At 49.3% G+C, this 141857-nt stretch overlaps 2 protein-coding genes and 1 non-coding gene across 3 annotated transcripts; 2 read left to right on the forward strand and 1 right to left on the reverse strand.

Annotated features, from left to right (window-relative positions):
• The first annotated feature begins 21302 nt into the window (after nt 1-21302).
• Il6r (interleukin 6 receptor) lies at nt 21303-72281 on the forward strand. The gene is made up of 10 exons (XM_075978405.1): nt 21303-21767; nt 47766-48002; nt 51310-51433; nt 56027-56211; nt 56534-56700; nt 57209-57344; nt 66354-66397; nt 67329-67398; nt 68365-68464; nt 70682-72281. Exons 1-10 carry the CDS (start codon nt 21683-21685, stop codon nt 70866-70868), a joined length of 1335 nt encoding a protein of 444 aa, XP_075834520.1. The 5' UTR covers nt 21303-21682; the 3' UTR covers nt 70869-72281.
• Nucleotides 72282-78839: 6558 nt separating this feature from the next.
• LOC142855164 (U6 spliceosomal RNA) lies at nt 78840-78943 on the forward strand. Its single transcript, XR_012911430.1, has one exon. It is a non-coding gene; the product is annotated as a U6 spliceosomal RNA (small nuclear RNA).
• Nucleotides 78944-84614: 5671 nt separating this feature from the next.
• Nucleotides 84615-108846, reverse strand: She (Src homology 2 domain containing E). Its single transcript, XM_075978406.1, has 6 exons — nt 108137-108846; nt 106144-106270; nt 94339-94644; nt 89452-89593; nt 88981-89100; nt 84615-86550 (listed from the first exon to the last, which is right to left on the reverse strand). The coding sequence occupies exons 1-6, from the start codon at nt 108746-108748 to the stop codon at nt 86367-86369; spliced, it is 1491 nt and encodes a 496-aa protein (XP_075834521.1). The 5' UTR covers nt 108749-108846; the 3' UTR covers nt 84615-86366.
• Between the last annotated feature and the right edge of the window lie 33011 nt (nt 108847-141857).

A 141857-nucleotide genomic window follows, 5' to 3' on the forward strand; every position in this document is an offset into this window, starting at 1 on the left:
AGTATAAGTATAGGCAGGACAACCAGGCAGGAAGTAGAGGCTGGGTGATGAGAACAGGAGAATTCTGGGAGAGGAAAGCTCAGTCTGCAGTCGTGACCCAGCTGTAGAGCAAGCAAGATGTGACTGCCTTGCCAAAAAAGGTACCAAGCCACGTGGCTAACATAGACAAGAATAATGGGCTAATATAAGTTGTAAGTGTTAATAAGGAGCCTGAGCTAATGGGCCAATCAGTTTATATTTAAAAAAAATAGCAACAAAGAAATGAGCCTAAGCTAAGGCCGAGCATTCATAACTAATAACAAGTCTCTGTGTCATGATTTGGGAGACGTTGGTGGCCCCAGATGAAAGCCTATGTCCTACTTTCTCAACTGTGAGTCTGCAGTCTTTGATGCTACTGTAAAAGTAGCAACCCTTCCAGGCAGTGGTGGCACACACTTTTAATCCCAGCACTAGGGAGGCAAAGGTAGGTGGATCTCTGAGTTTGATGCCAGCCTGGTCAGTTCCAGGGCAGCCAAGACTGCATAGAAAAATCCCGTCTTGAAAAACAAAAGTCAGAAGAGAGAAACAGGCAGGTTCTTTTATCCTTCCAGCCTGCACTAGGCCAACATCCCATTAGCACCTGGAGACCAGAGATGGAGAGAGGAGGCCCAGAAAACAGCTCCCAACTGTGTAGGCCCTTGATCCTACATTTGCTGTGGCTGTCCGGGGATTGCAGCACTGAGAGCCGAGGTAGAGGTGGAGAGGTAGCAGATGAGTGGAGCCTGTGGACAGGGTAAGTAGAGGCAACAATAAGCCAGGCATGAAACGCTAAGCCACAAGGCCTAGGCTTTGACTGTTGGGAACAGATACTTTGAGCACTGCCCACTGGGACAGAGAAGGTAGAGATGTGAGGACATGCACCTCCTAGAGTGGACGCTTTGAGTTTTGACACCAGAGAGTCCTTACCAGACCCTGGCCGTGGCCAGAGGGAGGGGGCAGGGCTTGCTAGGCTGCAAGGAGTAATAAAGTCTATCCTGGTTCCTGGAATCAGGGGTGTGGACATGGCAAGGGAAGGGAGACACGGGATGATTCCTAGTGCATGTTTCACGGGTTAAAGCCGCAGTTAGGTGACAGATGACCATGGCTGATGAACGCTGATCCTAGGCCTCTGCCTCTGAGTGCCAGGGATTGTGGGCAAGCATGTCTGGTTTCTGTTCTGAACTTCCATAGTAATGGACTCAGGATATGTGGACAAAGCCAACAGTCAAAGCTGGCACGTTCGTCTGCTTACATAATCCTCTGTAACTCCTTACAGACTGGCGATCTGATGGTCTCTACAGGTACTAGGAACATATGTGGTGTACAGATAAACACGCAGACAAAACACATACACATAAATAAATGAAATGAAAAAAAAACCCAATCATGTTATGGCCCAGTATTTTTCTATTGTTAACATAGACTACGTGTTTCCATGTTCGTGGACATCATGGGTTTCTGTTCTGACCGTTGAGCAGCACTGCTTTAGGCAATCTTGTGCAAGTTAGTGTGTCTAGGTTTTCAGTCCTCTCAGGCATATACCTGGAGCTGTTGTTTGGTCATATGGCAACTGACTCCACGTTTAGTCATGAGAGGAACTTCCACTGTTTGGGGCCATTTTGTATTCCCACCAGCAGTGGCTTAGTGTTCCCCCTTTTCACTTTTATTGGGTTGTTTTTGTTTGTTGGTTGGTGCTACAGAACCAGGGCCTTGAGCCAGCAAAGCACACCCTCTCCTGCTGAGTGTCCCCAGCTCGTATCAGACTGAGCTTGGCTTCCCACCCGACTTTTAGAGTCTAGCTGTCTGAAAGCCTCTAATTACTACTGCACATTACTTCAAAGTTAATGAAGTTCTGTTCGGTATGACCATTTTATAAGTCAGGAAACTATATAGCACATTTAAGAAAGGCACTTCTGATATTGGGTAATTAAATTAATTTTTAAATAATGGTTAATGTAAATCACAAAATTTAGTCTATTTTTTTTCTTTTGGTCTGGTGGGTGTTCTTGTTTTTGAAGCTGGGTCCTGGCAGTCTGGAATGGCTGTGGCCTCGAGCTCTGGCATTAGAGGCTCGTGTCCTCACACCCCTCTCCTTTGTTCATCTTGTTGGTATGGCAGGAACTGGTAAAAAAAAAAAAAAACAAAACCACTGTTTGGAAAGTGGAAACTGGGAGATGAGGAGTTTGAAGTCATCCTCAGCCACACTGTGAATTCAAGGCCAGTCTGGTTTATATAATACCTCATCTCAAAAATTCATAAATAAATATTAGAAAATAAAGGGTTTTTTTCCTACAAGGGGGATTTCAGCTGATAAGGAAAAACTAGAGAGTAAATGTCACCCAACTGCTGCTGTTTGCTGGGATGGTTTTTTTAATTACCTTATTTATTCTGTATTTATTCCGGCTGGCATTATTGAACGTTTATTGAACGATGCCAGGACTGAGCTGGCCATGTTTCCAGTCATTTTCTAGAGACTCCTTACAGCACGTCCATGAAGGGAAGAGCCCTTACGATTTCCACTTTGCAGACAGGAAAGTAAGGCTTACTAAGGTTATGAGGTGTGTGACGTCCCTAGTGTTATGGTAAACATAAAATGGTGCTGCAGTTCCCCGAGTGGAGGCAGTGGCCATGAGGAGCAGTGAGTCCCAGGCAGGAAGCTGCATGGTGGGTGAGAGTCAGAGACAGATAGGCATGCCATGCAGAGTGAGGTTGGATATTTATTTAGAGGGCTATGGAAGGGAAAGGGGAAAGGAAGGAAGGAAGAAGGGTGATGAGGAGAAAGAGGCAGAGAGAGAGAAAGAGAGGAGGGAGGGAGAGGAGAGGAGCCACGGCAGCAGCTACCTCTTTGGGAGAGAGACAGAAAGGAAAGAACTCAGGCTGGAAGCAGAAGGAAGGTCTGTTTGCCTCAGTGACCTCTTGTTTCTTACTCTCAAGGGCTAGGGTTACAGGTGTGAGGACCGTGTCTGGCCTTCCTTTGTTGTTGTTGGTTTGTTTGTTTTTCAAAACAGGGTTTCTCTGTAGCCTTGGCTGTCCTGAAACTCACTCTGTAAACTATGCTGGCCTCCAACTCACAGAGATCTGCCTGCCTCTGCTTCCTGAATACTGGGATTAAAGTTGTGAGACCCCACCGCCCGGCTTGTTGTTGTTTTCTAAGATAGGGTCTCACTGTGTAGCCAGAATATTTGGCCCTTTATGAGGTCGGGGAAATCTACAAGCAAGTTCTGCTTGAGCAGTAAGTCCATCTATGTTTAAGTTTAAGTGCAATGCTTCGCTGCAGATAAAACCTTAACAGTCCTGGTCATCCTGTTACATAGTGAGACCTTGTTTCAAACAAAACAAAATGGTAACAACATAACATTCCGTAATTATTATGAGAGGATCTTTATAGCAACATAACATTCTATAATTATTATGGGAGGATCTTTATAACAACATAACATTCTATGTTATGTGGGCGATGCTTATAACTTCTTTTTGAGAAAGGTCTTAGCAGCCCCGTCTCTGGCGTGGCCTCGACTGGCGACGGTAGAATGTGGGTCAAGATTGCTGAGAAGTCCGCAGCCTCCATTGCAAGCTTGAGTCTCCTCGGCAGACACTTGGAGCTCCTCTGCTTATGGGGTATTGCCCCCATGTTTGTCTACACACTCCCCTCCCGGGGAGAAACCCCAGAGAAGCTGTACCTCCTGTGCAGGGGCCGACTGCAGCATCAGATACCAGGGGGACAGTTCCTCGGTACCATCTGGTCCCTGTGACAGAGAAAACACTGTCCCTAGCCGAGAATGGGCCCGGACTGGAGGTCAGTGTGTGCTCTGATCAGATCTGGAGGAGGGCGTGGGGAAGAGATTTATTTATTTATTTATTTATTTATTTTTGGTTTTTCGAGACAGGGTTTCTCTGTGGTTTTGGAGCCTGTCCTGGAACTAGCTCTTGTAGACCAGGCTGGTCTCGAACTCACAGAGATCTGCCTGTCTCTGCCTCCCAAGTGCTGGGATTAAAGGCATGCAGCACCACCGCCTGGCTAAGAGATTTATTTAAAAAACAAAAAACTGCTCTTAGTTCGAGACCATCCTGGTCTACAGAGCTAGTTCCAGGACAGGCTCCAAAGCCACAAAGAAACCCTGTCTCAAAAAAAAAACAACAACAACAAAAAAAAAAAACTGGTGGAGTAGGTTGTGGTAATGCATGCTTCTAACCCCAGCTGGGCCAAGTGGAGGCAGGATCTTGAATCATAAAGAGTTGAAGGGCTGGACAGTGGTGGACACAGGCCTTCAATCCCAGCACTTGGGAGGCAGATCTCTGTTAGTTCAAGACTAGCCTGGTCTACAAGAGCTAGTTTCTTGGTAAAACAAAAGCAGCAACAACAAAGAGCCCAAAGCCAGCCTCAGCTACAGGAGAACCTGTTGCCAAAATAAACAAATAACAACAAAACTAAAAAACAACAACAACAAACAAAACGCTGAAGACAGCACAGCCACCTCCAGCCGGGACAGCTGGGATCTTCCATCTGTTGTCCACACTGTCCCCTTTGCCATCTTTAATTCACCTCTGGGGTCTCGGTTTTCTTGTCTAGAAAGCAAGAGAAGTGGAGCCCATGACTACAAAGGAGCTTAGTTAGCCAGACCTGGGGTGAGCAACCTGAAGTCCCACCCCTGGGAAGGGGGCGGTGGTAGGGCTGCAAGTTTGAGCCTGCCTGGGCTATGTGGTCCTGTTCTGTCCCTAAAAAGCAGGTTAATCTATTCAGGTCAAAGGTAAGAGAGGGCTTGCTTGCTGGTTGTCCTCCACGGCCTTTCCCTCTAGGGGACAAGGAGGGCAACTGCAGCGACAGTGATACTGGGGACCTGAAGAGGCAAGTGTTCCTAACTCAAGTCTGCCACTGCACAATCCCTTCCAGCCTGTGCAGCCCGTTAGTGTCTACTGTGATGGGGTAGACAAAGCTGGTCCTGGGTCTGCTGTGACCTCGCTCAGTGAGAGTCCTGGGCCAGACCTCAGCCCACAGTTGACAGAGGTGAAATAACTCTTTGAGCCTATTTGGCATGCAACAATGCTTCCTAGCTCTTAGGGCTGAGAATTTCCAATTAGCAGGAAGTAGTCTAAAAAGCTATGCCCACTTTCCCAAAAACTGGATTATGGATATTTGCCTTTGTTTAGAATGTTGATTACAAGTTGTTATGGATAATGATCAGGAGTAAAGCTAAACAAAGGAAATTCGATCAGAGTTCTTGTTTTAAAAAAGGTGGAAGGAGTGCTGTGGTACAATGGTTTGTACCCTGTGAATTGTATTTTAATAAAACGCTGACTGGCCACTAGCCAGGCAGGAAGTATAAGTATAGGCAGGACAACCAGGCAGGAAGTAGAGGCTGGGTGATGAGAACAGGAGAATTCTGGGAGAGGAAAGCTCAGTCTGCAGTCGTGACCCAGCTGTAGAGCAAGCAAGATGTGACTGCCTTGCCAAAAAAGGTACCAAGCCACGTGGCTAACATAGACAAGAATAATGGGCTAATATAAGTTGTAAGTGTTAATAAGGAGCCTGAGCTAATGGGCCAATCAGTTTATATTAAAAAAACAACAACAAACAAATGAGCCTAAGCTAAGGCCGAGCATTCATAACTAATAACAAGTCTCTGTGTCATGATCTGGGAGACGTTGGTGGCCCCAGATGAAAGCCTATGTCCTACTTTCTCAACTGTGAGTCTGCAGTCTTTGATGCAACTGTATAAGCAGCATCCCTTCCAGGCAGTGGTGGCACACACTTTTAATCCCAGCACTAGGGAGGCAAAGGTAGGTGGATCTCTGAGTTTGATGCCAGCCTGGTCAGTTCCAGGGCAGCCAAGACTGCATAGAAAAATCCTGTCTTGAAAAACAAAAGTCAGAAGAGAGAAACAGGCAGGTTCTTTTATCCTTCCAGCCTGCACTAGGCCAACATCCCATTAGCACCTGGAGACCAGAGATGGAGAGAGGAGGCCCAGAAAACAGCTCCCAACTGTGTAGGCACTTGATCCTACATTTGCTGTGGCTGTCCGGGGATTGCAGCATTGAGAGCCGAGGTAGAGGTAGAGAGGTAGCAGATGAGTGGAGCCTGTGGACAGGGTAAGTAGAGGCAACAATAAGCCAGGCATGAAGCGCTAAGCCACAAGGCCTAGGCTTTGACTGTTGGGAACAGATACTTTGAGCACTGCCCACTGGGACAGAGAAGGTAGAGATGTGAGGACATGCACCCCCTAGAGTGGACGCTTTGAGTTTTGACACCAGAGAGTCCTTACCAGACCCTGGCCGTGGCCAGAGGGAGGGGGCAGGACTTGCTAGGCTGCAAGGAGTAATAAAGTCTATCCTGGTTCCTGGAATCAGGGGTGTGGACATGGCAAGGTTAGGGAGACACGGGATGACTCCTAGTGCATGTTTCACGGGTTAAAGCCGCAGTTAGGTGACAGATGACCGTGGCTGATGAACGCTGATCCTAGGCCTCTGCCTCTGAGTGCCAGGGATTGTGGGCAAGCATGTCTGGTTTCCGTTCTGAACTTCCATAGCAATGGACTCAGTATGTGGACAAAGCCAACAGTCAAAGCTGGCACGTTCGTCTGCTTACATAATCCTCTGTAACTCCTTACAGACTGGGGATCTGATGGTCTCTACAGGTACTAGGAACATATGTGGTGTACAGATAAACATGCAGACAAAACACATACACATAAATAAATGAAATGAAAAAAAAACCCAATCATGTTATGGCCCAGTATTTTTCTATTGTTAACATAGACTACGTGTTTCCATGTTCGTGGACATCATGGGTTTCTGTTCTGACCGTTGAGCAGCACTGCTTTAGGCAATCTTGTGCAAGTTAGTGTGTCTAGGTTTTCAGTCCTCTCAGGCATATACCTGGAGCTGTTGTTTGGTCATATGGCAACTGACTCCACGTTTAGTCATGAGAGGAACTTCCACTGTTTGGGGCCATTTTGTATTCCCACCAGCAGTGGCTTAGTGTTCCCCCTTTTCACTTTTATTGGGTTGTTTTTGTTTGTTGGTTGGTGCTACAGAACCAGGGCCTTGAGCCAGCAAAGCACACCCTCTCCTGCTGAGTGTCCCCAGCTCGTATCAGACTGAGCTTGGCTTCCCACCCGACTTTTAGAGTCTAGCTGTCTGAAAGCCTCTAATTACTACTGCACATTACTTCAAAGTTAATGAAGTTCTGTTCGGTATGACCATTTTATAAGTCAGAAAACTATATAGCACACTTAAGAAAGGCACTTCTGATATTGGGTAATTAAATTAATTTTTAAATAATGGTTAATGTAAATCACAAAATTTAGTCAATTTTTTTTCTTTTGGTCTGGTGGGTGTTCTTGTTTTTGAAGCTGGGTCCTGGCAGTCTGGAATGGCTGTGGCCTCGAGCTCTGGCATTAGAGGCTCGTGTCCTCACACCCCTCTCCTTTGTTCATCTTGTTGGTATGGCAGGAACTGGTAAAAAAAAAAAAAAAACCAAAACCACTGTTTGGAAAGTGGAAACTGGGAGATGAGGAGTTTGAAGTCATCCTCAGCCACACTGTGAATTCAAGGCCAGTCTGGTTTATATAATACCTCATCTCAAAAATTCATAAATAAATATTAGAAAATAAAGGGTTTTTTTCCTACAAGGGGGATTTCAGCTGATAAGGAAAAACTAGAGAGTAAATGTCACCCAACTGCTGCTGTTTGCTGGGATGGTTTTTTTAATTACTTTATTTATTCTGTATTTATTCCGGCTGGCATTATTGAACGTTTATTGAGTGATGCCAGGACTGAGCTGGCCATGTTTCCAGGCATTTTCTAGAGACTCCTTACAGCACGTCCATGAAGGGAAGAGCCCTTACAATTTCCACTTTGCAGACAGGAAAGTAAAGCTTACTAAGTTTATGAGGTGTGTGACGTCCCTAGCGTTATGGTAAAAATAAAATGGTGTTGCAGTTCCCCGAGTGAAGGCAGTGGCCATGAGGAGCAGCGAGTCCCAGGCAGGAAGCTGCATGGTGGGTGAGAGTCAGAGACAGATAGGCATGCAATGCAGAGTGAGGTTGGATATTTATTTAGAGGGCTATGGAAGGGAAAGGGGAAAGGAAGGAAGGAAGAAGGGTGATGAGGAGAAAGAGGCAGAGAGAGAGAAAGAGAGGAAGGAGGGAGAGGAGAGGAGCCACGGCAGCAGCTACCTCTTTGGGAGAGAGACAGAAAGGAAAGAACTCAGGCTGGAAGCAGAAGGAAGATCTGTTTGCCTCAGTGACCTCTTGTTTCTTACTCTCAAGGGCTAGGGTTACAGGTGTGAGGAAGGTGTCTGGCCTTCCTTTGTTGTTGTTGGTTTGTTTGTTTTTCAAAACAGGGTTTCTCTGTAGCCTTGGCTGTCCTGAAACTCACTCTGTAAACTATGCTGGCCTCCAACTCACAGAGATCTGCCTGCCTCTGCTTCCTGAATACTGGGATTAAAGTTGTGAGACCCCACCGCCCGGCTTGTTGTTGTTTTCTAAGATAGGGTCTCACTGTGTAGCCAGAATATTTGGCCCTTTATGAGGTCGGGGAAATCTACAAGCAAGTTCTGCTTGAGCAGTAAGTCCATCTATGTTTAAGTTTAAGTGCAATGCTTCGCTGCAGATAAAACCTTAACAGTCCTGGTCATCCAGCTACATAGTGAGACCCTGTTTCAAACAAAACAAAATGGTAACAACATAACATTCCGTAATTATTATGGGAGGATCTTTATAACAACATAACATTCTATAATTATTATGGGAGGATCTTTATAACAACATAACATTCTATGTTATGTGGGCGATGCTTATAACTTCTTTTTGAGAAAGGTCTTAGCAGCCCCGTCTCTGGCGTGGCCTCGACTGGCGACGGTAGAATGTGGGTCAAGATTGCTGAGAAGTCCGCAGCCTCCATTGCAAGCTTGAGTCTCCTCGGCAGACACTTGGAGCTCCTCTGCTTATGGGGTATTGCCCCCATGTTTGTCTACACACTCCCTTCCCGGGGAGAAACCCCAGAGAAGCTGTACCTCCTGTGCAGGGGCCGACTGCAGCATCAGATACCAGGGGGACAGTTCCTCGGTACCATCTGGTCCCTGTGACAGAGAAAACACTGTCCCTAGCCGAGAATGGGCCCGGACTGGAGGTCAGTGTGTGCTCTGATCAGATCTGGAGGAGGGCGTGGGGAAGAGATTTATTTATTTATTTATTTATTTATTTATTTTTGGTTTTTCGAGACAGGGTTTCTCTGTGGTTTTGGAGCCTGTCCTGGAACTAGCTCTTGTAGACCAGGCTGGTCTCGAACTCACAGAGATCTGCCTGTCTCTGCCCCCCAAGTGCTGGGATTAAAGGCATGCAGCACCACCGCCTGGCTAAGAGATTTATTTAAAAAACAAAAAACTGGCCGGGCGGTGGTGGCGCACGCCTTTAATCCCAGCACTCGGGAGGCAGAGGCAGGTGGATCTCTGTGAGTTCGAGACCAGCCTGGTCTACAAGAGCTAGTTCCAGGACAGGCTCCAAAGCCACAGAGAAACCCTGTCTCGAAAAACAAAAAAAAAAAAAAAAAAAAAAAACAAAAAACAAAAAACTGCTCTTAGTTCGAGACCATCCTGGTCTACAGGGCTAGTTCCAGGACAGGCTCCAAAGCCACAAAGAAACCCTGTCTCAAAAAAAAAAAAAACAACAACAACAACAACAACAACAAAAAAACTGGTGGAGTAGGTTGTGGTAATGCATGCTTCTAACCCCAGCTGGGCCAAGTGGAGGCAGGATCTTGAATCATAAAGAGTTGAAGGGCTGGACAGTGGTGGACACAGGCCTTCAATCCCAGCACTTGGGAGGCAGATCTCTGTTAGTTCAAGACTAGCGTGGTCTACAAGAGCTAGTTTCTTGAAAAAACAAAAGCAGCAACAACAAAGAGCCCAAAGCCAGCCTCAGCTACAGGAGAACCTGTTGCCAAAATAAACAAATAACAACAAAACTAAAAAACAACAACAACAAACAAAACGCTGAAGACAGCACAGCCACCTCCAGCCGGGACAGCTGGGATCTTCCATCTGTTGTCCACACTGTCCCCTTTGCCATCTTTAATTCACCTCTGGGGTCTCGGTTTTCTTGTCTAGAAAGCAAGAGAAGTGGAGCCCATGACTACAAAGGAGCTTAGTTAGCCAGACCTGGGGTGAGCAACCTGAAGTCCCACCCCTGGGAAGGGGGCGGTGGTAGGGCTGCAAGTTTGAGCCTGCCTGGGCTATGTGGTCCTGTTCTGTCCCTAAAAAGCAGGTTAATCTATTCAGGTCAAAGGTAAGAGAGGGCTTGCTTGCTGGTTGTCCTCCACGGCCTTTCCCTCTAGAGGACAAGGAGGGCAACTGCAGCGACAGTGATACTGGGGACCTGAAGAGGCAAGTGTTCCTAACTCAAGTCTGCCACTGCACAATCCCTTCCAGCCTGTGCAGCCCGTTAGTGTCTACTGTGATGGGGTAGACAAAGCTGGTCCTGGGTCTGCTGTGACCTCGCTCAGTGAGAGTCCTGGGCCAGACCTCAGCCCACAGTTGACAGAGGTGAAATAACTCTTTGAGCCTATTTGGCATGCAACAATGCTTCCTAGCTCTTAGGGCTGAGAATTTCCAATTAGCAGGAAGTAGTCTAAAAAGCTATGCCCACTTTCCCAAAAACTGGATTATGGATATTTGCCTTTGTTTAGAATGTTGATTACAAGTTGTTATGGATAATGATTAGGAGTAAAGCTAAACAAAGGAAATTCGATCAGAGTTCTTGTTTTAAAAAAGGTGGAAGGAGTGCTGTGGTACAATGGTTTGTACCCTGTGAATTGTATTTTAATAAAACGCTGACTGGCCACTAGCCAGGCAGGAAGTATAAGTATAGGCAGGACAACCAGGCAGGAAGTAGAGGCTGGGTGATGAGAACAGGAGAATTCTGGGAGAGGAAAGCTCAGTCTGCAGTCGTGACCCAGCTGTAGAGCAAGCAAGATGTGACTGCCTTGCCAAAAAAGGTACCAAGCCACGTGGCTAACATAGACAAGAATAATGGGCTAATATAAGTTGTAAGTGTTAATAAGGAGCCTGAGCTAATGGGCCAATCAGTTTATATTAAAAAAAAACAACAAAGAAATGAGCCTAAGCTAAGGCCGAGCATTCATAACTAATAACAAGTCTCTGTGTCATGATCTGGGAGACGTTGGTGGCCCCAGATGAAAGCCTATGTCCTACTTTCTCAACTGTGAGTCTGCAGTCTTTGATGCTACTGTAAAAGTAGCAACCCTTCCAGGCAGTGGTGGCACATACTTTTAATCCCAGCACTAGGGAGGCAAAGGTAGGTGGATCTCTGAGTTTGATGCCAGCCTGGTCAGTTCCAGGGCAGCCAAGACTGCATAGAAAAATCCTGTCTTGAAAAACAAAAGTCAGATGAGAGAAACAGGCAGGTTCTTTTATCCTTCCAGCCTGCACTAGGCCAACATCCCATTAGCACCTGGAGACCAGAGATGGAGAGAGGAGGCCCAGAAAACAGCTCCCAACTGTGTGGGCACTTGATCCTACATTTGCTGTGGCTGTCCGGGGATCGCAGCACCGAGAGCCGAGGTAGAGGTAGAGAGGTAGCAGATGAGTGGAGCCTGTGGACAGGGTAAGTAGAGGCAACAATAAGCCAGGCATGAAGCGCTAAGCCACAAGGCCTAGGCTTTGACTGTTGGGAACAGATACTTTGAGCACTGCCCACTGGGACAGAGAAGGTAGAGATGTGAGGACATGCACCTCCTAGAGTGGACGCTTTGAGTTTTGACACCAGAGAGTCCTTACCAGACCCTGGCCGTGGCCAGAGGGAGGGGGCAGGGCTTGCTAGGCTGCAAGGAGTAATAAAGTCTATCCTGGTTCCTGGAATCAGGGGTGTGGACATGGCAAGGTTAGGGAGACACGGGATGACTCCTAGTGCATGTTTCACGGGTTAAAGCCGCAGTTAGGTGACAGATGACCATGGCTGATGAACGCTGATCCTAGGCCTCTGCCTCTGAGTGCCAGGGATTGTGGGCAAGCATGTCTGGTTTCTGTTCTGAACTTCCATAGCAATGGACTCAGGATATGTGGACAAAGCCAACAGTCAAAGCTGGCACGTTCGTCTGCTTACATAATCCTCTGTAACTCCTTACAGACTGGGGATCTGATGGTCTCTACAGGTACTAGGAACATATGTGGTGTACAGATAAACATGCAGACAAAACACATACACATAAATAAATGAAATGAAAAAAAAACCCAATCATGTTATGGCCCAGTATTTTTCTATTGTTAACATAGACTACGTGTTTCCATGTTCGTGGACATCATGGGTTTCTGTTCTGACCGTTGAGCAGCACTGCTTTGGGCAATCTTGTGCAAGTTAGTGTGTCTAGGTTTTCAGTCCTCTCAGGCATATACCTGGAGCTGTTGTTTGGTCATATGACAACTGACTCCACGTTTAGTCATGAGAGGAACTTCCACTGTTTGGGGCCATTTTGTATTCCCACCAGCAGTGGCTTAGTGTTCCCCTTTTTCACTTTTATTGGGTTGTTTTTGTTTGTTGGTTGGTGCTACAGAACCAGGGCCTTGAGCCAGCAAAGCACACCCTCTCCTGCTGAGTGTCCCCAGCTCGTATCAGACTGAGCTTGGCTTCCCACCCGACTTCTAGAGTCTAGCTGTCTGAAAGCCTCTAATTACTACTGCACATTACTTCAAAGTTAATGAAGTTCTGTTCGGTATGACCATTTTATAAGTCAGGAAACTATATAGCACATTTAAGAAAGGCACTTCTGATATTGGGTAATTAAATTAATTTTTAAATAATGGTTAATGTAAATCACAAAATTTAGTCAATTTTTTTTCTTTTGGTCTGGTGGGTGTTCTTGTTTTTGAAGCTGGTTCCTGGCAGTCTGGAATGGCTGTGGCCTCGAGCGCTGGCATTAGAGGCTCGTGTGCTCACACTGCTCTCCTTTGTTCATCTTGTTGGTATGGCAGGAACTGGTAAAAAAAAAAAAAACAAAGCCGGCGGTGGTGGCGCACGCCTTTAATCCCAGCACTCGGGAGGCAGAGGCAGGCGGATCTCTGTGAGTTCGAGACCAGCCTGGTCTACAAGAGCTAGTTCCAGGACAGGCTCCAAAACCACAGAGAAACCCTGTCTCGAAAAACCAAAACAAAAAAAAACCAAAAAAAAAAAACCAAAAAAAAACCAAAACACTGTTGGGAAAGTGGAAACTGGGAGATGAGGAGTTTGAAGTCATCCTCAGCCACACTGTGAATTCAAGGCCAGTCTGGTTTATATAATACCTCATCTCAAAAATTCATAAATAAATATTAGAAAATAAATGTTTTTTTTCCTACAAGGTTGATTTCAGCTGATAAGGAAAAACTAGAGAGTAAATGTCACCCAACTGCTGCTGTTTGCTGGGATGGTTTTTTTAATTACTTTATTTATTCTGTATTTATTCCGGCTGGCATTATTGAACGTTTATTGAATGATGCCAGGACTGAGCTGGCCATGTTTCCAGTCATTTTCTAGAGACTCCTTACAGCACGTCCATGAAGGGAAGAGCCCTTACGATTTCCACTTTGCAGACAGGAAAGTAAGGCTTACTAAGGTTATGAGGTGTGTGACGTCCCTAGTGTTATGGTAAACATAAAATGGTGCTGCAGTTCCCCGAGTGGAGGCAGTGGCCATGAGGAGCAGCGAGTCCCAGGCAGGAAGCTGCATGGTGGGTGAGAGTCAGAGACAGATAGGCATGCCATGCAGAGTGAGGTTGGATATTTATTTAGAGGGCTATGGAAGGGAAAGGGGAAAGGAAGGAAGGAAGGAAGGAAGGAAGGAAGGAAGGAAGAAGGGTGATGAGGAGAAAGAGGCAGAGAGAGAGAAAGAGAGGAGGGGGGGAGAGGAGAGGAGCCACGGCAGCAGCTACCTCTTTGGGAGAGAGACAGAAAGGAAAGAACTCAGGCTGGAAGCAGAAGGAAGATCTGTTTGCCTCAGTGACCTCTTGTTTCTTACTCTCAAGGGCTAGGGTTACAGGTGTGAGGACCGTGTCTGGCCTTTTTTTGTTGTTGTTGGTTTGTTTGTTTTTCAAAACAGGGTTTCTCTGTAGCCTTGGCTGTCCTGAAACTCACTCTGTAAACTATGCTGGCCTCCAACTCACAGAGATCTGCCTGCCTCTGCTTCCTGAATACTGGGATTAAAGGTGTGAGACCCCACTGCCCGGCTTGTTGTTGTTTTCTAAGATAGGGTCTCACTGTGTAGCCAGAATATTTGGCCCTTTATGAGGTCGGGGAAATCTACAAGCAAGTTCTGCTTGAGCAGTAAGTCCATCTATGTTTAAGTTTAAGTGCAATGCTTCGCTGCAGATAAAACCTTAACAGTCCTGGTCATCCTGTTACATAGTGAGACCCTGTTTCAACCAAACAAAATGGTAACAACATAACATTCCGTAATTATTATGGGAGGATCTTTATAACAACATAACATTCTATAATTATTATGGGAGGATCTTTATAACAGCATAACATTCTATGTTATGTGGGGGATGCTTATAACTTCATTTTGAGAAAGGTCTTAGCAGCCCCGTCTCTGGCGTGGCCTCAACTGGCGACGGTAGAATGTGGGTCAAGATTGTTGAGAAGTCCGCAACCTCCATTGCAAGCTTGAGTCTCCTCGGCAGGCACTTGGAGCTCCTCTGCTTATGGGGTATTGCCCCCATGTTTGTCTACACACTGCCCTCCCGGGGAGAAACCCCAGAGAAGCTGTACCTCCTGTGCAGGGGCCGACTGCAGCATCAGATACCAGGGGGACAGTTCCTCGGTACCATCTGGTCCCTGTGACAGAGAAAACACTGTCCCTAGCTGAGAATGGACCCGGACTGGAGGTCAGTGTGTGCTCTGATCAGATCTGGAGGAGGGCGTGGGGAAGAGATTTATTTATTTATTTATTTTTGGTTTTTCGAGACAGGGTTTCTCTGTGGTTTTGGAGCCTGTCCTGGAACTAGCTCTTGTAGACCAGGCTGGTCTCGAACTCACAGAGATCTGCCTGCCTCTGCCTCCCGAGTGCTGGGATTAAAGGCATGCACCACCACCGCCTGGCTAAGAGATTTATTTAAAAAACAAAAAACTGCTCTGAGTTCGAGACCATCCTGGTCTACAGAGCTAGTTCCAGGACAGGCTCCAAAGCCACAAAGAAACCCTGTCTCAAAAAAAAAAACAAAACAACAACAACAAAAAAAACTGGTGGAGTAGGTTGTGGTAATGCATGCTTCTAACCCCAGCTGGGCCAAGTGGAGGCAGGATCTTGAATCATAAAGAGTTGAAGGGCTGGACAGTGGTGGATGCAGGCCTTCAATCCCAGCACTTGGGAGGCAGATCTCTGTTAGTTCAAGACTAGCATGGTCTACAAGAGCTAGTTTCTTGAAAAAACAAAAGCAGCAACAACAAAGAGCCCAAAGCCAGCCTCAGCTACAGGAGAACCTGTTGCCAAAATAAACAAATAACAACAAAACTAAAAAACAACAACAACAAACAAAACGCTGAAGACAGCACAGCCACCTCCAGCCAGGACTGCTGGGATCTTCCATCTGTTGTCCACACTGTCCCCTTTGCCATCTTTAGTTCACCTCTGGGGTCTCGGTTTTCTTGTCTAGAAAGCAAGAGAAGTGGAGCCCATGACTACAAAGGAGCTTAGTTAGCCAGACCTGGGGTGAGCAACCTGAAGTCCCACCCCTGGGGAGGGGGCGGCGGTAGGGCTGCAAGTTTGAGCCTGCCTGGGCTATGTGGTCCTGTTCTGTCCCTAAAAAGGAGGTTAATCAATGTTGCCCTTAATGTCTGTGCCGCTGTGTTTATACCTAGGAAGCGATCGCCTGTGCCCATCTGTTGTAGGGTACCTCCCAATTTCTCTTCTATCAGGTTCAGTGTGCTTGGACTGATATTGAGGTCTTTGATCCATTTGGACTTGAGTTTTGTGCATGGAAATAGATATGGGTCAATTTTCATTCTTCTACAGGTTGACATCCAATTGTGCCAGCACCATTTGTTGAAGATGCTTTCTTTCTTCCATTGTATACTTTTAGCTCCTTTATCGAAAATGAGGTGTTCATAGGTTTGTGGGTTAAAATCTGGGTCTTCTATACGATTCCATTGGTCGACTTCTCTGTTTTTATACCAATACCAAGCTGTTTTCAATACTGTAGCTCTGTAGTAAAGTTTGAAGTCAGGGATGGTAATGCCTCCAGAAGTTCCTTTATTATATAAGACTGTTTTGGCTATCCTGGGTTTTTTGTTTTTCCATATAAAGTTGATTATTGTCCTCTCAGGATCTGAGAAGAATTTTGATGGGACCTTGACCTAGATGTCCTTCAATGGAAGAATGGATGAAGAAAGTGTGGAATATATACACATTAGAGTACTACTCAGCGGTAAAAAACAGTGACTTCTCAAATTTTGCATGCAAATGGATGGAAATAGAAAATACTATCCTGAGTGAGGTAACCCAGACCCACAAAGATGAACATGGGATGTACTCACTCATAATTGGTTTCTAGCCTTAAATAAAGGTCAGTGAGTCTATAATTGGATATCCTAAAGAAGCTAAATAAGAAGGTGAACCCAAAGAAAAACATATAGCTATCCTTCTGGGTAGGGGAAGTAGACAAGATTGCCAGGCAAAAAATCGGGATCTTAAGGTTGGGTGGGAGGGGGGTAAGGGGAGATGGGGAGAGAAAAGTGAGAAGGGTAGGATGGGGAGAACTTGGGGCAACGGGATGATTGGGATAAAGGAAGGTTGGATAGGGGAGCAGGGAAGCACATATCTTAATTAAGGGAGCCATCTTAGGGTTGGGAAGAGACTTGGACCTAGAGGGGCTTCCAGGTGCCCAAGGCGAGGTCCCCAGTTAGTTCCTGGGGCAGCGGAAGATAGGGAACCTGAAATGATCCTATCCTTTAGCCATACTGATCAATATTTGGCATATCACCATATAACCTTCATCTGGCGATGGATGGAGATAGAGACAGAGACCCACACTGGAGCACTGGACTGAGCTCCCAAAGTCCCAATGAGGAACAGAAGGAGGGAGAAGATGAGCAAGGAAGTCAGGACCAAGAGGGGTGCACCCACCCACTGAGACAGTGGGGCTGATCTATTGGGAGCTCACCAAGGCCAGCTGGATTGTGACTGAAAAAGCAGGGGATAAAACCGGACTCTCTGAACATGGCGAACAATGAGGGCTGCTGAGAAGCCAAGGACAATGGCACTGGGTTTTGATCCTACTTCATGTTCTGGCTTCGTGGGAGCCTAGCCAGTTCGGATGTTCACCCTCCTAGACCAGGATGGAGGGGGGAGGACTTTGGTCTTTCCACAGGGCAGGGAACCCTGACTGCTCTTCAGACTTGAGAGGGAGGGGGAGAGGAGTGGGGGAAAGGGAGAAGAGTGGGGAGACGGGGAGAGGATGGGGGGGAGGAGCGGGAGGCTGGGAGGAGGCAGAAATTTTTTTTTCTCAATTAAAAAAAATTTAAAAAATAAAAAAAAAACCCAAATGATTTGTAGGTACCCATAAAAAAAAAAGCAGGTTAATCTATTCAGGTCAAAGGTAAGAGAGGGCTTGCTTGCTGGTTGTCCGCCACGGCCTTTCCCTCTAGGGGACAAGGAGGGTAACTGCAGCGACCGTGATACTGGGGACCTGAAGAGGCAAGTGTTCCTAACTCAAGTCTGCCACTGCACGATCCCTTCCAGCCTGTGCAGCCCGTTAGTGTCTACTGTGATGGGGGAGACAAAGCTGGTCCTGGGTCTGTTGAGACCTCGCTCAGTGAGAGTCCTGGGCCAGACCTCAGCCCACAGTTGACAGAGGTGAAACAACTCTTTGAGCCTATTTGGCATGCAACAATGCTTCCTAGCTCTTAGGGCTGAGAATTTCCAAGGTGTTTGGTTGTGTTCTTGAGAGAGCCAAGAGAGGCGCCTGTTTCAGATGCAAAGTCTTCCATTGCTTTGCTGCAGCCGTAGTGGCTTGTCTGAATGCCCTGTACTTCAGCCTCGGCTGCCACTCAGCTGCTTCCTGGAAGCCAGATGCCTCCATTCCCAAGTTGAGATTTGCCTGCTGTTTCTGCCACGACTCCAACAGGGGCTCTTCCTGGGGTTGGCAGTCACACAAGAGGAGCTGGTAACTCAGTCTGATCTGGTGTGGGAGGTTGGGAGATTGTGGGAGTTGTCAGCAAGGCTAACATCCACAGATATGTTTTCTTCCCTGCTTATCAGTGTTTGTCCTATCAACCCGGAATGTTGGCTCACAAACTGAACCTCCACTAACTGTGGAGTTCAGGCAGGCCTACAGGAGATCTGCTCAGAGTCCTGAGGAATCTCTTTCCTCACCTAGGACAAAGTGTGTTTGGCCCTGGTCAGCGAAAGGATGCAGGGTGGTAAACAAAGTCACATGGGGCTTGGGAGGAGCACAGGGACCTGGGACCTAGTTTACCCTGCAGATGGCAGGCGTTTTCTGGAGAAGACAGCCAAAACCAGGCTTGAGGTGCCTGCACCACCTGGAACCATGGTTGGGCAAGGGTCTGGACATTAAAGAGCACACAGGACATGGGTCATTATTGAAACAAGAATGCCAATTTTATTGTGTTCCAGGCAGCTTATATGGGGCTCTCCTTGAGTAATGGCCACGTCAGGATTTTTCAGATGCAAGCCCACCAGAAACCACTCCCTGCCATCAGGAACTCATGAGGGTCATGTGCTCAGAGCAGCTGCAAGCCTGCAAGCACAGGTAAACAAAACATTCACTCCAGCAGGCAAGGGGTCGTAGAAAATTCAGGGTCTGAGGGTCCACAGTCCCCAACACATGCTTGTCTCTCTCTCTCTCTCTTTCTTTCTTTCTTTCTTTTGTTCATTCTTTCTTTCTTTCCTTCCTTCCTTCTTTCTTTCTTTCTCTTTCCTTCCTTTTTTACTGGCTATGTAGATCAGGTTGGCCTCAAACTTGAGGAAATCCTTGCCCTCCCTCCTGAATATTGGAAATACATGTGCTCACAGCCATGTTTGGCTTTTTTTTTTCTAAATAGGGTCTTTTCTTTAAAAAAAAAATTATTTATTTATTTATTATGTATACAGTATTCTGTTGTGTGTATGCCTACAGGCCAGAAGAGGGCACCAGACCCCATTACAGATGGTTGTGAGCCACCATGTGATTGCTGGGAATTGAACTCAGGACCTTTGGAAGAGCAGGCAGTGCTCTTAACCACTGAGCCATCTCTCCAGCCTTAAATAGGGTCTTGTTCAGCTTGGCCTTGGCCTTGCCATGTTTCCCCCTCAGCCTCTTAAGCGCTTGGATTACAAGCATCCACCAGCCCGTCTGTCGGAGGTGAGTGTTAAGGCTGAGTAAGGTGTAAGGCAAAGGGAGGGAGGGCCTGGCCAAAGGAAAAGCTTGAACAGATGTGCAGATGAGAAGCCATGAACAACACTGTAGTAACTTAAGTACATGCATGGCTTTGGTGCAGGAAAGAATGGGAAAGTGACGGTGGTCTCACCTGGATGACCTCCACCTCACTATGTAGACCATGTTGTCCTTGAACTCGCAGAGATCTGCTTGCCTCTGCCTCCCAAGTGCTGAGATTAAAGGCAGGAGCTATCCTACCTGGCTTTGAAACATATTGCAAGATCTTCCTGTAGAAGTCAGTAAGGCTCAAGGAGATTAATGATAATTTGCTCAGATCCTACACCCAGCAAGCAGCGGACTACTAGACCTGCTTGACCGTAGAACACAGTGCCCCCCCCCACTCCCTACCCCTTCCTAGGATCAAGACAGGGGGAAGCCACTTGGGCACAGATGCCAGGGCATTCCTGAGATGCTTCTTCTTGCCTTCAACATTCCTTTGTTATACTTTCCTATCTGGGCTGGCAGAGTCTGCAGCCTTCCTGCCTCAGATCAGCAACTTGTCTCTCCGCAATTATTTTCAGGTCTCCATGTCCCACAAAAAGGAAGGGGCCACCACAAGAGAGCCTGCTGGAAATTAATTTTATTTTTGAGATAGGGAGCGTGTCAACTACGCTTGCCTCGAACTCTGGATCTTCCTGCTTCAGCCTCCAGAGTGCTGGGACTACAGGGCAGTATGCCACCATGGCAGGCATACCACCACACCCACCTGCAACCCGTATCTACCGGTGGGGAGAGAAGGATTGCTTGGGTTTTGTTTGTTTGTTTTTCGTTGTTTTTAAGACAGGGTCTTCATGTGTAGACCGGACTGGCCTCGGACTCACAGATATCCACCTGCCTCTGCTTCCCAAGTACTTGCACCACCACAGGGAGAGGGGGACATGACTGAAACAAGGGCCATCCAATCCAGTCCCATTGTCCTGGGCATGGATTTGGTTCTGCTATTGCTTAAGTGTGGTTCACACCGACAGTGTGTATACATAGGTCTGTGGCCTACATATTGGATGTTGTCCTGCCTTATGTCTTATTTAGGGGTTCAGTCAGGACACACCCGTTCCGATTGCCCCATGGACTCTAGTCAGTCTGAAACCCAGAGTGGAAGAGCACATGCTAACACACAGGTGCAAGTCCAGGGACCTCTTGTCTAAATTTTATTTTCACTGTTTTTTCTTCCCTCCGCATTTGCATGTGAAGCTGTCCCCGTGGCTTCAAGCTCTGTGAGGAACCTGGCCGGTCCTGGTAAATACAACGCGCCAGTTCCCTTCTGTCCAGTCAAGTCAAGAGGGAAGCCAAGGCCTGACTCATTGAGTACTTGGGGTTCAGGTACTTAGAGATGGTGTCTCCAGGAATCTTCATCATGGGCTTTTAAAAAAATCTCTATCTTCATGGGCCTAAGTAAAACAAAACAAAGCAAAAACAACACACACAACAACAACAACAATTCTATCTAACAGGTGAGAAAACTGAGACGCCCGGATTCAGAATTGTAATCTTGAGGATGGTGGTCCAGGTCTCTGTTTCGGACTCCAAAGCTCACACTGCTAGGTTGCTTCTGCAGCAGCCTTCAAAGGGCGGCTGGAAGGCGAGAGGAAACCTTTTCCTCAGGTAGGTCTCGGATGCCTAAATCTTCCATCAGACCAATTAAATCACAGCCTCTGGGGTCGACGCAAACAGCGGTGTCTTTCCGGACTCCCCATAGAGATTGTGAAAGCACGGGGAGGTGGGTGCTGCCCTGCGCTCTACTTTAACCGCCAGAGGCACTTAACCTCCAGAGTTCTGTTAAGGAAAGCAAAACCTAAACCCCAAGAGCTATTTCCCCTGCGCGCTCAGCGTCACGAGCTGGGGAGGGGCCCTGGTGGGGGTCCCTCGCCCGCTCGGCTCAGGTGTGGCGTGGCTGCAGGAAGTTACCCCCTTTGCTAGCCCGGAGCGCTGGGCGGTTGCGCCATCCAGCCCGGCTTTCGTAACAGCGAGACGGGGCTGTCAAAAGGAGCTTCTGCACCGGTTCCTCAAATGTTTCGCCGTTGCCAGGACGGCCCGCTGCTCCGCGTCACGTGCGAGTGGGAAGTCGCGGCCACACAGAGCTGAGCCGTGCCGGGCAGAGCGCTCGCTCGCAGTCGGAGTTGAGTGCGGAGCCCAAGGCGGACGGCTACAGCTCTCGGTGCCCCAGCCGTCCCCTCCCCCGGTCCCCCTCCCTCGGCCTCCTCCTCCAGTCCGGGCTGCCGAGCCGCCCGGCGCAGAAGGAAGCATGCTGGCCGTCGGCTGCGCGCTGCTGGCCGCCCTGCTGGCCGCGCCCGCGGTCGCGCTGGTCCTCGGGAGCTGCCGCCCGCTGGGTAAGACAATCTGGATCGGGCAGAGGGGGTGTGACATGGGCTCGTTCCGTGGGCAGCGAGAGCCCACGCGGACACAGGGTGCCCGCCCGGGGCTGGCCCACCTGTGCGGACGCGGTGGTGGTTCGCGCGCCCCCTGCTGCGTCTAGCGCCTTTGGCTGCCCGCTCCTGTCTGGGCAGTTGCCTAAAGTCTGTGTACAGTACTGTGTTTTCCCGAAACCTGACTCTGGTGTCTGGTTCCCAGTGTCCCCATGTGTCTTACTCAGTTGCATCCCGGGTCACTCCGAAGGGAGATACCCAAAGGGCGCGCCCTAGCGGAGTAGAGTTCTTTGTGCCACTAGCTCCGTCCTCTTTAGCTGTGGCACCTCGCTTGACTCTCAGTGCCACCGCTTGTCGTGTCGTGTGTATTGACAGTGACCTGATTGTGAAGGGTCTGACATCATGGGTCTGAGTCACGGGTGCTCCCGCCTCACTCCTTAGCCAGTACTAGCCCTGGCACGCAGAATGCCAACACCCACCCCCACCCCAATCCTGTGATTGGGACCTTTTGGAGCTGAGCACCCGCCCCCGCCCCATCCCTTCCGGATAAGCGGGTAGACCAGGCACAGGGTAGGGCTCCGCTTCGTGGTACTCTGGTCTAGGCCTTTCTGTGGGCTCTGGCTTCAGGCCTAGTGGCCTGCCTGGTGTCTTCTGGAGGAACTGGTCGACTGTCTCTCTACTCGTTATTTTAGGGGCTGAGGACTTCTGCGAGGTGAGGACGTGGAGTCAAGGGTCACTGGGGCGATTTCCACTGTGCTGTTTGTGGAGGACATACTGTTAGTTGGTTCTCTCTCTCCCTCTCTCTGGCTTTCTCTCTCTGGCTCTCTCTGAAAGGCAGAACTTCACACATGCTCGGCTTGGCACCACTGCCTATGTTTTTTTTTCTTTCTTTTTAGGCCAGACTGGCCTCAAACTTGTGTCTCTCCTGTCTTCATCTCTTGAGTGCTGGGATTTAAAGGCATGTTACACCCCCACGCGGCTCTACACATATTTTTAATCCTCTACTGGATTGACATAAAGCTTTGAGAGGAGCCTGAGGTGCAGAAGGTGCGTCGGGAAGCTGTCAGGCCAGTTGTTGGATCCCCAGCCCTTCACGATTCAGCATTCCCTAGGTCCCTAATACTTCTCACTGTTGAGCTAGACCAGCAGACAGAGCTGAGGGCATTTGGGGAAAGCCCAGCAGCACTCTCATCTGGCGGGATTCTGGGGCAGAAGGCACAGATGGAAGACAAGGTCCCCCACTTGGCTTCTTGTCGTGCCAGGCAGGACTGAGGCCTTCTCTTGTGTCCTGGTCTTGGGAGAGCAGGATTGGGCCCCTCTACCTGCCTCAGTTTCTATTTCCCCGCCCACCCCAGCACCATACCATTTCCCTTTGTTCCTGAGGAGTCACAAGGCACTTGGGGGCCCAAGTTGTTTTCCTGTGGTTTGGAAAGGACCCCCAAGGGTGGGGTATCTTCTGACCTGAACAGCCTTTAGGAGGCAGAACTGGGAGTCTGTGGAGGAAGTGAAAGCTCCCATCTCAGAAGGAAAACGCAGAGAAGTACCAGCCCGTCTCCCACACCCACACTTGCTCAGTACAGACCAGAGTGACAATCAAGAAACAAGCATCAAACAGGAAGTGTGGAGCAGATGACTGAGATGTTTGGCTTGGGAGAAGTGAGGCCAGCTGGGGCTGGCTCACAGGGGAAACCCATCGGTGGGATTCAGTCTCCCTGCTAGGGCCTGCCAGAATGCCTCAAGTGTCCTGCTACCTAGGTAAGGTCCTGGAGCACCTGGGATTGAGACTTCCGCTAGGTCAACATTTTAGGGGCTGCTGGCTAAGGACAGTCTGGGTATGGGTGGCTTCAGTTCCCTTTCCTTCTGCAGGGCAGGAAAACACACAGCCGCATAGAGGCCTAAGTATCTAAGCCACCTCTCGACTTCTGAATTCCCTTTGGAATTCCTCTTTCTGTCCATAAAACCCACCTGCACTCCTATCAATGTTTTTTTTCTGAAGAATACTATTTTGTCTAGCCTTGGATTTTGACTAGGAAGGATGAACTTTTGTAAAAATGACAATTAAAACTTTGTTGTTGTTATTGTTGTTGTTTTGGTGTTGTGAGGTAAGGTTTCTCTGTATAACCCTGGCTGTCCTGGAACTCACTGCATAGACCAGGCTAGCCCTGAATTCAGATATCCACCTGCATCTGCCTCTGCTTCCTGAGTGCTGGGATCAAAGTTATGCACCACTATACGCAACCCAAAATGACGATTCTTGATCCTTGACCATTCATTGAGCTTGTATCAGAGTATCAGAGAGTAAGCTCTAGATTTTTAAAAATCAAACTGTTGCTCGTGATTCACTGCCAGTGTTGAGAACATTTGCCTACATGGTTGAAGAGCCTCCCTCAGAAGCCTCTCCCCACTTTGGCTCTCCCTCCCTCAGAAGCCTCTCCCCACTTTGGCTCTCCCCCCTGTTTATTCACTGATGCACACACTTTGGATTCCCTTTAAAGCCCTTGGGGACTGTATGAGATCCGTCATTCAGACTCCACCCTAAAAGGATGCTGAACATGGCCAAGAGCAAATCCTGGAGAGAGATGGTTCAGTCTCTGACTTGAGCACTGGATACCAACTCTCCCGGGACACTGTCTCAGGAGGCAGCTAGACAGAGGGACCATCTCTGACTGGGACCCGAGGGCAACAAGAGCCTGCCTGTTCTCTGCCTCATCTGACCCCCATCAGACTGTAAACAAGTGTGGCCCTTGCTATGTTACATAAGCAAAGTAACCCCAGAGTTCTGGCTGCAAACGCATGTTCCCTCCCTCTGTAGGCCTTTCATCTGTCCCTGCAGGCCTGAGCGCCACAAACCCAGTCACCAGATTGAATCAAGGGCTAAAACTGTCTCAGATGGGCCAGTGGCCATTGGTAGCTATTACAGTCTAAGTTGATAGAAAAGTCAAATGGGCAGGTGGAATGGCTCAGTAGGAGAGAAAAGCACTTGCTAGCAAACCTGATGATCCAGGGACCCAGAAGGTAGCATTAGTTGCAAGGGCTGTTTCGCTGGCTTCCACATGGGTACTGTGGCTTGCTAATGCACATAAACAAACAAACAAATGTAATTTTTTAAAAAGCTAATGTATAGTGGCATATTCCCCTAGGCCCGGTACTCAGGAGCCAGAGGCACGTGAATCTCTGTGAGTTTGAGGTCAGCCTGATCTACAAAAATTCAAGAAAGAGAAAAAGTGATCTCTAGATGTGCTTGATGGCACAATTCTAGCATATAGGAAGTTGATGCAAGAGGATTGCAGGTTCTAGTCCAGCCTAAGCTACAGAGACAGAAACGGGGGTGGGGTAGGGGGAGGATCCTTAAAATAAAAAACAAAACAGAACAAGCCTGGACTTCTTCACCACCACTCATTTTCAGTGCTGTGGTCAGTGGTGGCCAGCATGGCTTTGGGGGGCTAGCGGTGGCCAGCATGGCTTTGCGGGGCTAGCAGAGGCTAGCGGTGGCCAGCATGGCTTTGCGGGGCTAGCGGTGGCTAGCGGTGGCCAGCATGGCTTTGCGGGGCTAGCGGTGGCTAGCGGTGGCCAGCATGGCTTTGCGGGGCTAGCAGAGGCTAGCGGTGGCCAGCATGGCTTTGGGGGACTAGCGGTGGCCAGCATGGCTTTGGGGGACTGCTCATGAGCATACCCATAATCAAGGAAAGTGGACAGAACAGTGCGGGCTAGAGAGCTGTGCAGGGTCTTCCACAGCTCTCTGCTACTCTTGTCCTTCGGCCTTGACCCTGTCGCTCCTCCACTTGAGCTCTCTGTTTTTGTGATGGCCGAGGCTTTGGAGCCAGGCAGATGTCACCCCGCGATAACTATATGTGGCTGTAAGGTTTGTTTATTTTTATTTTGTGTGTATGAGTGTCTTGACTGCGTGTATATCTGTGTATACACGAGTGCCCTGATAGGCCAGAAGCGGGTGCTGGATCCCCTGTAGCTAGACTGACAGACCGTTGTAGGCCCTCTGGAAAGGTATCTAGTACTCTAAGCCACTGGACCGCCTCTTCGGCCTGAGACTTTGTGTTTTCATCTAGGAAAAATAAAGATATGGAGATAGATAAAATTGGACTTGGAGAGGTCTGGAGGGATGCTCAACACTTAAGATCACTTGTTACTCTTGCAGAGGATCAGGGTTTGGTTCCCACCACCCACATGGTGGTTCATATTTATCTATAACTCCAGAATCCAGGGGATCCAGTGCCCTCTTCTGATCTTCTCAGGCACCAGGCATGTATACGGTGTGAATACATACACACAGGCAAAGCATTCATACATGTAAAATAAAATAAATCTTAAAAACAGTGAAAAATGGGCTGTAAACCTGGGTGTGTTGTGAATGCTTTCAACCCTAGCATGTAGGAGGCAGAGGCAAGGCCAGCTTGGTCTACACAGTGAAATCCTGTCTCAAAATGGCTTACAGACTTGGCCTGCAGGTTCTGCATCCTGACAACCCATGTTGAAGGTACCAGAGAGAGAAAAAAAACTGTACGTTCAGGATGTACACAGACTTTTTCTCTCATTATTCTTTAAAGAACACACGATGCCCACTGTTGCCCTGGCATTTACACTGTATTAGGCAGTGTAAGCACTCGAGAAATGATGAGAAAATAAGAGTATGTGCCGGGCTACCCATAGTGACTGCGTCATTTTGTAGGTGGTCAAGAGCATCCTTGTGTTTGGGTATCTGGGAGGATGATGCTAAAACCAGTGGCAGTCCTGAGGACCACTGCTGCCTCGCAGGTGGCTATGAGGATTAAATGGGCTAAGTCAGGTGCTACACAGTGTCCAGAACAGTCTCTGGTACAGAGTGAGTGCCCAAATGTGTGTGACTAAGGATCCATTTATTCTTGAATGTAGTTTGAATTCCTACTGAGTTGCAGTAGCTATTATAAGAAGTAAGATAGAGAAGTGAACAAGACAGACAGACACTCCTCCTGGCAGAGTGACACGGGGTAAAAGTGGCAGTGACTAATGTGGAGGGCAGAGGTGCAGGGGAGCTGTGGGGCTGTGCATGGCAGGTAGGTATAGGATGGATGCAGAACTGGTACCTTAACGGGAGTCCCCTGGCAACATATCTCAGTGGATGCCAGAAGCAAGTAGGGAGATATTTAGAGACTGTGTGCACCCCCCAGACACCAAATCCAGAATCTGGAGTCAAGTCTTGATTTCTATTTTATTCATTTATATGCTTTGCCTGCATGCATGTCTGTGCTACACTGGCACACATGGTGCTCAAAGAGGCCAGAGGGGCCATCGGAGCCTGAGAGGCCAGAAGGGGCCATCGGAGCCTGAGAGGCCAGAAGGGGCCATCGGAGCCTGAGAGGCCAGAAGGGGCCATTGGAGCCTGTCGAGGACCGGCCTCGACAAAAATACTTCTTACTAGGGTCAGGGCGTGGGAATTGAAGAAATATAAGTAAAGAATATAAAGAGGTATAAAAATTAACAGGACAGAAACCAGAGAAAGTATCGGGAGGGCATTCCAGTGACTGAAATCCTGAAATTCACTCCCATTTATTTTTGTTACCTTTATTAACATACTACAAAGGAAAACTCAGGCAGTCAATGGCTCTATCACTCTGAGACATCAAGTCATTAGCATTCTATTGTCCAGGTAACAAAGCTGTTCTAGGTCACAGATTCTGAAGACCGGCCTTCCCTAGGTGACCTCATAGCAAAGAAGGAGGAGAAGTGTGTTTGCACAACCCTGACCTCCCATCAGGAGGGCATGGACTTGCTAGAATGAGCTATCTTAATTTCAAAAGAACAGAGCAATCCCCTCCTGAGTCGGGATCTGCAACTGTGCTTGTCAATCACCAGACCAGCAGACAAGGTGGAAATGGGCCTGCATTTTTTCGGCCTCCACAGGAGCCTCTGGAACTGCAGTTACAGATGACTATGAGCCATGGGTGCTAGGAATCAAATCCTGCTCTTCTGAAAAAAACTACCTCTTTTTAGAGACAAGGTCTCACGATGCAACCCTGGCTGTCCTGGAACTCTCTGTGTAGACCAGGCTGACCTCAAACTCACAGAGATCCTCCTGCCTCTGCCTCCTGAGTGCTAGGACTAAGTGGGAGGAACTCTGATCAAGGAGCTATCTCTCTAGTTCCGGCTTAGATGCTTTAGCTGAATTCTCTCCACTCGGTCTGTCCCTTGTCAGCTCTGCCTGGCAGCTTCTAGCCAGTGTGCTCCAGAGGCCCTGAATGCAAGCTGTCTCCCCAGTGCCTGTTCCTTCCCTACCTCCTTCCAGAGAACCATTATTTGGTCTTCCGATAGTGGCTACAGTAACTCTGGCACGGAGTGGCGATTTCATTCAAGAAACTGTCGGACCCTTGCACACAGTGGGACTTTATGGGAGTGGAGCAGCAGCCAGCTCTTGCCTGGGCAGGGTAGCTACAGCAGCAGGCGCTGTAGGATGAGTGGATCGGAGGCACTGAGACGCCCATAGCAAGCCAGGAAAGGATGCGGAACCAGGGCTGATGCTGTACCTTTGCGATCTCAGTACTTGGGAGGTAGAGGCAGAAGTGCAAGGCCTGCGGAGGCCACATGAGACCCCCGTGGTGAGGTGGGGGAGGGATTGGGAGTGAGAGAACGACTGTGGACGCTGAGGAGTCAAACCTGAACTCCAGAGCCGGCTACAGGCAGGTTCCTCCTCCCCCCACCTCCTTTTTCTTCATGAAACAGGGTCTCTCTGTGTATCCCCCTCCCCACCCACAGGCTGGTCCCGAACTCACACAGATCTGCCTCTGCCTCCTGAGTGTTGAGATCACATGTGGGCAGACTCTAAACTTTTAGACTTGCCCAGCTCCACCTGGATGACAGTGGAGAGAAGCTGGTCCAGGGGCCTGAGCTGGGAGGCACTGGGGTTTCCTGTTTAGAGGAGACAAAATCAGGGAAGACCGAGAGCAGGACAGTGTGCCCAGGAGTGGAGTGCTTCTCATTCAACATGCCTGGAAAACCAGGCAGGATGGCTGGGCTTGACCAGTGGATTTAAGAGCAGGTAGGACATCCGTGGTGACTTCAGCCTGTAGGGCTTTGGAGGCATGGTGGGAACCAAAGACAGGCAAAGAGACAACAGCTGGTCTGGCCAGCTCTTTTGAGATCTCAGAGAGTACTTGTTGGCTAATCTAGACAGAGGAGTTTTAAACAGACTGTTGAAATGTGTGTGCTTGTACAAGTTGATGGGAAAGATCTAGAGACCACGTAGTCGAAAGTAGTAAAGACAGGTGGACAGTGTCCTTCAGTAGACAGGAAGGAGAGAGCCACCCAGAGAGACTAAGAAACTGACCCACAGTTATACAGCAAGGATGTGACAGACCAAGGTATTTGTGCTGCAGGCAGGTTCACAAGCACATATGTGCGCATGCGCGTGAGAGCATACACAACACACATGTGGAAGAAGTCGCAGACATTAGATGTCTTCCTCTAATGTTCTCCAACTTAGTTCTTTTGAGACAGGGTCTCTCAGAACTTAGCGCTTCCCAGCTGAGTAGACTGGCTGGCAGCAAGCATAGGGAGTCTGCTTGCCTTTGCCCTAGCCCCTGTACCTTCTCTTGGATTACAGATGCGTACCCTGTGCCCAGCTTTTTACGTGAGTGCTGGGGACCTGAAGTCCCGCTTGTGAACCAGCTTTACTGACTAAGCCATTCCCCAGTGCCCCTTTTATTGTATGTATTTGTCAACAATCTCTGGACACAGGGACAAGGTCACCTCTCTTCCCAGTGTCCTCATTCTATACTGACTAGTGTGACCAATGTCCCCTTCCTGCCCCTAGAAGTTTCCACTGCCTTCTCCTAAGAGCTGAAGAATACTCCAGGCCATGATGCAGTATTAGCCAACCCAGTGTAGTCTCTCTCTCTCTCTCTCTCTCTCTCTCTCTCTCTCTCTCTCTCTCTCTCTCTCTCCTCCCCCCCCCCTCTCCCTGCCACCACCCCCTCAGTATCCGGTCACACCACTTTATCTCTCTCTTCCATCTCCTGAGTTTTAGGCTCGGCCATCCAGGAGCCTCTGGGGATATCACTTCATACCTTCCAAGACACAACAGTACTTTCTGATACAGACAAGACTGCGGGCTCAGCGGCTGCTGATCTTAGATCCTGTTCTGGTAGGAGGAGGAAGGCCATGGTGTGAAGGCTTTGTCACACAGTGGGAAAGAGGCAGAAGTGCAGGAGATGGTCATCGCAGCTCACAGCAGCTCACGTTGGTGGGATTAGGTGTGTTGTGAAGGCAGAGGGCTTCACCTCAGACATCGGCTGCTATCCCCACAGCAGCCATTCAAAGTGACAGCAGTCGAGGTTTCCACTCTGAGCGGGAAGAGCCGCGTGTCCTTGCTGTGGAAACCAGGACAGCCTTGAACTTGCGATGATCCTCCTGTGCTTCCTAAATCTGGGGTTACAGATGTGCACCACCTAAACAGCCCGTCCCCTCGGCAGATGGAAGCTGGGGCCTTGCTCACTTAGGGCAAACACTCTGCCAACTGAGCTATGTCCCCACACTCATTTCCTTTGGTGGACACCATACCACACCCCACCTCGCTGCTGCAGACAGTGTTGTGGGGAATAACTTTGGCATCCTTCATTCTTCAGAAGCACATCCACAGGATAAAGTCCTCCAGGGTCAAATGCCATGAGTTTTGTAATTTGAGGGAGGGGAAGTTGTGCCAATTTATATTCCAGCAAAACACTTGCCAGAATGCCATTAAAGTGACCCCAGCCAGGTGTGGTGGCGCACGCCTTTAATCCCAGCACTCAGGAGGCAGAGGCAGGCGGATCTCTGTGATTTTGAGACCAGCCTGGTCTACAGAGTGAGTTCCAAGCCAGCAGGCTATATGGAGACCCTGTCTCAACAAAACAAAACAACAAAATCAAATAAACAAATTAAAAATGACCTCTGCAAAGAACAGTGTGTCTGTGTAGGGTTAATTTGCACACAGCTTCTCCGAGTGAGGCTGGATGGGTATTTCTCTCTGAAACAGGCATTTAATAATTTGCATAATCTGCCTATTTATACTGTTCAGTTTTTACTGAGCTGTTGATCTTTCTCGTATTGTTTACTGACGCTCTTACTATAAAAAAGAAATTAGTCTCATACTATTGGTAAATAGTCTTTTAGTTTGTCTTCTATTGTTTTGATAGCGAAATTGGTTTTCATACATGTTTGTTTTGCTTTGTTTTATTTTGTTTTTGAGATAAGGTCTTCCTGTGTAGCCCAGGCTGGCTTCAAATTCCCAAGCCTCCTATCTCAACCTCCTGAGTACTGAGATTACAGGAATAATTTCAGCAAGAGATTTTTTTTTTAAAGCTGCAGCTGAATTTATATGGTCTCTGAGTTTTGTATCGTATTTAGTGAGGTCTTTGTGTCAATATCATCTTGAAAGGTCATTCTTTTTCTTTTATGAGTTTAAAAATTAAAAAAGTTGAGCTGGGAGGTAGTGGCACACGCCTTTAATCCCAGCACACGGGAGGCAGAGGCAGGCAGATCTCTGCAGATCTCTGTGAGTTCGAGCCCAGCCTGGTCTACAAGAGCTAGTTCCAGGACAGGCTCCAAAGCTACAGAGAAACCCTGTCTAAAAAAAAAAAAAAGAGAGAGAAAGAAAGAAAGAAAATGCATTGAAAATAATAATGTTTGATTAATTTTGAATTAATCAAAGAATGATGTGTGAGGTTTGCCGTTTTTCCAGTTGTCACTGATCAGCCTTTATTGTTTATTGACTATGCTGCTTTTCCTCCACTGGTTTGAGTTAGTTAATTGCCGTACTGGGGATTAAGCTTTAGAAACACTAGGCAAGTGCTCTCTCTAAGAAGAGATACAGTTCTTCTCTTTTGATCCCTCCCTCCCTGCCTCCTTCTCTTCCTTTTTTCTCCTTTAAGACAAGCTGTCGTGGGCTGGAGAGATGGCTCAGTGGTTAAGAGCATTGCCTGCTCTTCCAAAGGTCCTGAGTTCAATTTCCAGCAACCACATGGTGGCTCACAACCATCTGTAATGATGTCTGGTGCCCTCTTCTAGCCTGCAGACATACAGACAGAATATTGTATACATAGTAAATAAATAAATAAATAAAACAGAAAGTCTTTAAAAAAAAAAAGACAAGCTGTCGTGAAGCATGGACTGGCCTGGAACTTGAGGTATCCCCTTAACCACTTACACAGTAACACCTCACCCAGTGCTGGCATTGAACCCGGAGATTTGGGCATTTTGAGCATGCTGGACAAGTGATCTGCTGTTGAGCTACAGCCTCAGCATTGAGTTCTGTGTTTATAGTTTAGGCCTCCAGTCACGTGACACTATTTTAATTGTTATGGCGCTATAGATTAGGCAGGACTACTCTCAATCTCACTTTTTTTCTTTTTCAAATTTCCTGGCCATCTGAACTTGTTTACTTTTCCATGTGAACTTTGTAATCAACTTGCCCACTTAACAACCTTTTAGAAAAGTCCTGTGTGTCCTCTCCACCCCCACAGGGTTTCATTCTGTAGCCCTAGCTGGTCACACACCGTAGAGCCAAGTGCAGGAGCACGTGATTATAATCTCAGCACTCAGGAGATGGGGACAGAGAATCAGGAGTTTAAAGTCATCTTTAGCTGCATAGCAAGGCCAACCATGAAATCCACGATGTCTAAACAGACAAAGAACTTACTTTGTAGACAGATCAGGTTATCCTTGTACCTTTGCTGGCTTTAGGGAAAGAGTGCCACCACAGTCCGCCTTTTTATTAGTATAAACCTTGGAGCTCAAGGAGCATTACTGTTCTGTAACGCTATGTTCTTGCTTTCAGAGCCCCACTGGGACTTATAAAGAGGCTGAGTTGGGGCCGCAGAGCCGGACACCTCGATTCCACCAACAGCAGGTGTCCCACTGTCCTGAAGGCTTCCTTTCTGGTGACGGGGAGTGGGTGTGTGCACATAAACAAACTCACGCTTAGGGTGAGGGACATAGGGTGTGGTGGGGACTTGGGAACCTGTATGCAGCTGTGTGGTGGCGGTGAGTTAGGTTTCTGGAAGAGCAGAAATCCAGCTGTTCTTGGATCCTCACAGATGTACTCACAGAACCACGTGGAACCAAAGGCAGCTGCAAAGCACCTGAGGGTCGGGGGAGGAGCCCTTTTGTGCCTTTTTTTAAGGACAGGATCTCACACTGTAATCCATGCTGCTTTGGCCTCCTAAGTGCTGCTGTTATAAATGCGATCCTTTGTTGTTGTTTAAGTGTGTGTGTTGTGTGGTATATGTTACTGTAGGCATGTGCACATATGTATGCAGAAATGTGTACAGTTGTGCATGTAAAAGATGGACTGGTATGTGTCTTTCCTCAATGATTTTACGCATTTAATATTATTATTATTATTTCAGTTTTTTGAGATAGGATTTCTCTGTATAGCCCTGGCTGTCCTGGAAACAGCTTTGTAGACCAGGCTAACCTGGAACTCAGAGATCTGCCTGCCTCTGCCTCCGGAGTGCTACACTACCACGCCTGGCTGATTTTGCACCTTTTTTGAGGTGGTGGCTCGCTGAACCAAAACTCAGTTCTGCTGGGCTGAACTGGGCCCATGAGCTTCAGGTATCCCCCACCCAGTGCTGGGGTTGCAGGCACATGTCACATTGCTGGCTTTTTTTATGTTGCTTCTGGGGATCCAAACTCATGTCCGTATGCAGACACTTTACTGATTGAGCCATCTTCCTGACCCCAAGGCTTTTTCTTGTGCCCCCCAATATTGTTCTTTATTGAAGACCTACAACCTGGTGACCTTTTGTTTCCTTCTTTTCTTTTTATGAAATGACAGCAAGAAAGGGAAATGCCCTGTGTATATCCATCTTGCAATGGGGTCGGATCGGAGGGGACTCTGGAGATAGACACTGAGCTGTGGCTCCCTCTGTCCTTGTAGCATCTCGGGGAAACAGCAGACCAAGGGAGCTGGGCAGGAGGCTCCACCTTCAGATCAGTGGAACCACCGTGCTCGGAACCACTGCTGACTCCCGTGTTTGGAGGCTGTGGATGGAGAACAGCTGGGCCTGCAGAGGCTCCGTAGAAGGGAGGGCCACTGAGGGAAGGGGCTGTTGTTGGGCTTTCTCGTGGGACCTCCAACTCTCAAATAATGACACGGAAACTTCTTATAAATTGTAAAAGCTCAGCCTTAGCTTAGGCTCATCCCCAACCAAGTTAATGTATAACTTAAATTAACCTGTCTCTCTTAATTTACGTTCTGCCACGTGGCTCATTACCTCTTTGCCATCATGTGCTTCTGACTTTCCATGTGTCTCACTGGTGAATCCACCTCTTTTCATCCCCGAGTTCCTGTCTCTGACCAGATGTCCTGCCTATTATCTACTGCCTAGCTATTGGCTGCTCAGCACTTTATTAAACCAAGTGCCTTAGGCAGGCAAGGTAAAAGAGTAACACATCTTCACACAGTATGGTAAAATATCCCACAACATGAGGTGGTCAGTGTCTACCTTAGCCACCACCACCTTCTTTTTTAAAAGTTTTATTTTTAGTTTATGTATATGAGTGCTTTGCCTGCAGGCCAGAAGAGGGCATCAAGTCCTATTAAGGATGGTTGTGAGCCACCATGTGGTTACTGGGAATTGAACTCAGGACCTCTGGAAGGGCAGCCAGTGCTCTTAACCTCTGAACCATCTCTCCAGCCCCCCATCACCACTTTCTAAGGCTGCTTGACTATCATCCTTCCTAACCTTGGGCCCAGGGTTTTTCAGGGCCACTCACTGGACAGAAATCCACAGCCACTGTGTAGCTCCATCCTGGATGTCACAAGGGTTTTGTTTTTTGACAGTCCCGTACTATGTATTTTCTGAGCTGGACTGAGTGTTATTGTCAGCTTACAGGACTGCTCTGTGGGGTCTGAGGGGCCCTGGAGGTGAGGGGAGCCTGCGGTCCTGAGGGAGCTTTCTGGAGCTGATGGGAGACGAAGCCCTTCAGTAGAAACTGCAGCCTGAGCCTAGACTTCCCCTTTAAGGGCACTCCTATCTCTAGAGCTGGCTTCCTCTTTCCAAAAGGGGTGGGTGTGGGGGCTGGGGAGGGTGGGGTTGGTGGATTTACCTTGGGATGGCCTTAGGGAGGTACATAAGGTTCCTTCTTACCACTTTCTTCCCACCCTCCAGAAATCTGAAATCCTGACTACGGGCCAGGGTCCTGGTCAGGCCCTAAGACCAGACTGTCAGAATGGGAAGAGCCCTTTAATGTTGTACTGCTGGGAAGGCTGACAGCTGTGTGGCTGACAGGGATTGAGGCCCGGGAACCTGTGAAAGCCGAGAGCTATGGGTTGGACGTGGACCGAGAGCTGCGAGCCCAGGACTTAGACTTCTGGGTCTGACTCTCTGTGGAGCGAGCAGCAGGCCTCCTTAGGCTCTTAGCGGTGCCTGTCCCCGCATCTGCTTCCTGATGCAGCTCCTCCCCACAGCGGCTCTCTAGACAAAGTCCCCAGAGGCCCTGTGAGGGGGAAGTAGTGCCAGGGCCTCCTCTGGCCTCTGAGCTCTGCATCCCTTAATACGCCTCAGGTGGGGATGTGGTGGCGACCGCTCTCCTCAGACATCTTTCCTCTGATTAGTTGATAGTCTTGGAGAGATAGCCTGCCCAGACCTCCCTGGCCTGGGGCCTTGTGATTTTCTCTGATGAAGCCTGGGAGGACCCAGTGTTTTTCTGTTTTGGAGCTGGTCACACCATGGGTCTCTTGAGTCAGAACCCACCCAGAGTTACTTTTCGGTGGGACCAGAGGAGTTTCTCTCACAGGCCTCCCTCCCATGGGGGTATGGTCCACTGGGTAGATGGGAGGAAGGCCTAGCCAGCCAAGGTAAATACTGACTCTGCCAAATACAAGGCAAATACAAGCAGGTACAAGGAGTACAGCCCATTAGTGGGCAGCAGGGCTGGTGTCCTGCCAGGAGCCATTCATTTGAGAAGCATCTGGGAGCTGACTCAGATCAGGGGTATGAACTATGACACAGAGCCTGGAAGTATTGCCTGGCTGTGATCCGTGGGCCATAAAAGCCTCTCTTGGCATGTGTGTCTTGGCATGTGTGTCTTGGAGAAATCAGGAGACACAGGTGTGGGGCAACTAGGTCGAGCAGAAGATCCAGAGGTAGAAGGGGGGGGGGCATCGTACAGTCGCTGTTAGTGCAGGGCAGGGAGAAAGAGCCTGAGCCCCACTCCCGGGGTCTGCTTTGTGTGGTTCACAAAAGCCCCCCTCCCCCATTAGAACTCAGGCCTGCACAGATGCTGAAGCTGGGAAGGTGTGAGAAGAGCTGACAGGAGAGGGGAGATTGTGTGTGTGTGTGTGTGCGCGCGCGCGCGCATGTGTGTGTCGGGGTCAGAGAGAAACCCCTGGGGTATGGTGGGAGGATGGCTGTCCCCCCCATGCCTAGTGTGCATGCCCCACTCACTAGCTGTGGGATGATTTGGGGCCAATTCCTTAACAATCCTATTTCATTTTTTGAGACAGGTCCTCACTATGTCTCCCAGGCTGGGCCTCCTGAGTGTTGGGTTTGTACGCTGTACTATTCCTTGCTTGGTTCCTTACCTTCTCTGATCCTCGCTGCCTAACAGTGTGACCAGGGATGGGGATGGTATGGATGACGCCTGCTTGCCCTACAGGCCTTCTGAGAGCTCGGAGAAACACCCAGCATGCAGCGAACATTCCATAAAGATGGCTTAAACGTCATCATGCCGGAAGATGGGTGATGGGTTCTAGCCCTAGTGTGGAAAATGCAAGGACAGATGGGAACACTGCTGGGGGGGGGTGCCTAACCCCTTGAGACCTAAGTTTGCATTTGCTTCTGCTTGAACGTGAGTGGCCATGGCCTGCTGGCACCCCGTCACCTACCAACTCCTCCACACCTACCTCCCTTTTACTTTTTTTTCTGTTGCTCTAATCCTTTTCCTTTTTTTGTTTTGATTTGAAAAAAAAAATGTTTTCTTTTTTTTTTTTTTTCCGAGACAGGGTTTATCTGTGGCTTTGGAGCCTGTCCTGGAACTAGCTCTGTAGACCAGGCTGGCCTTGAACTCACAGAGATCTGCCTGCCTCTGCCTCCCGAGTGCTGGGATTAAAGGCCTCCGCCACCATCGCCCAGCAAAAAAAAATGTTTTCATACAATATATCTGATCATGCTTTTCCTCTTTCCCGGCTACTTTCAGATCCTCCTACCCACCTACTCCCTTTTTTCTCCTCCCTCCTTAAAAAGCAAATCACCTGCCAGGTGGTGGTGGCCTTTAATCCCAGCACTGGGGAGGAAGAGGCAGAAGGATCTCTCCGAGTTCTAGGCCAGCCTGGTCTACGGAGTGAGTTCCAGGACAGCCAGGACTACACAGAGAGTGTGGTTAATATCCCAACGAGACTCCACTGGAGAAGACTAGTTTTTCCTTTGCAAGAGGGTACCGATTGCAGCTAGCTGTTGGTTAGAGGAGGAGCCCGGTCCACTTTCTCCTCCCAGCACTGGGACCTATCAGGCTTGGCCCTATGCTGGCCCTGTGCCTGCTGCCACAGTCTCTGTGAGTTCAGCAGTGCCTCAGTCCGCTGTGTCCAGACTGCTCAGTTTCCTTGGAGTTATCTGTCCCCTCCGGCTCTTCCCCTTTCTTCACTTCCTTTCTGCACGGCTGGCTCCCTGAGCCCTGAGGGGAGGGCTTTCATGAAGGTGTCCCATTTACGACCGAGGGCTCCAAAGTCTCCCACTCTCAAACTGTCCAGTGTGCGCCCACGCCCTGCAGATCAAATGCTTTAGTGCCTCAAGAGGACTTTCAGTGTTGGGCCCTACACCCAAGAGGCTGGAGGCCACCCTGGGCTGAGGTGGGACAGTGGGATGGGATTAGCAGGCACATGGTAAGCCCTTGTCCTCCGTGACAGGCCAGCAGTCGGTTTACTGCTTACATAAACAGGGTCAGGAAGCTGAACTTGTTTTTACTGGCAAGAGCAGCTGTAGCTTCGGGAGAAATTGAGAAATATGTCATCGTGTGCATACTTCTCTCTGGCTATTGACATTTGCAAGTTTACATGAGCGAGGAGCGGGGCAAGAGCACCAGCAGAGCTCGGCTTTCTGGAACCACTTTCCAGAGCTGGGGGGTGTGGGTGGTGGTGGGGCTAGTGCCCCAGAGGGTAGGCTGATGGAGGCCACACAGGTCTGGTTCCAGAGGAAATTTCCCTGCTCTAGGGCTGTCCAGGGAGGGAAAAGTATCATTCTGAGGCCCCTGGTGTGATGACCTGACCATCAACTGTCCCCCGACCCAGTGGTCACCTGATAACCATCCACAGATGAAGCGTATGTTTCAAGTTGGGCATTGCCCATGGGAAACAGAGCTGCTTCCTGCCCTCTGGGAAGGAATGGGGTACCAGACTTCAGGAGAAGAACTCTCAGAGGCCTCCTGACCACAGTCTGAACTCATTTTGCTCAAAGAAGGCAAGTGGGTCCTGCTAGGAGTACCCACACTCCACACTCCCTGTAACTCATGAGTACTACATGCTTATAACTTCAACCCCTTGAAGTCTGAGGCAGGAGGATGACTATCACTTTGGGGACAGCAGCTTAGTCTTTATGAGTTCAATCAGAGACACATAACAAGAACCCGTTTCAAAAATGGACAAGGCCAGGCAAGGCACTATGGAAGCCTAACCCCAACCAGCCAGCCAGCAGCTAAGCTTATGGCTAGGTCAGACACCAAGTGCCCCTGATGGGCAAGGCCACACTCTGGGAGATTGGCAGGGACATTCTGCCTTCTTTCCTGATTTTACTCCCAACTTCTGTCTTTCTGTCCTCCCTGCAATGTCTTGTCAAGTGTCAAGAGCCTGGGATGAAGGGTCCCTTTGTGCGTGTGACACACCTTGGCAAGACCAGGACGACCACTCCTCGGCTGCTCCTCCTTCCTCCTGCCTGTGGTGCTCCTGGTGCTCTAGGAGTTGGGTGTGAGGAGCTGGTTCCTTCTCAAGGTTATTGAAGAAACAGGAAAAGAAAAATGTGGCGGCTGGCCTGCGAGGCAGGATGGCACCGAGCTCGAACGTTTTGTATCTTAGCCGGGGCGTCCTTGTCAGCAGGGCCAGCGCTGAGCCTCTTGGAGGCTACTCACGCACCCCCACGCCCCGTTCCCTGTGGGGCTCCCTTGCTTCCTTGCTGTGTAAGGAAGTTTCAGACCCCAGCCGCTCCCAGGACTCACACTGCTTAGATGTACTGTCCCTTTCTGTGGGCTGATTCTCTGGCGTCTGCTTATCAAACTCTCGGCGATTTCTCAAGTTTCTCTTTGCCCCTTAGAACAAACGGTCTCAGCATCAGGAATGCTTTATTTCAGGGTAGCCGGATTATAGGTCGTTTTAAGGAAACTGGAGGTTAAACAAGACAGTGTATGGAAGAGGTGGGGATGGCGCGACTCAGAGCAGGTGTTCGGTAGCTGCCGGTTCTCTCTCCTCAGGGAACCTGTGGCCTTACGTGTTGTGCTGCACAGAAGTTTTGAATTCTTCAGGAGGAGACAGGCACAAGCTTGCTGCATGACTCTCCCAGGCTGAGCAATTGCTTAAGGGCAGATGTTGTGTGCTCTTTGCAGAATTTCAGTCTGTGTAGCAGCAACCACACCCTGCACTGCCTTCTGGGTTTGGGAGGGAGCCTATGGTCGCTGGGGCAATCTCACAGGAAGGGTGTTCCCCGGGTACCTACTCACCTGATTGCCTGCTGTGCCTCCTCCAGTGAGGCCTACTCAGGCAGAGGCCTGGTCACCTTCCTAGGATGAGATGCTCAAATAGGGAAAATGGGGACTTTTTCCCCTGGGGAGTCAAACTTGCTAGGAAGGGTGGGCTTGGGGTGCAGTCTGAAAAGAGCTACTACATACAAAGGTGGGGTGGACACTCCAGTCTGAAAGTGTTTGAGTCCACTCTGTCACCGGCGCTCCACACATGCCGCACCCCTCTAGACCTAATAACCCAGATTAGTTTAATGTTCCTTTGGTTCTTTTCTTTCCTTTTTTCCTTTCTTTTCTTTCTTTTTTTTCTCTTTCTTTCTTTTCTTTTCTTTTCTTCTTCTTCTTTTTATTTTATTATTTTTATTTATTTATTTATTTTGGTCTTTCAAGACAGGGTTTCTCTGTAGCTTTGGAGCCTGTCTAATTCTAGCTCTTGTAGACCAGGCTGACCACGAACTCACAGAGATCCGCCAGCCTCTGCTTCTTGAGTGCTGGGATTAAAGGTGTGCACCAACACCACCCAGTGATGTGTCTTTGTTTAAAGAAAAAAAATATAAAAGGGTAAGACAAGACACTGGTAGAACTTTAAAACCTGGAAAAGTCAGGTTATGCCTATTGTCCCAGCTCCTGCTGAAGCAGATGGATCTCTTTAGCCAGGGATTCAAGGCCAGTTTTGGAGGTTTAGTGATGAGCGTAAGCAACGCTGACTGGAAGATAAAGGGAAGGGGGAGACCTCACTGGTAGTCCATCCTCTGGCTGGGCAGACAGAGGTCCAGGGAGGATGCTTCCAAGACCATCACTTCCTCCCCTTCAAAAAGCCACCACCGAGGATGCTGCAACACTGGCCATGACCTGGGCTCTGGCTGGGTCAGGAGGCAGGGCAATGGTGGCGTGGGGAGGTCAGGCCACCCCTTAGACTGGCACTAGGCTCTTTTGTCCCGGCCTCCTCAGTAAGAGCGTCTTTTGATCGTCAGGTATGACACGCTTCTGAGATCACAGTTCACACAGCCTTTTTCATCGTCCCAGAAGAAATATGTTTTGAAGCAGGGTTGGCTGGCACCACTTACAGATGGGTGTTTTTATAATGAAGACGCGGGAGACCATTAGTCAGGTTTCTTGGCAGAGGAAGTGGCCATTATGTTGCCCCTTACATCTGCCCTGCTTTTCTGGAGGAGAAAATAAAGGTTCTGGGGAAGGGGTTGGTGTTTCTCCAAGTTGCCTAAATATATTAGCCATTGTCTGCAAGTGCGGTAAGCGAGCTGCTCACCCAGCAGGCAAAGGTTTCTGTTGGAAGGAAAAGGGATAGGGAAGAGGCCAGAGCAAGGTTTTTCCTGGAACTGACAAGGACAGAAACAGGAGAGCTCCCTTCCCCCACACCCATTCTGCTGCTGCTGCTCCTGACTGGTCCCCAGGATCTGCCTGCTGCACCTCAAGAAGGTGGGCCACTTTGTCGTCCACCGCTGGTCCTCCTAGGAGTGCGGTGGGGAGACCCTGCCTGTGAGAGTCCTATCACAGACAGGCATCTAACAGGCACCCATTGTGTTCGCTGGAGCTTACAGTCTTGTAGCCATGGCCTACATGTGCCATGTATATGTAGTTATGAACCTGTGTATGCGGTTATGAGCACTTGACAATGGGGACATGTCCTGAAATGTCTGACAGTTTTGTTGATGAGCAGATAGAGTTGCACAATCCTAGAAATTATGTGCCGATCTCTTGATGTAGTCTCTTGATAGTATCAAGAGATGCGGTAAGCAGATGTGTCTCCTGCAAGCATAACATGACATTGTTTTATAGTAGAATTTTATCTTATTTAAAATAGTATGTGCGCACACGCATGTGGAGGCCAGAGGGTAGCAAAGGATGTTTTCTTTAGTTACTTTTCACCTTCTTAATTTATTTTTCATTAAAAAAACTACATCTAATGCTGGGCAGTGATGGTGCACACCTTTAATCCCAGAGCTTGGGAGGCAGAGGCTGGCAGATCTCTGAGTTCAAGGCCAACCTCATCTACAGACTAAGTTCCAGGACAGCCAAGGCTACACAGAGAAACCGCGTCTCGGAATATAAAAAAACAACAAAATCACGTCTGTTTTTATTTAGTGTGGGGTGCACATATCCCGTGGCATGAACATGGAGGCGAGAGAACAACCTTCAGGAGTTGGCTCTCCTTCCACCACATGGATTCCAGGGGTCAAACCAGGCTCTCAGGCTTGTCAGTGAGGGCCTTCTCCAGCTGAGGCTGGTCGTTGGCTCTCGCCGCCTTGTTTTTTGAGACAGCTTGTCTCACTGAATCTGGAGCTTGCCAATTCAGCAAGGTTGACTAACTAGGGGTTCTCATACTTCTGCCTTCTTAGCCCTGGGATACAGACTCTTGCTGCCATGCCCAGCTGTCACATGGGTGCTGGGTATCAAACTCAAGGCCTCCTGCTTGTTGGTAAGCATACAGATGGAGCCATTTCCCCAGCTCTATTTCTTTTTAATTGTGTGTTTTATGTACACAGATACATACACATGTAGACACTAGAGGACAAATCTTGAGAAGTCAGTCCCGTCCTCCCAACTTGGATCCAGGGATGAAGCTCAGGTTGTCAGGACTTTGTGCAAGCGTTTCTACCCACTGAGCCCTTTGCTGGCCTGCAGTTTCTGTCTTACAGAGTTAGTCTCTGATAACCCAGGATGGCTTTTGGCTGAATCCATAGGTGAGCAGGGTCTAGAACTCCTGGTCCCCCTGCCTCCACCTCAGAAGTGCTTGGATTACAGATGCATGGGGCTTGAATGAGAATGACCCCATCGGCTGGTGTGTTTGCACACTCCGTCTTCAGGAATGGCACTGCTGGGGAAGGGTTAGGTCACACACATATTCCTAAGGTGTGGCCTTGGAGGAGGTGTTGCTTTGTTGGAGAAGTTGTGTCAGCAGGGGTAGGTTTTGAGGTTTCAAAAGTCCACACCAGGTGCGGCCCCCCCGCCTCCCCTCCAGGTCAGTATAGGAAGCTCTCAGCTGCTGCTGCAGGACCTGCTGGTATGATGGTAATGGATTAACTCTGAAACTGTAAGCAAGCCCCCAGTTAGATATTCTCTCTCTCTCTCTCTCTCTCTCTCTCTCTCTCTCTCTCTCTCTCTCTCTTTTTATTTTTATTTTTTTTTTTTTTTGGTTTTTCGAGACAGGGTTTCTCTGTGGCTTTGGAGCCTGTCCTGGAACTAGCTCTGTAGACCAGGCTGGCCTCGAACTCACAGAGATCCGCCTGCCTCTGCCTCCCGAGTGCTGGGATTAAAGGCGTGCGCCACCACCGCCCGGCCAGATGCTCTCTTTTATAAGAGTCTCTATAGCAACAGAGCACTGTGCCTGGCTAAAACTTGGAAAGGAGATGGGGGTAAACACACCATAGCCTTCACTCAGCCAGACCCGATCCCCAGCCACCTTTATCTGACTCAGCAGCTGGGGCACACCAACAGCGCTGCAAACATGTACGTATCATGTGTAGTGTGACCTCATGATGGCTACATCCCTGGCCATGAAACACTCTAATTATCTTACAGAGTCTTACTCTGTGTGGCCTGTGGTTGACCAAGACATCTTGTGACTAGTTCGGGACAGTGGCTTGTGCAAATGCCAAAGAAAGCATGAGCTGGCCATGGCTGTCCATGGCTGTTGGACTTTCGTGAACCTGACTTTGCGTCTGTTCTGCCCCGGCACTGCCAGGCTGCCCTGTGAATTCTATTTTCTCTTCTGCTAGCAGAGGGCTGTTGCCGGCTCTGCAGCGGAGCCCTCGGCCAGCAGGGAGCTCTCTCTTGTCGGCATTTCTATCTGAGCTCCTGCATGTGGAAAATAAATGCATGAACTTGATGCCTGTGCTAAGTTTTATTCTTATAGTTGATTTATCCAATGGAAAATGGAACGCTGAGAATATTGATATGGTAATTTGGTGGGTCATTGGGCCAGCTAAAGTCACCTCGTTCAGGCCAGGCGTGGAAATACTTACCTATAATCCTAGCCCTCAGAAGATGGAGCTGTGTATCAAGGTCATCCCCAGTTGCTTGAGGCCAGCCTGGGCTGCAGGAGACCCTGTCTCAAACCCAAGACAAAACAAAGCCCAGCGATTTTGTTTGGGAAGCTCAGAGGGTTACTTGTAAGAGCGGTAACAGCCATACTCTGTCTATGACAAATTGCTTGTGTAGTCACTGTTCTATTGCTGCGAGAAGACTCTGTGACTAAGGTGACTTAGAAGAGGAAAACATTTAATTGGGGCTTGCTTACAGTTTCAGAGGGTGAGCCCATGACCATCCTCGTGAGAAGCGCGGTTACAGACCAGCGTGGTGCTGGAGCAGTAGCTGAGAGCTAACAGCCTGATTGGCAGGCGGCAGGGAGGAGCCTGGCCGGTATTGGCTTTTGAAACCTCACAGTCCACCCTCAGTAACACAACTCCTCCAACAAGGCCACACCTTCTGATCCTTTCCAAGGAGCCTTTGGGGCCATTCTCATTCAAATGCCACAGCTTGCCGGGGCGGTGGTGTGGTGGCACAGGCCTTTAATCCTAGAAGTCGGGAGGCAGAGACAGGTCTCTGTGGGTTCGAGGCCAGCCTGGTCTACAGAACGAGCTCCAGGACAAGCGTGGACTTCCACGCTGAGATGAGAGCAGGTAAACTACACCTACATGCCATGGAAACGGGACTGAAAAAAGCACAGCATAGAACACATAGAAACCATTTAGGAAGCTCAGAGACCAAGTCAGGTCACAAAAGAAGAGGCCTGTGGGGAGGGGGTGGGGGCTTGTCTCTTAAAGGGGCAGGACAGACCATCACACTAGCTTCGAGGGACGTTCTGGGTGTTTTATGCTTTATAACTCTCATGAATACTGCTCATATTAATTTGCATGTGTACTCTGTGTAAATATGAAATGCTAAGGGTATGTCATTGAAGAGTACGCATGAATGTTTGCTAGAACCAAGGCCCTTGGAGACTCTGGGAAGTTTTCCCTCACACTGTCAGAGGGCTTGGGCTCCTGCGGCTCTGGGTGTCACCACTCAGGTAACGCTGTGGGCACTGTGTGAACCCTGCCGCAGAAGCTGCATTTCCCACAGGTGGAGGCCCTCTGGTGCCCAGGCATGCCCGCCTCCCAACCTGGTGTTGGAACCTTGAATGCTGGTTGGCACAGGGAAGGCTTCCTTACTCACTGTGGGCCAGAGAGGTCTAGGGAACCTCCTCAAACTCACCTGGCTCCAAGATGACAAGCTGCTATTTTTAAAAATTTAATTTAATTTTATCTTAGTGAGACAAGGTCCGAGACTTTGAAACCCTGGCGGTTCTAGAGCTCACAGAGACCCACTTTGCCTCTATTAAAGGTTAACCTGCGTGGTGTGGGCCATGCCTTTGATTCCAGCACTCTGAAGGGAGAAGGCAGGCGGATCTCTGAGTTCCAGGACAGCAGGGACACAAAGAGAAACACTGTCTTAAAAAAAATTGAAGAAGAAGGTAGAGGAATAGGAGAAAGAGAAGGAGGAAGGAGGAGTAAGGAAGAGAAAGGAGGAGGATGGAGGTGGATGGAGGAGGAAGAAGATTAACGGTGTCCTCCTATTTCTTTAAAATAATTTATTTTTCTTCATGCATACATGTCTATAAGTATGCCGTGTTGGGGGGGGGTTCATTTGAAACCGGCTCAAGCTATAAGCAGTTGTGAGCTGCCCTATGTGGGTGCTAGGAGAACTTGGGGCCTCAGAAGAGCAGCCAGTACTCTTAACCGCTGAGTCGTCTCTCCAGCCAAAGTCTAAGACTCAAGAGGTAAAGAGAGAAAAGCAAAGTGACCACCAACCAACTTCCAGGTGGTAAAGTTGGAAGGAGGCATGAACGACATCCGTGTAGCCAGGCAGAAACCCGGATTCTCTGATGCATGGTACTTGAACATGGCCACTGGCTGCTGGGGACAGTCAGGTGGCCCTGGCTTGACAATTGTAGTCTTCTTGTGTGAAAAAGAACAGGCCAAGCACCAGAGAAAACCTCTTTCCAAGGAAGAAATCTTTGGAGGTCAAAGAGAGACTCTTGTGTTTATCCTCAGTGTCTGGAATACACAGAGGGACATGAGGTCAGGCACTCTGGCAGTGGGTGGCTTTTTTGAATCCTCGGCTGTTGGGAGCTGTAGATCCCTGGCCCCTTGACTTTCTCTCAGCAGGAAACCCTTATGGCAGGCTGGTGGGCCTGCAGCTGAAAGATCCCTGTATCTGCTGCCCCTGAGCGTTCTTGTGTCAAGGATGACCTGTGTCCCTGTCTGTGTGTGTCTGTGTGCGTGCGTGTGTGTGTGTGTGTGTGGGTGTGTGTGTGTGGTTTTAAGTCTCCAGCTTACTTCCTGGCAGTCCTGTAGTGGCGCGGGAGCTACAGGACCGTCTTTGTTTGGCGTTTTACACTTGGCCAGATGTGTTGCTGCTGCTTGGTGACATTACGTTAGACATTTGGTTTGAAGAGTCACACATGCCTGACCTGAAAAGGCCACGTTTCCTAGACTCCGTCTCCCCAGCCAGTGCGGATAATTTAACCAGGCACTTGGTCTCATTTTTATGTTAGATTCTCTGAGTTCTTAATCTGAACTAAGGACTAAGTGGGCTGAGACTCCCTGGGCTAGCCTTTGGTGCTCTCCCTGCCTCAGGCTCCTAACTGTGGGGTTACAGACATGAGTCACGGTGCCTGCCTGACTCAGTGTTTCTTGAATCTTTAATCTCCTTTTTCCTCGTGTGTAGCCCCCCCCCTTTTTTTTAGGGAATGAAAGATGTGTTGTTAGTTTTTACTTCCCAACTTGGTTCCTAGAATAAAAACAACTGTGCCCAGATGTTTATAAGATAAGTGGCTGTTTAGATTCCTGGTTGGAGCAGAGAGAGTCCGAAGCCTGTCCAAAGCCTTGGCCCTTTTCTCCTTGCCAATACTAATTCTCTGTGTTGGTTTCCACCTATAAACTGGGCCCATGTGCACCCTGCGACACTGAGACTTCTTTTGCGTTTGTGCATGCTGGGTTCCTGCTTGGTATTCTTCCCTAGGTGAATTCATTGTGCATTTTGTCAGTTTGCAAGAGGGTGACCACCGTGTGCCAGGCACTATTCTAGACACTCAGATAAAATGACCACTGTGTGCCAGGCACTATTCTAGACACTCAGATAAAATAAGGTGCTTGTTTTTGTGGTACTTGTAGTCTTTTTTCTTTTTTTTTAAGTTAGGGCGTAGTTTTTTCTTTATTGTATGTGTTTTGTTTTATTTTGTTTTGAGACAGTATTTCTCTGTGTAGTCCTGGCTGCCCTGGAACTTACTCTGTAGACCAGGCTGGCCACTGGCCTTGAACTCAGAGATGTACCTGCCTCTACCTCTTGAGTGCAGGGATTAAAGGCATATACCACCACCGCTCAACTTATTTTTAATGTTTATTTAATAATAAAACATGAATACTAATATTATTGTGTGTATGGGGTGCGTGTGTGCCAGCCATAGAGCACATGGGCCCAGAGGACGACTTTGGGACTTCGTTATCTTTGTCCACCTCGGGTCCTTGGGCTTGCATGACAAGCGTCTGTACCTGCTGAGCCATCTTGCTGGCTCTGTGGTAAAGACAGATTTGCGTTTGTTGTGTGACCTGTGTGATGGGTGACAGAGTTGGGAAGCCGATACAAATACGGGCTTAGGTCCAGCTAGGACTAGGGAAGAGCGCTGAGGGAAGGGTGTGAGGCTGAGACCTGACATACACAGGATATTCTGCTGTGGAGATGGCGTGGGACAAGGAAGGGGAGTATTAGGACCCAGGCAGAGCACAGCAGAGAGAGCGACACTCTGGACCTTCCCAGTTGGTGGCGAGAGGAGGCCCAGAGGCCAGGAATAGGTGGAAGGCACCCTAGGCCCTTCGGAGCATCTGGATCTTCCTTCTGTGGCCAGGGTCATGCTCTTGATTGTTGGTTTCCTCTTTCAAGAGTAGCTCTGACTGACTCAGAACTTGCTATGTAGACCAATTTGAGACCTCAGCCTTCATCTCACAGAGATCCACCTGCCTCTGTCCTCCAAGTGCTGGGATTAAAGGTGTGCGCCACAGCTGTCTCCATGAAGAGTTTCTAATCAAGGGAGCAGGGTTGCTTGCTGGGTCATGGCTTGAGAAGGTACACTCTAGCAGACAGCTGGGTGGTCTGGGAAGCCAGGCAGATGTGATATAGGCTGGACCAAGGGAGGCCTTTGACATCTCCAAATCACTAGCAACGTCCCATTTTCAGGTTGCTGTGGCTCATTCTGTGTATTTTCTTCTCCAGAGGTGGCAAACGATACTGTGATTAGCCTGCCAGGGGCCACCGTCACCCTGATCTGCCCTGGGAAGGAAGCAGAAGGCAACGCCACCATTCAGTGGGTGTACTCTGGCTCACAGCACAGACGGTGGACTACCACGGGGAACTCACTGCTTCTGAGGGCAGTGCAGTTCAACGACACAGGCAACTTTTCATGCTTCCTGGGTGATCACCTGGTTGGGACTGTGCCCTTGCTGGTTGATGGTGAGTTTTGCCCTCAGTGACCTTGGAGTTGGCTCCAGGGCAGCTCCAATGTCCTTAAACACGCCCCTGCATTCCAGAGAGGCTCCCCAATTTGTCCTTTAACTTAGTTGCTCTGGGAAAGAGGCCACTGCTCTGCCTGTGATTTGAGGACGTGGCTGGTGGTGGACGCTGGCTGGCAGATTTATTAGTGCTGGACTCACAGCCAGGCATCCAGGCTCACCTCCTGCTGCATCTCTCAGATGCCTCTGGCAAAATAAAGTGAATATCATCATGTTTGTGTAGAGTGTTGACAAGGTTAAGGGTGTGAGGGTGAAAATTCTGCCCAGCCACACATGAAAGCCTCAGATGGCACACCCCGAGGGTTATCAGGCTAGGGACTCCCTGGCCTCCAGTGAAGACTGTAGGGCCCATGCTCTCTGTGCAGGCCCCTACCCTCAGCCACGTCCTCCCTTGCATCTCATATAATCCTTCCAGTGTCTCTGTTCAGGTTATGTCAAAATCAGATAACTTCAGGTGTAGAAACTGAAGGGACTGACTGAGTCTATGTGAGGCCAAAGGTAAAGGTTCTGTGTCATCTTCTCGACCCTCTGGAGCAGTGCTCCCAACCTTCCTAATGCCGAGACCCTTTAACACAGAGCAGTGCTCCCAACCTTCCTAATGCCGAGACCCTTTAACACAGAGCAGTGCTCCCAACCTCCCTAGAGCCGAGACCCTTTAACACAGAGCAGTGCTCCCAACCTCCCTTTAACACAGAGCAGTGCTCCCAACCTCCCTAGAGCCGAGACCCTTTAACACAGAGCAGTGCTCCCAACCTCCCTAGAGCCGAGACCCTTTAACACAGAGCAGTGCTCCCAACCTTCCTTTAACACAGAGCAGTGCTCCCAACCTCCCTAGAGCCGAGACCCTTTAACACAGAGCAGTGCTCCCAACCTCCCTAGAGCCGAGACCCTTTAACACAGAGCAGTGCTCCCAACCTTCCTAATGCCGAGACCCTTTAACACAGAGCAGTGCTCCCAACCTTCCTAATGCCGAGACCCTTTAACACAGAGCAGTGCTCCCAACCTTCCTAATGCCGAGACCCTTTAACACAGAGCAGTGCTCCCAACCTCCCTAGAGCCGAGACCCTTTAACACAGAGCAGTGCTCCCAACCTTCCTTTAACACAGAGCAGTGCTCCCAACCTTCCTAATGCCGAGACCCTTTAACACAGAGCAGTGCTCCCAACCTTCCTAATGCCGAGACCCTTTAATACAGAGCAGTGCTCCCAACCTTCCTTTAACACAGAGCAGTGCTCCCAACCTTCCTAATGCCGAGACCCTTTAATACAGAGCAGTGCTCCCAACCTCCCTAGAGCCGAGACCCTTTAACACAGAGCAGTGCTCCCAACCTTCCTAATGCCGAGACCCTTTAACACAGAGCAGTGCTCCCAACCTCCCTAGTGCCGAGACCCTTTAACACACAGAGTCACACACAGAGTAGTGCTCCCAACCTTCCTTTAACACAGAGCAGTGCTCCCAACCTTCCTAATGCCGAGACCCTTTAACACAGAGCAGTGCTCCCAACCTTCCTAATGCCGAGACCCTTTAACACAGAGCAGTGCTCCCAACCTCCCTAGTGCCGAGACCCTTTAACACACAGAGTCACACACAGAGTAGTGCTCCCAACCTTCCTTTAACACAGAGCAGTGCTCCCAACCTTCCTAATGCCGAGACCCTTTAACACAGAGCAGTGCTCCCAACCTTGCTAGTGCCGAGACCCTTTAACACACAGAGTCACACACAGAGTAGTGCTCCCAACCTTCCTTTAACACAGAGCAGTGCTCCCAACCTTCCTTTAACACAGAGCAGTGCTCCCAACCTTCCTTTAACACAGAGCAGTGCTCCCAACCTTGCTAGTGCCGAGACCCTTTAACACAGAGCAGTGCTCCCAACCTTCCTTTAACAGAGCAGTGCTCCCAACCTTCCTTTAACACAGAGCAGTGCTCCCAACCTTGCTAGTGCCGAGACCCTTTAACACAGAGCAGTGCTCCCAACCTTCCTAATGCCGAGACCCTTTAACACAGAGCAGTGCTCCCAACCTTCCTTTAACACAGAGCAGTGCTCCTAACCTTCCTTTAACACAGAGCAGTGCTCCTAACCTTCCTTTAACACAGAGCAGTGCTCCCAACCTTCCTTTAACACAGAGCAGTGCTCCCAACCTTCCTAGTGCCGAGACCCTTTAACACAGAGCAGTGCTCCCAACCTTCCTAGTGCCGAGACCCTTTAACACAGAGCAGTGCTCCCAACCTTGCTAGTGCCGAGACCCTTTAACACACAGAGTCACACACAGAGTAGTGCTCCCAACCTTCCTTTAACACAGAGCAGTGCTCCCAACCTTGCTAGTGCCAAGACCCTTTAACACACAGAGTCACACACAGAGTAGTGCTCCCAACCTTCCTTTAACACAGAGCAGTGCTCCCAACCTTCCTTTAACACAGAGCAGTGCTCCCAACCTTCCTTTAACACAGAGCAGTGCTCCCAACCTTGCTAGTGCCGAGACCCTTTAACACAGAGCAGTGCTCCCAACCTTCCTTTAACAGAGCAGTGCTCCCAACCTTCCTTTAACACAGAGCAGTGCTCCCAACCTTCCTTTAACACAGAGCAGTGCTCCCAACCTTCCTTTAACACAGAGCAGTGCTCCCAACCTTGCTAGTGCCGAGACCCTTTAACACAGAGCAGTGCTCCCAACCTTGCTAGTGCCGAGACCCTTTAACACAGAGCAGTGCTCCCAACCTTCCTAGTGCCGAGACCCTTTAACACAGAGCAGTGCTCCCAACCTCCCTAGTGCCGAGACCCTTTAACACAGAGCAGTGCTCCCAACCTTCCTTTAACACAGAGCAGTGCTCCTAACCTTCCTTTAACACAGAGCAGTGCTCCCAACCTTCCTTTAACACAGAGCAGTGCTCCCAACCTTCCTAGTGCCGAGACCCTTTAACACAGCTCCTCATGCTGCGCGAACCCCCAACATAACATTGTTCCATTGCTACTTCATAACTGTAGCTTTGTTACTGTTATGAATCGTAATGTAAGTATTTTTGGAGATGGAGGATTGGCAGAGGGGTCGTGACCCACAGTTTGAGAACTACTGCTTTAGCAGAAGCCCCAAAGGGGACGGTGCCTTTCTTCCCTCGCTGGGCATCTGCTGGCCAGTGTGTCCCTATCTGTGGCTCCATGGTGAACGAGGTGTCCCTCAGGCAGGAGGAGTGATGTGCATATCAGATGTGCCCAGGAAGCCTCACACCCCCTTCATCCTGCTGAACTCTCTTTCAGTTCCTCCAGAGGAGCCTAAACTCTCCTGCGCCCGGAAGAACCCCCTTGTAAGTGCTACTTGTGAGTGGTTCCCAAGCAGCACCCCCTCTCCTACGACCAAGGCTGTGCTGTTTGTGAAAAAAATGTAAGTGATGGGTGGTGCTGAGTGTTCACAGGGCCCAGAGCTGGGGGCACAGGTCGGGGGGCCACAAGGAACCGACAGATTGACTGGACAGGGACCATTTTTTCTTTTTAGGTTTATTATACTTTGTGCATATGAATGTTTTGCCTCCATGCATGTATGTGTACGACATGCATGCCTATCAGATCCCGTGTGTTGGGTCCGGGTGGCGGGGGGGGTCGCGCAAAGATGAGAACACCACCAAGTCTAATAAGCCAGAAGCAAACTTTATTTCAGAAACCAAATCCTAGGAAAACCAGAAACAAATTTAAAAATGAAAAATAAAAACAAAAAAACACCACAGGACACAGAAGCTTATCAGCTAGCTGAGACCACAGCCAGAGATGGTGTTTGTTAGGCTGTGGCAAAAGGCTGGTTTCTGAACCCACTTTTTATAGTAGGGGCACCAAGCATTAGCTCTGAACAAAGGAAGTTTTATGATCTTTCCCTGCGTGGGTCAGTCAACAGAGACCCTAAGGAGGGGAGTGAGTTTTAACGTCAGTGGGTAACTAGGCAGCTATCATGAAATATGTTTTAGAGTAGATTACAGCGAAAGTCACTAATTGCAAAAAAAATAGATGCCTTTAGCAATTAGTCATAAAGGGACTGCCAGTAATACTAGAAGGTTGATAAATCAGAATGATTGGTTCTTAGGCTGGGAACTTAGAAGATAGCATGAAGTTCTTCACACTGTCTCAAGGTAAAGCTCAGATACTTTACAACCTCCATTATCAGAGCTCATTAGTCAAATCCATGTTTCTACCTTGTCCATTGTCTCTCCTGGTACCTCCAGGCAGGGTGTACTGAAGCCCCATGTCTCTCCTTTGGTGGTGCCAGTTTCCCATAGCAGAGACAGTGCCTAACCCAGAGGTCAGTATCTCGGTCTCCTAAAGGTTAACTCAGTTCACATCCATTGTTTATCAAGGATGGCCAGGACACCACTCTCAATTTGCAGGGAGAAGCTCCGGCCTTGTAAATAGAATGACCTAGGCTGATGGAGGCTTCCCAAGCATCTGAGAAAATAGCTCACTGTGAATGACTGATCCTTGATCTGCTGAGAAAGCTGCTGATAGTCTGTTCTTGTTCTCCTAGACTTAGAACTTTATATTTCTCTATTTCTACATTCTTGTTTTTGGAATCTACATTTTTATTTTCTTATTCTTGGACTCTTCACCGTGGAACTGGGGTTGTGGTTGGATGTGAGCCACCATGTGGGTGCTAGGAGTTGAATCCAGATTCCTCTGCAAGAGCGACAAGTGCCTTTAACCACTGGACCATCTCTCCAGCCCCAGGACCAATGTTTTAGCAGTAGAAAGTTATTCCAAACCTGTCACATGACCTGTGTAAGGCCTTGTCTTTGATCCTCACTCCAGAATTAAAACAATAAATAAATAAATAAAAGAATTCCTCTGGAATGATGGCATTGAGCCCTCTGCCGGACATGTCTTCATTCAGTTTAGCTAACCCACCGGTTATGGGAAACGGGTGCTGGGATTCAGTGGTGTGGATTCATTTGCTTAAAGTTGTCTAGCTATAGTGGTTCTAGGTGGTCAGGAAGAGAACCCAATCTCAGGATGGGCTGCCCAATTTCCATCAAGATCCAAAGGTTTGGGGCATTTCCCTAAAGAAAGTGCAAATGGCTCCAGGGGTGTAAGGGTGGTAGGGTGTGGGATGGAAGGCTGTTATCGAATCCTTGACCCTGTGAACCTTATAAAGGCAGAAAACAGGGAGTGGTCACGGGGTCATGGGTGGGAGGTGGGCGCTACCCATCCAGGTGTGAAGTTGGGACCTGGACTGGCTTCAGCCAGGGAGGCAGGAGTGTAATCTTCCCTACCTGAGCTGAGTCTGTTAAATCCAGATATTTGTAATAAAATTTGAGTGCTCAGAGTATGGTCCTCTATTTATTGGTCCTTCTGTGAGCTCAGTTGCCAACGGTCAACTACGGCCCCAGAATATTAAGTGGAAATTCCAGAAGTAAACAAATACATGTTTTAAGTTGTGTCATTCTGAGTAACCTTATGTAATCCCTTCCTGTCCCGCCCAGGCTACCTGTGCTATTGCACAGAGCTGTTAGTCACCTGGTTGTCAGTGTTTGTGATCACCAAGCCTGGCCCCAACAAGAGCAGCAAGAGCAGGCAGTGATGGGGAGCAGACAGTGGTGGGGAGCAGGCAGTGATCAGGAACAGGCAGTGATGGGGAGCAGACAGTGGTGGGGAGCAGGCAGTGATCAGGAGCAGGCAGTGATCAGGAACAGGCAGTGATGGGGAGCAGGCAGTGGTGGGGAGCAGGTAGTGATCAGGAGCAGGCAGTGATCAGGAACAGGCAGTGGTAGGGAGCAGGCAGTGATCAGGAACAGGCAGTGGTGGGGAGCAGGCAGTGATCAGGAGCAGGCTGTGATCAGGAACAGGCAGTGATCAGGAACAGGCAGTGATGGGGAGCAGGTAGTGATCAGGAGCAGGCAGTGATCAGGAACAGGCAGTGATCAGGAACAGGCAGTGATGGGGAGCAGGCAGTGATGGGGAGCAGGCAGTGATGGGGAGCAGGCTGTGATCAGGAACAGGCAGTGATCAGGAACAGGCAGTGATGGGGAGCAGGCAGTGATGGGGAGCAGGCTGTGATCAGGAACAGGCAGTGATCAGGAACAGGCAGTGGTGGGGAGCAGGTAGTGATCAGGAACAGGCAGTGATCAGGAACAGGCAGTGATCAGGAACAGGCAGTGATGGGGAGCAGGTAGTGATCAGGGACAGGCAGTGATCAGGAACAGGCAGTGATGGGGAGCAGGCAGTGATCAGGAGCAGGCTGTGATCAGGAACAGGCAGTGATGGGGAGCAGGCAGTGATGGGGAGCAGGCTGTGATCAGGAACAGGCAGTGATCAGGAACAGGCAGTGGTGGGGAGCAGGTAGTGATCAGGAACAGGCAGTGATCAGGAACAGGCAGTGATCAGGAACAGGCAGTGATGGGGAGCAGGTAGTGATCAGGAACAGGCAGTGATCAGGAACAGGCAGTGATGGGGAGCAGGCCGTGATCAGGAGCAGGCTGTGATCAGGAACAGGCAGTGATGGGGAGCAGGTAGTGATGGGGAGCAGGTAGTGATGGGGAGCAGGCAGTGATGGGGAGCAGGCAGTGGTGGGGAGCAGGCAGTGGTGGGGAGCAGGCAGTGGTGGGGAGCAGGCAGTGGTGGGGAGCAGGCAGTGATCAGGAGCAGGCAGTGATGGGGAGCAGGCAGTGGTGGGAGCAGGCAGTGATGGGGAGCAGGCAGTGGTGGGGAGCAGGCAGTGATCGGGAGCAGGTAGTGATCAGGAACAGGCAGTGATGGGGAGCAGGCAGTGGTGGGGAGCAGGCAGTGATCGGGAGCAGGTAGTGATCAGGAACAGGCAGTGATGGGGAGCAGGCAGTGGTGGGGAGCAGGCAGTGATGGGGAGCAGACAGTGGTGGGAGCAGTGATGGGAGCAGGCAGTGGTGGGGCGCAGGCAGTGGTGGGGAGCAGGTAGTGATCAGGAGCAGGCAGTGGTGGGGAGCAGGCAGTGATCGGGAGCAGGCACCAGAGCAGAATCACTGGGAATGTGGCTGTATTGCAGGACATCAGAAGCGGCGGTGTGCCAGGGCAGGGCCTTGTACTCTGTGGTCTCAGGTCTCTGACTGAAGGGCCTGGAAAACCCCAGCACACTTGAAGAACTGCCATACTACAGAACCAGTGTGGTGACCAGCAAGGGCAGTCTCAAGGTCCACCTGAGTCAGAGTTGGGTACCAGTTTTCGGGTGGGAGGGAAAGAGGAAGTGGGGGGAGGGGTGTCTCAGGTAGAAGGTCAGGCAGGGTGGTCTCTGACCTTTATTGACCTTCTTCAGAATTCTTTCTTATTCTATCTTCTCCCTTCTGTTTTGTGAACTCGTCCAAAGACTGCTACGTGACCTGAGGGCAGATCTTTTGAGCCCTGGGGACAGGGAAGGACTTTTTTTTTTTTTTTTTTTTTGGTTTTTCGAGACAGGGTTTCTCTGTGGTTTTGGAGCCTGTCCTGGAACTAGCTCTTGTAGACCAGGCTGGTCTCGAACTCACAGAGATCCGCCTGCCTCTGCCTCCCGAGTGCTGGGATTAAAGGCGTGCGCCACCACCGCCCGGCTTTTTTTTTTTTTTTAATTAGATTCTGTTTCCTTTATAGTGTGAAGGACCAGACCCTGGAAGAAAGGGAAGAAATTCACACTGACTAGGGAGAGGGAGAGAGAGAGAGAGAGAGAGAGAGAGAGAGAGAGAGAGAGGAGAAAAGGGGGGGGGAATAGAGCAAGCTCTAGAGAGTCCCTCCCCTCCCCCCTCCTGCACTGGCTGGGCTCTGCCTTAGACCTTATCAGGTGAGGTGGGTTTGACGTCATTAGCATCCTCACTTTCTAGGGAGAAAAACAAACACTTGGGTAGAAAAACTAACAGGCGCAGACCTCAGCGGAGTAGAAGCCTGGAAGCTAACTGTCAGTTCCCAAGCTTTTAATCTCTGGGCCAGACTTACTTCTCTTGAGAAAGAACAGAACTTGGTAGAATGTTTGTGCCCCTTCTGTCATACCACACAGCAACACCACTAACGCGAACAGTGGCTTCCAGTTGCCCTGCCCGTATTCTCAGAAGTTCAGAAGCTTCTCCTGCCAGGTGGAAATCCTAGAGGGTGACAGAAATTACCACGTAGTGTCGCTGTGCGTTTCAAACAGTGTCGGAAGCAAGTCCAGCAGCAACGTGGCTTTTCACAGTTTAAAAATCGGTAAGCAAGTCCCATCCCCGCAGCTGCTTCTGTCTACCTCTGGGAGAGGCAGGGGAGGTGTGCAGAGGGGATCGGGAACTGGGGTTTTAACTGCTGACAAACGGATGGGGTCTTCTTAAGATGAACATAGGAGTGATCCATTGATGAGTTCTTGCCTTACTGAGTGCAAGCCTCTAGGGTCCATTTAAATAGATACAATTTAAACATTTCTGGGTAGTGGTGTATGCCGGCTGCCTTGGGGGGGGGCGTGTCTGCAGAGCCTTTGAGGGTTTCTTCTGTACCATGCTTGCTGCTGCTTAGAAGCCCTGTTCCCACTCCACAGTGCGGCCTGACCCCCCTGTGAATCTTGTGGTGTCTGCCATACCTGGAAGGCCTCGCTGGCTCAACGTCAGCTGGCAAGACCCTGAGTCCTGGGACACAAGCTACTACAGGTTGGAGTTTGAGCTTCGATACCGACCTGTGTTGTTGAAGACGTTCACGGCGTGGCTGGTAATTCTTGCTCTTCTTCTGGAGATGAGTTTTACCCTGTAGTAGCCTTGAACTCATGACAGTGCTCCCCCACCTTAACCTCCTAAGTGCTGCAATTACTAAAGTGCCCAGAGCAAAACTGTTTCTAAACAGAAAAATGCCCCCTAGATCCTTGGGGAAGTAGGACGCTAGAAAAGAAATGGGCTCTGGGTCTAACTTTGTACCTTTCTATTCTTCAGAGTCTTGGCTGTGTCCTTATAAAATGAGGCTAATAATGCCAGACCAGACCCTGACCTGTCTGCTCGTGAGGACTGGACAGACTCTATGTAAAGCAAGACTGCAGCTTGTAGGGTTCTGGAACCCACAGTGACTTCAGACTGTGGCTGAGAACAGTTCCATGTCACTGGGCCTCCCGGGTGGTGTGAGCCTGTTTGCCAAGTGGAGCATAGGGTGGTCAAGGGTGCTCTCTCCCTGTAGCACTGCCCCACCAGGCCGCTGGGACTCACCATGTGGCTGTCTTCTGCTCCAGGAGCCCCAGCACCAGTGCATCATCCGTGATGCCTTGCGAGGAGTGAAGCACGTGGTGCAGCTCCGTGGGAAGGAGGACCTTGGGATCGGCCAGTGGAGCGAGTGGTCCGCGGAGGTCACCGGCACTCCTTGGATAGGTACCTGGGGCTGTGTGGAGGGAGCTTGGCGCACTTCTCAGCGCCCGAGTTTAATATGGCAAGCCGTGCTGAATCAGCCTCCCCACCCCTTCATTTCATTTCGTTGAGAAAGTGCTTCATTTAGTCCTGGCAGTCCCAGAACTTACAGTATGGTCAAGAAAACCCTGAATTTCTGATTCTCCAGCCTCCATCTCCCAAGCCCTGGGTGCCGCAGTCCCAAGTCTGCCAGCTTGTCTGCATCTCCAGCTAATGCAGCTGCTCTCAAGTCTGGAGGGTCAGGGTCTAGCTGCACTCGTGTGTTGGGGGCGCTCATCCGAGTCCGGGCCCTTTTCTCCGTGTGCTCCCTCCTTCCTAGTAGGTGCGCCTCAGTTGACGGCAGAAGGATGGGAGGCTCTCCAAAGAATTATAGGCGTGATGCTATTTATCTTTAGGAAATAACAAGGTGATAATGCTTTGGGGGAATTATTTAAAGCTCCCAAAACGTGTATGTGAGTCCCCAGTCCCTGCTATGACAAAAGTCTGAACAAATCAGCTTAAGGGAAAAAGAATTCTTTTGATTCAGGGTTTCAGAGGACAGGGCCCCGTTGGCTGGTTCCATTGCTTTGGGTCTGAGGTGGGACAGAACACAGTGGCAGAGAAGGTGGGATAGACCCGAGCTGCGGACCCCTGGGCACAGAAGCAGGAAGCAAGAGTAACCGAGTAGGATAGGATGTCCCCTTCAAGGGGGTACCCAGAATTGCTTTCTCCAATTAGTTCCCACCTCCCAGTAATATCACATTATGATTCCAAGTCAGGCGTGTTGGTGCATACACACCTTCAATCTCAATACTCGGAGGTAGAGGCAGGCGGATCTCTGAGTTTGAGGCCAGCCTGGTCTACAGAGGGAGTTCCAGGACAGCCAGAGCTGCATAGTGAGGCCCTGTCTGGAAAAACAACAGTAATAATTTGAAGAGGTTAAGTTAGAGGCAGAGCCTCGGCCCTGCGGTCTGCACTGTATTAAGACAAGCCCGCGGCAGGTGAGTGTCAGCTGCGCTTCCTAGCCAGACCTAACTCTAGGAAGATGCGAGGGAGACAGTCACTGTCAGCAGTTTGTTGCTTCAGGACTCAATAGGTAACCCAAACCGGGCTCAAATTCAGACTCAGCCTCCCTCTTTGAGAGGTTACAGGCAAGTGCCACCACTCCCATCTCCTGAGATTTTTATCAATTAGTACATGCCCGTGGGAAAGAGTTCAATTTCCTGAACCTACTTCTATGATGACACTCCAGAACGAGAGAGAGAGAGAGAGAGAGAGAGAGAGAGAGAGAGAGAGAGAGAGAGAGAGGAGAGAGAGAGAGAGAGAGAGAGAGAGATCACCCTACTTCTTTGATGACACTTCCCAGAGATGCATGGCTCACTGTCCCTTGCAGCAGGGCATCTTGTTGTCCTCAGCATTTGCTCTAGAAAGGATCTGGGCTCATTTTGGGGGGTGGGTTACATCTCCCCAATCCTTTAGCATACTTGAACCTAACTAGTCATGCTTACATTTTAGCCAGAAAACCTTTATCTTCAATGTCACTGATTAGCAATTTCCCAGCCAAGGCTCCCACCCTCCTACCGTGGTCAACAATACTCCCTACCCCACCTTTCTTGTTTGTTTGTTTTGGGTTTTGTTTTGTTTTTCTAGACAGGGTTTCTCTCTGTAGCTTTGGAGCTGAACTCACTCTTTGTGGACCAGGCTGGCCTTGAACTCACAGAGATCCAGAGTGCTGGGATTAAGGGTGTGCACCTTCACCACTGGGCCCTGACATGTGGGCACAATGTCGTCCTAGTCATTTTGTGAGAGGTGTAGCTTATGGCGCTGTGCAAAGGCATTCCCGTACAGACCAACAGTCGTTTTGCCTTCTGTCTCAACAATTTCGTTTGAGACAGTTTCATGACCCAGGTTAATCTTGAACTCACTTTGTAGCTCAGGATGATGTTGAACTTCTTGTTTCTATGTCCGAAGTGCTGGGATGACAGGTGTATCTCACCACACCTGGTTCATATGGTGCTGAACATAGGGCCTCGTGTATGTTAGACAAGGACACTACAGATTATGCTACACTCCCTGCCCCAGTCATGAGCTTTAGATAGTCATAAGCAGCTTTAAGAATTCTTGTTTGAGGGCTGGAAAGATGGCTCAGGCGTTAAAGGCTAAGCTCTCAACCAAAAATACAAGAATTCCTGTGTGTGTTGATGCACGCCTTTAATCCCAGCATTTGGGAGGTGGAGGGAGGTGAATCTCTGAGTTCCAAGCCAGCCTGGTCTACAGAGTGAGTTCCAGGACAGTCAGGGCTACAGAGAGAAACCTGTCTGGGAGAAAAAAAAAGACTTCCTGTTTGAGGACTAGAGAGGTTATTCAGTGGATTCCAGTTTACTTCCAACACCCACATCTGGTGACTAACAACCAACCTGTAACACCAGCACCCTCTTCTGGCTTCTGCACAGCATGGACACACACATACACACATGCACACACACATACGTGCACACACACATACACACATGCACACACACATACACACATGCACACACATACGTGCACACACGCACACACGCATACACACATGCACACACACACACATGCACACACGCATACGTGCACACACACATACACACATGCACACACACATACACGCACACACGCATACACACATGCACACACACATACACGCACACACGCATACACACATGCACGCACACATACACACACATGCACACATGCATGCACATATATACACATGCATGCAAACACAGGCACACACGATTTTTAAGAACCTTGACCCCTGTTGTTTTCTTTGCTGTGCTAGGAGGCCCAGGGCTTTGATTTACCACTGATTTACATCCCTGGGCTCAGTCCACAAACAGCTTCTTCAAAAAAAAAAAAATTTGGCTAGGTGTGGTGGAGGCAGGGGCATTCTGTGAGTTGGAGGCCAGCCTGATCTATGTAGTGAGATCCTGTTTCATAACAGCTACAACAAAAGTCCACAGCCTTTTCTTGATGGTGGCACAGGTGCACGGCATAAAATTTACTTTGAAAGCTCTTGCAGGAGATTTTTGAGGTAGGGCCTCGTGTGTTCCAGGCTGTCCTGAACTCTAGCTCCGAGTACTGGGATTACAGGCACACGCCCCCACCCTTGTTGTTATAACTCTGTGTGTATGTGTGTTTGGAGGCCACAGGTCAATCTGCTGTGTTCTTCCTCATGTACTGTGCCCCGCCATTTTTTGCTATAAGTTTTCTCGTTGGCCCCCCGTGCTTGCTGAGTGGGTTATGCTGGCAGAGCAGAGAGCCCCTGTGGATGTTCCTGCTTCCATCCCCTTACCCCCAAGGCACACCCCCACGCCCCCACACCTGTTTTTTTTTTCTTTTTGGCTTTTTGAGACAGGGCTTCACCGTAGCTTTGGAGCCTGTCCTGAAACTGGCTCTTGTCGTCCAGGCTGGCTGTGAACTCACAAAGATCTGCCTGCCTCTGCCTCCTGGGTGCTGGGATTAAAGGTGTGCACTACCACTGCCTGGCTCGTTTTGGTTTTCTCTAACAGGGGTTCTGGGGGATTGAACTCAGGTCCTCGGGCTTGCAAGGCCAGCCCTGATCTTACCTGTTTTTCAGTGGCGTTAAATACATTCATAAGGCTGCCCACCCGTCTCCACCACCCACCTCCGGACCCCACTTCCCACTCCCCTCCCTCTTCCCTAGCTGCTAGCAATGTGCATTCTACTTTCTGTTTCCGAATTTGACTATTTTAAACACTTAAGTAAGTGGGATTGTAGGAAACCTTTTGTGTCTGACTTATCTCACTCAGTGCTGTGCCTTCAAAGTCCGCTCAAGCCGTGGGTCAGCCTTTCCTTCCTGGTAGAGACTGGGGAGCGAGCGTCTTGTTTCTCTGAATTTGACAGTGGACGCGTGGTGTGTGATTTATCTGCCGTGAACAGTCTGCTGACTGCTGGAGTTTAGTTCTTCTGTGTATGTGCCCAGATGTGGGATTCCTCACTGTGTCCACAGCAACTCTGTTTGCAGCGTTTAAGGAATGCCACACTGCTTTCCGTAGTGGCTGCTCCACTTTAGGTTACTTGAGAGTTCACAACAGTTCCCCCACTCTCTTTGAGACAGGGTGTGACTCTTTCTGACTAAGAATGCAGGATGTAGATCAGGCTGGCCTCAAACTCATAGAGCTCCACCTACCTCTGCCTCCCGTGTGCTGGGATTAAAAACCTTCCATTTTCTCTTCAGCTTATTGACACTAGTGTTCTGCCTATGTAAATCTGTCTCTCTCCCTCTCTCTCGTGTGTGCGTGTGTGTGCGTGTGTGTGTGTGTGTGTGTGTGCGCGCGCGCGCGTGCACATTTCCTCCTAGTCTGGCCTCTGTCTTCTTGTCTCAGCCTCTCTAGTAGCTAGGGCTTAGTGCTACAGGTACCTAGTATACCTAGTGCCCATTTTTCTCTAGTCATTGCCATTTCTGATTTATTTTGTTGAGGCGGAGACTACAAGCACGTACCTCCACACCCCACTGTTATCGCTTTTAGAGAAATGTCTGTTCAGGCAGAAAGGCCTTTCTTACGTGAGCCCAGCACTGGCCTGGTTGACCTCACTCTGCCCTTGGGAGTAACCGCAGGAAGCCGCCCTGTACACTCTCCTCTCTGAACTCTCCTGGGGTTCCTAGAAAACCTGTGTCTGCTTGGGCTGCTCCCACTCAGGGCTGATGGCTGCTTGGGAGGGTTTGTGGGTTCCTCACCTGTTTAGCCTTAAATCCCTGGTGGAAGGTGGCGTCCAGTGATATGTCGGGGGTGGAGACCACCTGGCCAGCTCCAGCACAGGTGACCCCCTGAGCTTGTTCAGAGCCCACACCTCCTCACTCGAGCCAGAGACTGAGCTCCCGTCCTGGGCAGGAGTGGGGAGCCACTCTGGCCTGGCAGTATGTTTAAGAGAGAAGCCTCTACCATCCTGCTCTGGGGGTACAGCGGAGGGGCTCGGGTGCTTCTCAGGCCAGAGGGGTTAGGTTGGAAATGCCGATTGGTTCTGTAAAATGAGACAGAGGCTGGAGCGGGAAGTGAGGCCCGCCCACGATGCAATGGCTCCTTGGCAGTTGAGCGGCACTGAAGCCTTAGGAGCTCCCTGTCACAGTCCCCAAGAGGGAAACCACACAGGCCAGAGGGTTGTACTTCAGCACACATGGTGAGGGGCAGTTCTTAGGCTATAAGCCCACTGCCTCAGTTTCCCTGCATTAGGAAACAAAAATTGACCCAAAATGGAGAAGGGGAGTCAAAATCACACTGCCCCCATTTGTAAAGGTTCTAAAAGCCCACTTTGGATCTCGAGATGTAACTCAGATTGGCCCAGCACTGCTTTGGGGGGTGGGCACTGGCTGGGGATGCTCCTGTAATCCTACTGGGGAGGTTGGCGGCATGAGAAGCGAGGAAGATGTCTTGAAGCCCTGGGTGAAAGCCAGTGCACAGCCGGCTCTCACTGCCAATTTCCACGTCACTGGAGCCTCGAGGCGCTGGGAGGCAGGTGCTGGGTTTGGGTTTCTTAGGCAGGTGTCAGTACTCCTAAGTGACAAATAAGCTAACTGGGGCTGAGCTAGGTACTTCCCCAAAGTCGTACTAGCATGGGACAGAGCCAGCGATCAGACTCAAACCGAGCACCTGCCTCCCAGAGCCTCGAGGCTCCAGTGACGTGAAAAGTGGCAGTGAGGGCCGGCTGGGCGCTGCTTTCACCCAGGGCTCCAAGACATCTTTTTCACTTCTGTTTTCTGTTTTTTGAGACAGGGTTTCTCTGCAGTTTTGAAGCCTGTCCTGGAACTAGCTCCTGTAGACCAGGCTAGCCTCGAACTCACAGAGATCCGCCTGCCTCTGCCACCACTGTGCGGGGATTAAAGGTGCTCGCCACCACTGCCCGGCATCTTCCTCTCTTCTCATGCCACCAACCTCCCCAGTGCTAGGATTACAGGAGCGTGCCCAGCCAGGGCCACCCTAAGCAGTGCTGAGGGCCAACCTGAGTTACATCTCAAGATCCAAAGTGGGCATTTAAAACCTTTAAAAAATGTTCGTTATTGGAGCCCAACAGCCTTGGTTTAAATGCCTCTTTGGGAGCTGAGGGGATGCTTTCTGGGAGAGACAAGGGGACTGTTGGGGCTGCTGTCTGTCAGTCTAGCTCCGGTTTCAGTGAGGGACGCTGTCTCCAGGGAAGCAGACAGTGGCAGAGCAGGGAAGAGAGGGAGTAGGAGGTGAGAAAACAGGATGTTTGATGTCTTCTGGCCTTCACACCTTGCATGGGCACACACACACACAGGAACACATACAAAAATTACAGCTTTGCCACTTTCTACTAACTTTGAGAAAGTTATTTTCCTTTTTCTTGCCTCAGTTTCCCCATCCTAAATTTTTTTAAAAAATGTTTTTCCCTCCAGTATAGGATGTGTATTGAGAGCAGGCATGTTTGCCACGCACACATGTAGAGGTCAGAGGGCAGCTTCCAGGAATTTATCCCCCTCCGCCCTCTCCAGCTCTGTAGATGGAACTCAGGTCTTCTGGCTTGTATTACTAGTGCTTTTACTGAGCGGTCACTCCATACTATTTTTTAAGTTTTATTTTATGTGTATGAGTGTTTTGCCTGCATGTATGTATGTGCACCATATGGGTGCCTGGTGCCCAGGGAGGTCAGAAAAACACACTGGATTCCCTGGAACTAGATTTACAGCTGATTTGAGGCTGCTCTGTGGGTACTGGGAACTGAAGCCAGGTTCTCTGCAAGGACAGCAAAGGCTCTTAACTGCTGAGCCATCTCTCCAGCCCACCCCATCTTTAAATACCCCGGCCAGGTGTGATGGCCACATCTATAATTAAGCACCTGAGAGGCTGAAACAGGAGGATTGCTCTAAGTTCCAGGCCAGCCTCGGCTTCAGAATAAGACCCTGTCTCAAAGATACAAACAATGACAAAACACAGGCATGGTGTCCTTCTCTGCAATCCCAGAGGCGGAGCAGGAGGAGCAATCCAAGCTTGCAGTCGGCCTAAGTTATATCGTGGGTTCCAGGACAGTTGAACCAAAATGTGAGGTTTTGTTTCAAAACCAAACAACAACAACAAACACCAGAGGAAATGGTGTGGTGGTTCATACCTACAATCCCAGCATGCTAAAACATTAATTCAGGGTCAGAGGTCAGCCTGTCATCTAATATAAATTCCAGGCCATCATGGGCAACAGAGAGACCCCGTCTCACAAAGCCAGTCCATCCACGCACACATGTACAGTCTCTGGTGGGATTCGATGAGATTATAGGTGTGCCCCACCACCACCCAGCTGGGAGGTGCACACAGGTAGGAGATGCTGAGTCCTTGCCACAGTTTGGGGTTCATTTTTGAGTTAGCTTGCTGTGTGAACTTAGACACATTGCTTTCCCTCTCTGGGCCCATTTCCTTTTCATACAATGAAGCCAGTGAGTGGGTTCTTTTTCAACGCCTCCAGTGTTGCTGTGTGGTTTTCTCTCCTTGGAGACGGCATAGCCATTGAAATTTCTCTCCTGAGCAGAAACAGGCTCGCCCTGTTCTCCACCCCTTAGTGATTTGTTGATCTATTCCTGGATTTGGGGTGCTTGATGTCTTATACTTGGTGATATTTTTAACTTCTTGGTGGAAAAAAAACGAGATGACAAGAAAATCTGAGTCATTTCACCGTTTGCCTGCCGAGGGTCAGAGCCAGGTCCCTTGGGTCCCAGCTCAGCTTCGATTCTGGGCTTGCTCCTGGGTCAGCCATTTCTGTATAAAGCAGTTCCCAGGAGAGCACGACCTCTGCCACCCTGTCCCCACCCCTCTTTATCAGGGTGCCCTCCACCCGTCCCAGGCATGATCCTTAAGGAATTATCGTTAATAGTGCTTATATCTTGTGATATCATCCTTCTGGCCTGCCTTCCCTGCGTGTATATTGTAATATGTAATATATGATAATATAAACACGAGTTTTAGAAACTTTGGATCAAAGCATGTCTTCCTTCTACACAATACATCGTATCTTCAACATTTCTCTAAAATATACATTCTGAAGTTTTATTTTTAAATATTTATTCCACCTCTTCTCATTTTAACTTTTTCGTTTCTGTTTTATGTCTGGGGATGTTCTGCCTGCACCTGTGGCTGTCCACCACATGTCTGCGGTGCCCACAGAAGCCAGAGCTGCAGGCGGGTTGGAGCTGATGTGGGTGCTGGGATCAAACCCGGGTCCCCTGGAGGAGCAGCTGTGCTCTCAGCCTCTGTGCTGCCTCTCCAGCCCGCTTGAAGTTTTAGTTTTTTGTTTTTAAGTCCTGGTTGGCCTGGGATGCTCTGTGTAGATTAGTCTGGCTTTGATTTTCCAAGGTCTGGGCTTAAAGGCATGTACCCTGAACTTCTGTTTTTAGTAGATACAGAGTACTCAGGCATATTGTGGACAGTGTAATGCTTTGATACACAGTTACATTGTGTATCATAAAATCGATTTTTCTCCAGGCTACTCTCTTAAATGACTATCAGGATAGACATAGCTGGTCCTCTAGTGTTGGATAATTCCTTATTCTCAGCATCCTGCTTTTTAAAGATAACATTGTTTCCTAGAGGTGGTGGCACACGCCTTTGATCCCAGTACTAGAGAGGCAGAGGCAGGCGGATCTCTGTGAATTCCAGGCTAGCTTGGTCTATAGGGCAAGTTCCAGGACAGCTGAGGCTATACAAGAGAACCTTGCCTTGAAAAACTCAAAACCAACCAACCAAAAAAAAAAAAAGATTCTATTTATTTTTTTCTTTTTCTTCTTTCTGTCTTTCTTTCTTTTTCTTTTTTTCCTTTTTTTTTTTTTTTTTTTTTTTTTTTGAGACAGGGTCTTCTAGTACCAGCCTTGAACTTGAGACGCTCTTCCTCCTCAGGTTCAAGTGTTAGGGTTCAGATGGGCTCTTTGTACTGCTCTGAGCTGACTGGATTCCCCGGTCCATGAGTCACCCCTAACACACCCCTTCTTTGTACCTGCAGAGCCCCCGAGCACTCCCACAGGGATCCTGAAGGACCCCACACAGGTGAGCTTGCCCCCACCCCCACCCCGCAGGGCCAGGACTGCACTGCTCCAGGCCTGAATCTGGTTTCCTGCTGGCTGCATCTTCTAGAGTGTGACTGTGGGTCAGTTCCCTGTCTCTCGAAGCTGTAAGGCGCCATCTGCCTGGCTCTGGTGGCTACTGTTTCACCCTGAGCTGTTTGGACAGGGCTGATGGCTTGGTCTGAGACCAGATTCAATTTATCCATGGTCTCCCCTGTGGCAGCCCGGTATCATGAAGTATTGGAAAGAGGATTACGTCTGAAGCCGCTTAACAAATCCCTTTACTAATCCAATTTCCCACCCAACTCTGTCTCCTCGCGTGGTCCTTAATTCCCTCAGTACTGAGCTGGGGCCTTTGTTCCTCTGCCCCCCAAGCACAGAGAAGGAGGCAGAGGTCTGGGCCTCACATGCTGGCTTCAGTCTTCAGGGGGCTGTCCTTGAGGGGCTTTACGGGCAAAAGCAGCTGAGTTCTTGCTTCTCGGGCCAGAGGGTTCCAGGCGGGTCCTAGGGAACTGACAGTAGCCGAGGACTGGCCACCTTCTCCACTGTGTGGGTAAAGTCTCAAAATTGGATCCAGAAGCAGAACTCAAGCCTATCTGAACTCAGGGATTGGCCCATCATGTAGCTAGCTAGCGAGCAGTGGAGTTGGGATGCTGGGACAAGCTTTTCCCAGGATGCTACCACTGCACCTGGCAACAGACGCGTGGACAACTGCTTTGTTTACCGACCATGTCCTCTGTGCCTTTGGCAGAGCGATGGGCACCTGGGAAGGGGAAGGGAGCACACGAACAATGCCAGCGACAGGTAGATGGTTGACAAAGATCGGCTCGGAGAGGTTCAGGAGACAGGTGGTGGCTTTGCAGAAGTGTGTATGGATGTTGAACAGCTGGTGATGGTCATTTCATGTCTCCTAGGTCTCTGATGAAGACTCTGATGACGAGGAGTATTTGTACAGTCAGCCTGTAAAAGCGACAAGCTTCCCGGGTAAGCACTAGTGTCTCGGTATTCCTCCAGCCTGCAGAAGAGCGTGCTCGGACACTGAGCAAAGGCAGCAACAGCCTTCCATTATTTTACTCGATGCAGCATTTAGGGCTGAACCCAGGGCCTTGAGATGCTATATATGCAGAGCAGCATAGCCAGTGAGCTACAGCACAGCTCATCTCCCATATGCAGAGCAGCATAGCCAGTGAGCTACAGCACAGCTCATCTCCCATATGCAGAGCAGCATAGCCAGTGAGCTACAGCACAGCTCATCTCCTATTACTTGTATGCTCGTTTGATCTTGTCTGCTAAGAAGCAGTGAGGCCTGTGAAAAGAGTGGCCAGGTCAGGAAGCCAACTACAGTCTGGCTGAGCATGGACGTCATTGCTAGAGACTGCAATGGAGGATCCGCAGAGGAAGCCTGCTTAGGGAGCTGCTGGCCCAGCCAAGAGTGTGGGCAGCAAAGGGGCTCAGCAAAGGGAGACAACATGCTGGGCAGGAAGGGCGGTCAGGGAGCCCTGCAGGAGAAGGGACATGGCATGTCTGGAGCTTGAATGCCATGTTGGGGATAGGGAAGCGATGACACCCCAGTGGAGAAGTGGTTCCAAGGTACTTGTTGGATGTCCTCACACCTCGCTCACCCGGCCCTAGTGGATCTACCACCACGGGGTCCTCAGAGCCACATCTCTCGAGTGCCCTCTGCTTGATAAAGGACACAGGAAAGTTACTCTGAGAAAATGTCCAGAGAGTTGGCTGCCGGCTGGGAATCAGCCCCGTCTCGGCCTGTGAGTGGTTATTACGCTAGGCACTTGCGCACTGCTCCAGGAGCCTGGCCTTGGCCCGCAAGCTGGCAGTTTTGCTGCCTTCCAGAGCAGCATCTGCTTCTGTACTCGCTGACTGACTTTATTTTGTCTCCTCCCTTTTCTCCTTACCTCCCTCCTTCTCTTTTCTCTACCCCACTCCCCACAGTCTCAGGGCAAGATTCTTCCTCAATATCGCTGCCCACATTCCTGGTGGCTGGAGGAAGCCTGGTGTTTGGGTTGCTCCTCTGTGTCTTCATCATCCTGAGGTGAGATGGGTCCTGGGGCTGTGGCCTGCACTCCGTGTCTTAGCTCTCACCTTCCCTGTGTAGTCAGAACCTCACTCATTTCTTTATTCAGCAAATGAGCGCACACCACACCCCCCACATACACCATGCATGCACACACACACACACAAACCACACATGTGAACATACACGTGTGCACACACACACACAGCACACACGCACACACACACACAGCACGCACGCACACACACACAGCACACACACACACATACAGCACACACACATGCACACACACACACAAACCACACATGTGAACATACACGCGTGCACACACACAGCACACACACACACACACACACACACACACACACACACAGCTACTCTGAGCCCTGGGTCGGATACTGCAGGAGGCAGGGGATAGGCTAGGTACTGTCTAGTGAGCTGACGTGGCCATGGTAGGGAGGAAGAGGAAGACTTTTGGCAGAAAGTTCTCTCTACACGCTAGCTCCCGAGGTCCTCACAGTGGCCCTGAGCCGGCTTGACTGACAGCTAACACAGTGAAGTCAGGCTGGTCTTGTTCTTATCCTTCCCTTCTCTCCTGTTTTTATTTATTTTATTTATTTATTTATTTATTTATTTATTTTGGGTTTTTCGAGACAGGGTTTCTCTGTGGTTTTGGAGCCTGTCCTGGAACTAGCTCTTGTAGACCAGGCTGGTCTCGAACTCACAGAGATCCACCTGCCTCTGCCTCCCGAGTGCTGGGATTAAAGGCGTGCGCCACCACCGCCCGGCTTCTCCTGTTTTTAGTGTTGGTTCAAATCCAAGGCTAGGCAGGGCTCTGGCACTGAGCTGTATGCCTGGTCTCTAACAGCGACTTCCAGGGAAGTAGGGATCAGACTGTCCAGTGACTGCGCAGAAGACAAGGGTCTGACCTGGTTGGAGTCAAACAGGAGTGTGTCAACACTTGGGGACTGCATACTTTCTCCAACAAGGCCTCACCTCTCAATCCTTTCAAAGAGTGCTACTCTCTGGTGACTGAGCATTCAAATATATGAGTGGGGGGGCTGTTTTTATTCAAACCACCAGTCATTTTTAGGGTATTTCCTCGGAGAGTGAATTCCTGGGTCAGAGGGGCTGAGTACTTGGCAGTGCATGGGGCAGCAGCGGTGTGTCCTCCTCTCACAGGGAGAGTTCCCTCAGTGGCCGGCTGGGCTCTCTCCCTGCCTCCTTGCAACAGTCTGCAGATTGTTTATGCCGTTTAGCTAACAGGCCAAGCGCCAACGGCGGATTCAGAGCCAGCTGTCAATCATCGATCATATCAAGAACAAGAATAGTCTGCTGGTACAGAAAGCCCAGGAAAATGCCCAGATCTTGTTTTTGGTGTTGGCTTCTGCTCCTCCCTCACCACCCTTCCTTGGGTAATGAAATTGAGGGGGGCTCAGCCATGGAGAAGGAGGTCAAAGGGAGAAGAGGAGGCCCTGGTCTAGCACACCTAGCAAAGGCCCCTTGGGAAGGAGCCCCCCCACCCCCACCTTCGCAGATCGGATCGGTATCTGCAGCTCAACTTTCTTCAGGCTGTCAGCTGACTTTCCTTGGTTGCTGAGTCTGGCCTCGGGCCCAGCCAGCACGCTGAGGAGCTGTGATCTGAGCGATGCCTATCTCCTTCCTGCCCACCGTCGGCTTTCCTGTCAGATGAATCAACACGTGCCCAGTGGGGCCTTTCTCGAAGAAGGGCGGCTCTCCCTCCTGGGGGTGGGGTGGGTGGAGGTGGATGGAGACCTGACTACACGGGACGGGGGAGGGTACAGGGACCACACAGCCTGTTTCTGCCATCCATGGCGGGCTGTGACTGAGCTGCCCCCTGCCTGTCTTAGTTGGACTGAGTTCCATTTTCCCTCCCCACGGAAAGAATATTCTCCTTTTTGTGTGTGGATGGATGGGGAACTGCAGATGTGTGCCTCACATCTGGCACAGGGCTGATCACCGGCCGTCAGGTGACATTTGGAGTGCGTAGAGGAACACACACGTCTTTCCTTTTGTAAATGGGGCCGATGAGATGCGGTCTTGTTAGGACACCTCTGGTGATGATAGGAGATCTGAGTCGTCAGCATTTTTGTAAGCTGAACCTGGGCACACCTAGCAACCAGGGCAGACAGCTGCTGCTGGTGTTTTTCACTGTGACATTGACCTGAGAGGAAGCTCACGGCTGTGTGTTTGTTTTTGTGTGTTTGCATAAAGGCTCAAGAAGACGTGGAAGTCACCGACTGTGCAGGAAAGCAAGACGAGTTCTCCCCCGCTATATTCCCTGGGACAGCTGAAGCCGGCCTTCATACTGGTTCCTCTCCTCACCTCAGCAGGGTCCCACAACAGCTCCAGGCCTGACAACACCTTAAACCACAGCTGTCCGGGTGTCAGAGACCCATAGAGCCCTTACCACACCAGCAATAGGGACGGCTTATTCCACAGTTAGTTGTCTGGATGGGACCTGCAGCTGGTGTCAAATCAGCACCGCCACTCCAGCTCACCTGGGCCGGCAGTGGCGGGTGGGGTGCAACTTTCCTTTCGCACGAGAGCCTTGCAGAAGGTGCGGAGGGGTCAGGACTGTGTGCTGCACATGCTCCGAAGGCAGGGGTTGTGAGGGACGCAGGCCACCATGAGGACATAGCCTCCACACCCTCAGGATAGCCTCAGGTAGGGGTGCCAAAGGTTGCCCTAATTGCCTAGCTCTGACTCACTCCCCCAACCCACCTTTTAGCTGAACTCTTGCAATCCAAGCACCTTCGGCCTTCTCTTTTCGTAGGCTGCTAAGGCTGGGGAGGAACTCATGCCCACTCTCCTCGATACCTGGAAAGTCGCTGGAAAAGCAGCCGTCGTCCCGCTTGTGACGAATCTCTCAGGGTCTGATGGTTTAAGCAGAACGATATTAATCTCTTGTAAGACGTTTAGATGTGAATGATAATTCTAGGCACTGCTGACTGCAGACGTTTTCTTTTCTTATTTGAACTCAGGACTTCAGGAGAAGAGAAGCAGGAAGGAAGGGGAAGGACAGGTCTCCACTGTGCCCGTTGTAGTCCAGGGACACAGCCTCTGAAAACATGTTTTTTGTCCCCCCTGCTACTCCCCCAGGGAAGGGTGCTGTTAGTGAGTTCCTCTGCTAGGGCAGAGAGTATAGCTACTTTACTCATACTGGTTTCAACTGGACCTGAGCTACTGGGACAGACAACACTCATGAAAAAAGAAAAACTTAAGAATGCATTTCCATTTTGCTTTTACAAAACTGTTGCCTGAACCGCATGGTGGCGCACACCTTTAATTCCAGCATTTGGGAGGCAGAGGCAGGTGGATGTTTCTGAGTTCAAGGCCAGCCTCTAACAGAGTGAGTACCAGGACAGCCAGAGCTACACAGAGAAACCTTGTCTTGGAAGACAAAACAAACAAATTAACAAACAAACAGGGAAGGAAAACTGTTGCCTGTTTCTCTTGATTCTGGAAGCGGCCACTCAGTGTGTGCTGGCGCATGAACCACCCAGGAGGTGGGAGGTGATGTGGGGTGGGGGGTGGCAGGGTGATACAGTAACTTTGTTTAGCACAAAAGCCAAGTCAAGTGAAAATCAAGAAAAATGTTTCCTGTAACAGAGAAGACTTCAGTTTCATCCTGTATCTTGTTTCTGTCTTAAAAAGTATAGGAATAGTCTGCTTGGCTTCAGGGAATGAATGCGGGCCAGGCTTAGGAAAGAAGGGTATCCACTTCCTGTTACCTCTCTCTGCCACCATGGCCTTCCTCACTTCACATCCAGTCCCCAGTCCCTGCAGAAGCACTGGTCCCCTCGTCACTTTCCCTTCACTGATGTTAGTGGTCACCCAGGAGACCGCAGAGTGGCGCTGGGATTAAAGTGAGCATCGCAATGGTTTACCAGATCCCAACACTTTGCTAGTAGCTTTTCAAAAAATGCCACCCCAGGGGACAGGAGGTGGAGCCCGGAGGCCACGCTTGTGCTATCTGCTCCACAGATCCTGGTGGCCCCTGCCTTGGGCTTTGTGTGTTTCAGGGCCTGTTGCTGTCATAGAAAAGGGTTTGTAAGTTGACAAAAAGCAGGCAGGTATTCATGTTTTTTCCCCCTTTGTTAAGTTTCTGGGACTCAAGAGTCACAAACATGCTGTGATAGGGAGTGAGGGAGTGTTAGAAAAAGCGATCTGCAGGGAGCAGGCGGCTGAGCCCACACGAGGCTTAGTTCTTCACCTGGCTGTACCCGCATGCCGGTACCAAAGCCAGGCAGAACAAGCTGGTGGAAGATTGAAATCCAGATAACTCATTATCTCCGAAAGCTAAGTAGCTTTAATCCCCAAGTTGTTATTGCTTTCACTATTATTATAAAAGGCTAGCCCTCCCCCCTTTTTCCTTTTGACTTTTAATAAGCTAATGCCAATGAAGTCTGTTTCATCTGAGCCCCAGCTTCGCTCAGAGACACAGGTCTAGGCCCTCAGCTGCTTCTGGCCTCCAATCTGTGTCACTGGAGTTTCTGCAGCCCACAGGCCGCCTGTCAACGGTCACTTGACACCTGCAGTCAGGGATTCGGCAGGCAGATGTGGCAGCTTTAGACAGGGTTTAAACACGACCTTCGCTGCATGGTGGGAAGAGTAGAACACGAACCAGCTCAAGTTTTAAACTGAGCTTTGATTCTTAAGGCATTAGTAAAACAGCTTTACAATATTTCAAGGGAGTAGCAGGGGCTGTGCACCGAGACGTTTGGAGAGCGAATACTTTCTCTCTGTGAGTGTGGTCTCTGCAGTTTCTCACCTGGCTGTACGCTCACACTGAGTCTTTGCCGTGTCCCTGATGTCTTGGGAGAAGGAAACTGGTGTGAAGTTCACGGCTGGAGTTGGGCTGGAGCCAGTGGGGCACAGAGCCCAGCAGGTAGGCCACTGTGGCTGTGCTCTGCAGGTTTAAGGATCCCTGGCTTGCCTCCTTTTTCTCCCTAGCAGCTCGTTACGCCTGACCTAGTTGGAGAGGATTTCCACACTCAGCTGCAGGTGGAGGTGCTGAGAAACCTATCTTCAGGGTTACAGGGTTACAGAGTCACCTTTCCCATGCTGCAGCCTATGGTGAGGCTGTGGCTGGAAGTGGCAGGCCAGCTGGCTCAGGTCCTGCTACTGGTGCTGGGGAGGGTCTGCCAAAGGTCTTTCCAGCCTCTAGTCCTCGTGAGGTTGGGTACCAGTTCCAGGAGTTTCTATGGCAACCTCGATGCTTATTAAGGAAAATTGTCATTTTTGTGAATGTATGCTCAGATGGAGATCTAGTTTGCAGGGGAAGGACTGGGGCTGTGGAGCAAGCTGGAATGACAGAGATTTTCTTGGCTAGAGATCATATCCGTTAAACAAAATACCTCAATGCTACATGTTTTGTTTCAAGACAATGTTTTTAAGGTTTTTTTACCCGTGTTACCAGCAAGTTGATACCTAAGCTCTTTCTGCAAAGTAGTGTAATAGGTTTTTTCAGTGCTTTTTTTTGGATGGGGGAACCACTGTTTTTTAAAAGTGAAAATTGTAACTGAAATAAATACTTTTTCAAACTGCACTTGATGTATCTTGCTTTGGGAATCTTTTCATTGAAAGGAAAACCTCGTGTGATTAACGGGAGTACAGAGTGCAGAAGGTTAAATGATTAAGTATAATTAAGTAGGAGTATCCGAGGGGCATGGTGGCTCACTCCTAAAATCCTGACACTAAAAAGGAAGAGGTGTGACGATTTCTCCAAATTTGAGGCTAGTGAGACCCTGTTTCACTTACACACACACACACACACACACACACACACACACACACACACACAGAAAAGCAAACAAAAAACCAGGACCAGAAACTAGCAATTTCTCAAAAGGCTTTAGTTAATCAGTTTCTCCCATACCATGCCCTGAAATTTCTGGAAGGAGGCTCATGTATCTGTGGCGTTCATAACACTCGCTGTTACCGGGTCGTGGGCCTGTTGAAAAAAGGAAGACCCGTGACTTAGGCGTCCACTGGATTGTGGAGGTGACAATGGCATCCTGAGAGCCACCCTGAACTCGTGGTTATCAGATGACTGAGTCTGTTCCACACTGAGAAGGGTCTTGGACCAGGAAAACCTGGGCCCCAGTCATCCCAATGTTCTAAACGGAAGAAAAGACATAATGTGGACGCTTTGTAGGTGGAGGGAGAGGACACTCCAGGGAGAGGCCTCCACTCAGGCAATGCCAAATTGGGAGTCATTGCTCTGTCCCCCTCTGCAGCCCTCCTTCCCCTGAGCCTTGGTGGCCAGGTTACATGGATGGGAGGGGAGAGACCAGGTCCCCCCAACCCTGCGCTCTCCAGATGACGCAGAGAGCAGATGGAGACCCCAAAGTCAGGTCTCCACAAGGAGCAGTTGCTGGAAGTCTCTGCTAAGAAACATTTTTTTTTCCTTGAAGGCACAAGGAAGTAACATTTTCTATAGATCTATGGGAATTGCAGGCCCCACGCAGAGGTCATGCTTGGCGGCGGCGGGGGGGGGGGGGGGGGGGAGTGTGCTGTGTGAGGGCTTAGGCGGGATGGGGTGGAGCAGGGTGAAAATACAGAGCTGAAGAAAATGGTATCGGGAATGTGGCCCGGTTGGCAGAATTTAGTCCCAGCATGCCCAGGACCCCGGGTTTGACCCTTGGCGCTGCATACATTGGTAGAGGTGGCGCAAAACTGCACAGATACCTTAATGGGGGCGTCAGTAAGGCCATGAAATGCTCACACCCCCAGTCTAGGAAATACTCTATCAAGATCAGTTTGAATATTCCCCTTGAGGGCGAATGTGTGTCTCAGAAAGCTGTGTGAACGCTTCAGATGGCTCTCCTGGGGCAATGACGGGCTGCGGAGTGACGTGAGCACTGGCTGTCAAGACAAGCCTTTCCAGGTGTGGCTGGTTGGGGGATGCAGGCTTACCCCCTTGTAAGCACCCCTCCCTAAGACTCTTTAGGGAAACCCAATAAATTAACTGGTCCCCAGACTCCTGCATGCCTTGGTTTGGGTTTGTGGTGAGAGGAGGGGCAGACATTGCTTTACTCTCTGCCAAGGAAGGAATTTTGGCCACAGTAGTCAATAGCTAGGAAACACGCATGGGCGCTGAAAAGGTCTATCATCGACCCTGTTGGTATCCAGAAGTCTACAGCTTTCGGCAGAGCTGACCTATCATAATCTACTCAGGAGGGCTGGAGGTGGTGGAAAGCCTTCTCAGCACACGCCCTGGCTTCCATTCCCAGCCTTGTAAAATATCCAGAAAGTTAGCTGATAATCATGGCTGCCCTGTATCAGCCTCAGCCTGGGGCTGCTTCCATATCAACACTTCACACACTTCAAGGTGGGGCAGTTGAGGCTCATTTCAGATTAAGAGTGGTCCAGGAGGAGGTCTAATAAGACCCCAAAGTCAGGTCTTCTCCACCCCAAGGCAGGTGCTACTTCCTCACCACGGGCTCAGGTCCCATAGGGTTGGTGTCTTTGATAGATAGGTCTTTTCTGAAGGCCATGTGCTCTCCCATTTTGCCGCGGTCAAGGCCTGGACCACACACTCCAGCCAGTGTCCCTGGTTTCTTGGTTTGTCAAGAAGAGGCCAACAGCCGAGCCTACTGGAAGTCTAGTCCCATGGGAAAGGCGTGGCCTAGGGTTGACCTTGAAGAGTCAGAACCAGAGGGAAGGGGCGGAAATCACTTCCTTAAACTTATTAAGGGTTGCCAGGGGCTTCCCTTTCAACTGGACTTGTCCTGGTGAGATTTGCTCCTTGCTAGCTGCCTATCTTGCATATACTTTATGGACTTTAAAAACCCTCCGATTCTGCTCTGGATCGCAGGGCCCCATCACAAGGCGGCACTGAAAGGCCAGCAACCTAAGAGGCCAACCTGAACATCTGAGTTGAACTTTATACAAGCAGAAGACAGTTTGGGTTTGTTTGTTTGTTTTGTTTTGTTTTGTTTTGTTTTTTGAGTTTTTCTAGATAGGGTTTCTCTGTGTAACAGTTCTAGCTGTCCTCGATCCGCCTGCCTCCCAAGTGCTGGGATTAAAGGCATGCACCACCACCACCCGGCAAGACACAAGTTTTGATTTGGAAAATTTCTATCAATTTCTCTAAGTCTGTTCCCAGCTCTCCTGGCCTCTTTGGGGACATGCACATATGTGATAGACCACACACACACACATAAAATAAAATGCATTAAACTCTGGGACTGGGAAGGCGGCTCCATGGCTAAGAAGCACCAGGCGTTCTTGCAGAAGGTTAAAGTCATTCACGGAAAACCCAGAAATCTCGGAAATGTTCACACGGAGCACTCAGGATCAAATCACAGCCGTTTCTGAGAACTGTCTCTCAGTTTCTTGAAACTCCTTACTGAGAAGGAGGGGAAGAGCCTTCACCACTGGCTTCCGGTGGGTGGGACGCACGCGGGGACTTACAAACTTGGGATCTTTCAGATCTCACAAGATGAAAGCAACCGAGCGCCCCTTAGGAGGCTTTTGTTTTAGTTCCTCCAAGACAGAGTCTTTCTACGCAGCCCAGGCTGGCCTCCTGTTCACATTCTTCCCTCGCAGCCTGCCCTGTTTGGGAGTTACACCCAGTTTAAAGACAACAAGTGCTTGGCTTTAAGGGCTTGTCCCTCAACTCACTAGGCCGCTTCTAGTCTCAGGAGTTCCCCACTCCCCTTTAAATAAACGATCTCTGTTTCTATTTCTAACCAACTGTCCCTGGAGCTTGCAATCCTTTGGCCTAGGCTGCAAGAGCCTGAACTCCCGTGTCCTCTTAACTCTGATATGCTGTCTGGAACTAAACATGGTTTTCTTATTTTCTTATCTCTTTTTTGGATTCAGGCTAAGGCTAAATATAATTTTCCCTGATATGCTGGGTTTCTCAATGTTCTCTGACCTCTAAGCCTAATTTAAAACCAGGACTTCCTCCTCCTGGCAGCAGCTGGGACTTCAGCTTCCCTCCTTTTTCTTTCTTTTTATTTTTATTGAGACAGAGTCTCTCTACAGAGCCCTGGCTGTCCTGGAACTCATTATGTAGACCAGGCTGGTCTTGAACTCACAGAGATTCACCTGCCTCTGCCTTCCCAGTGCTGGGATTAAAGGCCTGTGCCACACCTGGCCTGGCCTCTCTCTTCTTCCTTTCTCTCTCTTCTTTCTTTCTTTCTTTCTTTCTTTCTTTCTTTCTTTCTTTCTTTCTCTCTCCCCTTCTTTCCTTTCTTTTAAAAGATTTATTGGGCCGGGCAGTGGTGGCATGCACCTTTAATCCCAGCACTAGGGAGGCAGAGGTAGGCAGATCTCTATGAGTTCAAGGCCAGCCTGGTCTACAAAGTTAGTTCCAGGAAAGCCAGGGCTACACGTAGAAACCCTGTCTTCAAAAACTGAAAACCAAGCGAACAAAAAAAGATTTCTTTATTTTTGAATGCTATGTATAATAATACTTTCTTAGCACACCAGAAGAGGGCATCAGATCCCATTACAGGTGATTGTGAGCCACTATGTGGGTGCTGGGAATCAAACCCAGGTCTTCTGAAAGAGCAGCGAGTGCTCTTAACCACTGAGCCAGCTCTACAGCCTATAATATGAGTATGAGGTTTCTCTAGCTTTTGAAACAACAAAAACCGAAGCAAGTTCCCTAAACTAAATGCGTCACCCCCCCACACCTTTTTTTTTTTTTTGAGATAGAGTCTCAGGTGTCCCAGGCTGGCCTCCAATTTGCTAGGAAGTTCTAGATGGCCCTGAACCCTGATTGATCTTCCTCTTCTTGGGGAAACCTGCCTTGGTCCTGATACATCCAGCGAAGTCTCTAAGAACTCTGGGATGTCACAGAGGACGTTTGCTTTCTTTCTCCCTTTGTGTCTCCATAGCGACGTCTTCCATGAGCATTTTGTTTTTACAATGAAAGGAAACTTTTCATTTAGTAGCTAAAATATCATCTCTTTGTTTCTGTTTCTGTCTTCTGCTGTTCTCTTACTGGTTTCTTTTTCCTGGAACTAGCTCTTGTAGACCAGACTGACCTCGAACTCACTGAGATCTGCCTGCCTCTGCCTCCCTAGTGCTGGGATTACAGGCATGTGCCACCACCACGCGGCCTTGTATTTTGGTTTCTTGAGGAGAATCTCCCTCTATTATGTAGCCCATGCTGTCCTGGAACTCTCTTTGTAGACCAGGCTGGCCTCGAACTCACAGAGATCCACCTGTGTCTACCTCCTGAGTGTAGGCGTGCACCCCATGGTTTTATAGGTTGCATGGTCGCTGAACAGTTGTCTATTAAGTCCAGTACAATAGTGCACACTGTGGTTCCGGCTGAAGCAAAGAGATTACTTGAATCCAGGAGTTGCAGGCTAATCTGGGTACCATAGCCAGACTCGGTATTTAACCTAGAGTGCCCACCTGGCAGCACGCGTCCTAAAATAGGAACAGTACAGAGAAAACTAGCGTGGCCCCTGCCCGAGGATCACATGCAAATGTACAGCCACCTGTGTTTTTAAAAACTAACCGACCCAAGAAACTCAGCAAGGGAACCAAGTGGTTCGAGCCAGATCTCCTAAAGTAGTCCCAGAGGCCGCGGCAGGTGCAAGGTGGCTCTCTGCCCTCTCATAAAGCCTGAGGTTCTGTTTCTTAAAGGATGAGGGTTGTGGAAACAATGTTGCAATTGGAAACCCAGTTTAAAATCATCCAAAACAACACACCTTTGTTAACGCCCTCTATTCTATTTACTTATGTTTTTTTTTTTTTTTTTTTTTTTTGCAATAGGATCTCACCATGTAGCACAGGCTGGCCCGGATCTTGTTCTGCAGACCAGGCTGTGGGCTAGCCTCTTGGTGGATAATTTTTCTTGTTACTAGCCCTGGTTCATTCTTGGATAAATCAGCTGGGTTTTCTTTGCAAGTGAAGTAACACATCTTTTACTATAGCGATTTCAAATGAGCGTCCCGTTGATTTGAGCCCATGCATCAGAAGGCGAGCTGAGTCACTGAAGAGTCACACAGGAGGCATTTGGAGTCAAGGGTGACTGCGTTATGACTCACAGTGCGGGGAAAGAGACTGGTGTCACTTGTGGAGTCTGGAAATGACCCTCCGACCTCCCAGCAGGGCTGCCGCTTTGGGGTGACCCTGCACTGACTTCAGAGCTTCTCACAGCTGTCCGGGTCCCTGGGGGCTGGGAAGGGGAGGGGCTCCATGGAGGCGCCTGTCAGCCCCAGCTCAGCTTCGTCCTGTAGACGGAGCTTTCCGCCAGGCCTAATTCCCCGCCTCAAGTCTACAGGATGTAGTCCAGAGCCATGATTGAACACAGAGGGTGAGCACCTAGGTTTGACTCTAAGGGCGAAGTGCCTTTGGCCCACTTCACTGCTGGGCTCAGCCGTCGTGGGCTTCCGGAGAGAACTCTGTGGCCACCCAACCTTCATGTCCTGTTTGCCTGATACATTTCCATTGTTAGAGAATACAGAGGTATAATTGAAAACTACGTGGTTATTCTTATTTTATGTGTGTGCGTGTTTGCTTGGCATATGAACACAGTGCCTGCAGGGGTGTAGGGTCTGCTGGAGCTGGAGTTCCACATGTGGGTGCTGGGAAGGGAGCCAAGTCCTCTGTGAGAGCAACAATGCTCATAAGCCCGAGTATTTCTGCAGCCCACTTTACCGATTCTGTCCTCCAGATGTGAAGGGTTCTGTAGGCTGGGAAGCAGAGGTGGCAATTAAAAGTCACACCTGGCTGGGCGTGGGGGTACACACTGCACTCCCAGGACTGGGAAGGCAGAGGCAGGGGAACCTCAGGCTGAAGCAGTTTGTGCTACGTAGACAAAAGCCCTGTCTAGGCAAACAAACCCCTAGACTTGAGGCAGACCTGGGCTGCCTGTGACCCAGGAATCTCATGGATCATTCTGAGCATCAGATCCTCATTTGAAAAATGAGGCTCCCACCTGGCTTCCTGACTTGTGGGGGGGGGGAGGGAGGGGTTAAAATAAGACCACGTGGATGGAAACCATTTGTTATGTATGGAGCCTGTCACACACTTACTCTTGTCTTACTACGTCACAGCGCCCAAGTCTGGATTATGAAAAATTCTACTCCGATTCTCTAGATGGAGCAGGGGAAACACTGTCCCATGTAAACATCCTTAAAAGTACAGAGAAACAGTGGGGACTCATACCACCTGGTGCAGATCAGGCAAACGCTCAGCGTAGGGTGAAACCTGGACGCTAGATTGCTCATGGCTAAGAGCAACTGCTGTTCCATGAGGGCCAGCATCCCAACTCTCAGCATCACAACCAACTGCCCGTACTTCTGGCTTCAGGGTGTCCAGCGCCCTCTTCTGTCACCTGCAGATACTGCACGCCTCCACACATAAAGGAATGGGGGCTGAGGAGAAGGTTCTGCAGGTACAAGCCCACGCATGCTCATCAAGTAACAATTGCCCGTAACTCTTGCTCCAAAGGATCTGGTGCCTCTGGTCTCTGCTGGCAGGTGCTCATGCCAGCCCCTCTTCAGATAACTAAAAATGAAATAACTATTTAAAAAACAAAAAATAAGCCAGGTGGGTGTGGCACACACCTTTAATCCCAGCACTTGAGAGGAAGAGGCAGGCGGATCTGTGAATTCGAGGCCAGCCTGGTCTACAGAGTGAGTTCCAGGACAGCCAGGGCTACACAGAGAAACCGTCTCGAAAAAAAAAAAATAACAGCAAAAATCATGTGAAAAATATTGGGCTAGCGGTGCACCTGCCGAGGCCCTCAAATGGCTGTGTCGTGTGCAGGGGCGGTTTCCAGCCAGGACTGTGTGTCTACATAACCTGCGGACTTTATTCCTTTTTTCAAAAGTAGTGAGGTAACTTTATTTAGAGTGAAGTAGTCAAGATAGTATTGAGTAGTCGTTCTCAACCTTCCTAATGCCATGGCCCTTTCTCAACTTTAGTAAAGTGATCTCCAACCATAGAATTATTTCATTACTACTTCATAACTATAATTTTACTACTGTTATAAATCACAATGTATTTACTACCAGCACTTGGGAGGCAGAGGCAGGAGGGTCTCTGTGAGTTCAAGATCAGCCTGCTCTACAAAAGCTAGTTCCAGGACAGGCTCCAAAGCTCCTGAGAGACCCTATCTTGAAAAACAGAAACAAAAACCATAGGGAAACCCCTGTGGAAGGATCATTCGAGAGCCACAGGTTGAGAACCATTGCTCTGGATTTTAGAGGGATGACAGTGAGCCACACGAGTTACAGTTCCCAGACACCCTGCCCCTTGTTGAGACAAGGTAGCCCAGGCTGGTCTTGAACTCCAGTAACAGAGGACGACCTTGGACTCCTGGTCCTCCCGCCTCCACCTCCCAAGGGCTGAGGCTCTAGCCCTGTGCCCCGTGCCTCATGTGTAAATTTAAACTTTACATTTTTTTTAGTTTCACAACTGAGTTTTAAGTGTGAGATCCCACAAATGGGAGGCCATGGTTGTATCAGTAAAACATACACACACACACACATACACAGACACACAGACACAGACACACAGACACACACAGACACTCACACACACACACACACACTCCTTCTGAAGCTCAGAGGAGGAGAACAAAGATACGTGCTGCGGAAGACATCTAAGCCACGGAGGAAACCTGCGCTGTTACTGTATTCCCCGGGGAAAGCAGAGGGGCTGGAGAGATGGCTCAGTGGTTAAGAGCCCTGACTGCTCTTCCAGAGGTCTTGAGTTCAATTCCCAGCAACCACATGGTGGCTCACAACCATCTGTAATAAGGTTTGGTGCCCTCTTCTGGCCTGTAGGCATACATGTACACAGGGAAAGCAGAGAAACAGGCTCTAAGGGTGGCGTGAGGGACCCTCGGGCTGTGGGCTGCCCCGTGTGGGCACACTTCCACATCAGCCCTTTCACAGAAAGCCCCAGGTGGGTGACTGCGCAGGAAGTACCCCCCACGAAGGGAGGTGACTGATGGGGCAGCTCAGCCCTGTCATGCAACACAACCAACCAACCCAACCTCAGCTAACTGAACGGCGCGAAATGGCTGTTTTTCCTGGCAAAGCATTTATTGAAGGTCCCATCAGAGTAAAGCATCCTTTGGGAGGCACGCAGCTACGCTGGCCCATGCGAGAGCGCCAACAATGTATAAGATTCTGATACAATATGAATTGTTATGCCACCTGCGTTACAATATCTTAAATATTTTAAAAAGTTAAAACAATGTATTAATGGACATTTCAAATGTCAATCCTCCTGACAACATAGGGGACAGCTAAGAACTTGACACCAGGAAGCCGGTCTCAAGGATCTGTTGACAGCTTGGTCTTCAAAAATAGAAGATTGTGGACTACATGACCCAGCCCGGGTCCAGGGACCTCATGGGTGACTGTCATACTAGGAGCCAAATCACCCTTTCCTATGGGAAGGTATAGTTCAAGATGGCAATTGTCGTGTCGTCACTTATTCTGATTTATGAACTATATCAGAAATCCTTTAGACAAACTACCCTGAAATGCATAGCTTAGGTCTCATCTGCAGTTCTCCCTTAGTCCAGTAGATGGCAGTAGCACACCACCTTTCATCGCAAATGGCCCTCCAAGGAAAGGCTCACAGCTGTTCCAATTTCTCGAGTGGAACGTAAGCAGCAATGAGAATAAAGAAGAGCAATTCTGAGGGGGGTAAGGTTAAACTGGTGCTGGCTATAGAAGACAGAAAGATGAACGGAAGCGGGGTCCTAGGGCGAGATCAGTGAGATCCTAAGAATCATGGAAGCACGTGCAGGAGGAAGGAAAGCTAGAATGCCCCGGTTTCTTCTCGACAGTGGCAAGGGAAGATAAGGCATTAGCCTGCAACTCAAAGGGCATTTTAGCAGAAGGGGCAGACTCATTTAGCAAGCGACTAAAGAGAGTCTCACAGTTGTTCCTCTGAATCAAACATTAAGATCTGTCCAACCGCAAAGGCTAGACACTGAGTGAGAACACTCCAAGAACTACAGGTTCTCTGCCCAACTCCCCTCCCGGAGGCAGAGGCCACTCACCGAACTCCAGGACAGTGGGAGCGACTTTAAACAGCTAAGAGTAAGGCTGTGTTGGTTGCTTGGTTGGATGGTTTCTCTATGTAGTCCTGACTGTCCTGGACCTCGAGCTCAGAGCTCCGCTGTAAGGCTGTCTTACAGGGGCCTGCTAAGGCATGCACTTCATGACTTGAAAAGTCGCTTGTCCGCTTAGCATCACTGTCTTTGTAGCACACACTAAAATCCCTCCGTTGTTTTATTCCTATTTTTCAAGCTTTAAAAAGAGTTTATGTGCGTGAGTGTTTTGCTTGTATATATGTCTGTGTACCAGGTACAAGCATGGTGCCCTCAGAGGCCAGAGAGGCTCAGATTCCCTGGAACCGGGCAGCTTGTGTGGCTGGGAACTGAACAAAGGCCCTCGGCAAAGAGCAGCAAATGCTTTCAACCTCTGAGCCACTTCTCCAGCCCTAAAGTACAACCCAGGAAGAAGCTCAAACCCAGAGCTTCTGCCTCTTCAGCATCCTCCAGGCCTGTGTGAGTCCTAGTTAAATGTGCAGACCCAGGGGTCAAACACATCCTAATAGAAACCACTGAGGCATCACAGGAGTAGAAATGCCATTTGCCTGTTTTCTTTCTGGAAACCCTCTCACTCCGCTGCCCAGGCTAGTCTTGAACTCTTGCCTCCATCCCCCAGGAAGCTAGCTGGAACACATGGGGCCCTCTGTTCTCAGGGCCCCTCTCTAAGTCAATGCCCTGGGACAGAGCAGTTTTACAAATACGTTTTTCCAAAGGAGAAAAAGTGGACCGCTCTACAAGGCATCCTGAGGGTTTACCAAAAGACGATCTTTGTAGAGAAAAATTTCTGGGAGGCACAATCAACGCAAAGAAATGAAGGTAACAGGGAAATACTTCCTCGGGAGAAAAAGGAAGAAAGCCCAAGGGTTTGTAGCTCCGAGGACTAGCTACAGAGCTTCAGAGCAACTGGCCCAGGCTCACAGTGAGCGCTTAGGACACCCTGCTGGGCCTAATTGTTTTTAGAACATAGGGTACTTTTATGCCACAGACAGCTGTGAGCTCAGTGGCATCTGTCACCTTGTGTCCCGACCTAGGCAGAAAATAGCAGCTTTAACCTACTCCCTCACTGACCTTCCACTAATCTGCAATATTATTGCTTTTTACAGCCCCCTCCCCCGCTACTGTGAAGACTGGACTGTATATAAACTCTCTCCTCCACTTCCGATCACGCAAAGAACACCTGGGCATGCAGCAGAGCCCAGGAGACACTGACCACCAGGCCCGCATACATCAGATCGCTGGGTGTGGACCCAAATTCTTCCACACACAGAAATATTTTATAATTCTTTCATCGTTTATTAAAGACAACAGCTCGGTTTCCTTTGAAGAGTAAGAAAGGCTAAGCAAAAAATAAGTCTTTGCGGCTAGACTGATGAGCTAAAAATAGGCTTAACATAGTGAACAGTGCACATATACAAGACAATAAATGATAACAAACATTTGCTGAACGGAACTGGAACTCTGGCTACTGAAACTTGAAAATGAAAACCCTGCACTGCATGCGATCATCGGTACTATGAGAACAGCCTTTGGGAAGAGCACCCGGCTCCACAGAGAAAAACCCTTCACCTTTTTAAAACAGAAAGATCACACCACCCTCTGGCTGACACCCTCACTGAAACGTCCTGTTTGTCACAGTGGCCCAGTGACGGATGCTATGTTCAGAGCTGTATTTTCCTAAGCAGTCTGACCAGGTTAGTATTTCTTGTGCACCTGAAAGAAGCCACAAACATTCACTGTCCCTTGAGGGTGGTCAGTGCATTGCCATGGCAACAGTCTTGAGGCCCAGTTTATACACCTGAGCATGAACCATTTGTCCAGTTTGGTCCTGGTCCACCCCATTCCCCACAGACCCCCTCCTGGAAGACCGCTCTGGTCACAAGGGTGAAAGTACAGTGATGTGGTGTCTTGGAGGGCAGTGGAGACAATGTCAGTTCTTTCAAAGGTTTCCACAGGCACAAATTCTGTACCTGGGGGAACCTCTTCCCAGACTCGGTTCCTACAACTGCATGCCAATTTTGTTGTAAAAAATTTACTAAAACTCCAGCCAGAGTAAATCTAATTTTAGAAAGAAAACTTAAAGATAATTCCATCTTTGTGCAACTGAAACGCATGAAGAGAAAACAAAAGGTGTTTGAATTATGTAATCACCCAGGAACGAAACAGCTGCTGAGCTCTGTGTGGTTCTTAGAATCAGAAGCCAGCTCCTCAGAGCACGCTTTATAATAATCAGAGTTTCACGAAGCACGGCACTGCTCGGTCACAGGCAGCATTTTAACCTGGGAGCTTCCATCCAGCTTTTGCTTGCATTACTGCTTGACTGGAAACAGATGTCCAGAGAGAAGGAGAAAGCAAACACTTAGGAAGGTTGACCGCCAATAATCCTATGCCCAGTACTTAAATTGGGCATGTGTGTGAAGGCCACAGCTGCGCCAGGACACGGAGAAAGACAGCTTTCCTGTCCATTGTTCCCACTTCCCACTCTCCGTCCAGTCCCCAGGAGGGGCTCACACTGCAGGATCTTCCACGTGGCCACGGGATTTTCTGTGGTTCAGAGGCTAGGCACTCTGGAGAACAGCACTGAGGGACGAGTTAGTGTTCCCAAATTCTAGATCTACCCCAAACGGACCTCCTACTCCAAGGGAGAAGGCAACAGGCAAGGGATACTTTCTTACAGTATAGCTACTTGGCAGGAAGAGAAAGAACGGATCAGACCACGGGTCCTGGATTTAAGACCAAAGACTGTTTGACTTCTAAGCGCCAACTCCTGGTCTGCAGCAGCAGAGTCCTGTCCACGTGATGCTGGGTGCCAACACCCTTGAAGGTGCCTGGGCTCTTGCTGGCTAAAGTTTAGTGAAGCTTGTGCACGGGGTGGAGCAGGGTCATGTGTTCTGCCCCTTTGAAAGGCAGCTGTGCACTGGAATAATAGTGGACCACTTCGGGGACGCTGTCGAACACAGCGCTGGTCTGATTCAGCGTGTACTTGTTGTCTTTCGTCTGAGCCACTATGATGTGGACACACCCTTGACTGGTCCTAGAGGAGAAAAACAAGGAGACATGAATGAGTGAGCAAATAGTCTGTCCCCTCTGGAAACCGTCCCAGCCAGACTCACAATGGGCGCATGGGTCCTCTTCTTGTCCTGCAATTGTTCTACACACAGAGAGAAGCATTCAACAAGCTGATGGCGTGTTTGGAAGTTTCTAAGCCTAAAGCCATGGCACCCCAACTTGTTTATCACTATTACACACCAGCGGTCAGGACTGGAGTGAAAAGCTAAATAAATCCTTCTACTGCCCAAACTGTAAGACTCGTGAGGCCCAAGCCACTGTACAGTTTATACTCAACTCTCTCCACTGCTAAAAAGACATGTGAGGTTACTTCTCCTTTATTTTCCCCCAAAGGAACACATTAATAATAACAACAACAATAACTGTCCACTGGCCCTGCCCCATGAGGAAAGGCCAGTCCTAGTTGCACACCATGTCGGCTGGCCCTGAAGGCTCAGAGATTTAGTCCCCAACACTGCTTTCGGGAGCACAGTGGCTGTTCCTGGTATTGTCTGCCTGGCCTACCCTGTTTTCTGAGCCAGATTGCTCTTGTGCCCCTCCCCCTCCCTTCCCTTCCAGTCTGATTGTTTCAGCTGCAGGGGCTCAGCTTCCTCAGGAAGGAAGTGCTGTTAGGGCTTCTGACAATGATCCTCCCATATAATGCCACCGAATTCACAGAGCAACAAGAATTCTGCCAAGCCCACCAGGCAAAAGTGAGTTTTCTGCGCACAATTGGAGAGAGTGAGACAGGCAACTCAGCATTTCCTCCTTCACCAGAAGAGACGAGCATCAAATGCAGCTGGCATCTTGACAACCAAGGATTCAATATTCATTGAGGTCCCTCGTACTAGGGAATAAGGAAAAATGGCAGAATCTGGGTGTGTTGGCACACGCCTGTGGTTCTCCCACTGGGGAGGGAGGAGGGGGTCACTACGTTAGAGAGAAACCTGGGCTACATGGGAGTACCAGGCATGGTGGCACACAGGGTTTAATCCCAGCACTCAGGAGGCAGAGGCAGGCGGATCTCTGAGTTTGAGGCCAGTCTAGTCTGCAAATTGAACTCCAGAGTTCCAGGACAGCCAGGGCTACACAGAGAAACCCTGAAAAAAAAAGGGAAAGGAAAAAAGAAAGAAAGAATTGGTGTGTGTGTGTGTGTGTGTGTGTGTGTACCAAAGATATGGCTCAGTGGTTAACAGCTTTTGCAGAGGACCTGAGTTCAGTTCCAAGCACCCATATGGAAGCTCACAACTCTCTGTAACTCCAGTTCCAGGGGATCTGATGCCTTCTTCTGGACTCCACGGGTACCAGGCATACATACATGAAAGCAAATAGTCATTAACATAAAATTTTTTAAATCTTAAAAAAACTATAGAAGAGGTTGAACTGCTCTTTTTAATTTTATTGACTGATTTTTTTTTGCACTGCTATTGGACAAACTCAGGGCTTGTGTGTGCTAGGCAAGTACCCTCCCGCTGTGCTAGAGCCCCAACCCTAGATGCGACTCTTTCCTTCCTTCTTTCTTCCTTCCTTTCTTCCTTCCTTCCTTCCTTCCTTCCTTCCTTCCTTCCTTCCTTCCTTCCCATGCTGTGTATGTGTCTGTGCACCATGTGCACACCTGGTCCCTACAGAGTTCAGAGACAGCACTGGATTCCTGGGAACTGGAGGTACCAACAGTTGCTGGCTGCCATGTGGGTGCTGAGAATTGAACCCTAGTCCTCTGGAAGAGCAGCCAGTGCTCCTAGCCACTGAGCCATCTCTCCAGCCTTGGCACCATTTCTTGTTTTGTTTTGTTTTTTGAGACCAGGTTTCTCAGTGTATCCCTGACAGACCAGGCTGGCCTCGAACTCACAGAGATCCACCTGCCTCTGCCTCCTGAGTGCTAAGATTAAAGGCGTGCGCCACCACCGCCCAGTTTCACTTTTTCTTTCTTTTTTTAAATATTTATTAATTTATTTATTATGTATACAATATTCTGTCTGTGTGTATGCCTGCAGGCCAGAAGAGGGCACCAGACCCCATTACAGATGGTTGTGAGCCACCATGTGGTTGCTGGGAATTGAACTCAGGACCTTTGGAAGAGCAGGCAATGATCTTAACCTCTGAGCTATCTCTCCAGCCCCCACTTTTTCTTTTAAATCAGGGATTATTTCTCTTCTAAGAGGCCTTAGATATGATAACGGAAGGTTGAAACTGGCTAACGTTCAACAACAAGGGAAACAGGACCACCACGGCTGTAATAGACACGGGTTTTTTATCGGGTGCCAATTCTGCGTTCTGAGCAGTGTTTCGCCATCTGCTGTCCAGGTAAATGCCTCACACCCCGTGACCCAGACTGCCCGTCTACCCTCAGGGAGGAGAGGCTCTTTACAGCACACCCCTGCCCTCAGACAGGATGCCCGGGGCCGGGAGGACTTACTTCAGTGCGATGGAGTACCTGCTGGTGCCCGACTCACTGTTTCGGACCAGGTAAGCAGCTTCTCCGCAGGGCTGTAGTCGGCTTTCAGCCTCAGCTCGGGTAATGGTGCCGTGATACCAACTGAACAGGGATACAAAAGAAAACAGTGTCACAGTGCAAACCCAGTGGGCCTGCACCCCTGTGAGCATCCCTTACAGACCACTCCACTAAAGCACAGTCCAACAGCCTCTGCTGCATATTCAGGACAGACACCACACAGATTCCAGTGGTCCCAGTCACAGAGCCTGTCAACCCTACACAGCCAAGTCCAGGAGGGTGGTGCCATTCGAAACAGTTCCCTCCAGGCCTGGAGGGCGGGCTCAGTGGTTCAGAGCACTGGCCGCGCTGCAGAGGACCTGGGCTCAGTTACCAGCATTCACGTAAATGGGGACCCTATGCAAGGCTGTGACGAAGTCACTGAGGGAGACTCACGGTTGCTTTTCCAGGGCCAGGCCCGGGTCCACCTTCTCCCTGTCGCAGTGGTCTGACAGAGTCGGCTTCAAGGTCTTCTGCCAGTGGTGGGGTCTGCCTGTGTCCTCTCTCCCAGGAGATCGATCGGATCCCTCAAACTGGACTGGAAGGAAGACGCCACTTAACACCAGAGACCATGGAGGCCAGCCATGCAGCCCTCAAAGGGAAACACCTCATGCCTGCTTTAGCCCCTCCTCAAAAGTCAGCTCCAGTGAGCAGCAGCATCTCTGGACAGCTGTTGAGGACTTCTAAGCACACTGCCAGCGTCTCTGAGGACCACTGTGCTTGAGGGCACTCCACAGTTTGGGAACACAAGAGGAGACTCGTGTTTCAGCATGACTTTCATTCTAAAAGTGCTTACAGAAAGTTGTGTTTGTTTGTTTGTTTGTTTTTTAAAGACTAAATAGAAATTTTGAGCGTGACTGTAGAACACTCCCGCCTGAACAGGACATCTGTTTCTCGCCCTAGCCTCAAGGCTCAGGGATCTACACAGACGAGGGACAGAAAGACTGTTACGGTCACGTGTGGTAGATGGTTTTAACGAAACAAACAGTGCTTTGCAGACACAACAGGCCAGACACACATGAACTCACAGAGGCTGGGACAGCTCACACAGACCCACACAAGCCCAAGCCAGGGAGGGGGGGATGTGGGCACGGAGTCCCACCCCGGCCAGGCCGCTATTCACGAGGCTTAGCTGCTAGGACAGGGAAGGAGCTGTCTTCCACCACACTCGCCACAGACACCATGTCAGCCCAGGAACAGCTGGCCAACACAAATAGGACTCCATGTTTTTAGTGGCTTTCCCCCCCTTACTTTTCTTTTCAGAGAGAAGTTGTGTGGGTGCAAAGGGGGTAAGGGCTGAGAGGAGTTGGAGGACAGCAGAGCACATGATAAAAACACACTGTATGAAATCCTCAGAGAATATTTCTTTTCCAAAGACTTAAACATACATTTAGTGAAATTATTTAGTGAGTCTATCTCTTTCTATAAAATCAGCGGCAACTTTCACTATGAAATTATAAGCAAAAGGATAAGACACTCAGACAGAGAAATCATGAAATGACACCGAGAGCTGCTGAGACGCCTTTGTGAGCCGCTTCAGACTGGCTTTGCTTTTCTCTCTTCTTAGCTCTCACAGGGTGGCCTAGAACTTGCCATCTCTGGCTGCTGTGTAGGAAGTGCTGGGATTATCTGCACGCGCCCCACCACCAACCAATACACTATTTCCACTTCTAACTGGATTTACTGCTAATGGGAAAAATACCTTGAAAATTCTAAATCAAGGGCAAGACAAAGTCTGTGAAAGTCAAATGGAAACATTACGTCTTGAGATCAGCAGCTACAGACGGCTGTGAGCCTCCACGTGGGCGCTGGGAACTGAACCCAGGTCCTCTGCAAGAGCAGGCAAGTGCTCCTACCGCTGAGCATCTCTCCAGCACAACCCCACCTATTCTTCTTACTGTGTTAAGTCTGCTTATCAACTTTCCCTTAAATTACATAGAAACCCTCACACAAGCAAGGTTAGGTATCCCAGTGACTCGAGGGGCTGAGCCAGGAGTTTGAGGCTAGCCTGGGCTAACTAAATAGGAAACATTTTCTTGGCCCGCATTTGAAGATGTGACTCTACCTTAAATCTAGGTTTTACTTTGGAATACCTTTCTAAAGGAACCAATTTTAGCGAGGAATCGGGGCGTATGACTCTAACACTCTCACTAAGGAAACTGAGGCAGGAAGAAAACCAAATGACAACAGAAAGTCTAGTTTTCTCTCGTGTTTGCAGCCCCAGAAGCTGGTCCACTAATCTCCCTCACCCAGGCCTGCCATTTCACAGTGAGCATCTCACAGGTCTGAAGAGTAAGCGAGGTCAAGATCTAGAAAAGCCGTCTCCAGTTTGTTAGCTTTGGTGATGGTGGCCAAGAGGCTTTCCCAGCAGCCCTGGAAGGCGTCTCCGCAGCTACGCCAACAAGACAGGGGAACGAGCAGTTTTAAGGGCACAATTGATCACACAGAGTATTGGACAGCGCAGACTAGCCTTGATCTCCTGGTTTTCCTGCTTCCCGAGTCCTGGGAACGCAGGCAGAACGTGTGCCTCACCCGTAGCTAGACTTCTCCACCTCAAATGCATTGTTAAAAAGGGGACTTGTGGGATGGCAAGATGGCTCAGGGAGTAAAGGTGGCTGCCACCAAGCCTGGCAACCTGGGTTCAATTCATGGGGCCTACATGGTAGAGGGAGAGAACCAACTCCACAAGCTGTCTTCTGGTCGACCATGTTAACCTCATTCTCACCAACAATCAGATGGAATCAAAATCACAGACACAGTGAGGAAACAAAGCAAAGGACTTGACGCAGCATCGAGAGTCATCTGCAACGGATCAGCAGGGCCGAGGCTCCTCTGCAGGTGGGCATGGGTGGCCAGCTCGCCCTTCCTCCGCTCTTCCTTTAGGCTCCAGTGACCAGTACTCTGCTCTGGAATTCCGAGGACCTTTTCAGAGTGTCCTCAGAGTGAACTCATGCTAGGTGATAGGTTTACTACCTACACTAACTAGCATTCAACAGACACGTGCACTGAGGGCTGTGTACATGTACTGAGGGCTGTGTACATGTACCGAGGGCTGCACACATGTACCAAGGGCTGCACACATGTACTGAGGGCTGCACACATGTACCGAGGGCTGCACACATGTACGAGGGCTGTGTACATGTACTGAGGGCTGCACACATGTACCAAGGGCTGCACACATGTACCAAGGGCTGTGTACATGTACCGAGGGCTGCACACATGTACGAGGGCTGCACACATGTACGAGGGCTGTGTACATGTACCGAGGGCTGCACACATGTACGAGGGCTGTGTACATGTACTGAGGGCTGTGTACATGTACTGAGGGCTGTGTACATGTACCGAGGGCTGCACACATGTACGAGGGCTGTGTACATGTACTGAGGGCTGCACACATGTACTGAGGGCTGCACACATGTACTGAGGGCTGCACACATGTACTGAGGGCTGTGTACATGTACCGAGGGCTGCACACATGTACTGAGGGCTGTGTACATGTACCGAGGGCTGCACACATGTACTGAGGGCTGTGTACATGTACTGAGGGCTGCACACATGTACTGAGGGCTGTGTACATGTACTGAGGGCTGCACACATGTACTGAGGGCTGTGTACATGTACTGAGGGCTGCGTACATGTACCGAGGGCTGCACACATGTACTGAGGGCTGTGTACATGTACCGAGGGCTGCACACATGTACCGAGGGCTGCGTACATGTACCGAGGGCTGCACACATGTACCGAGGGCTGCACACATGTACTGAGGGCTGTGTACATGTACTGAGGGCTGCACACATGTACCAAGGGCTGCACACATGTACGAGGGCTGCACACATGTACTGAGGGCTGTGTACATGTACTGAGGGCTGCGTACATGTACTGAGGGCTGCACACATGTACCGAGGGCTGCACACATGTACCGAGGGCTGCGTACATGTACCGAGGGCTGCACACATGTACCAAGGGCTGCACACATGTACGAGGGCTGCACACATGTACCGAGGGCTGCACACATGTACCGAGGGCTGCACACATGTACCGAGGGCTGCACACATGTACTGAGGGCTGCACACATGTACTGAGGGCTGTGTACATGTACTGAGGGCTGCACACATGTACCGAGGGCTGCACACATGTACTGAGGGCTGTGTACATGTACCGAGGGCTGCACACATGTACCGAGGGCTGCGTACATGTACCGAGGGCTGCACACATGTACCGAGGGCTGCACACATGTACTGAGGGCTGTGTACATGTACTGAGGGCTGCACACATGTACCAAGGGCTGCACACATGTACGAGGGCTGCACACATGTACTGAGGGCTGCACACATGTACTGAGGGCTGTGTACATGTACTGAGGGCTGCACACATGTACTGAGGGCTGCACACATGTACCAAGGGCTGCACACATGTACGAGGGCTGCACACATGTACCGAGGGCTGCACACATGTACCGAGGGCTGCACACATGTACTGAGGGCTGCACACATGTACTGAGGGCTGTGTACATGTACTGAGGGCTGCACACATGTACCGAGGGCTGTGTACATGTACTGAGGGCTGTGTACATGTACTGAGGGCTGTGTACTGTACTGAGGGCTGTGTACATGTACTGAGGGCTGTGTACATGTACTGAGGGCTGTGTACATGTACTGAGGGCTGTGTACATGTACTGAGGGCTGCACACATGTACTGAGGGCTGTGTACATGTACTGAGGGCTGCACACATGTACTGAGGGCTGCACACATGTACCAAGGGCTGCACACATGTACGAGGGCTGCACACATGTACCGAGGGCTGCACACATGTACCGAGGGCTGCACACATGTACCGAGGGCTGCACACATGTACTGAGGGCTGCACACATGTACTGAGGGCTGTGTACATGTACCGAGGGCTGCACACATGTACCGAGGGCTGCACACATGTACTGAGGGCTGCACACATGTACTGAGGGCTGCACACATGTACTGAGGGCTGCACACATGTACTGAGGGCTGCACACATGTACTGAGGGCTGCACACATGTACTGAGGGCTGCACACATGTACTGAGGGCTGCACACATGTACTGAGGGCTGCACACATGTACTGAGGGCTGCACACATGTACGAGGGCTGCACACATGTACTGAGGCCTTTGTATATGTACTGAAGGGTGATACACATGTGCTAAAAGCCACATTTGTGCCCAGTGAACCTGGACTACTGCCGTGTCAGCTCTGAAAGGCAGTAAGTGCTAGGAGGAGAAGGCCTTGAGTGGTAGGTGCTGTACCCTCACCTGACAGCGCCCGTGCGATCTGCTCCCTCTTCCACTCCCAGGGCTGCTCATACTCGGCGGCAGGTCGATCATCCTCCTCTGGCAGCCTGCTGTCTGCTGGCCGTGCCTTCACTTCTGCCACCCGTTGGCCACCCTCTGAGGGCTCATAGGGGGTATCATAGAGCTGCGGCGGCTTCCCCAGCAGGTCCTTAGAGCTGCGTCTCTTGGCTGTGGCCTCCACCTTCATGCTCTCCCCTGGCTCACATGGGCCATCAAGCAGCTGGAGGGCCTTCACCAGGGGATCTTTGGAACCACGACGTCTGATTTCTGAAAATCAGGCAGACATGGACAGGTGTCACGAGGCCTGTGGGTAACCCACGGGTAACCTTGGCTAGGCAGTAGAATGCTCTAGATCTGTTCTGGTGTGGGCTGATTACTCTCTGGCCATGTTGCTGAAGCAAGAGGAGGCACAGAGCTTTCCTGGCCACTGCACAAGATGCTTGCTGTGCCTACATGAACTCAGCTACCACACTGTCCTAGACAGGCTGCACAGCTCCTGAGAGGCAGGCTTAAGAACACCTCTGGTGGTGGTGCACACCTTTAATCCCAGCACTCAGGAGGCAGAGGAAGAAGGAAGGAAGGAAGGAAGGAAGGAGGGAGAGAGGGAGAGAGGGAGAGGGAGAAGAGGAGGAGGGGGAGGAGGAGGAGGAGGAGGAAAAGGAGGGGGAGGAGGAGGAAGAGGAGGAGGAGGAGGAGAAGCAGCAGCAGCAGCAGCCTCCTAGCACAGACAAATGGACCAAGGCCAAGAAGAGGGTTGATACCTTCAGGCAGGAGCCTCCAGGTCCCCTGCCAGGGTAGTGAAGCAGAATCCTCTGGGTAGGAGTTTCACTTCCTTGACCTAGTGTTCACTTTAAGTAAAGTTTACCTTCAGATCTTGTAACCTTTCTTGTTTGGAAGCCCAGACCAAAGAGAGCATTTGAAGAAAAACCAGCTGTTATGTCCTGAAACATTGCTCACAATACTCCAGGGAAGCTACCTGCCTTATTCAGGCTTGTGTTTGCTTCGAGACAGGGTTTCTCTGTATAGCCCTGGCTGGCCTGGAACTCGCTCTGTAGACCAGGCTGGCCTGGAACTCACTGCCTCTGCCTCCTGAGTGCTGAGATTTAAGGAGTGTGGCAACATGCCCTGCTTCCATCCACATTCTTAAGATACAGACACTTTTGGAGTAATAAGAGCCAGATGCATTCACAAAGTAGACTGAAGGATAAATCTAAGTAAGAGTTGTTAGGCAGAAAACCAAATCATCTAGCACAGCCCGGCAGCAAACGCCGCTCTCAGTGCGATGCTCAGTCTGCGAGACAGACACGACGGCGTCCCCATGGTAAAGAGATCAGAAGCACAAGGAACCCGAGGAAGTGACCCAGACCAGTACGTGGCAGGGCCTGGAGTGGAAAGCAGGAAGCGGGGCGCTAGAAGCCTTACTCTCCGACACACATCTGGATGGACTCCAAGTGGAAGAAAAATGGAAGATGAGCTGACTCTGACGGCGAAGGTCACTTCCAGCGGAGGAAGCTGCATGAATGAAGATAGGGAGGTGGGAAAACAGAAGGGGTGAGCTGCCATCCCAGGAAGCTGAGAGGAAAGTTTCAAAGGCAAAAGTCCAGAAAAAAGGAAGGGTTTGAGAGCTCTTAACTGGAGAAGGGTAAGACCCAGAGGAGCAAGCTGTGGGGGTTTCCTTACTTTTGTTGTCATCTTTTAAAAAAGATTTACTTCTTTATGTATACAAGTGCCTTGTCTGCGTGCATGCCTGCACACCAGAAGGGGGCGCTGAGTCGTGAGTCGTTATGTGGGTGTTGGAATTGAACTCAGGACATCTGGAGAATAGCCATGCACTTTTATCCGCTGAGTTGTCTCTGCAGCTCTGTCATTTTTTTAAATAAAAAATTTCAAGATTTATTTATCTTTAATTGCGTGTGTTTCCGCAGAAACCAGAGAATAGTGCCAGATCCCCTGGAGCTCCAACTACAGACAGTTCTGAGCCAACAGAGTTGGGTTCTGGGAACCAGACTCTGGTACCTGCCAAAGCAGTAAGTGAGTCTCCTGACCCATCTTCGTTGCTTTGCAAGACAGGGTGTCATGGAGGCCCGGCTAGCTTGGAGTTGCTACGATGGCCTTCAACTCCAGGGCTCTCCTGCCTCAGCCCCCAAATGCGAGATGTTTGGAACTCATCTGGAAGTGGGGTTTCTTCCAATAGCAAGAACACCAAGTTTGGATTGTGCTGTGTACAGTGAAAAACCATTTAAAAATCTTTTGTCTACTTTTTTCTTCTTTTCTCTTTTGTTTTTTTGAGACAAGATCTCTCTGTGTAGCCCTGGCTGTGCTAGAACTCACTCTGTAGCCCAGGCTGACCTCTAACTCACAGAGATCCTCCTGTCTCTGCCTCCCAAGTGCTGGGATTAGAGGCGTGCACCATCATGCCTGGCCATTTAAAAATCTCAAAAGCCGGCAGTAATAATTCTATCTGCGAGTCACTTTGTGGTAACTCTAACAGCCTTGTATAGGATGAAGGAAGTGAGATCTGGCCTGAAGCAGCACACAGGAGTGCACAGATAAACCCAATAGATACTGACCAATCAACAGTTAAACAACTCGTCACCGTACGATAGAGTTGGCAGTGTCTGGCGACAGACCAACCTGGGCGCCAGGTCCTTACCAGAAGGAATCTCTGAAGATTTGTACATATTACATTTACGCCTATCGGCATCTGTGGTCTTTTAGCCACTGACCTCTAACCAGGCATCTCTTCCGTGGAAAAGCCTCTTGTGCCCAGCTGGCCCTCTGCTGGCCCTCAGAGCTCACCAGCTGTCATGGTGTCCTGGTCCATTTTTACTACTGTGTACTTAGTTTTTAGACATATGTGTTTCCACTTTGGTAGAGATGGCTGGAGCAGGGGCCAGCACGCCTTGCTTATGCTGGCAGAACACATCACTGTGTGGTGATGATGGGATGGTGGTCAGGCAGAGGACACGTGACCTGCAAGTGTGCGTCAAGGAGACTGTTGCCGTGGACAGCTGTCGGTACTGCAAGGAATAAGGCAATGCTAGAGGAGAGGACGCTGACTGAGGGGACGGAGAGCACAAGGCAGAATCCTGCTCAGGGGTTCCAGGCGAGGTGGCTGACAGAAGCAAGGAGGGGAGAGACAGTGAGGCAAGCAGAAAAAGGGTCGGAAGCCTGCGATGCTGTGGGAATGGACCCGAAAGGGTTCCCTACAAGTGGAAACAGACGGAATTCTGTTCCCTGGAGAGTCACCGGCTCAGTGAGAGCTCTGTAACAAAGAAAGGACAGTGGGTGGAGAAAGTTACTAAAAGGACGCCACAAAATTAAAGACAGCAAACTTCAGCCAGGCTTGGAGACGCACGCCTTCAATCTCAGCACTCAGGAGACAGAGACAGGCCGACCTCTGTGTCCAGGCACATTCTGAGTTCTAAACCAGTGATGTGTGTGTGTGTGTGTGTGTGTGTGTGTGATATGTGGTGTGTGACTGTGTGATTGTGTGTGTGTGTGTGTGCGTGCATGGTATGTGTGCAGTATGTGATGATTGTGTGTATGTGGTGTGTGTGTGTGAGTGGTGTGTATGTATGTATGTGGGTGGTGAGGTATATGAAGTGTGTATGTGTGTGAGGTATGTGGTGTGTGATTGTGTGTGTGTGTGTGTGTGCGTGGTGTGTGTGTGGTATGTGGTGTGTGATTGTGTGTATGTGGTGTGTGGGGGGGGTGAGTGGTGTGTACATATGTATGTGGGTGGTGAGGTATGAGGTGTGTATGTGTGTGAGGTATGTGGCGTGGGATTGTGTGTGTGTGTCTGTATGTGTGGCGTGATGACTTATTTCAGGATGAGGTTTTGGATCTGTGGAATTTAGGACCCTGTGCAGCAACCACCTCTGTGCCTCCAGTCCCATGCAAGTCTATGCCCACTGGAATTACCTGGGCAAACTGTAATTTATTTATCTGGTCCTCACCTTCACAGGACCTGACTTCACTGGTGGATGTAGCTTGCAAGCCAGATGGTGCAAAACTACTAGGATATTCTAATGAACAGCTAAACTTGAGGACATCTCGTACCCACCTCCTCCGACTCTCTGGGGCTAACCTCTCCTGGCACCATCCCCAAACAGAAGGACACATCACAACACAAGGCTGTGAATATAGCCGGCAGGACTGGCCCAGCTGTCTGAGGCTAGAGCTGTGTGTCTTTGTCTTAGAATCCTGACTTTCAACTCCACGACTTTTTCTTCATTGCCTATTTTAGATGTAGTTATGAAAAACAAGAAACAAAAACATATTCTGTTCTTGGTTCAGTTGAGATAAGGCTGGCATTTTTTTTTTTAAAAGAAAGATCTTTTCTCAAGGAAGCAGAACACACAAAGGAACCCAGGGGATGGATTTAGAATTTTTAGGTTTCTAATCGGAACTCATTCCTGCTCAATTTAGATAGTGTTTCCCAAGATCCCAGCTTCAGGACTGGAGAGACATCTCAGTTGTTAGGAGCACTTGCTACTCTCACAGAAGACCCAGGTTCAGCTCCCAGCACCCTTATGGTGGCTCACAATCATTTGTAACTCTGGTTCCTAACACCTTCTTCTGGCCTCTTCAGGTACACACATGGTCCACTCACTCACATACACACATACATACATACATACATACATACATACATACATACATACAAGCACTCATACACATAGAATAGAATAAGAGAAAAAACATCCTTGCTTCAACTCTGCTCCAAGTGAGCTATATAAACCTAAGGAGGAAGACTAGGTCCATCTTAGGTAAAGGTCCTGAGTCCATCTTAGGTAGAGGTCCTGAGTCCATCCTTAGGTAGAGATCCTGAGTCCATCCTTAGGTAGAGATCCTGAGTCCATCCTTAGTAGAGATCCTAGATCCATCCTTAGGTAGAGTTCCTGAGTCCATCTTAGGTAGAGGTCCTGAGTCCATCTTAGGTAGAGGTCCTGAGTCCATCCTAGGTAGAGATCCTGAGTCCATCCTTAGGTAGAGATCCTGAGTCCATCTTAGGTAGAGGTCCTGAGTCCATCTTAGGTAGAGGTCCTGGATCCATCCTTAGGTGGAGATCCTGAGTCCATCTAAGGTAGAGATCCTGAGTCCATCCTAGGTAGAGATCCTGGATCCATCCTTAGGTAGAGGTCCTGAGTCCATCTTAGGTAAAGGTCCTGAGTCCATCTTAGGAAGAGATCCTGAGTCCATCCTTAGGTAGAGATCCTGAGTCCATCTTAGGTAGAGATCCTGAGTCCATCCTTAGGTAGAGATCCTGAGTCCATCCTTAGGTAGAGATCCTGAGTCCATCTTAGGTAGAGATCCTGAGTCCATCTTAGGTAGAGATCCTGAGTCCATCCTTAGGTAGAGATCCTGAGTCCATCTTAGGTGGAGATCCTGAGTCCATCTTAGGTAGAGATCCTGGATCCATCCTTAGGTAGAGGTCCTGAGTCCATCCTTAGATAGAAGTTCTGAGTCCATCCTTTGGGTGGAAGTTCTGCTCACAGGGAAATTTCAATAGACTGGCATTCAAATGAGATACAGTGATTGATATGCATATGTGTGTAGTATATCTTTGCAGTGACATTCTCCTGTTCCCTTTGTTTGAAATGGACAAGGAACCAGCCGGAAAGCACACAACTGAAAATGCTTCTTCCTTGCATGGCCCAGCAATGGAGAGTTGGTAAAACATCTTTTGAATCAATGTTTAACGAGATGGAAAAGAGCCTAGACACCTCCCCCTTCCAGGGCATTAACCTTCCAGCCCATTCCAACACCTGGCTGTCCCTAACCTGAGGCGCCATAGAAACAGAAACAATCACAGGGCTGCAAGCCGACCCTTCCTGCAGGGAGAATAGCCCCTGACGTGCAGAGCTGGTTCCAAGAGGAAATGAGCCTGAGAAGGAGGAAATGGCAGAGGAAGCTACACCCTGGCTGCCGATAGAGGCCATTTACTGTGGCAGACAACGGGGTGCTGTGGTTGGCAGCAGATAAACACTCACTTGCAGCCTCTCAGAGATGCAGGGCTGCGCCACACCAGTGAAAACCACAGCTGATATGTACAGTGCACAACAGGGACTGGAAAATCTCCCTTTCCAGCCCGTGGTTCTCATCACACATTATTAAGTCATTCACGTTCAGCACACAGCAGAAGGCCAGTGTCTTTAACTATTAACAATTTTCATTTTGCAGGGTTTCACTCTGTGGTTCAGGTTCTCACTCTGACTTCTAACTTGCAATGATCCTCCTGCCTCAGTCTCCTAGAGACTGGGATTACTGGAGTGCGCTACCACACCTGACAACAAATTTAACTGCTATTACCACCCTATATAACCTAGGAGTCTCTTTAAAAACAGGGCTCTCTTCATCCCAGCACTCGGGAGGCAGAGGCAGGCGGGTCTCTGTGAGTTCGAGGCCAGCCTGGTCTACAAAGCTAGTTCCAGGACAGCCAAGGCTACACAGAGAAACCCTGTCTTGAAAATACAAAATAAATGAATAAATATAAAAAAATAAAAACAGGGTCCCAGGGTTCTCTCTCAACAGTCAGAGTGGCTATGTTTGCTGGGCACATACATCACAGGTTCACATCACAGAAGCCCTGGAACTTACTGACAGGTGCTAGGCCTCTGTCCTGCAGGCCACTGAGTGGGTAGCCCAGACTTCTCTATCATACCTTACTTTATGTGGATCTTTATGAAGAATTCTTCCTGCCGTTTTTTTATTAAAAAATTTAGATTTGCTAGATGGTGGTGGTGCATGCCTTTAATTGCAGCACTTGGGAGGCAGAGGCAGGCAGATCTCTGTGAGTTTGAGACCAGCCTGGTCTACAGAGTGAGTTCCAGGACAGGCACCAAAGCTACAGAGAAACCCTATCTCAAAAAACAAAACCAAAAAGATTATATCCACTTACTTTTGTTTTGTGTATGAATGTTTTGCCTGCACGTGTGTCTGCATCATGATTGTGCAGTGCCTGTGGAGGCCAGAGGAGGACGTCAGATCCTTTGGAATGAGTTACAGACAGCTGTGAGGGCCATGTGGATGCTGGGAACGAAACCTAGACCCTCTAGGAGAGCAGTGAGAAATCACTGAGCCGTCTTTCCAGGCACAAATATAAATTTTAATTGTAATTCTAAATAACATATCTTTCCCCCTAATCCCTTTCACATTTCCAAAGCCACTAAACACGAAGCCTCATGAAGCTCAGGACCGGGGCTTCTACCAGTGCTCAAGTTTCTAATCTGAAGTTATTATTTCTATCAGATAACTCGGGATACTTCAACAAAGGCAGATACAATTCAGATGCCCTGAAATGTACCTAGGAGAGACAGATTAAAGACTCAGCAGGGTGCAGTCAATGGAAGAGCTCTTCTGGGCAGGCGTGAGGCCCCTGGACCAAGCTCTAGCACTCAGAACACAAGAATTAGCGTGGAGTTTTTTTCTAACATGCTGGAGTTGTTCTTCAGACCTGACTATTTAAACAAACTGATAAAACCACTTGGAGGCAAAACAAAAATTTAAAAACAATCTTTGACAAGAGTTCAACAGTCAAAGCTGCCAGCTGCAGGCTGCCCTGGTAACGCCTGTTCAACTGAGTGATGTGGACAACTTATTTCACTTCCTGGACCTAGGTTTCCTTGACTGGTGTTGGAGCATTTGGTAAGGTTATTTGGCAAGTCTGGAACCTCAAAGCCCTTGATGAGCAGCAGTGTAAAATCTCCTGTGGGAAGAATCCTCGCGCTAATTGACAGCTGTCTGAGAAGTCTCCTAAAGGTCTGCCCAGTGTGTAACTTTCAATTTTGTGGCTAAAGGCCACATTGCTGAATTACATAGAATGTGTGTATCAGCTGCTCAGGGAAAATGCTCCTGTAATTTAGTGGAAGAGTGACAGGCTTCTGCTAATCTCCTGCACCCAGGCCTGCATTTTTATGCACATAAATGAGTGCTCTGTCTCCAGTGCCACACGGCCCAGACATACTTAAAATGATACCTACACAGACCCTGCAGACTTGACCTGACTTGGAATTTCTCTCTGTATGTTGTGAATGACACTGGTTAATAATAATAATAAACCTACTTGAGCCTGTGACAGGGTAGAATAGAGCTAGGTGTGTGTGTGGGGGATGACTAAACTGAATGCTGGGAGAAAGAAGGCGGAGTCAAGAGAAACCATGTAGCTCCACCACAAACAGACGCTAGAACTTTACCTGGTAAGCCACAGATTAATGGAGACGGGTTAATTTAAGCTATGAGTTAGCCAGAAATATGCTTAAGCTATTGCCCAAACAGTATTGCAAATAAGATGGCTTCTTTGTGATTACTTTGGTTCTGAGCAGCCAGAAACGAACAAGTGGCCTTCTACAACACTGACCCAAAGCGAGGCTGTCCCTCTGCTCGGATTCACATGATATACCAATGTAAAAATCGAGCCTGGGATAGTATCACGTACCCCAAGACTTGAGTATGTCTGGGCCATGTGGCAATGGGGACACAGCACTCACTCTGGAGTGGCAGACCTCAACTCGAATTCTTCATCTATTCTGAAAAAAATCTTGTGAAGTCAAAGGAGAGACTGTAATCTCAGCACTTGGAAGGCTGAAGAAGGCAGAGAACAGTAAATTCAAGGACAGCATCACTACATAGCAAGACCCCTCCTCAAAACAAATCAATGAACAAAAGCCAATGGGAACCAAAATAGAAGGCACAGTGGCTGACATCTATATCCCAGGATTTGGGAGGCTGATGCAAAAGGCCAGCCTGGGTTTCTTAGGAAACAGACTTTGCTGAGTGTGGTGGTAAATGCCTTAACGCCAGCCGAGGCAGGCAGGATCTCTGAGATCCAGGTCAGCCTGGTCTATAGAGCAAGTGGCCGGACAGCCAGGACCACACAGAGAAACCCTGTCATGAAAATCAAACAGAAAAGTTTAAGAACTATAGTGAGCAGACCTTGCCTCTTAAATAAAAAAGTACACACTTTTAAAAAAAAGTATGCGTGTGTCTGGATGGTTTGGCAGGTAAAGGTGCATGCTCTCAATTGACCTGGGGTATAAGGAGAGGACTAACTCCACCGGCTGCCCTCTGGTTTCCACTCAAGAACCCACACACCAGATAGATAAAGTCTTGCAAGCGGGACAAGCCTGGGGTCCTCTATGCTTGTTTTCACTTGGTAAAACAGGGGATGGTTAGTCCCTTTAGAGAACTTTTGAGGCAACAAATCCAAGAAAATGAAACTGGGGATGCAGTTCATTTGAGAATTGCTGATTTACTATGCTCAAAGTTCTGGCTGGGTTCAATCCCCAGCATGGGGTGGGTGGGTGGCGGGTGGCTAGAAGGAAGCATTTGTGGGCAGCTGCACTCCTGGGCTTTCCTGACTGGTGCACTTCTCGCCCCTGCAAAGAAGCTACTTCCCTATCCTTTTCTTTCTTGGGGGAAGAGGTGGTAGTGTTTTCAAGACAGGGTTTCTCCGTGTAGCCCTGGCTGTCCTGGAACTTGATCTGCAGGTCAGGCTGATCTCAAATTCAAAAATCCTTGTGCTTCTGCCCCCGGAAAGCTGGGATTAAAGGTGTGAGCCACACCCCCCCCTCAAATAAAGAAGCTACGCTTTTGCAGCCAGTGGAGGTTACTACAGAGTCACAACTGGTCAAACACAGAAAACAAGTGACTGTGGATACCCACCCCCTCCCAAAGGGGCATCTATAACATAACTATTACAGCCAACGTTGAGGGGACACCGTGGGAGAAGGGGAGGAGGGAGGGTAAGAGACGGAGGACCAGGAGGAATGCTGTAGCCATGTCTTCTGGACCTGGCAAGCCCAGGATGCCCGCGCCCCAGTGCTCAGCCCTGGGCATGTGCATGTGGCAAACACTGGTGGGAAGCAGTAGGCTTTATGTATATTATATTTATATAGTTATACATATGTGTCATGTATTATATATACTATAGAAGATGCCGTGCGTTTGAGAGAGGGTGGGGTGGGGACGCAGGAGGAGTTGGAGGGAAGGAGTGGGTGTGACCATAATGTATTATACTTACGTATGAAATTCTAAAAATAAAAAGGAAATCAAACATTTTCCTTGGTTATATGTAAAAGTCAATCCTTTCCCTTGTTCCGTTTAGGCCACTAAAACTTTGTAAAAGTGACTTCGTTCTCACTTCCTTTCATTCACAGACTTCATCAGGGGCCACAGTCCAGTGACCTGCAGGGTCACAGCCTGGCCAGGGCACACCCTCCCCAGCGTGGTACCTTATCTCTGTGAGCAGGGAAGCAGGAAACAGAGCCGAGCTTTCCTGTCTCTCGTTCTTGCCTGTCTTGGCTTTCCAGGGTGTGACAGTCACCTCTCTGCTAGCCTCTGCAGGGACAGCTCGCCCAGCCTGGGCTGGAAAGCTCGTCTGTGTGTTTCAACACAGTAAAGTCCTCCACACGTGAACAGGACACGCGAGTCAGCACTCAGGAGCCACAGACTTCATTACGGGTGCTTACTTTAAAACTCCCAAATAAATCTGAACAACTGGTTTGATATTTTGCTTACATACTCCTCACCAACTTATGAGAACTGAGTAAAAGAGAAAGGTTTGACACCAAGACCCACACGAGGGTTTGTTCAGCCCACAGACTGGGACTTGGACTTGGCAAACAACAAGATTAGTTTAGTTTTCTGTGATTTGCCTGGAGTGGCTGACAGAGATTGTTAATTTTCCCCAATAATTAATTGCTTTGTTTCGGTGTTGAAGAACTTGAGATAAATCTTCTATCAGAGTAGAAAGAAATTCTATTACATCTGCAACGTTTACAGATTGAATCCCAGAAGTATATGTTTGTACGGAGTAATAATCTCCGTTACGACGCCAATGCTTTTGAATGTGGCCAAGATATGTACATCCGTGTAGGCAGAGGCCGCTTGTTCGTTCCCGGCTGCCCAGACCCGACATAACCACACAGAAACTATACTAATCAGAGCACCGCTCAGGCTCTGTCAACCTGTCGGCAATGCTAAAAACGAAGGGTGTGAGGCCAGTGAGACAGCTCTGTGGGTAAAGGCACCAGCGTGGTGGGGCAGCCCGAGGTTGAGAGGTGAGAACCGCCCCCCACAAGCTGACTTCTGACTCCCACCCTCATCCGAGTAAAATGTAATGAAATTTTTAGAAGGTCAAGGCTACAGACTGAGCAGACTCTCAAATGCCATCTTGCACAAAACCAGAAAAACTTAAAAACAAAAATCTTCAAGTTCTTACAACTCAGAAGGACACCAAAAGACAATTAGGAATTTTTCCTTTAAGATTTGGATCTAATTTCTGTTTCTTCCATTCAGCAGAATCTGATTAAATTGTTCTCTTCCCCGTATATTATCTGTCTATCTACTATCTATCTGTCTGTCTATCTACCATCTATCTACCATCTATCTATCTATCTATCTATCTATCTATCTATCTATCTATCTACTATCTTCTATCTATCATCTATTTATCTATCTATCTATCTATCATCTATCTATCCATCTATCATCTATCTATCTATCTATCTATCTATCTATCTATCTATCTTCTATATTTCTCTATTTTTTTGGAGGCAAGGTCTTTCTACATAGCCCTGACTGTCCTGGTATTCATAACACAGGCCAAGCTGGGCCTTGAACTCACAGAGATCCTCCTGTCTCGGCCTCTCAAGTGCTGGGATTAAAGGTGTGCGCCACCACACCCACCCCTGATTACCATTCTCCAACACTCTGAATGAGAATGATATTTCTGTCCTCATCAGGCAGGCCCCAGTCACACACCTGTTATCATCTGCTGTGCATCATAGGGTTCCATGTAGCCGTCGTTTTCACCCACTCTCTCCGCGTCCCTTTGACCTTTTGTCCGTTTGGCATCATATGGGTCAGCGTAGTCTTCTAAAATGATGACCTGTCCAATGAGAAAGGACAGTTGATAAGGATTTCCCAGACAGGAAAAAGGCAACAGCATCAAAATGGCTGCTGAATGCTCCCACAGGTCCAACGAGTCAAAACCTCTCATCAGTTCTGACAGCTTTTGTAGTTGATCACGTATCTCTCCAAGACAAACTTTCTTCTGTGCCTTGCTTGTGTGTTAAGAGAGCGGCAGGGTAGACAGTGGGTAGGGGAGGGTATCTGGGGCCTCAGTGCACGGAGAAGAATTGTTCTATCACAGACTGGCAGCTCCAAGTCTCCTGCCAGCTAAGCAATACAGACCCAGTGAGTCACTTCATAGAACCAAGGTGATTAAAAAGGAGTCCAACACCTGCTTCCTGGCCTCAAGGATTTTTACAAGCTCCAAAGAGATGGGCATCACAGGTTAGCACCGAACAGTACCCCAGAAGTTTCAGGTTTCATAATCCACAGGGAGAGTGATTTAGCAGCTACAACAGACAGAACTTTGATGGTATTTGTGTGCAAGAGCATCTGTCCTTCCAAACCACAGGGTGCATGGAGGTGTTCTGTGTACACGGCACTTCTGTTCTGGAGTGGCTGCTAACACTACAGGGGTGAGACCCCGACTCAGGGAGGAGGCCTGGTCCCTGTTCCACAGTCTCTGGCAGAAAGCTCACGAGGAAGTAATTCAGAAAGTTAAGGGAGAAGTGAAGAGAAGGGGACGACTGGAAGAATCTGCCACCTCGGAGAAGACAGCCTAAGAAATGCCAGTCACCCACAAGTGATACCCACAAGAGGGGACTGTGACTGCCACTAACTCCATCCCATCCCCCTTGAAACCTGCTCCACATGCTGTAACTCAGATACATCAAGGAAGGTAGGAGGTGACACTCAGTCCTTGCCCAACAGTGAGGCACGCCACCCAGTTATATATGAGATGCTTCCAGCTCCATCTTCCCATGGCTCTGCTCAGTGCCTGGAACAGGACAGGCACACAGATCTCTGTAAACTCTTGAATGGAGCAATGGACAAAGGCACCCAATACATGCCACCTCACACAAGTTCCCGGCAGTCTAGGTCAGCTTGTTGAAAGGTAAGAAAAAATTTAAGCCCCTCACCAGGAAGCGGTTGCTTGGGTTGAAGCCTAAAACCTGGGTGGGAGCTCTTCTCTCTCCCCATTCCTCACAGGGCAGAAAGCCCAGCTCTGCCCTGCACGGATGGAGAGTTGGCTTACAGGTCCCACCCCCCTTACCTTTCCCACACTGGACAGCACCCAGAAGCCCTCTGGTGACTAAGATGCCGGAAACACCTTCTTCTCTCCTGATCTGCAATTTCCTTATGGGCATTTCCTCGTTAAGGACGTTGAGCCCCCCCATCCTCTCCCCAGTGTATGGCCCTTACTCTATAGCACAGCAATAATCACAGAATGAATGGAAGGCCTGTCTTCTTGGCGATGCTGGAACTCTGAGAGGCTTGGGAGATGGGAACTCACACTTTACAGTTCCTCTGTGTGCTCAGGAGTCTACAGAAGTCTAGCCTTGGTACCCCTTGATGACAAACTCGAAAACAAGGACCAAAGTACACCACACCTATAAAAGGGCTGATTTCTATCCCTTCCCTTCAACTGCCCTTCTAAACCCACGAACAAAAACCAAATACAACGAACAATGAAGTCAAGGTCTTGAAGCCTGGGCAAAAATCTTTCCAAAAAACAAAAAGTAAGTCTAATGATTTTTAAACGGTCACTTGGGAGTCAGAATGGGCTCAGGAGAGGACTTTGGAAAACATCTTGAACTTATCTTACGCATAAGGAATATTGGGATTCAACAGGCTCCCGTGTGTCCCCAGCACTGAGAGGTAGGTAGAGACGCTGGCTTCCTACCGTGTCTTGCTGTTTCATTATCTTGGCCTTGTCCAGCTCGGGGCCCAGGAGGGACGGTGAAGAGGACGCAGAGGAAGAGGAGCTGCTAGAGCTGCTGGTGCTGCCGCCACCCGGGTAGCCGCTCTTACCATTCTTCTCCTGTGTGTCCACCTTGATGAGCCTGCTGATGTAGGTGCTGCAGCCCGCGCTCTTGGCCACCGCGCCCCGGTGGGGCTCCTCCTCAGTGGTGGCAGCGGTGGCAGTGGCGGTGGCCCGGGAGTTCTTGCGACCCTTGCCGGCCGCGGCCTGGATCAGACCCTGCAGGCTGTCCCGAGACAGCCGGCTGTCCTTGAGGGGTCCGCCGCCCGCCCTGCTGCCCCCCAGCTCGGCCGCCGAGTTCTTCCGACCCTTGCCCGGGGCGGACGCCGCGCCGCCGGTCTCCGAGTTCTTGCGCGGCTTGCCGCCCGCGCCCCCGGGCCTGGCGCGCTCCGACGCGGTCTTCAGGGTCAGCGGGAACTCCTTGAACCACTTGGCTGCCATCAGGGGACCCGGGAGCGTCGAGGCCGCGGAGCAGAAGAGCGAGGAGGCCCAGCCGAGACACCGAGTGGCGCCAGGGGCCGGGGGCCGCCGCATTCCCCGGGGCTGGGCGCTGGAGGCCGCCGCGAGCCCCTGGCCGTAGACGCGCGCCCGGCAGGGTGGGAGCCTGGGCGCGGAGCTGGACGCGCGGGCGGGCGGGCGGCGGGCGCAGGGGCGGACTGCCCTGTCCTCTGCGCTCCCGCTCGCTGCCGCCGGGCGCCGGGGCTTCCCCTGCTTTTCCTCCTGAGGTGGGCGAGGCCGAGCCCACGGAAGCCCCCGGCAGCCCTGCCCACACTGCCAGCGACGACGGCGGCCGCGGCGCCCGGGCGCCCGCCTCACGGTGGACGCCCAGGACGGACGGGCGGACGGCTGCGCCCCTCCCTCGGCAGCGCCGGGGCCCCCTTCTGCGGACGGGACGGGTGCGGGGAGAGTGGCCTGGAGTCGCCTCCCGGACTACTGTGGCGAGCGCCCGCACCGCTTCCCTCGCTCGCCAGTCCCGCAGGCGTCCGGGCGCGGCCGTCCCTGGGCGCACGGAAGCGGCGCGGGGGCGAAGGCTCGAAGCTCGGATGGGCGGCCGCGGACGGCTGGGCTGCCAGGCGGCGACCGGGGTGACGGCCCCCAGGGAGCCCCTGTGGGAGGAAGAGCGTGGTGACCCTGACCGGATCCCGACAGAGACTGCGCTATGCGCGCCCTCTCGCTGGTTGGGGTTCTCAGTCTCGCTCTCTCCTCAAAGAGATTTCAAAGCTTTGGGGTTAAGAAGATTAAGTATGAACATGACACGAAATCTTTTCGTTTAAAAAATGAAATGCGGCAGTTGCTTACAAGCCTTCATTGGTAGGCCTGAGTACTTTTGAGTCAGAAAATGGATCTTTTTCTTTTTCCCCCATACAGTGGCAACTTTCTTGTGGTGCTGCTCTTCTTCCCCGCCCCTCTCCCCACCCTCTCCCTCTCCTACCTAACCCAAATTTGCCTCCAGTTCTGTGCACTGGAGGATGACCGTGAACTTCTCCTCCTGCCGCCACTTCGCACCTGGGATGGCAAAGGGTGTGCCACCGCTGCGGATTTCCCTTGCTGCTGAGGATGGAGCCTGGGGTTCCATGCACATTAGACAAGCACTCTACCAACCGAGCGACATCTCCAGCTCTGTGCAGCTTATGACAGATGTCAATTCCTGATCTCAGAGGTGTAACTTTCTCTCTTCCTCCGGTTCGCCTTTATCTTAGCTGCAAGAGTTTACCATTTGCCTGCTCAAACTCTAATATAATCGTCTTCGAAAGTAAAAATAAAAACCACATACAACACAAAGTCACAAAGTAAAAATAAAACAACACCATACATCAACAACAAAACCCCTAAATGTACTACAAAGACAGGCAGCAGGTTCGAATGTCCAAGCTACAAGCTGTGGGAGCTGGATAGCACCTGCCTCCATCAGCTTGTGGGTGGTGATTGGTCAGGTGGAAGAAAAGCAGGCTCAACCTGACCGTTCAGATGCTAAAAATTAAATTAAGGTGTAATTTAGATGCCACAAAATTCAGCTACTTCTGGGGTTTTTAATCTGCTGAAGGCTCACTCTTAATCTGATTTGAAGATATAGCCACCTAATAGGTGTGGAGATAGCTCGGCCGATGATGTGCTTGGCATGCTGGCGTGGGAACCTGAGCAGGAAAAGAAAGCCCTTGGGAAGCACATGCGTGTAATCCCAGTGCTGCAGAGGCGGAGGGAGAAAAACAGACCCCAGGGCTCCATTGCCAGCTAGCCCACCCTAATAGGCAAGCCCCAATCCAATTGAGACCTCGCAAGAAACAAAGTAGACATTGTTGAGGAGGGACGTTCAAGGTTGACTTCTGGCCTGTATACGGGTACAAACATGTCCCCCACCACACTTGAATATTTACACACACACACACACACACACACACACACACACACACACACGCGCACACATGCCAAAAACAAAAAAACAAACATCATTCCAGAAAGAAATTTAGGATTTTCATAGCAGCTTTGAATACTGAAGAAATTTATTTTTTCAGGCTTGATGGGGTGGTACATGCCTGTAATCCCAAACTTTGGGAGACTTAAGTAGGGGATCATGCCAGTTCCTGGCCACTGTATTAACATATTAGCTAATTTCTCTTAAAAAGAAACTTAGTATTTATTAGCAACTCCTCCTCAGCCCCCTCCATAGGCAATGTTGTATCAGCTGGTTCTCCAGTCTAGAGGAACAGAAAATACACACACACACACACACACACACTTGTTGGTTTACAGAATAGAGTCTCACACCAGAGGAGCCAAGACCCTGGCAGATGCTCAGTCCATCATGCTGAATGTCTCACCAGTCCCAGGCACAGAAGGCCTGGAAGAGTCCTGGAGACTTAGTTAGGGTCTTGAGTCTGTGTTGGAAGTGTTGTGATCCAGCTGCCCTCACTCCCCGTGACTGACAGCGGAGCTTCCTTGTGGTCTGTAATTGACAAGGATGTTTGTGTTCTTTCTGGCCTGTGGGTCTCCACAGAAGGAGTAGAGGTATAAAACGTTGCTGGGCAAACTAAAGGTTGCTTTTCTTCCACCTGAAAAGAAGCCTCGGTGTCTCAATCCCGGCACCACTCCCACCCCGCCCCCAGTCTCGGCTATGCAGGCTGCGCTGGCTGCACCAGGAAGCTGGAGAAGATGGTTCTAATACCAGCAAGGAATGTAGTAAGAAAGGCTAGATGAACTTGCCTGCAGGGTGAAGGCAAGCAGGCAAAAGGCAGGCTTTCTTCTTCTATGCCCTTTATAGCTGGGCTGCCGCCAGAATGTGCCCACAGTTAGCGCTATCAAGAAAGTCCCTCATGAAAGTGTCCGGCAGCTCGTCTTCTGCTTGGTTCGAGATCCAATCAAGTTGACAACCAAGTTTGGCCATCATAGCTGCAACCCTGTTTTGTTTTTACATGTTTGTCTGTTCTGGAAGTTTTATGTCATTGGAATCACACGCGTGGCCTCTTCTGTCTGTCTGTCCTCTTAGCATCCTCTCTGAAATCCATGCGCGCTGCACGCATGCGTACCCTTCATCCACTTTACATTTTCCGGTGATATTCCATTGTACAGTGCCCATGTGCAGCTGATGACATTTGGATCACTCCCACTTTTGGGGTAGTTATAAAAATATTGGGAATATTGGGAAAAAGTTCTTAGGTGGATATACGTTGGACTTTCTCAAGACTAACATGACCAAGTCACGTGGTAACTCAGTTTTAACTTTCTGAGAAACTGACAACCCCTTTTCCCACACTGTCCGTACCGTTGTACAGCAACAGCGTGCCAGGCCCTCCACATCCGGACACTGCTGGAGTTGGGTGTCTTGACTCACGGCGCCTATGCGTGCTTTTGTGTTGCGGTTCTCTAGCAGCTAAAGATGTGGATCGTTAGCTAGGTGTGAGAACATGCTGGAAATCCCAGAACTTGGGAAGTGGAAGCGGCAGGGCAAGGGGTTTAAGGCCAGCCACCTGAGAGACCGTCTTAGTTACTGCTCTATTGCTGTGAAGGGACATTATGATCAGGACAATTGTAAAATAAAGCATTTAAGTGGGAGCTTACTAACAGTTTCGGGGAGTTAACCCACTATTGTCGTGGTGAGGAGCACGGCAGCAGACAGAGAGGCATGGTGTGGGGCACTGAGACTTGCTCTGGCATAGGCTTTTGACGCCCCAAAGCCAACCCCAGTGACACACCTCCCCCAGCAAGTACCCACCCACTGCAACAAGGCCACACTCTTAATCCTTCCCAAACAGTTCTACTAACAGGTGACTAAGCATTCAAACATATGAGCCTATGGGGGCCGGTCTCATTCAGAGCTTTTTTTGTTTAAGACATGGAACATCCCTTTGCTATTTGCTATTTGTATCATTTTGGAGAAATATTTCAGATTGTTTACTCCTTTTTGGTTCATCTTGTTACTGACTTGTAAAGTTCTTCCCATATTCTTACTTTTAAAAAGCAAGCAAGGACCAGAAAGATGGCTCAGCAACCACCATGTCTGCGAACCTCAGTTCTGTCCCTGGGACCCATAGTAGAAGGAAACAACTGATTCTTTCTTTCTTTTTTTTAATATTTATTTATTATGTACACAATATTCTGTCTGTGTGCATGTCCGCAGGCCAGAAGAGGGCACCAGACCCCACCACAGATGGCTGCGAGCCACCATGTGGCCGCCGGGAATCGAACCCAGGACCCCTGGAAGAGCAGGCAATGCTCCCAACCGCTGAGCCATCTCTCCAGCCCACAACTGATTCTTTCGAGTGCCCGCGCGCGCGCACACACACACACACACATACCACTCTAAATAAATAAGTGTAATAAAAATTTTAGTAAACAAAAATTAAGAAATGAAACATTTAGAAACTTCCTCAGACCCCGCACTGGAAGTGAAGGAGCTCGGCACTCAGGTATTGGGTTAGATTACAGACTGTCAGCAACAGCACAAGTCTCTAGTCTCCCAAGTCTCTAAGACTCCAGTGCACTGGTTCTCAAACCTTTGGGTCGAGACCCTGTTGACAAGCCTCTATCTCCAAAATTACCTATTATTACAATTCATAGCAGAAGTAAAATTACAGTTATGAAGCAGCAACGAAAATAATGTTATGGTTGGGGTCACACATCATGAGGGACTGTATTAAGGGGTCACAGCATTAGGAAGGTTGGGAACCAGTATGCTAGGGGATCATGGAGAAATGACCAGGTTCTGGTCTCTGAGCTTTGGGGCCTCATTTTCCGATTTCTGTTGGGGACTAAATCAGGTTGTGTAAGAGCCCTCTCATCGTGACCCCAGGCAGGCCAGTGAGGCACCTTGGGAAGTTTCGGCTGAGCCTACACCTGGGAGGTCTTTGTGCCTACCTCTGTCCGAAAGACCGTACACATTTCCGTGGGCCAACAGGAAGTTTGAGCAGTCTATGCCCAGTTTCCCCATCAACCTTTTCATCCACTCCGAAGGGTTTTCTTGGCTGCTTTTGGCTTTATTTAGATTTCTTTGCCCACAAAGCTGTTGTTTCTCCCCACAGTTGGGAACATTTTAGAGAAAAATGTTTCTCTTTAATATTCAGCACTTTAGCTGGGCCTGGTGGTGCATGCAAGTAATCCCAGAACATGAAAGGTAGAGGATTGGAATATTAAGAACTTAAGGCCATCTTTGACTACCGAGTGCATTTAAGGCCATCCCACACTACAGGAGACCTTGTCTCAAACAACCAAAACAAATCAACAGCAGTAATATTAATAAGGATGCTAATAGTAATACAAATATCAACACTGGTCTTAAACCAGCTGTTAACTTGAGCACTGTGTGATGTGGGAGTGTCATATATCAATCTGTTGATTTCATTGTTTAAGCAATAAAGAAACTGCTAGGCCCATTTGATAGGCCCACCCTTAGGTGGGTGGAGTAAACAGAAGGGAAGACTGGGAGGAAGAGGAAGTGAGGTCAGACTCGACAGCTCTCCTCTCCAGAGCAGACGCCTTCAGAGATACGCCATGCTACCCGCTCCAGGGAAGACGCACGCCATGCCCCAGCTCCGACCCAGGATGGACTTAGGCTAGAATCTTCCCGGTAAGCGCACCTAGGGGCGCTACATAGATTATTAGAAATGGGCCAGAGCAGTGTTTAAAAGAATACAGTGTCCATGTAATTATTTGGGGCATAAGCTAGCCGAGCCAGGCGGCTGGGGATTTGGGGACGCAGCCCTGCCGCCGCGCCATATTACTACAAATGACGCCCAGACGTGTGGCTAACTAAACCCACTTAAAAAACCTGAGAAGGCTTAAAAATAAGGGAGAGAGCATTTAACACAGATTTTTGCTGTTTGTTGGTGGCGTGCTGTAGAGAAATTTCCTGATTCGGCAACAGCAGCAGAAAAAACGCTGTGTCATTTCAAAGCGTGGCTTCCTGGGGCTGTGCCGCCAGTGCAAACTCTGGCTTTATGTTTGTGTTCCCGCTTGGGATCCGAAGGAGAGTGCTCTGAGACCTTGACGATGACTCAGAGCTCCCCGCCTGCTCCTGGGCAGAAGGCAGAATCAGACTTAGGCAGGCGGAAGAGCATGGCGGATTCCTGCCGCCATACAGAGACGTGTTTTCAGACTGCACAGTGCTCTGTGTGTCAGATTTGGACGTAACTTGGATGAAAAGAATTTCTGTGCTGCACGCTCAGTCTCAGAATTAAAGTGCTGAGTGCCGCTCCTACCTGGTAGCCCCAAGAGGCTTCCTGACTCAGCTTTAGCTGCAAAGCCTGCAGCTCATTAAGAGGTCCTGCCACGAAACACTTAAACGGTGTTGACGAAAAGCTGAACGCATGCTTTTCGGTTTTAAGCCATAGCAGGAAAAAAGCTGTGCCGTTTAAAAATGCCAGCTTTTGGGCCATCCTGCCAGGGCAAACTCTGACTGTTTGAGGCAGGAGGGCTGGCTACCGAGAGAGGATTTGAGTGTTGTCTGTTGTAGCTCGCTGGCTGGCAGGGACCTTGCAGCCAGTACCTCAGCCATGAGGCTGAAAAGCTAAGGAATGGACTGGATCTAGCTGGCAAAGCCACGCCTTTAGTCCTACTGATATTGCTTGGTAAATTAAAGACTCTTGTGGTCAGAAAAAGAGAGATATACAGTAAAGAGAGATTCAAAGACAGAGAAAATTTCTGAATGGTTTAAAGTGTGTTAAAAATATATGCAGGCTAAAAGTTAAAATTCTTAAAGTAAACCTCAAGTAAACTTCAAGGTGTGGTAGCACACGCCTTTAATCCCAGTGCCTAAAAGGCAGAGACAAACAGATCTCTGTGAGTTCAAGGTGTAGTAGCAAACACCTTTAATCCCAATGCCTGGGAGGCAGAGACAGGCAGATCTCTGAGAGTTCGAAGACAGCCTGGTCTACAGGGTTATTCCAGGTCAAAGATTTATGCTCAAAAAGCAAAAAGTTAACCTAGGAATGTCACAGCTTAGATTCTTAAGCGCCTAGTGATTTAAAGGCGCAAATCAAAAGTGCTCCTGGATAGTAAAAAATTGCAGATTCACAATAGGACAGATTCAGACCACTAAACGAGTCACACTGTTGGATGAATGTACGTAGGCTTGGGAGAGAGAAGAAAAAGAATATAGAGAATAAAGTTAATGGTTTTAAAAAAAAAAAAAAGGTAAAGTCTTTAAAGAGACAGAATAAAGTAAAGTGATAGAGTAAAAATAAGCCGCATAAAGATGAAAAATTCACAGAGAGTCTGGATTCTTTGTATTATTGTGTTTTCTTTAAAATTTTTGACTGTGAAGGAGCTAAGTACAGAGAGACATTTCATTACATGGGTTGCCAAGCTAAACCAGAATGGATATAAGGGTATTACGATTTCAGAATTTGGGTCTAAGGATATGATGCTTTGGAGAGAGTCTTCTTTTGTTTTCACAGAGGATGAGACTCTATGGATTTCTTCTATTCCGATTTGGTATGATGGACCACGTCCTCCTGAAGGGTTGCTGTGAACATCTTCAGAAAATTGCTTTGCTCAACTGCCAACTGAGATGAAACTAGCACACAGGTTATACCATGAAAGACCTAATTAACGACGCCCCCATTCAGCAGGAAGCAGTTTGGAGAGAAAAAACTGCGCCCATGTTCCCAAATATAGTTTATAAATGTTCTTTTACATTTAAAGGGGGATATGATATAGACATGAATAATTTGCATTAGTATAGATTTTGCTTTATTGATAGAGATTTACGGTCAATTTTGTTATATGTATAAATGTTTCTGATGTAACTTTTACTTGATAACTGTTTTGTTATATGTAATTTTGCTATGTTAAGGTTAAAGCCTTCCTTTTTTTGTTTAAACAGAAAAAGGGGAAGTGATGTGGGAGTGTCATATATCAATCTGTTGATTTCATTGTTTAAGCAATAAAGAAACTGCTAGGCCCATTTGATAGGCCCACCCTTAGGTGGGTGGAGTAAACAGAAGGGAAGGCTGGGAGGAAGAGGAAGTGAGGTCAGACTCGACAGCTCTCCTCTCCAGAGCAGACGCAAGAGAGACGCCATGCTACCTGCTCCAGGGAAGACGCACACCATGCCCCAGCTCCGACCCAGGATGGACTTAGGCTAGAATCTTCCCGGTAAGCGCACCTAGGGGCGCTACACAGATGATTAGAAATGGGTCAAGCAGTGTTTAAATGAATACAGTTTGTGTGTAATTATTTTGGGGCATAAGCTAGCCGGGCAGGGCAGGCGGCTGGGGATTTGGGGACGCAACCCTGCCGCCGCCCATATTACTACAACTGTGGTGGCAGAGGTAAGTAGTTCTCTATGAGTTTGAGGCCAGCCTGGTCTACACATGAGCTCTTCTGGCCTGCAAATATATGTTTAGGCAGAACATTGTATACATAATAAATAAATAGATCTTTAAAAAAAAAAGTTGCTGTTCTTCCACCTGAAAAGAAGTCTCCGTGTCTCAATCCCCGCATCCCCCCTCCCCCCACCAGTCTTGGCATCCAGGCTGCTCTGGCTGTGGCAGTACAGTCTGTGTAGAGACCCTTGCCCTTCCTTTTGATTGAGCATCTGGGTTCGGCGGACAGAACTGATGCTGTGTTTGACAGCTGTCGGAACAACTTTGACTCTCTTCTGAGAAACAGTCAGGGAGAACAAAGTGTCTGAGAAGCAGGCGCTCCCTGGCGAGTGTGCTGGGGAGTAGGTAGGAGCAGGGGCCCCTGACTGCAGTCTCAGTAACGAAGGCCGCCATACCTAGTTTCTGTTGAAGAATGGGCCTTGTCCTCTGTATGGAGTCTGTCCCTCCTGCCGTCAGTGGCTGTGCCGCCTCTGCGTCCCTCCTCATGGCTGTCCTGTCACCTCCACTGTGCCCTGGCCACTCTTGCTCCACTGCAGTTTCATTTTTGCTGACTTCCATCATACTCCCTGACATCTCCATAGTGCTCTTTCTGACATGGGGTGTCACCACTCTGGGTAAGTCTTTCTCAGGAATGGATTGTGGCCGCAGAGGCACTGCTTTCCTTGGCGACTTGCCGGCTTCTCTGGCATCCCACCGCACCTGGTGGCAAGTGCGCAGTCCAGCCGCTTCCCTGGGAGCCTTGGTGGCCCGTCTCCTTAATGTGGATGCCTTCTGGCCTGCCTCAGGTACTTGCCCTTGCCCCGACCTCCATTGCAGCAGCTCTTTGAAGCAGAGTTCCATTTGTTCTGAACCTTCCTGAAAGCTTGGATCTCTTCTTCAGTCTGCGTCACCCATCCCCCACACTCCCAGAGAGCTCCTGTCTCGAGGGCAGGGATGTGTGTGGCCAGCACTCAGCTCCCCCCATGCCTGTTTGCTGAGGGCCATGTTACCAAGGTTGCCCAGGAGAAGGCAGGGAGTGTCGTATGTTCAAGACTGTCTTCCCTTTCGTCTTTATCTTTTCTTTTTCTTCTGGAATAGCCTCACTCTTTAACACTCCAACTCACCGTTTTAAGGGGGTGTTAGTCCTATGTAGCCTAATTACTCCCCACTGTGCCCTACCTCTTAAAGGTTCTCCCACCTCCCAATGCCATGCACTTTTGGAGATAAACCGTATCAAACTGTAGCAAGCCCACTTTGCATGCCAGACATTGTTAAAAACTTCCTGGCCTGCACGCCTCTCGCCAGCCTGCTAGACCCAGCCTTGAGGGGCACTTGCTCCCCGTTCTTCCCCAGGTCGCCCTGGCTTGGCTAAAAGCTCTACTGATGTAACTTTATTGTTACTGCTGTAACTCAGGTGAGACGGGGGTGTCCCAGACTTGGGGATGAGGCAGTCAAAAGTCCCAAGAGCTCAGATCTCTCAGTCAAAGACAGAGGTCAAGCGGCTGTCCCTAAGTCCTATGTTCTTCGCTTTGTACCAAACTGCATAATTGATTATACACGGAGAGGCCTCACCAGGATAGCAGGGGCGTCTCCTGTGTTTTATTTGACAAAGGGAAGAAAACGCGGTTTGGGGGATGGAGAGTTGGCTCAGTGGTAAGAGCACTGGCTGCTCTTCCAGAAGACTCCGGTTCAATCCTCTGAAACTCACGTGCTGGCACACTGCCATCTGCAGCTCTAGTTCCAGGGACTCCAACGCCCTCTTCTTGCCTCTGCTGTCAGGAGGCATGCACAGGGCGCACAGACACACATGCAGACAAAGCATACACATAAAATAATATTTTATAAAGAGAAGAAAATGACATTGTGTTGGGGGCTGTGGACCCCCAGACCCTGGATTTCCTGTAAACAACTTGTTATGCTTGCAGCTGCTCTGAGCAAAACAACTTGTTTTCCTGTGTTTGCAGCTGCTCTGAGCACGAGACCCTCAGGAGTTCCTGATGGCAGGGGAGTGGTGTCTGGTGGGCTTGGCTGGGGCGTGGCTATCAGTTAAGGATCCCTGTATAGCTGCCCTGGAACACAATAAAGGGGTCATTCTTGCCGGGCGATGGTGGCACACGCCTTTAATCCCAGCACTCGGGAGGAAGAGGCAGGTGGATCTCTGGAGTTCGAGACCAGCCTGGTCTACAGAGCTAGTTCCAGGATAGGCTCCAAAGCCACAGAGAAACCCTGTCTCAAAAAAACAAAAAAAAGGGGGGGGGACATTCTTGTATCAAGGATGACCTGTGTTCCCGTGTCTCTGTCTGTGTATGTTTTTAAATCTCCAGCCTGGTTCCAGACTCACGTACCGTCCCATAGTACAGGCGCTACAACATTGGAGCACCAAGAACTAAATAATTCACTTTGAATAATCATTAAATCATAATCAAAGAGGCAAACTGGTAGCCCTAACGCCTGACAGAAGCGGCTTGGCCTGCCCATCTTGGGAAGGCTGGCACAACTCAGTCCTTGCCAGTGAAATGGGCAGAAGAGGCCCTGGGCTCTCTTCCTATAGTTGCTCCTGGTGACCAGGTGTGGAGCCGCTTCCCATGTCTCCCATACTCCTAATAGAAGACACAGAATGTTGAGGATTTTTTTAAAGGACTTTTTTTAAAAGATTTATTTATTAATTATGTATACAGTGTTCTGTTTGTCTGTATGCTTGCTGACCAGAAGAGGGCACCTGATCTCATTACAGATGGTTGTGAGCCACCATGTGGTTGCTGGGAGTTGAATTCAGGACCTTTGGAAGAGCAGTCAGTGCTCTTAACCTCTGAGCCATCTCTCCAGCCCCTGTGAGGATTTTTTAAAAGCATCTTTATATGTGTGCATTTGTGTGTATGATATGTGTGTGAGTGCTGTGGTTCTGTGTGGAGGTCAGAGGACAACCTTCAGGAGTTGGTTTTCTGCTTCCACTGTGGGTCTGGGATTGAACTCACAGCCCCAGGCTTCTATGGCAAGCCCTTCACCCGCTGAGGCCACCCAAATGCAAGACTTCTGAAACAGAGTTGCAGGATCCTCTATGACTTGCAACAATATGTAGCTATCTACCCCAACTCCCTTTCTCTCTTTAGAGTGCATTTCGTCTACTACCATTTTCAATTTGTTTGTTTTGAGACCGTGTTTATACAGAGCCCTGGCTGTCCCTGAACACACTGTGTAGACCAGGCTGGCCTTGAACTCAGAGATCCATCTGCCTCTGCCTCCTAAGTGCTGGGATTAAAGGTGTGCACCACCACCGTCTGGCTCTATCTACTTTTAAAAGAAAGCTATGGTGTATTTTGCATGCCGTAAAATTCACCTTTAGAAATGTGCAGCTTGGAGGCTGGGGAGATGGCTCAATGGCTAAGTGCATGTACTGCTTTTGCAGAAGACTCTAGGTCAGTTCTCAGGGCCCAGGTCGAGCTGCTGCCTTCTGCTGGTCTCTGAGGGTACTGCACCATCATTCACTATGGCAGTTCCTCTCCATTGCTGGATAAAACACCATGGCCATGGTAGCTTATAGAAGGAAGGGTTTGTTTGGGACTTACTATCTCAGAGCCATGGATGCCCGTCATCACCATGGTGGGGAGCATGGCAGCGGGCAGGCACGGTGATGGAGCAGCAGCTGGAGGCAGACCAAGGATTTAAATGCCTGAGACTTATGGGGAACATCTCATTTAAACCACCACGCGCACATACGCACACACAGATATACATGCATACAAATAATTAGAAATTCAATACTTTAAATGTGCAGTTCAGTGGTTTTTTTAAAAAGTGCATTCACAAGAAGTAATATATTCATAAACTTCACTAAAACATTTCATTAGTTCAAAAATAAGCCCTGGATTGTCAACACCCCCTCTTCTCCTCTTGTCCTCCCGGCCCCCAGCAAAGCCACACAGGAGACAGATTTAATGTGCATTCAAGAGTTTGGGTTGTTCTGTACTCCACAGAAATAGGCTCAGACAATTCGCTCAACTGTGCTCTTTCGCTTTTTGTGGTGGCTCAAGGGTCATCCGCGAAGGGCAGACCACCCTGCATTCCCGTCTGTGGTTCAAGGGTCATCCGTGGAGAAGGGCAGCCTGCCTTCATTCCTGTCTGTGGTTCAAGGGTCATCTGTGGAGAAGGGCAGCCCGCCTGCATTCCCGTCTGTGGTTCAAGGGTCATCTGTGAAGAAGGGCAGCCCGCCCTGCATTCCCATCTGTGGCTGAACAGTATTTTGTTGTATAGACAGGCTACATTTTGTCTACTTGTCAGGTGAATATGTAGGTCATTTCTACATTTGGTTAATAAGAATCATGTGCATGTGAGCATTAGTGTATAACTTTAAACATTTTAAAAGATTTTATGGGGGTTGGAGAGATGGCTCAGAGGTTAAGAGCATTGCCTGTTCTTCCAAAGGTCCTGAGTTCAATTTCCAGCAACCACATGGTGGCTCACAACCATCTGTAATGGGGTCTGGTGCCCTCTTCTGGCCTGCAGACATACACAGAGACAGAATATTGTATACATAATAAATAAATAAATAAATATTTTTAAAAAAAGATTTTATGTGTGTGAGTGTCTTGCCTGCATGTATGTATTTGTAGCACATGTATGCCCGGTGCCCTCAGAGGCCAGAAGAGGGAATAAGATCTCCTGAAACTGGAGTTAGGGGTGCTGTGACCTGCCGTGTGGGTGTTGGGAATTGGTTCCTCTTAACCTCTGAGTCATCTCTCTAGCCTTACCCTGTAACTTTTTGCTGTGTAAATACATGTTCTCTTGGCTTATAACTAAGGTACTTTCTGGGTCACATGGCGATCCTGTGCTTAACTTGGTGCAAACTCTCACTTTTCCTAAATAGCTGCATCATTTACAAGCAGAGCAGCAACCAACGAGATCCTGCTACGCAAACTCGCTCTTGCTTGTATTACTAATATTAATAATACTACTGTTATAAAACATGCTTTCTTCTTGCCTCGGGTAAAAAACTACTTCTCAGGGAAGCTGGGGAGGAGTCCTTCCAAGGTACAAGAGTGTTAGGACCCTTCGTTGTGTGTTCCCGGGAAAGGTGATTGATTTTGTTTCTGTTCCTTACCCCTTCTCTGTGTTTATCTCCCTCTCCCTCCCTAATTAGAACCTTCCTGGTTTCCCCATTTCCCATCAGATTGTCTCTCTCCTTTCCAAGATGCCTAAATAAGAAGTTGGGAGATTGCTGGGGGCTGCAGAACCCAGGCTCCTTGACTTTCTTTCCTGCCTCAGCCCTTTACCTCCTGGAGTGAACCAAGCAAAACACCTGTGCCTGCAGCTGCTCTGAGCATGAGACCTTGATGGCAAAGGGGTGGGTTCTGATGAGGCCTGCAGCTGAAAGATCCCGAGAGCTGGGGTGTGGCTATCAGTTAAGGATCCCTATATAAGCTTCCCCTGAGCACAATAAACTTGGCACTCTTGTATCAAGGACAAACCGTGTCCCTGTGTCTCTGTCTGTGTGTGTGTGTGTTTTTAAGTCTCCAGCTTAGTTCCCGGCTCATGTACTATCCCACAGTGCAGGTGCTACGCGAGATTCAATGAATACAACCTTTAGCTTAGTATAATTGTCAGGAGCCATTTTCCAGGGATGATGGCAGGGACCATTGTCCTGGGGATGTTTGTAGAGAGCCCCACACCCCAACTGTATTGAGAACTGTTTGTTGGCAGAGCCCGCCCCATACCCAACTATCTTGAGAGCTATCTGTTAGAGGAACCTGCCCCACATTCCAACTATCTGGAGAATTGTTTGTTGTTGGCATCACAAAAGGAACAATTCCGCTTGCATAGATAGAGAACACTAGGTATGTTGACTCATGACCGACTCGTGACCAAGTGTCTACTCGTGACCATTGCTGCCCCGGCAAGATCCCTTCCTGCCCTTGCCATGCCCCTGTCCCCATTCCAAGCCAAATTCCTCACTCAAGGGCTATATAAGCCACAACCATTTCGCCAATAAAGTGAGACCTTGACAAATCAAGAACAGAACCTTGTCTGGCTTTGCTTGGTCTCCGTTTCTCCCTCCTGCCCATGTCTTTTTCAGATAGCGCCTCTTCGGGACCCTGGAATAACTGACCTGCTGGGCGGGTTACATATAATAGCCTTAATAAGTACTCAGATCTGGAAAGTATACAATATCAATTAGATATTAGCAGTGTATTGCCTCAGGTGTTGAGCTTTCCCTTCCCAGATAACAATGCACACTGTCTTGGCCTTTTGCTCAGCCTGTCTTGTTGGGCACTGTTGCTTGTGTTCCTAATGACTGACGCTTTGTGAGGGTTATGGTAAAAGTTCCCTGAGTGCTGCAGTGGCAGCGGGCCATGAGGAGCTGCAGTGGTAAAACCCTGTGGTTCCCTGAGTGACCTGTGGACCATGAGGGCCAGGGGGGTCCCAAGCAGGGAGCCACACAGAGAGGGATAGACATGCCATGCAGAGACAGTGGGTATTTATTTAGTAGGTTATGGAAGGGAAAGGGGTAAGAGGAAAAGGGGGAAGAGAGAGAGAGAAACAGGTCGGGGTGGGGGAGGAGAGGAGAGGAGCCATGGCAGCAGCTACCTCTTTGGGAGACAGATGGAATGGAGGGAGCTCAGGCTGGAAGCAGAATGAAGATCAGCTTGTCTCAGCAGACAGGGGGAGTGGACAGGGCTTGTCTCTTAAAGGGACAGGACAGACCATTACAGTGAGGACAAGCCAGCCCCCTGTTAAATAATTGTGGTTTATGTTCTTTCCACTCTTCTCTTTAAGTCAGGAACACAATTTCCTGTGTGGTAGCTTATCTCTAATGCAGAAAAAGTAACTTTCCAAGTTGAAAATTTTACTCCAAGTGTTGTGCTTTCCTGTCGCTTTAAGGGACAAGCCACGCCCACTCCCATTACCTCTGACCTGCCCACCGCCATCTTGGGCCCTTCCTTTTCTGCTTCCTTGACTGCGTGCTTTTTATTAAAAGGAAGACCTGGGAATGTTATGGTTTTGGTCCCTTTAAGAGACAAGCCACACCCATTCCCCTCCCCATCCGCTGAGGCAGGCTGATCTTCAGCTTCCGGCCTGAGCTCGTCCTCTTTTCCATCTTCCTCTAGGAGAGGCAGCTTCACTTCTGCCTCTCTCCCCACTTCTCTGCTTCCCCCTTCTCTGTCTCTTTCTCCTCTTCTCTCTCTCTCTCTCTCTCTCTCTCTCTCTCTCTCTCTCCTTCACCCTTCCTCCTCCATAACCCCCTGAATAAACATTCAACCTCACCCTGCATGTCGTGTCTATTCATGTTTCTGTCTTCTGCCCGCCCGCCATGTGTCTACCTGCCTGGAACCAGCCATTGCTCGGGGACCAGCAGCCGTCTCTGCCTGGGGCCCGCTGCCTGCCACCACATGGCCCGCTACCACCATTTGGGACCTACAGCATTTCTGCTGCCTACTGCCACGGGGATCTTGGAGCATTTTTAAAAAAGAACAACACCAAGGATGTGGTTTAATTCTAAACTTACTCTACTTTTGAAATGCTAGTCCAAGTCCCCTTGATTGATCTCACTTGACAAACCCCTCTGACTTCCGATCACTAAATTCCATCTTGAATTACAATGAAAAGAATGAATAGTCCAGGTTTTAGATGACTTCACTTTTAAAAATTGGTGTGTATATAGTGAGCATTCATGTGCATGTGTGTTCACACATATACGGCTGTACGTGTGTACAAGTGCATGTCTGGATTGAGTGCCTGAGGTTTATAGTAGGGGTCTTTTGTTGTTGTTGTTTGAGACAGGGGTTCTCTGTAATTTTGGAATTTATCCAGGAACTAGATCTACAGATCAGGCTGGACTCCACCTCACAGAGATCCACCTGCCTCTGCCTCCCAAGTGCTGGGATTAAAGGCCTGCACCACCACTGGCCGCCAGCAGGGGTCTTTCCTGACTGCTTTCCACCTTATCTTTGAGGCAGTATCTCAGTTGGACCTGGAACTCTCCGAATGCTTTCTAGTTGCCCATCTTGCTCCCAGGATCCGCCCCCACCTTCCAAGGGAGCAGGGGGTTACAGGTGGGCCGCCCACCAAGCCCTCTAACCACCATCTCCCCAGCCCATCTTCCTGGCCCAAGACGACTGCATTCAAACTGCCAAAGAGTCAGGACAATCCTGAGCAAAGCAAAAATTTCCACCACTTATAGAGTGTTATATTTGGAACTCAAGGGAAGAGCCAAATAGAGACAACCACAGGGGCTCATGCAGAACATTTTAACTATTCCCATTGAGAGAAATGATTTAACCGATTTCTCGGAAGCTCTAAAATACCCTAAATATATCTTTTAGAAAATTAACATTTAAAATTTTATTTTAAATCTCTCTCCTTCTTGCTTTCTCTCTCCTGCCCCCCTCTTCTCTCTCTCTCTCTCTCTCTCTCTCTCTCTCTCTCTCTCTCTCTCTCTCTGTAGCTTTTGGAAGTCAGTTTTCTCCTTCTACCACGTTGGTCCTGGGGATTGAACTCCAAACTCAGGTTGTCAGGCTTGCGGCAGGCACCTTTACCCACTGAGCCATCTCATAGGCCCCTTTGGGGATATCATCTTCCTCGTGGAGCAGCTTGAAAGTACTTACACCCATGCATTTCCAGTCCTCACTCATCTGATGGCTCTGTTTAGTGACTGTGGGAAATTCATTGCTTAGATTAGCAGACTTTATAGAGAAGAGAAACCACAGTAAGGTGATCGTGTGTGTGTGTGTGTGTGTATGCGTGTGTGTGTGTGCGTGTGTGTGTGTGTGTGTGTGTGTGTGTGCGTGTGTGTGTGTGTGTATGTGCGTGTGTGTGCGTGTGTGTGAGGTGTGCACTATGGCATAGGTGTGGATATAAAAGGGACAGCCAGTGGGAGTCTGTTCTCCTACTGTGCGGGCCCCAGCGGTCAAACTTAGGTGGTCAAGCCTGGCAGCCAGTGCCCTTCTGCACGGGGCTGTCTTGTCAAGCCCCGCTTGTTCCTCTGCTTGAGTTGCCACCTTCTGCAAAGATGAGCTCAGGAATGAAAGGTTTTGCTTACTGGTGATCCCCCTTCCTTTTCTTTTGGGGAGGGGAGCAGTTAATAACACATTTCATTTGGCTTGACTTGCTGTTCTAGACCTGGGCTGCAGTTTAGACTACTTGTGGTTCCAAGTGCTCTGCTATCAACTCTGTAGTCTCCACAGGGAACATTTGTTAACAGAGTCGGCCCACATTTGCTGCAGGAAACGAAGCAGAGGGGCATAGCAGGGGAGGTGATGCCAAGGCTGTTCTGAGTAGGGAGAGCTGGTGCAGGGCAGGGGAGACCTCTTAGGAGCAGAAGGAGGGCATGGGAAGCACATGTGGTTTTGTCTGGGGAAGGCGGGAGCCTGGTGGTGAGTAACAGGCCATAGGAAGGCTGAGAAGAGAAAGGGAGTGAAAACTGGGCAGAGGACAGGAAGGACACCATGTGGGGCTGGGCAGAAGACAGAACAAAGCTGAGGGTCTCAGGAGGGTGGGTCTGCAGAGTCCAACCCCAGGAGTGAGCTGGTAGACGGTAGGGGTCAAAGGGCAGGGCTCCAAGTTGGCATTGGGGATGGGATAGGTCAGCCTGTGCCCTAGAAAGTGGGGTTCTGAGGGGATGGACAGGCAGCTTCCGTTCTCTGTCTTCCAGTCTGACTCATTTCAAAAAATCATTTCACAAAACTGGGGTGTGCAGCCCCAGTTAGGACTTTTATCTTCCACAGCGTGTTTGCCCACCATATACATTCTTGGGCTTACAAATATTAGACCAGTTTTGGTCTGCAAAAATATTAATTTCACTTGGTTTGAATGAATACTTCCCCAGGCTTTGTTGCCTCCAGCAGTTTTGGTGAACTTACTTATATGCGTGTCCGGGCACATGTGTGTGCTTAGGGCTTGTACATGGTGTGGGACCTCAGAACCACACAGCGTACACAGCTGAGGCAGGAGAGGGCGTGGCTTGCACTCAGCTCAAGTGTTATCTGTCCAGCTGTGGATTATGGCGGCCCTGATGAGTGTGAGATATGGTGCCTGCAGTTGGCTGCTCACTGTCAGTGCTGATGCTCCAGTTGCTAGCCAGCTGCAGATCCCTTGCTGAGGCTAGCTGGTGATAGTGGCTGGAAGAGCTGCGTTGCTAAGTGAACTATGGTGTTGCCACGATAGAGCACTATCAGCTCTGCCATTGGTGGTTGTTTGTGCTGTGCTTAGATTTTTGTGGGAGGATGGTGGATGATACTTCTATTTTGTTTGTCTGCATCTTTTAATATTTCTTCAATAAAAATTTAATATCTAAATTTTAAAAAACCCTAACAGGTTATTTTTATTATTTAAAATGAGATATAAGTGAATTCCTTGGGGCAAAAGGAAATTTTAGCTTAATATACTAAACCTTCTGTGAAATCTATAATCAATGAAAAAACTTTAAGCACTCAAACTATTAAGGAGTATCAGAAGAAAAATGTTACTTAGAGCATATCCAGGGTGGGTTTTTTTTTTGTTTGTTTGTTTTGTTTTGTTTTGTTAATCTGGACACCTGGAAAGAGGAACCTCAATTGAGGAAATCCTCCTTTAGATTGGCTTTAGGCAAGCCTGTGGGGCATTTTTTTAAATTAAGATTGATAGGGGAAGGCCCAGCTTGCTCTGGGTAGTCCTGGGGTGTATGAGAAAAGCAAGCTGAACAAGCCACGGGAAGCAAGCAAAAAGCAGCAGCCCTCCCTTGCTGGGCTTCAGTTTCTGCCTGCAGTTCTTGCCCTGACCGCCAGGGATGTGTAAGCCACACAGACCCTTTCTTCCCAGAGATGCTTCTGCTCGTGGTGTTTATCGTACCAATAGAAGGCAAACTAAGAAGGGCATGTCTTCTGATTTGGGGGTACCGACAGTAGTGGCGTCATTCTGTGGGTGAGAACAGGGCCGCAGGATTTCGCTTTACTTTGTATTCGGTGTGCTGGAGGAAAGGCAGCTTGAGGGGTTTTCTCTCATTCTCAAGCACATGGGCCTGCCTTCTGCTGCCAAGCGGTAACTTCTGACCTGAGGCAAATAGTAAAGTCGCCTAGGGAGTGCTGGGTCTGCTTTTAGGTAGCTTAGGCTGGCCTTGAACCTCTGCCTCCTGGACGCTGGGATTACTGGTGCTCTCACCACGCACAGGTGGAGAAGTTTTAAAATAATTGATACGTTCGCTAGTCCTACTCCGAGTTCTGAGTTTGTTGTTCTGGGGTGGGCTAGGCAGGCATTTCATTGGCTGTTAAAAAGGAGAACAATAGTGATTTTTCCATCTGAATCTTGTCAGAAGCCAGAATAAGAACCATTGTTAGGGGCTGGAGAGATGGCTGATTGTGCAGAGTTCCACAGCTGGGTTCCCAGCACCCACATGGCAGCTTGCAACTGAAAGGCTAGCGGCAGGGATCTGATGCCTCTCTGGCCTCCTGAGCACTGCGTCCACACGGCGAACAGACAGCATGCAGGCGAAGCACCCATAGACATAAAAAAATGAAAATAAATCTTGTCTGAAGAGCTATAGAATCACACTATTGTCTAGTTACATAAAATTACATACAATACAGATAAGTGCTACATATATGTATACATATGCATATAATATACGTATACTTATAATAATACATATACAGTTTAAAAGAAATATTACTATTTGGTCTGATAATATTATTCCCCAAAAAGAGTTCACCAATTCGTTACCCAATGGTCAACATTGAAAACATATGTGTGTGTGTGTGTGTGTGTGTGTGTGTGTGTGTGTATGTATGTATAATACATAAACAGACTGAGCAACTTGTGTTTATATATTTAGAAATACACACACATAAATATGTTTCAATATTTTTTATTTGGGTTTTTTGATACAGGGTTTCTTTGTGTATCCCTGGCTGTCTTAGAACGCTCTCTGTAGACCAGGCTTACTTTGAACAGATCCACCTGCCTCTGCCTCCCAAGTATGGGATTAAAGACATAGACCACCACTACCCGGATAATGTTTTAATTCTTAAAAAATTAATAAGTAGGGGGCTGGAGAGATGGCTCAGAGGTTAAGAGCATTGCCTGCTCTTCCAAAGGTCCTGAGTTAATTCCCAGCAACCACATGGTGGCTCACAACCATCTGTAATGGGGTCTGGTGCCTTCTTCTGGCCTGTAGGCATACAAGGAGGCTGAACACTGTATACACAATAAATAAATAAATATTAAAAAATTAATAAGTAAATCTGAGAAATGAAGAACCATTACTACCGAATAAGTGTTGGCAATCTTTCTGTAAAGGTCAGAGAGTGAAGATTTTAATTTTACGCTTTCAGTGCCTTCTGCTTCTGTGAGTATATAGAATACAGGCTGTAATGAAGGATCGTGGACAACAAATAACGGAAGTGTCTGGCTATGTTCCCATAAACTTTATTTGCAAAACGAAGGGTAATGGGACGGATTTGCTCAAGACTATGCTTTCCTGAGACCCAATAGAGAAGATACAGAAATATTAAATCCTCTTCTATTTTATTTTAATACCGGTGAAATATGAGACAAACTAAGGGTTTTTTAAAGCCATGTGTTTCTAGCTATGTATAGACAAAACCGTTTTACCATGTATCTGCATGTATGTGGGGGTAGTATATGTACATGTGTGCAGGTGCCCTGAAGTCCAGAAGAGGTCATCAGATCCCCGGGAGCAGGAGTAAGAGACCGTTGTGAACCTGGACCCTCTGCAAAAGCAGCAAGCACTCTTACCTTCTGAGCCATCTCTCCAATTGTTTTCAATTCCTTTGTTTGTTATTTGAGACAGCATCTCACTGTGTAGACCAGGCTGGCCTCTGGGATGACAGGCATGTACATTATGCTGGGCACATTATGGTTTGAAGATAAAATGGAAAGACTGGACTTAGAAGCCCTCAAGTACAAATCCTAACCGTAGCTGTAGCTTGGCTGTGTAATCTGAGGGAGGTCACTTTATGTCTTATCCTTATTTATATGCGTCATTGTGATGAGAATCATAATAATGTGCTCATCTCAGGTGGGTGGCTACAATGACCGCAGAAGAAAGAATATGCAAGCTCCTCCTCCTCCTCCTCCTCTTCTTCTACTACTTCTTCTTCTTCTTCTCCTCCTCCTCCTCCTTTTGGTTCTTTGAGGCAGTGTTTCTCTGTAGCTTTGGAGCCTGTCCTGGAACTAGCTCTTGTATACAAGACTGGCCTCAAATGCACAGAGTTCCACCTGCCCCTGCTTCCCAAGTGTTGGAATAAAGGTGTGCATCACCAAGGCCCGATGCAAGCTCTTCTTAAACAGATAGTATTGAGTTGTCCTTGCAGATTTCTTGTTGCTCAGCATCTCATAGATTCAAGTGTAAAAAACATCAAGTATTTAGAAGCAAAGCAAACTTAAAAATCTGAATTTAAATGCACTGGAAAACACACAGCATGGGAAGTATGAGTTACCCATCACTCATATTTAGTTTTCCTCACCAACATGGTGGCTTCAGGTTGGTGCAATGTGCTTTTGTAAATGGCGGCATGAATAACCGTTTTCCAGAACAGGACTTTCTAGGGACATCACGGCTGGTTGGGAAATGTTTGGCAGCACAACATGAATGTGGCTGAAGGAAGCAGGAAGCATGGCGGGTGTGCAGGTATGAAATGAGTAAGCCAGGCTTGCCCAGGCCAGCCATCACAGCGGCACCAGCACCTGTGACCTTCAGATGCTGCTGCAGCAAGGCAGGGACCACAGCCAGTTGGCAGAAAAGGGAAGGGCGGGATGGCTTTTCCACTAGCACAATAGTATTGCTCACAGGGCACCAGGGTGGCAGGGCTGGTATCAGAGCAGAGGAGTGGGGATGGCTGGGTCAAGCGGCTGGATCTCAGGACAGGAGAGGCCAGGCTGTGGTCAAGAGCAGTGGAAGTGTCCGCAGAGGTGTGCAGACTCCTCCTGGTGCCCATTCGCCTCTTTGCCTTCAAATCTAGACTCAGCCCCGGTCCTACACGCTCACGGTGGAGTTTGTCTCTCTGTGATGTCTGCCCATTGCCCTCACATCCATCCCCACTCAACTGCTCAGGCTCACTGAGTTCAGTCTTCATCCCTCTGCCTTATTCTGTGTTCTCAGCCATGGCCATGAAGCCTGGCTCATAGTGCAGATTCTCACTGGGTGTGTTCAGCTGGCTGGGGTCCGAGGCCTCAGGAGCTCACTGTGAGTGACGCCACTTCCTCCCTTTCTCCCGCTGCCGTAGGAGGGGATTCTTTCCCTTCTAAAGGGACTCTAAAAGAGCTGAGGTGGCAGAGACTACTTCCTTTGTCTGCCTGGGGAGCTGCTCCTCCCCTGTCCGCTCGGCTGATGTGTGGATGTTGCAGATGAGAGACGCTTTGGCAAAGCGACATCTGGAAACTCCCCTCTGGCTCAGCAGCCGGTTCTGTCTGCTCCACCCAGCCCTGGTTGGCATCCTGTGGCCAGGGTCACTTTTGCTTCTGTCCACATGCTGTTTCCTGCTCTCAGACGTAGCTGCCCCCTAGAATGGCTACTGTATGCTCCATGCCCCTTTTCTGAGACAGGGTCTCAGTCTGGAGTCCCTGCTGACCTTGAACTCAGGGTCCTCCTGCTCCAGTATCCCTAGTGCCGGGATTGCAGGCACATGCAGTTACACCCAGCCTTGTTTTTATTTTCAAAGTATTTTAAAGTTCTTAGAGTTTTGTGGGTGGGCGTATTAAAGAAATAAAAAATCAAAGATATGCTATTTATGGTGAAAAATTCTTACTTCTAGTTTGGGGGACATTACCCACTCCTGAGTCTGACTTGATGGGGCGCTTGAGCTGACCCTGTAGCCCAGGCCTTGAGCTCTCCCTGTAGCCTAGGCTTGAGCTGACCCTGTAGTCCAGGCCTTGAGCTGACCCTGTAGCCCAGGCCTTGAGCTGACCCTGTAGCCCAGGCTTTGAGCTCTCTCTGTAGCCCAGGCTTGAGCTGACCCTGTAGTCCAGGCTTTGAGCTCTCCCTGTAGCCCAGGCTTGAGCTGACCCTGTAGCCCAGGCCTTGAGCTCTCCCTGTAGCCCAGGCTTGAGCTGACCCTGTAGCCCAGGCCTTGAGCTGACCCTGTAGCCCAGGCTTTGAGCTCTCCCTGTAGCCCAGGCCTGGAACTGCCATCCAGACCTCTCAGTAGTGAAAACCACAGGCCTGCGCCACCAGGACCAACTCAAGTCTATGGCTTCGTTGGCTCACAGGTGCTTCCCTTGTCTTCCTTTACAGTTCCGATCCAGGCTGCCTGCCGGAGGAGGTACTTTGGTCCAGTTAAAAGGCAAGTTCTTCCAAAAACACAACTTATGAATGCAAACAGAAGACTCTGGAACGTTCCCAGGTGGCTCAGCCGCCCCAGCAGCTTCTGGTAAGTCTTGTGGCCTCTGTTCTGGTAGGCTTTGTTTTCACTCTCCAGTGTGGGACGCTTTGCTTTAAGATTGCTCGCCCGGTGAGTCTGGGCTGGATGAACTCGGAACCTTCAGCGCCTCTGACCGCCTTTGACGGTCAGCAGCCTTGGCAGAAACAGAGTCATGTGACAGTTCAGTCAGGGTTTTCCCACTGGAATATTGAAATTCTTGTTTTTATTTGCTTACTATGACAAATATCAATTGTTTATTATTTGCACAGCCTGGCTCTGGCTGCTGGTGCGGGGTGAATAAAATCTGGTTCCTCTGGGCAGGAAGACAAACACTGCCAAACTGAGGCATGGGAAGAGGTTGATCAGTGGCAGTGCCTCTGTGGGCAGAGAAGGAACCCCCAGGAGCTTCCCTCTGTTGAGGGGGGGGGTCATGTTCAGTGTGGAAGGGTGAATCAGGAGCAAGGGATCCCGTTTCAGAGCCCGAATGTCAGGGTTGGCTGCGCCCACAGAAGCCCACATGCAATGGCTTAAACCTGTCGCTCCCTCCCTGCCTTCCAGAGGAAGTAGTCAAGAGGTACTCAGGCTGTTCTGGAAGATCCAGGTCCCAAGCAAGAAGCATAGACAAAGCAAGTCCTCCTCAAAACCCCAAGCCCACTGTGCTGGTCCTTCACTGAGCAGTAGTGTGGCTCCTCGACTCTTGGGCAAAGATGCTGGAGATGCAGCTTTTAGAGACAAGCACATTGTTGTTACACTTCTGGGTCCATCACCAAAGCAGGCAACACACAGGCTCGGCACACTGGAGAGATGGAAGTGTGGGGTGTGGTGATGAGCCGGGTCTGAGTTCCCAGGGTGGCTCTGGCCCCTCTCCTCCTCCCTTCAGGTTCTGCTACTGCGGATTCTCTTCTTGACTGCGGTCCTCTGCTGCCCCTCCAATGGTACCCTTGTTCTCTCAGCCCCTCCCTCACTACGGATTGCCTCATCTGATTCACCCAGTGCTCAGATTGAGTCCCATCTGCATCTTAGCCCATTGTCTTCCACTGTCTTTCAACTCATCACAGCTCTCATTTTTTAGCTGTGTTTCAGACCTTGTCATCACCAAGTATTTCCAAAACTTCCGTTCCAAGCATCCCGCTGTGCACATCCGTCCCTGATTCTCTCCTTCTACAATTCTGGTAGTCTGCCAGACTTCTACAATTCATGAGTCTGCCAGAACAAGCTCCAGGGCTGATACATATCCATGGTGATACACACCTGTAATCCTAGCATCCAGATGGCTGAGGCAGGAGGATCAAGAGTTTGAGTTAAGTTTGCGCTACATAAAGCTGATGTCTTGAAATTAAAAGCAAACCAATCCTCTTTATTCCCTCATTTCCTCCTTAGCTTGGCCCCCACAGTCTGTAAGTTACCTCAGTCCAAGATGCGCTTTTCTCACTGATTCATGCCCTGCAAACCCCAACGCCAGCCGAACCCAGCCCTCTGCCTGTTCAGCATCTGCTCTCTGAGCTGTTAACAACATCTGCGCAACTTGGGAGCTCGCTCAGTGTGCATGCAGTTACAGGCTTCCCCACACTTCCAAACTGAGCTAGGCAGGGTGCCCAACCTTATGACACTGACATCTGCAAGGTGCTGGCTTCACTTACGGGTGTCCTGGGATGGTGCGTTCAGCCTGGGGACCACTGCATCTCTGTACTTCCAGTTGCTTTGTGCTCTCTGCACATGCAAGGACATTTGGTTGTAAGATGGTGTACTTTCCAAGGTCTCCACTCCCCATTTCCTTCTACATCTTCCATCCTTTACCCTTAAAAAAAACTATTCACTTTATTGTTTTCAGTTCTGTGGTGTGTGTGTGTGTGTGTGGTAGAGGTATGTAGTATGTGTACGATACCCTGGTGTCTGTCCTCCCGGGGCTGGAAGGACAGGTGGTTGCAAGCTGTCTAACATGGGTGCTGGGAACAGAATTAGGTGCCCTTCACTGCTGAGCCACCTCTCCATGCTCCTTTGAAATACTATAATGTGACTTGCACCCAGGACCTGGTTCCGGCTAGGCTGGCGCCCACCCTTAGCTCATTGTTCACCTAGTGTGTCTTTTTCGTCCCCTTAGCATAGTTGCGGCAGTTATTATGAAATAACTTCTTGCTAATACCAATATCTGATTATCTGAGAATCTGATTTATTGATATTTACCCTGTTATTATAAGTAAAAAATTTCACAAATGCAGTATTTTTTGTTACGTGTTAGCTACCTTAGATGAGATATCGAGACTTTATATAATGTTTGCCTTCTAAATAGTATTACTTTTTTTCTAGCAGAAATGAAATTAATGTCTGGGCTTGGTGGTGTGGAGAGGCTACTTAGGAGACCGAGGCAGGGGGATCACAAGTTCAAAGTCTGCCTGGTTGCAGGAGCAATGAGATGTCTTAGTAGGTAAGGGAGTGTGTTCCGATGCTTGGTGACCTGAGTTCAGTCCCCAGGACAAGGACCCACACTGCGAAAGGAAGGAACTCTCCCAGAAGTTGTCCTCTGCCCTCCTCATGCAAGGGCTGGGCCATGCGAGCACACACGCTTACATACATAGTAATACTCAAAGTTTTCTTCAAAAGCCTGTCTAGACTACAAGACCGGTGTGGGCATCACAGTGAGACTCTCAGTCAACACAAAACGTGAACAAAGGGCTGGGAATATGGGTGAGAGCCGGACAGCTGCTCCGTGTGCCCTGAGTTGAAAGCCCAGTGCCGAGAAACAGAGTCAGGCATGGTGACACATGCCTCTCAGCATTCCGGAGGTTTGAGGGCGACCTGCTCTACCAGGGCTACATAGCGAGACCCTGTCTTCCCAGTTCCCCTGAGCACTCCCCAAAAAGGAAGGAAGACAAAGAAAGAAATGCATAGGGGACGTTTTCATCCACTTAGAGTGGAGCGAGTGCTCGTCGACGGGAGGGCGCCAGCGCGGTGTGTCAGTTCGAGCTTGCAGCTTGGTCTCTCTGGGTTCTCAGGTGAACCCTCAAGGTGCTCCCGCTTCTTCCTTAGTGCTGGGTGCTGACTCCCACCTTCATCCCTCACAACATCTGTTCTCTTCAAGGCCTCCTAGAAAGTGCTCCGTACTTGGGACTGCGTGGAATCTGACCCAAGCAGCGATTAACTCCAACTTTTGGAACGTCTCTGGGGCCCTTCCCGCTACTGACCCTGTTTTGCCATCCTGTGAGTGTCTAGGTTGTCTGTGCCAGGCTGTGCTGAGTGGGAATGTCCCCAGTCTAAAGGTCAGCATGAAGGTGGAGCTCCAGAACCTTCTTCCCTGTAGAAATCGCCTTCTGCTATCTGCGCAACAACCTTCAGCGTTGTGCGCTGGAGGAGCTGCGTTCTGTCACATGGGTCCAGAGGCTGCCAGTGTGCCCTGGGTCTCTCTCCCCTTGAGCTCTCTTGGCCAGATGTGAGTTCCTAATGAAGTTAGCCATCAGAACTGGTGTGCAGAGTCCCACCTGCTGGGGAATCTAACATTCCTAGATCAACAACCCATGGGCCAAAAAGGAAATGGTAACAAAACCATGAAACACTTAAAACTGAGCACTGAAGATGCTCCCGGGCACAGATGCGAAGGTTTGGAGATACAATGAGAGCAGTGCGAGGGGAAGGCCCAGTCTCAACAAAGGAAGCTTGAAAATTAGCGGATTGAAAAAGTAGATTAAGGAAGAAAAATACATTCAAATAGAGAGATGATGCTACTGCAAAAAATTTTGCCTGGGAAATTTAAAAATTAGTGTTATAAGCTGTGCCTGGGTGCAGAACTATAATCCTAGCTACAAGAGGATCCTAAATTCAAGGGTCTCAACTGCAGGAGAGTTCAAAGCCAGCCTGGACCAGTTAGTAAGACTGAGGGCTCTTAGTGGATGAGGCTGCCTTAGCATGTTCTGGGAAGACCCTGTGGAAATAACCCCCTCACACACACACCAACAGTCAAAGAGATTGTTAGAGCCAAAGTTTTATTTAAGAAAAGAACATGTTTATTTGGTGTCTGTCTTCCCATCTATATGCCTAGTTGTGTGCACCATATGCATGCAGATGCCTGCCAAGGTAGGAGGGCATCAGATCCCTGGAGGTGGTGGTGAGCCACCTGATGCGGGTGCTGGGAACCGAACCCAGGTCCTCTGGAAGAGCAGCAAGAGTTCGTCACACTGAGTCATCTCTCCAAATTTTCTTCTTTAAGAAATTAATAAAACAAGCAGACAAATAGCCAAACAAACTCTAGCCAGCATTGGTGGCTTATGCCTTTATCTCAACGCTCAAGAGGCAGAGGCAGGAGGATCTCTGTGAGTTCAAGGCCAGCCTGGTTTACAGAGTGAGTTCCAGGACATCCAGGGCTATACAGAGAAACCCTGTCTCAAAAAACCAAAGCTAGGGCTGGGCAGATGGCTCAGAGGTTAAGAGCACTTCCTGCTCTTCCAGAGGTCCTGAGTTCAATTCCCAGCAACCACATGGTGGCTCACAACCATTTGTAATGAGATCTGGTGCCCGCTTCTGGATAGCAGGCATACATGCAGACAGAATATTGTCTACATAATAAATAAATAAATAAAATCTTTTAAAAAAGCTAAAACAAACAAAAAACCCTCTCTGTAGCTAAGAGTCTGACATGTAAATGGTGTGTGCTCTCACCCTTAAGAAGGCCGAGGTCATAGGGTCACAGTTTTGCAGGCAGCCTGGTCCACAAAGCAAGACCTTACCTCAAAACAAAACAGCAAACTGACTAGTCAAGGGGAAAGTGGGCTATAAACAGATTCTTATTATCGGTGAAAAAGAGACCGTGCCTGTAGCAGCAGAGGCTAAGGTGAAACACATGAAGCTGATGACTTTGGAAACCTAGATGGCACAGACCATTTTCTAGAATTCTCTCTCTAGATTCCTAAAGCTGGAAGCTGGGGCGCGAGGGTGTGAGGTGAGCGCTCTGCCACTGAGAGGCGTTCCCAGCTGCCAGGGCATTCTTGTTTACGACAGGAACAATGTCCACTGTCACCATTTCTGTTTAATGTACACTTGAGGTTTTGGTTGTCCAGTAAGACATGAAAAAATAAAGACATATGTTATTAGGAGGGAATTGTTGGTGGGCAATATTTCTTCTTTTTACATTATTTATTTTGTGTGTATGGGGTGTGTCTTAGTTAGGGTTTCTATTGCTGTGATGAAACACCATAACCAAAAAGCAAGTTGTGGAGGAAAGTGTTTATTTGGCTTCCACTTCCATGTCACTGTTCACACCAAAGGAAGTGGGCAGGAACCTGGAGGCAGGAGCTGATGCAGAGGTGCTGCTTCCTGGCTTGCTCACCGTGAAAGCAGAAATGACACCCGTGACATTACCCTGGCTCGCTGGGTAAAGCGTTCGCTATGCTTTCAGATCCTCAGCAGATGTGGAAAAGCCTGGCGTGTGTGGTAGCCACCCCTAATCCCAGGATTTAGGAGACAGACAGGAGACCCCGAGCGCAAGCTAGACAGACAGCAGGAATTGCCAGGCTGGGTTCAGAGAGCCCTTGCATCAACAAATACAAGTGGTGAGTGAGTAAGAAAGACGCCCAACTTTGGACCTCCACACTTGCCCAAATATGCACACATACCTTCACACACACGTATCCACACACAGGTGAACATGTACCATGGCCTGTCTTCTGATTTCGGCTTTTATCTGTGTGTATGTCGTAGTTTCTATTGCTGTGATGAAGATCATGGCCAAAAGCATCTTGGAGAGGAAAGGGTTTATTTTATTTCATATCCCGTGCTTTGTCTTCCGATTTCATCTCTTATCTGTGTGTCTTAGTTTGTTTTTCATTGCTGTGATGGAGATCGTGGTGAAAACATCTCAGAGAGGAAAGGGTTATTTTATCTTATAACTCCCGGGCCACACTCCATCACTGAAGGAAGTCTAGGCTCCCACAAAGCCAGTACGTGCAGTAGGATCAAAAATCCATTGCCATTGTTCTTGAGTTCTCAGTAGTCCTCATTGTCCGCTATGTTCAGCGAGTCCGGTTTTATCCCAGGTTTTTTCAGACCCAGGCCAGCTGGCCTTGGTGAGTTCCTGATAGAACATCCCCATTGTCTCAGTGTGTGGGTGCACCCCTCGCAGTCCTGAGTTCCATGCTTGTACTCTCTCTCCTTCTGCTCCTGATTTGGACCTTGAGATTTATGTCCGGTGCTCCAAAGTGGGTCTCTGTCTCTGTCTCCTTTCATCACCTGATGAAGGTTAATATTCAGGAGGATGCCTATATGTTTTTCTTTGGGTTCTCCTTATTTAGCTTCTCTAGGATCACTAATTATAGGCTCAATGTCCTTTGTTTATGGCTAGAAACCAAATATGAGTGAGTACATCCCATGTTCCTCTGTTTGGGTCTGGCTTACCTCACTCAGGGTAGTGTTTTCTATTTCCATCCATTTGTATGCAAAATTCAAGAAGTCCTTGTTTTTTACTGCTGAGTAGTACTCTAATATGTATACATTCCATACTTTCTTCATCCATTCTTCCATCGAAGGGCATCTAGGTTGTTTCCAGGTTCTGGCTATTACAAACAATGCTGCTATGAACATAGTTGAGCATATACTTTTGTTGTATGATAAGGCCTCTCTTGGGTATATTCCCAAGAGTGGTATTGCTGGATCCAGGGGTAGGTTGATCCCAAATTTCCTGAGAAACCGCCACACTGCTTTCCAAAGTGGTTGCACAAGTTTGCATTCCCACCAGCAATGGATGAGTGTTCCCCTTTCTCCACAACCTCTCCAGCAAAGGCTATTATTGGTGTTTTTTATTTTAGCCATTCTGACAGGTGTAAGATGGTATCTTAAAGTTGTCTTGATTTGCATTTCCTCAACTCGCTTTTATACAACTCAGGACCACTGCCCAGGACTGGCACTGCCCACTGAGAACTGGTTCCTCCCATATCAATCTTTAGTGGGAAAATTCCCCACTGGCATACCTATTGTCCAGTCTGATGGAAGTATTTTTCACCTGAGGGTCCCTTTTCTCAAATGACTCTATCTTATATCAAGTTGATTAAACTAACCAGAGCAATGTATATGTAGTTCAATCTAGATTCTGTTAGGTTTCTTGGGGAGAAAATGTGGTATTGGTCTTTTCTGCTCCCCATCCTGTATATGACAGGGTCTTACTATGCAACTCTGGCTGTCCTGGAACTTACTCTGTAGACCAGGCTGTCCTGGAGCTCACAGAGATCTACCTATCTCTACCTTCTGAGTGCTGGGGTTAAAGGCCATGTACCCTATATATAATTTTTAAATGTTTCCTTATTTTATTTTATGTGTGTGAGTGTTTTCCCTGCATGTATGTATGTGCACCACAAGCATCCCTGATGCCTGTGGAGGTCAGAAGAGAACATTGGATCCCCTGGAACTGGAGTTATAGACAGTTGTGAGTAGCAATGTGGTGCTGGGAACTGAACCCAGGCCTCTGCAAGAGCGGTCAGTGCTCTGAACCACTGAGCCAGCTCTCCAGCTCTTTTTGAAGTTTTTTTGGTCAGTCTGTTCTCTCCCCCTCTGCCTCCCCTCCCCCTTTCCTCTCCCCTCCTGTCTTCCTCCTCCTTCCCCATCCTCCTTTCCCCTCCTCTCCTCCCCCTCCCCTTCCCCTCTCCTTCTGTCTTCCCCTCCTCCCCTCCCCCTCGCTTTCCCCTCCCCTCTTGTCTTCCTCATCTTCCCTTCCCCTCTCCCCCTCCCCTCCTGTCTTCCTCCTCCCCCTCCCCCTCCCCTCTCTCACCTCCCCGTTCCCCTTCCCCCTCCTCCCCTTCCCCCCTTCTGTCTTCCTCTTCCCCCTCCCTGTCTCTCTTCCCCCTCCTCCCTTCCCCTCCCCCCGTCTTCCTCCTCCCCCTCCCCTCTCCCTCTTTTTCCTCCCTCTCCCCCTCCCCCTCCCCTCTCCCTCCTCCCCTCCCTGCTCCCCTCACGTAGCTCCTATCATTTTACCTTCTAGTCACCAGCTCTTGTTTTGCCTCATCCTGGGATTGAGTTTATCTGCTGAGATTTTGGTTATTGTATTTTTCTCTATTTTGAAATGTCTGTTTAAAAGTATTTTAAATCTTTTTAAGCTTTCCCTGCAGCTTTCTGTGTCTCTAATGGAAGTTCCTATTTCTCATTCACTTTAAGGTGTCTGCAGTTCGCACTTGCTCACGGCTGCGGCAAACCGTGTGCCAGGTAGTGTGACGTCATGCTGTTGACATGGCTGCTGCAAACCGTGTGCCAGGTAGTGTGATGTCATGCGGCAAACCGTGTGCCAGGTAGTGTGATGTCATGCGGCAAACCGTGTGTCAGGTAGTGTGACGTCATGCTGTTGACATGGCTGCGGCAAACCGTGTATCAGGTAGTGTGATGTCATGCGGCAAACCGTGTGCCAGGTAGTGTGACGTCATGCTGTTGTTCTATTTGGTTTGAGAGTTTCTGGGTTCTGGGTCTGATGAGTTTCATTGGAAACCTGGATATTTTCTTCTTTCTTTTAACTGTATGACTGGATTTGAAATCTTTATTATTTCATGTCCATGGGTGATTTGTCTGCATGTCTGTCTCTGCATCATTCGCATGCCTAGTGCCTGCAGAGGCCAGAAGAGGGCATCAGGTTCCTTAGAACTGGAGTTGGGAACATCTGGGAGCTGCCATGTATGAGTGCCAGGACCTGAACCCAGGTCCTCTGCAAGAACAACCAGAGCTCTTAACGCCTGAGTCATCTCCCAGCCCTGTGACTGGCTTTGTGCTTCCTGCCCTTTGTGACACTGCTGTGGCAGGGGAAGAACGTGAAAGCCCAAGTCCAGGTTCTTTCTTATGGAAGGGCAGACCGCCACACGCAGCGCCTCTTGTGGATGTGTCTGGAGTCTTGGAAGCTTGAACACCCTATGTTCTCCTACAAATGGACCTTGAGAGCTTGTTTGGAGGTTCCAGCAAGGGAGCGTAGCTACTTGTATACCCTTGACCGAAGACCAATCCTCCTCTATTCGGGGAAGGTCGTCCTCTTCAACTGAGCCTGCAGCTTCTGGAGCGACGCACATGGAGCAGTGAGGGAGGAAGGGGACACCCGCCTAGCCAGTCAGATCAGCCAAATCAACCCTGGCAATCAATGGGGTGACAGATGTCGCAGCCAAATTGCCCTCACATCCCAAGTCCAGGTTCTTAAGGTGACAGTACCTCAATTTTTTTGTTGTTTTGTTTTTTTGAGACAGGGTTTCTCTGTAGCTTTGGTGCCTGTCCCGGAACTGGCTCTTGAAGACCAGGCTGGCCTCGAACTCCCAGAGATCTGCCTGCCTCTGCCTCCCGAGTGCTGGGATTAAAGGCGTGTGCCACCACCGCCCGGCTGACAGTACCTCATTTTACTGTTGGCGCTGGCTCATACTTCCCACTGATATAGCCCTGTGTGTGGCCATTGCCCTGGGAAAGAGCTGACTCCTCCCTTGACTTCTTCTGACTTACCCCAGTGGATAGAGAAAGGGAGAGTCGTAATCCTGCTGCATAAGCATAGATATCTAA

Source organism: Microtus pennsylvanicus, chromosome 7 (genome assembly GCF_037038515.1).
Source record: "Microtus pennsylvanicus isolate mMicPen1 chromosome 7, mMicPen1.hap1, whole genome shotgun sequence".
In the NCBI taxonomy this organism is placed as follows: domain Eukaryota; kingdom Metazoa; phylum Chordata; class Mammalia; order Rodentia; family Cricetidae; genus Microtus; species Microtus pennsylvanicus.

Excerpts from the sequence above, each read along its gene's own strand:
- Il6r (XM_075978405.1), top strand. The coding sequence starts at position 21,683 with ATGCTGGCCGTCGGCTGCGCGCTGCTGGCCGCCCTGCTGGCCGCGCCC. Across the intron at positions 57,345-66,353 it reads CACCGGCACTCCTTGGATAG|AGCCCCCGAGCACTCCCACA; the intron begins GTACCTGGGGCT and ends TTGTACCTGCAG. Across the intron at positions 67,399-68,364 it reads AAAAGCGACAAGCTTCCCGG|TCTCAGGGCAAGATTCTTCC; the intron begins GTAAGCACTAGT and ends CACTCCCCACAG.
- She (XM_075978406.1), bottom strand. The coding sequence starts at position 108,748 with ATGCGGCGGCCCCCGGCCCCTGGCGCCACTCGGTGTCTCGGCTGGGCC. Across the intron at positions 94,645-106,143 it reads TGCACAGCAGATGATAACAG|AAATCAGACGTCGTGGTTCC; the intron begins GTGTGTGACTGG and ends CCTGATTTTCAG. Across the intron at positions 89,594-94,338 it reads GATCGCACGGGCGCTGTCAG|TCCAGTTTGAGGGATCCGAT; the intron begins GTGAGGGTACAG and ends TCTTCCTTCCAG.